At 46.5% G+C, this 142,742-nt stretch overlaps 7 protein-coding genes across 9 annotated transcripts; 4 read left to right on the forward strand and 3 right to left on the reverse strand.

Annotated features, from left to right (window-relative positions):
* The first annotated feature begins 8,517 nt into the window (after positions 1 to 8,517).
* LOC144121108 (NECAP-like protein CG9132) lies at positions 8,518 to 16,555 on the forward strand. 2 transcript variants are annotated; one of them, XM_077654059.1, is made up of 7 exons: positions 8,518 to 8,656; positions 9,688 to 9,788; positions 10,276 to 10,380; positions 12,555 to 12,636; positions 12,863 to 12,974; positions 13,915 to 14,306; positions 15,845 to 16,555. In XM_077654059.1, exons 1-7 carry the CDS (start codon positions 8,571 to 8,573, stop codon positions 15,906 to 15,908), a joined length of 942 nt encoding a protein of 313 aa, XP_077510185.1. In that variant the 5' UTR covers positions 8,518 to 8,570; the 3' UTR covers positions 15,909 to 16,555. The 2 variants fall into 2 exon arrangements, with proteins under 2 accessions (XP_077510185.1, XP_077510186.1); XM_077654060.1 differs by having other exon boundaries at positions 13,918 to 14,306; positions 15,845 to 16,079.
* Positions 16,556 to 23,136: 6,581 nt separating this feature from the next.
* LOC144121107 (beta-1,3-galactosyltransferase 6-like) lies at positions 23,137 to 24,718 on the reverse strand. Its single transcript, XM_077654058.1, has one exon. It carries the CDS (start codon positions 24,584 to 24,586, stop codon positions 23,279 to 23,281), a length of 1,308 nt encoding a protein of 435 aa, XP_077510184.1. The 5' UTR covers positions 24,587 to 24,718; the 3' UTR covers positions 23,137 to 23,278.
* Positions 24,719 to 26,796: 2,078 nt separating this feature from the next.
* On the reverse strand, positions 26,797 to 30,066 carry LOC144121109 (beta-1,3-galactosyltransferase 6-like). The gene has a single exon (XM_077654061.1). The coding sequence runs from the start codon at positions 29,816 to 29,818 to the stop codon at positions 28,754 to 28,756; it is 1,065 nt and encodes a 354-aa protein (XP_077510187.1). The 5' UTR covers positions 29,819 to 30,066; the 3' UTR covers positions 26,797 to 28,753.
* A 193-nt stretch (positions 30,067 to 30,259) lies between these two features.
* LOC144121111 (ubiquitin-conjugating enzyme E2 J2-like) lies at positions 30,260 to 37,074 on the forward strand. Of its 2 annotated transcripts, XM_077654064.1 has the most exons (8): positions 30,260 to 30,458; positions 30,949 to 31,079; positions 31,539 to 31,579; positions 33,067 to 33,260; positions 35,037 to 35,084; positions 35,200 to 35,280; positions 35,881 to 35,981; positions 36,978 to 37,074. In XM_077654064.1, exons 2-8 carry the CDS (start codon positions 30,964 to 30,966, stop codon positions 36,979 to 36,981), a joined length of 585 nt encoding a protein of 194 aa, XP_077510190.1. In that variant the 5' UTR covers positions 30,260 to 30,458; positions 30,949 to 30,963; the 3' UTR covers positions 36,982 to 37,074. The 2 variants fall into 2 exon arrangements, with proteins under 2 accessions (XP_077510190.1, XP_077510189.1); XM_077654063.1 differs by lacking the exon at positions 36,978 to 37,074 and having other exon boundaries at positions 35,881 to 36,225.
* Positions 36,946 to 63,710, reverse strand: Rev1 (Rev1 DNA directed polymerase). The gene is made up of 16 exons (XM_077654062.1): positions 63,448 to 63,710; positions 63,168 to 63,306; positions 62,686 to 62,851; positions 62,054 to 62,586; positions 61,030 to 61,297; positions 56,828 to 56,982; positions 54,474 to 54,593; positions 53,017 to 53,237; positions 52,434 to 52,535; positions 50,364 to 50,537; positions 47,984 to 48,175; positions 46,201 to 46,295; positions 44,373 to 44,565; positions 43,197 to 43,305; positions 42,366 to 42,471; positions 36,946 to 41,635 (listed from the first exon to the last, which is right to left on the reverse strand). Exons 1-16 carry the CDS (start codon positions 63,508 to 63,510, stop codon positions 41,518 to 41,520), a joined length of 2,754 nt encoding a protein of 917 aa, XP_077510188.1. The 5' UTR covers positions 63,511 to 63,710; the 3' UTR covers positions 36,946 to 41,517.
* Positions 63,711 to 64,043: 333 nt separating this feature from the next.
* On the forward strand, positions 64,044 to 96,297 carry LOC144119654 (uncharacterized). The gene is made up of 11 exons (XM_077652220.1): positions 64,044 to 64,131; positions 76,550 to 76,586; positions 77,826 to 77,911; positions 78,421 to 81,186; positions 82,854 to 83,003; positions 84,014 to 84,237; positions 86,424 to 86,524; positions 86,927 to 87,032; positions 90,282 to 90,449; positions 91,913 to 92,029; positions 95,883 to 96,297. The coding sequence occupies exons 1-11, from the start codon at positions 64,044 to 64,046 to the stop codon at positions 96,072 to 96,074; spliced, it is 4,035 nt and encodes a 1,344-aa protein (XP_077508346.1). The 3' UTR covers positions 96,075 to 96,297.
* Positions 96,298 to 101,142: 4,845 nt separating this feature from the next.
* Positions 101,143 to 121,388, forward strand: LOC144121113 (uncharacterized). The gene is made up of 11 exons (XM_077654065.1): positions 101,143 to 101,247; positions 102,683 to 102,783; positions 103,496 to 103,522; positions 105,211 to 107,667; positions 109,000 to 109,131; positions 110,592 to 110,821; positions 112,638 to 112,735; positions 115,644 to 115,749; positions 115,981 to 116,160; positions 116,868 to 116,984; positions 121,114 to 121,388. Exons 1-11 carry the CDS (start codon positions 101,231 to 101,233, stop codon positions 121,258 to 121,260), a joined length of 3,612 nt encoding a protein of 1,203 aa, XP_077510191.1. The 5' UTR covers positions 101,143 to 101,230; the 3' UTR covers positions 121,261 to 121,388.
* Positions 121,389 to 142,742: the final 21,354 nt, after the last annotated feature.

Below are 142,742 nucleotides of genomic sequence, written 5' to 3' on the forward strand. Positions count from 1 at the left end.
TAATGAATGTCTTCAAAATTTTTTCCGGGACCGAGACCAGCAACGGTTTTGGGTATCGAGCAGCCTTCAGTCTTGCAGCCTGTAAGTTAACGCTGTCAAGCATCTTGTGATAGCAACCTCTTTTTGCGCATGCTTGAAACAAGGATAAGCTATGTTCCGCTTTATCAGCTTAGAGTGCGCGGAGCCGTAAGGAAGCAAGGAAGCATGCGCTAAAAAAGTCTTGCTATCACAAGATGCTTGACAGCGTTAACTTACAGGCTGCAAGACTGAAGGCTGCTGGATACCCCAAACTGTTGCTGGTCTCGGTCGCGGAAAAAGTTTTGAAGACATTCGTTAAGGGGAAGCCTGCAGATGCCAACGAAAAAGATAAGAGACCTGTATGTTTTGCCATATGTGCATGCCTTGTCGCACGGGCTAAAAAAAGTGCAAAAAAGTATGGAGTTCCCGTTGTATTTTCCGCGCTTCAGAAACTCAAAAACGTGTGCAAAAATCAATTCCGCCCAAGAAGAGCACGACGCATGGTCTTGTGGCGTGAGGCACAGGAACTCGTTTGTGGCATGTGTTGAGGGCGTGGTGTATAAAATACCGCTGCCTTGCAGCAAGGCCTATGTCAGCCACACAGGAAGGTGCTTAAATGAGCGGTTGCGGGAGCACAATTACACCAATTCTCTGGTCAGTGCCCCTGGCAACCTCGCAGCACACTGCGCTGAGCACAAGTGCGAACCTCTACTGGATAGAGCGACGGTTCTGCTGAAATAGAAGGACAAGACCACAAGGGAATTGTGGGAAGCATTTTGCGTGGCTTCAGAAAAGGAAGGTGCTGGTTTCATTAGCGACCCGTCTGTGGTTTTAACAAAAAAAGAAAAATTGTTTTTAGTCGGTCATTTGTGAAATGCATGACTTGCGAGGATAGCTTATATCTCGCATGGTGTAGGTGATTGTTTTGATATCTTGGCTGGCTCTAACGCTTTTATGCTTGTGTGTCCCATGATTAGATGCGTATAAATATGTGCCATGTCACAAATAAACTCAGTTGAAAGTTTGCGCTCGGGCCTTGTGGTGTTCTTATGTGGTGTTGTCCCCTTGTCTTGATTATAGCGCTCCCCAGTTTCAGTATGTACAACCAACTAGCCCCCCACAAAGCTTGACTGCAGGTAGTCAAAATAATCCGGAGCCCTCCACTACGAAGTCCCTCACAGCCCATTTGTCGCTTCGGGATGTTGCACTTCACAATTTACTAATTTTGAAATCCAAACATCCGTCACCCTTGCCCGTATCTGCTGCTACCGTCTTCGTTCAGACCCCTCGTGCAGGGGCGGATTTATGGGCGGGGGAGGGCCCCCAAAGTGGAAACTTTACGTAGGAAGCCATGCTATGCTGAACCGTATTGTTTCGACCAGAAAAGTGAAAGAAATGCAAAGAAAGCGCATTTTGGACACTTTTTTAGCCAAATTCTATTGCCAGTGGAAGATCACATAGGCTTTACATTAAAACACTGACGTTGGAATAAATCCATTAATGTTCGCGGTTGACCTTGCATGGATCGGTCACCCTCACTGATCTCCGCTAGGGGGCTGGATAGCGCATCGGACGCCCGAAAGTAGAACCACCGGAAGTAAGCGGCCTCGTCCTGAAAGTCAGCCTTTGGCAGTACTCGAAATAGGGCATTAGCAGGATTTTAAGGCGAAAGCTTTACTACGCCAGCCAGCGAGCCATTTCGGCTCGTCGCGCACTTCAGCCGTATGCCGTGGCCGACGAACGACCTTGAACCGCCGTTGCCTAGCAACGCCGCAGCCGCGCTCCAACAGATGGCGCCGCTGTCGCCGCTCGCTCCACCAGATGTGCTTCGCTGAGATAGAGGGAGAGGATGTGTCGCCGCGCGGGCGGTATACATATATATATATATATATATATATATATATATATATATATATATATATATATATATGCGCTTCGCCTCGGTGTATTGTGGGGAGATGCGATTGTCCGGACCCCGTTGAGTATCTGTTACGGGTCCGATTGGACTTATCTTTGGAAATGTGGCGGAGAGTTTGAAGGATGCTTCACTCCCGCCACCGGCTGGCCCGGTATTGCACTGCCTCCGGGATCGGCCTTGTCTTTAGCGCGTCTTTACAATCCTGTCTTTCTATCCTATCTTTCAACTCTCCTACTATCTGCACGTGGTAGCGATTCTGGCTCGGCTTGAGCCAGTGGGCAGGCCTGTGCACTTTCCTTTTCTTTCTTCCTGGCAACTTCTCTATTCTCTCGGTGTATTGTGCTTGGCTTGAAGCATTCTGGCACGGGTCGGCCCGTTATTGCACTGCCTCCGGGATCGGTCCAGGGCATATTAGCGCGGCGCGTCTTTTTTTTCACTCTGCTCTCCTATCTTTTACCCCTCCTACTTTCAGCACGCGGCAGCGAGCTTGGCTCGGCTTGAGCCAGTAGGCAGGCCCGTGCACTTCCCTTCTTCCTCCCAGAAACAACAGTCAGTCAGTCAGTCAGTCAGTCAGTCAGTCAGTCTGCATTCTAGTCGTTATGGGGAGCGCTAAAGAGACGCAACAACGACAGAACGAAGTGGTGGTGGTGGAAACTTTATTAGACACGGGGGAGTTTAGGACGCACAGGTCCTTGGGCCCCCGCACGGCCCCACTGCACTCAAACGTTCTTGTCCCGGGGGCTCATGACGCTGGCAGCCCGGCCTGTGACGATGGCTTGCTTGGCCGGCTCCTTGGAGCGCAGTAGGGTCTTCCAAGCCTCCCAAGTGGTAAGGTGCTCCAGGCCCCGCGGGGGAGGATCCGCCGGGCAGAGGAAAGGGATATGATCGAGAGTGGCTTTGGGGTGGTGGGAGAGGGTACAGGAGGGGTTTGTGTGGACTTGGTGATAGCGCGAGCGTATAGGGAGGGTAAGGTGCGTGTTTGGAGCCCTCCAAAGTGTCTGGCGATAATTGTCGAGGGAGGCATGGGGTGGGGGGTACAGCCGACGCTCGGCATTGCATGCCTGCGTCAGTTCACTGAATGAATGCATGCGCTCCCGTGAGAACCCCAGATCGGAGGCCGCCGGTGCCCGGTTGAGAGAACCTCGGGCTAAAGCGTTGGCAGCCTCGTTTCTGGGATCCCAAGAGTGGGCAGGCACCCATATAAGCTCCATGTGGAGGGGCGGGTGTGCGGCGAGAGAGTTCAGTATGCGAAATGCATGGACGTGGACTCTCCCGCGGGCGAAATTTAGTATGGCAGCCTTAGAGTCCGATAGTATATACCGGGCCTCCGTGCGCGTGATGGCTAGGGCAATAGAGGCCTCTTGAGTCTCCTCCGAAGTGGCAGTGAGGGATATGTGAAGGGTGGCAATCGGTTGTAGGGAGGGATCCGTGATGGCTACAACCGCGTCCTCGCCTGTGCATGCGGCATCCACCCACACGGCGTCCGGTTCCATGCCATAGTGTTTGTGGAGCGCCCGTGCGCGAGCTCTGCGGCGGGGTTCGTGGTAGGTGGGGTGCATGTTTTAAGGGAGAGGTTTAATAAGTAGTTCGCGGTGAATGTGGTGGAGGACCTGGAGCTGTGTGGGATCCGTGGTTGGTATCCTGATACCGAGGGTGTGTAGGATGTGTGTGCCGGTGGTGGTTCTCGCGAGGCGTATGTATTGTGTCTGTCGGTGGGCCTCGATAAGCTCACCTATCGTGTTGTGTAGGCCTAGCTAGAGGAGTTTTTCGGTTGAGGTATTTAGGGGTAGGTGCAGCGCTGTCTTAAATGCTGTTCGGATCATGGCATCCAGGGTGGAGATTTCTGTGCCCTGGAGTTTCAGGCAGGGGAGCGTGAAGAGAAAGCGGCTGAGGACGAAGGCATGAATGAGACGACATATATGTCATGCTCCTTCATGCCCCGGTGGTGTCCAGAAACTCGGCGGATTAGGTGGGATATTGTAACGTGGTGGTGACGTTGAAGAACACAGTAGCAATACTGTGAAAGACAAAACTAACTTTTATTGGGCGAACCTGTGCCCACAAAAAGAGGCTACACTTACAGCACAACGGTAGCGGCGAACACGGTCGGCGATCGTCGAAAATCTGATCCGCGGGTCAAGCGCGTCGGCTGTTATATAGCAATCGTCGAATGTTCCAGACTAATCGTTGGGACCCGCGTGCCTTCCACAAAGTTCTACACCATTCGCGTCAGGCGATGAAATCAGATAACATAAGGTTCGGCTACAACAGACAGCGAATAGAAGCATCGATGCCTTGCCAGAAACTTCGGATAGATGCAGGCGCGTCCCGCGCTGTGCGATAACACTTGTCAGGCGGCGAAACGTGATCGCCCGATAAAGATAAGTACACGTGTCAATATCGACACCGCCGTCTGCTTGAGTTTCTGGATGATGAGAGTGTTTTTTCCGTTGTTCTGGATGTGGAGGCCCAGCACCCGGACAGTGTGTACCTTCGATTGAGCTTTTGCCCTTTCCAGCGCTCTAGGATGCTATGTTGGGCCTCCCATAGGTGGGCCAGGCGAGTGTCGAGGGTGGGCGTATCTGGTGTGTTGTCAAGGGCTCGAGTGTGTGCGGAGACATCGTTCATGAGTGATGCCATCCACTGGTCGATGTCTGTAATGGGAGCGTCAGGAAGGGCCGTCCGCGCGGCGCGGACCGCATCCCAATTGGTGAGTTTGTGTGTTAGGTGAAGGGTCGTTCTTTGTTTGTACGGTACTGTAACGGAGAGGATGTAATGATCGCTCCCTAATGTGTGATGTGTTGTGTTCCACGTAATACCGCAAGGTAATGTCTAGTCCGGACTGGTGTCCGCGCTGACACTGTTGCCAATTGTCGTGGGAGTGTTAAAGTTGTGTATTGTGAGGCGGAGCTCTTGCACCAAGGACCAGAGTCGCCTTCCTCGTCCCGTGGTGGTGCGGTAGCCCCAGTCAGTATGCTGACTGTTGAAGTCCCCCCCCGATAATCAATGGATGCTTGCCTGCAATACGATGGAGATCGCACAGTAGCGTTTCCAATGAAGCCATCGGATGAGACGGTAGGTGGTATATATTTGCAATAAAAATAGATGGTGTGGAGTGTGCATCTGGTACGATTTCTGTGATCACGCAGGGCGTCTCGGAGGTGATCTGATGCGTTTGGTGCGCAATGGAGCGATGTATGAGTGTGGAAGCCCTGGGTGTATTCGTTGCGTCCGAGTGAGCGGATGTGTAGCTGGGAAGTGTGGCAGGGGCATTTGTGTCCTGAAGGAGGATGATGTGGGGCGTGGGAAATGTGGGGAGGAGGAGTTGATGGGGTGCGCGCTTGCCCCGGAAGCGGCGGCAGATCCATTGCAGAATTGATAATGAATTATGTGGTCGCCTCGCCCTACTGTAGCTTGGGGTGGGGCAGGTGGGTTGGGTAGGGGGTTCTGTGGGGTAGGTGGGCGGGATTGATGGGGGGGGGGGAGGACGACTGGGTGTATGTGCAGCGAGGTAAGGGCCTGCTCTATTGTTTGGAGGCGGGTGTCGTACCGTGCAAGGCTCATCTCAAGGGTGTGCGCCATGCGCGTAAATGCCGCTTCAATTTGTTGCTCGAAGCGTTGGGACAGGTGGTCGATGAGGTGATTGAATTTTGCCTCTAGAAGCGCGTCCATTTCGGCGAGTTTAGCGTCCATGCGGACCTCTAGGTATTGAAGGTCGGTCTGGGCGACGGGTGGTTGCTCTGTTGTTTTTTCTTGGGTGGGGGTGAGGTGGGGGTTTGGGAGTCCGATTGTTCCATGTTTTCAGTGGGTGTTTGAGGTCACAGTGTGGGTTGCGTGGGAAGGACCATTGGCGGAAGCGGTAGAGCGGTGGAGGTGGGGGTCTTGATGAGAGAGGTAAGACGACTCATCTCCTCTCGCAGGGCCTGGAGCTCCCGGTCACGGGGGTCCACCTGTGTGGGCGGGGGGGGGGGGGGTTGAGGGCTTGCTGGTAGCTTTGAGTCTGTTGCCTGCTACTCTGTCCGCACAGGAAAGTTGTGGAGGCTGTTGGTCCTGGCGGCGACGAGACGATGAGCGAGACTTGCTGGAGCGACGAACGCTGGCGCGGTCCGCGTCTCGCTCCGGCCGGTGTGCGGGAGATGTGCTGTTGCGGTGAAGCGGGCAGTGAGCGGCGTCCTCTCGCTTTGCAACCTTTAGTACCCGTCATGTGGGCGCCTCCACAGAGTATGCAGGCTGAGGTGCATGTCGGAGTGTCCTCTCGTGGTGAGGGATACCGCATCTTGAACAGTTGTGCGTACGCTGAAGGGTACACACATCCGCACGATGCCTTGGTTTTCTACAGTTTGTGCAAGCGTCCAGGTGTCCTCTATATAAAGAGTGCAGCTGTGGAGTCCGCCTCCGTAGGGGATGGTTCGGGGCACCGGACCCGCCCGGAAGGTGATGAGGATCGAACGGGTCGGTCCCATACGGCGTGCATCAATGATGGGGACGCCAGGGTTGCCCGTGATGAGGTCTTCCAGAATCTCTGCTGGGGTTTCTTCCCAGTAGGCGTTAGTTATTACTCCTCTTACTGCACCATCCGAGGGGGGGGGGGGGGCGATGTAGGCGGTTACAGCGTAGGCTTGGATTCGAATGGAGATTTGTTTGATGGCGACCAGGCGTAGCGCGTCGGCTTAATGCGGGGTACTCATCGTGCAGGTGTTTTTTAGGGGGTGGATATGCAAGTTGGTGGCGTCTGGGGCTTGCAGGTCCTTGGCTGCAGTTATCAGGGCCAGGCGAAGCTGGCGCGGTTGAAGGTCGTTTAAGATAAGTCCCCCGTTTGAACGAAACACTATCTTGTAGGCATCCTCAGGCAACCGCGGCTGGCGTTGCGACCTTTGTGCTGCCAGACGCGTCGCGCGCACCTCGGACGCTTGGTGTACGGAACGAACGAAGCGAACAGAACGAAGCGAGGAAGATACAACGCGCTCAAGAGGCTCCAGAAGAACGCGCCGCACGACTCGGGAAGCGTCGTAACGAAGATGCGGCTAGAAGAAGCCGTGCCCCGTCCCGGAGTGACTGCAACTGCGGAAGAGACCGGTTTGAGTTCTCGAGAGCGTCGGAATGAGACGCTGCGTAGACGACGTGCCGAGGAAACGAAGCTTTCGCAATTCAACAAGGGTTAACCAGAGCTAAACCACATTTCAGCTTGTTTGTTTTCCCATTGGCATTTCATCTTTTCGCCGTTCTCATCTTTTTCAACGACAGTGCATACCTGCTGCGCTGTCAACTGCATGAAGAGACCATCAAAGTCTTCGGGAAAGACGTTTCAAAAATTGGCAGTTGGATAACTCCTCTAAACCTAGACAGAGCGAAAGCTTCATTACACTTGGCTACGCTTGGTTAGGCACTTAAAACGCCTCGCAGGCGTTTCAGGCACACTGTCAGCCGAGCTCCATCTATGGCGAAACTGCAAGCTAGAGCGGCCGCGTCATGTGCATTATCACATGACCACATCTGGCGAAGCGGCGGTCGGAGCAGTGGCTGCAGCTGCGGCGAGTCACGTGGTCTGACGTCAAAGCCACACCTCCGGTGCGCCTTCTGCTCTTCTTCCTAATTTGTAATTATCCGTAATTTCGTTGTACGTGAATGGGGCATCCTTAAGATTGGAAATTACGGATAATTGCAAATTAGGAAGAAGAGTATATCCTCCTACGGACGTATCTCATAGTCACAAAGAGGCTTACATCTGGAGGAGGATCCAAGCAGGGGTATAGGGTACATATCGCCAGCCAAAATTGCTAAAAACCCAGGTGACCAAAAATGCATCGACTGTGGGGAAAGAGGTACGATAAACCACATTACTTGGGAATGTCTTAGCTCACCCGGGGCTAAGGAAGAAATAAATAGTTTTGAAGCCTGGGAGGCGCTGCTGCGGAGCGAGGACCCCAACGCGCAGCGCAAAGGAACCCGCATGGTGGCTGAGGCCGTGAAGCATCAGCTACACCGTCCTCTGTAGACGGCCTCTCCTCCTGATCGGGCTTAGGCTTCGGCCGAGCCTGAGAGGGGGTAGGGAGAACACCATCTGCCGGAAATAAAGTTTTTCTGGACTGGACTGGACTGTGCGCCTCCTGCTGAAGGTCAAACTGCAACACCCGATGACCTTGGGCGACCAAGGGTTGCATCTTACACAACCAGCGTTCCGTTTAACGCATCAAAGTTCACCGGCGTTCTATGCAGAACCCACTTCATGCCTTGCGCATGCGATGGCGGCAGAAGATTTCCCTGCTTTCCCGCTCCACTGGATCAAGATGTCGGGCGTCACGAAGGGAGTACGCAGCACTACAGTAGCAGCTAGTAGCAGCACACATCCATTACTGTTGCTGGATGCCCATGGAGCAATTTCCTTCCTCCATGCTAGATGCCCCATTCTAGCCACCTAACAATTTTCAGTTACTTTTTTGGCTTGATCCTGGCCAGTTTAGTGCCGTTGCTCTCCTGATCCAAAGGAACAGCAAGCAGAATCATAATTATCATCATCATCAGTGGTCAACGCACAACGTGACTCAGAGGGCGTGTCGCTTCGACTCGTGTATTTTTTCGCGTTGCAGATAGTACGTATGAGGCGCCGCCAGGGGCCACTGCCATCGCCGCCAGTATGGAAGACTACGAGAGCATTTTGCTCGTTAAAAACGAAGTTTTCGTCTACAAAATACCACCAAGGGCAACGAACAGGGGTTACAGGTCAGTCTCATGCACGCCGTAGTAAGGCGCCTTCTTTTCCTAAAAACTTTACGCTCGAACCTGGTGGGCTACCCGATTGCGCTCTTTGCAAGCGGCTCCTGTGGGGGTGTCTTTTTCTCATGCGTGGACAGATGTTTTGCGTGCAAAGTACTCGTTGAATACAAACGGCTCATCACTATTGCTGCTAGCTTTTGCGTTCATGTTTAGCGTAGAAAACGGGAGTTGTCGCTCTCCGCGAAACTTTCTCGCGTGTAGCGCGGTGACAGCTGCAGTTTTGGGCCGGGCATGCTTCCGCGATCTCTCTACACAGCAGTCGCTCACGATTTACTCTTTTCAGGAAAGGGGCCCGGAGCAGCTTGTTTCCTTGTTTTTGTCTCCCCCTTGTGCGTTCTTAACTCGATGGCCTTGTGTTGCCTTAATCGCGCTGCAGTCTGGGCGCTGCTGAAACAATACAGGAGTTCGGTTAATACCGACGCTTGCGATCCGCCCACCGGATGCATATGTTGTTTATTTACCCGCCAAAAAGAAAATAAAGTTCTGCCTTTGTGCGAGTCTGGGAAATGAGATCGCGCAGTTAATAGATCTCGCTCTCACGGTTTGTCTACGATAAGCGCGGCTTGTGAGAACTTGATTCACCTATCCGCAATGGCTATATTTGCAAGTGCCTTGCACCAAAACTAAGAAACAGTAACAACGATGCACTCATTTAGTCGTGCTAATGGCTTTTTCATCAGAATATTCACGTGCATACTTACGCCGTTCCCCTTGTGAACAGATACTGCACAACCTTAGCACAATGAAGCAATTTTAAAATCACTTCCGTAGGTGCTCTTCTATTGTACCAAAAGGTTCGAGCATCAGTGCGGAATTCCGGGATTTCTCAGTCATCTCGTTGCCTGCCGCATGCCTACAAGCTTGAGGCCGTTCAGATTTTTGAGTACACTTGTCCCGTGTTTACACTGCTTGCGTAAATGCACACAAGCATGTAAGTTTTTTTTTGATCCCAGATATTGTTTCATCCACTCGTGCAGGGCTGCTGACTGGAAGCTTGACGCACCAGAATGGAAGGGACGCATGAGGCTGGTCACAAAGGGCAAGGAGTGTATCTTGAAACTGGAGGACAAGGTTTCGGGTGAGGACTTCCAGTTGCTTTCTTGAGGCCTTAACACTTTCAGTTAGAGCCACAATCCACTTGTTGGTAGGCTTCTTTATTCGGGAGTGAGCTCCTGCATTAACTGCTTAGCTTGTGTAGTGAAATTTTCTTGTTTATTTTTATGGCCTTGAATAAAGTTTGATTTGCAAGGTATCACGAAAAAAATGTTACATGATAGTAATGTTTGCTCTGTCATTTTATGGAAGGAACAGTTTGCTTGTTCATGCCATGCCATATCTTTCCTGTGTAATATATTCCTTTCCTTAGTTGTTTTTGCATGCATTTGACATTTATGGACAATGCCGCTCTCTAGCAATGTAGCCCTTGGACTTTTCATTGCTATGTTGCACTTTTGGCAATTGATAGTTACTGTTTCTTAGCCCTGTGTTTCTGTTCAGTGTTCTGTTCAGTTGTGTTCTTATTCTTGATTGATTTGTGCTTAAAAGCTGAAAAACGTTAATTCCAGGTGAACTGTTCGCCAAGTGCCCCATTGACAAGTACCCCGGCATAGCAGTTGAAGCTGTCATGGATTCAAGTCGCTACTTTGTCATTAGACTGCAAGATGACTCTGGTATAACCATGGCTTTTACATGCTTAGAAAAAGTGTTCTGCACAGTTGTTGATTGCTGCTCTTATGCTGTTGTCAAAATTCTATGATTGCTTCTTGCAGCCACGTAGTAAGACATCAAGTCTTGCGGATTAAAAAAAACGCTTTACAAAACTGACTAGCACTTGTAGTATTAAATTTTCGTTTGTGGATTGCTTGCTATTTTGGGACGACAAGTAGGTTCGCAGTCTTCAGTGTGTTAATCAGCGTAATATATACTAAATTCAACAAGCATAATCAACACCTGCACCATGCCAACGGCAACAATCAACACTATAAATCTGAGAAATCGCCGCTGTAAAGACCAATGAACATCCTGGTGGCCTCTTTTTTTTTAGTACCAAAATGTTGTTAACATGTTGAAAGATTCTAATTGGATGCTTTTTGTCTAGACAAAAATTTGTCCAAACCACTGCTGTGGTTGCAAAAGCTAATTAACATTCCTGAATGAACAATCTCTCTCAGCAAACAGTGAAAAGAATCAAGTTCTGAACTTTTGCACATGAATATATCACTCGCTCAATCCAAATATTTAGTGGCAATGTATAACAGTTTCTTGTGTGTTGATCACAGTCAGTAGAGAAAAAAAAACTCGGCTGTGGTTCAACTCGGCTGAGCTTGGTTAGTTCAAGCGGAAGATAAGTCGCGCCATCTGCTGAACCATTGCCGTACATTGCGTGTTGGGGTTTCAGTGGGTGCCGCATGATGGCGCTGCAGCTGCACGCCGTGTATGAAGGTAATTCTCCGGAAACGTACTTCGCTACTCGCTTAATTGGGATATCTGTAATTTACATTCTCATAATTAAATTATAGCCGCTGCGGTGGTTCAGTGGTTATGGCGTCCGGCTGCTGATCCGAAAGACGCAGGTTCGATCCCGGCCACGGCGGTTGAATTTTGATGGAGGTGAAATTCTAGAGGCCCACTTGCTGCGCAATGTCAGTGTGCGTTAAAGAACCCCAGGTGGTCGAAATTTCCGGAGCTCCTCGCTGCGGCGTCCCTCATATCCTGAGTCGCTTTTGGACGTTAAATGCCATAAAACGTAAACATAATTAAATTATTCCTGCTTGCCTCAGTACATATCTCGAAGATACGTTTCTTAGACACCTGTGCATTCACTAGACGCGCCTTCATTCACTTCCAAGAGTCGAACAGTCGTGGCGGAGTGGAAACGTCCCCGTATCGCATGCCGGTGGCCTGAGTTCGATTCCCACCTACACCACATTTTTAAAATATTTTTTTATTAAGGCCTCTTCAAGTTCATATCTACGCTGTAAACATGACCTTCAAGGTTTATGTGTGAGAAGTGGAGCTTTCGCTCCAAAAAACACATCTATCGTGTCAAACCAGCACCTTGCTTGCTAAGATTATGAAATATCTTTTCTCCTATGACATTGTCTCTCACAAGCAGGCTTGTTTTTCTCTCATTGTTTACCTGTGCAAAGCTTTTATGATAGTTGACCAAAGCAGTGGCCAAGTGGTTGAGCATCCGCCTCGCATATGGGAGGTGTGGGGTTCGATACCCAGTGCCGTCGTGTACCCACCGGTGATGCAGTGGCTGCACTTTCTCCCGGCATGGTGCTCTGCTTATCTGGGGTGAAATACTTGTAAAATGGGCCTTTGACCCCACCTTGAGTAGACCTTGTACCATGGCGCTCTTTGGTCATAGATGCCCTTGCGCCATAAAAATCCATAATCATCATCATTTTATGATAGTTGATAATTGCTGTTTCGCACGTTTTTCAGGTACCACAATTCTCACTGTCACCATTTTGTTCGTAGATGGTATAAAATTGTCAACATGTTTTCGGCCTTAGGGACATCATCTGGCTTTTTTCTCTTCAAGTTCTTTACCTTTCTTTATGAGTAATATTCTTCAATATTTAATTGTAGCTTCTCACATGTAGCTTATCGTGCTGCAGAATGCATCAAGCAGCCACCTGACATGTCTGGTACAAGGCATTTGAGGTGGCAAGTTTTGAAGCTAAAGTTCTGAAAAGCCTTACTAACATAACTTAATATTTCATGTAGTGCGTGCTTTCTTTTGTGTCTCATAGAAAATCGTGCCATGCTCACTGCAGGGTAGCTCCTGTCTGTGGCATTTGTTCGCACAAATAGCTGTATATCTTTTTCATTGCAGGCCGTGCGGCATTTATCGGAATCGGTTTTGCTGACAGAGGCGATTCATTTGATCTGAATGTTGCTCTTCAAGACCATTTCAAGTGAGTGCCCTCTTATATGGTGAATGGGCTTCTGTAGTTTTGCTGAAACTCTTTTTTGCTGGCCACGAAGATACATCAAATACTGCTGTTTAGTGCAGTACTAGTAATGTGTGATGGATGCTTTTATTGAGGCCATTTGCAACATGTATTTACTTGTGGAGTTTGCATTTATGATAGCATGTGTGTATCATAACATTTACATCTGAGTGTCCTGCGCATCATATAGGTGGCTTGAGAAAAGCGAGGAGTTGGAAAAAGGTGGCAGTGATACCAGTCAGCCACAGCTTGACTTAAGCTTCAAGGAAGGCCAGACCATCAAGATCAGCATGAACATTGGTGTAAGTATGTGGCGACACACCTGGCAACTTCATAAAAATTCTTTCATGCAACTAACAACTGAATTTGGAAATTTGTATCCTTCCGAGAACTATGTCATTTGCGGTCGAAGACTGCAAATTTGAATGCGTACTTCACTCGGAATGAAAATAAGCTCAGAAGGAGAGATTTTGGCTCCCTGCTGTTGACTCAGATGAGCAAAGATGGTCTCAGGAGGCACACCACTGTTCATCCTTAGTTGTAGATAAATCAAACATGAACAGGACTGTGTGAATGAGTGCATAAAGATGGGAAGATTTTGTTGCATACTGGTTAAATAATGGCATGTTCACTTGCAAAGCAGAGACATCACACAATGCATGTGAGGAGCAACCGTGCCAGTCTTGAACCTGCACCAACAAAAATGTGTTCCCCATTTTTGCATTCTGAAGTGTGTTTTCATCTTTATTTTTTCTTTGATGGTGCACCTACTGCTTTTGCAGTCTTGAACTGTATCACTGATGTTTTTATCAACTAAGTGTGGTGTTTTCAGCCAGCTGCATTCACAGCATGGTCTTGAACATATGCTTAGAAATGCCATTCTGCAGGTTTGAAGGAGCGAATGTAGAAGCATAGTTCTTCAAGGAATTCTCCAGATGGCAGCGTTGAACCATTTGCTTGCAAAGTAAGAGCTTGAATCATTAGAAAGTTGAGCCGTGCACAAGCTGTAACTGGAAAACACTGACATCAGAATTAAAGCAGCCAGGTATGCTTTGCATGGTGTCAGATGATGCTAAGCTACCGACTTCAAATATTTCATGCTAAGACCTACTGTTGGCTGTAACTTAAGCTGGAATCCTTATATGCTGATAACTCCCATGCGATAGACGAGAAGCTTGTTTTTCTTTGTGTTGGCTTTGTTGCTGACTGAGGTGCATGCCATCCTTGCTTTTTACTCAACAGCAGAAGTCTGGATCAGGGAAGAGCAGACTGAGGGCCGCCACGTCTGGAAGCAGTGGGGGAGGAGGAATCGGCCTGCTGCCACCGCCGCCAGGTGGCGTGAAGCTGCCTCCTCCCGCCTCCTCTCAGCTCAGCAGTGGACTCCGGCCGCCTCCGTCGAGTCCGGCCACAGCCCAGACGCCAGAGAGTGGCGGCGGAAACTCTTCGACGCCCTCGCCTCCCTCTGCGCCCGTGGGTGGAGGAGTGGTGGGAAATTTGCTGGACCTTAGCCCACCCAAGGAGACCGCATCTTCGCTCCTGGCTGGCGATGGCCCTGCTGGCAACGAGGCACCGGCGGCATCGGCAGCAGCCACCTCTGCTGATCCATGGGGTGACTTTGCCAGTGCCCCCGCCGAGTAAGTCATGTTCCTGCCCCAAGAAAGTCTACTTTATTTTCCGTGTATGGAACTTAAAAGTTTGCTTGAAAGACATGCATGAGAAGGCGTACAAACCAGAACTGGATTGGTGGCATTTGGAAAATGGGCCTTATTAGCCTGACTTGAGGCACATTCTATATACGTGTGAAAAAGTTTCATTCAGTGTTGAATAATGACATGGCCAGGTTCTAGTAGTGCTGAAGGTTTTCACAATGTGAAGAGTCCTGCTACATTCATACTTTGACCCATGCTAATCACTGTGGCACCCTGTGCCATAATACAGCACAACCCTGTAAAATGAACGCTGCTACAGTGACAATTCTGCCACAACAAAGTATTTCAGATTGCCCGCCTGTTGTGCATTCATTTCAGTGTGAAGTTTCTGAGTCTATGCTAGCAGGTAGCGCCATTAGACCTTTTATGATAAGCGGTGGCTAGCTCCAAGGTGCTTTTGCTGCACCTTCAGTGCGGAGCATATTTGGCCTAGCTACAGTGAGCGAGCAGCGTAGACCAATCGGCAAGTTGCCTAGCGTGCCTGCAGGTAGCACGTCATTGCAGGAAGCGTGCAACTGGTGTAGATACACTCCACCCTTGATTCTGTGCTGCTGCAGTGAAAACGTAAATTTTTTTACTTTCTATTGAACCTACACACACTGCTGTGTAACTGTCGGTTCTAGGCGGAGTCTCAACAAAGTGACACGTATCAAGTGCGCCTTGTCAACGCCAAAGGCGTGCATGTTCTCAGCATCAACTCTCGCAGGGTGAAAACGAACACTTTTGTAATGCGCACAGAGAAAAAAAAAATGTGGATTTTCTTAGCCAGTGTAGCGGGATCGTTAGTACATGAATACATTTTGTTCCAAGATTTCAGGTTTCTGCAGTTCACAAAATTCGTGCCATGGTGCTGATTTATTTCAAAACAGTGAAAGACCGCTGCTTACAGGTTTTTGGAAATGGCCGTTCATAACCTATCCGGTCCAATCTTTGAGTGTTCTGGTCCAAGTTCATTACAACGAAGTTTCATTCCACGAAATTTTTCATGGGTCCGTAGTATTTCATTGCCGTGGCATTTGACTGTAATGGCCAGCTAGAGCCAAATTACTAGTCTTGTATTTGTAGATGGTGCACAGGCACACGGTGTCATACCAAGCAGTTCCCATATTTCTGTGCGTAATCCTGTCAGCTGTGCACATCCAGTATGCATTGACGTGCCGGTGGGCATATTGCAGGAAGCGTGCAACAGGTGTAGATGCACTCTAGCCTTGATTCAGCGCTACAATCAAGCATCGTGAAAACACTACATGTCACTTTGCTCTGTATTCTGCGAATACCGTACAATGCAGAGGTGACCTGGCCTTACCTCACAACAAAAAATGCTTTATTTCAGTAGCACTGGTAGTAAATTGTGTTCTCGTTTGTTTTTCTGTCTTATTTACATATTAAGGAGGACAGCTTACATGTAATGCTGTTGTAATAGTGAGCTCTTAAGAGTGTTTCTTTATTTTTTTCCTCCACAGACCACCAGCAAACAACGCATCATCGCAACAGGCTCCGAGCCAAGGGGCCTGGATCCAGTTCTGAGTCATTCCAAGCTCTCCCGCAGACTCCTAGTGCATAAGCAAGAAGATGCAGTTACGAGGCACATTCCATTTTCCTCCCACTCTTGCTCTCCATGTGTCCTTCTTGCCCAACCTCTTTCCCCAAGTGTTCAGCTATGAAAGGAAAAGAAAGAGAAAAAGCCCCGACACCTCATCCTGCTGTGGATGGCTGTTCTTTGTACATAAGTTATAAATATTTATAATATATACATGTGTACACACATGCGTGCTTAGATTTCGCTCTTCCTTAAAATCTAGACTTAGGAGTTATTTTCTTACGCTTTTTGTCACGGAAAAAAAAAAATGATGTGATATGCACGGCAAGGCACACTCTGGCCTGGATGGTGCAGCCTGTTGTTTTTATTATTTTTGTTCTTTTGTTTCTGTTGGATGAGGGGTTTTTGCATGTGTAAGATTTCAGGTTCTTGTTGCCCCCTTGTGCTTATATAAAAAAGAAAGTGTCTCCGTACTTAGATAGGTGTGCTGCTCGTTAGAAGATGGAATTCCATGTTTGTGCCTGAATTGGGAGATATTGATGCTGTTGATGGGGGAGGAAACGTGTTTTTTGCACGACTGTCGCACAAGTGGTGGCATGAATGCAAAAAAGAAAGTAAAATGTTTGCAAATGAGCATTCGGTGTCTTTAATTTCAACTCCTAAAAAAAGGGGGGGGGGGGGGGGGGGGGGGGGAGGCTCTGGCAAGATAAGGCATAAGCTGGTGCCAAGCACATGAATAGTCAGACCTTGTGACAAGGTTGAAGCAGTGCTGAAATTACTTTGCTGTGCCCTTGGGTACTGTATTACATTATACTTTAAGGTGACTTTATTTCCTTCAGTGTATATATATTACACTTCATTACTACCCATTGCATTATATAACGAGGCTTAACCCTTTCCTGCACTCTTGTTCCCCTTGGTGTTTCCTGTTGCTGTTCTATCGTTGAAAGGATGAAGTAACGTTGTATGGGCGTAAAAATGATTAATAATTTCGTTTTCCTGTCCCTGTGCTGCTTATTTTCGAAAGCAGGTACCATTTTGTTTGCGTACACAATTTTTATAAGGAGTCCAATAGTGTTTGTGGGAAGAATTTCCACACCTTCCACTCAGCAAGCCTCTTATGCAGCTGCAAAACTGTGATGGAATCCAGGTCACCTCTGCATTGTAGAGCATTCGCAGAATACAGAGCAGGGTGACGTGTAGCAAGATTACAGGAATGTATGGTTCCTATATGTCGTGGTTTTACTCAAATGCTGGCGTGAATCAATGGAGTGGATGACAAATACTTTTTGTGGGCAACTGCTTGCCATTCCTTTTGGTGCACTAGCACTAAGACCCCCACTCACTGATTTTGCCGCTGTCTGTTTTGCATCACAACCTGCCCACAGGATCATGAGCAAACTGCCCATCGTGGCAGGTGGCATTTCAATCAATGATTGGTTGCGAGAGGTTGCTTGGGCAGAGCAACCTGGGTCTCACAAGCCCCGCCGGTGGCAGCGCATGCCATTTTAGAGCAGTGGTGCATCGCTTAACTGCTGCACTACTGCACCAGGAGTGGTATGAGGACTCCCAGCGATCGATGAATGCAAAGCAGAGAATGACCGATTCCGCAGATATGGGCATTAACCCAGTAATGCTACTGTGTTGTACCCGTAAAGCAGAGCTTAAGTGTCCCCTCCAGCTTTAGTGCTCTAGCTCTAAGGCCCCACTCAGATTTTGCCTGCTTGACCTTGCAAACCAACCCTTAAAGGGGCTCTGAAACTCCTTTTGAGGAGAGCACATTAACTCAATCACTGCACTGTGTTGCCATGAAAACCAGAGCCAAATAATACTCTTCTGCACACAGCAGACGATCCACAACCACGCGTCAAAGTTGACGAGCCCTTCCCGGCGACATTTTCATGCTCGCACCCTCCTCCGTCCCCCGCATCTGCGTAGACAAGGTGAGAGGTGGCCATCGGTTAGATTCTTTCAGACGTCAGGCAGCTACCGTAGCCGCGGCCAATAAGCCGCTTATCTCCGGCGGGTCGGGAAGCTCCACTCCCAGAGGGGGGTCGGCGAAGGAGCACCTACCTTCCAGCGTGCAAAAAGTGACGAGAGGAGAGGGAAAGGCGCGAAGACGCTGAAATTCAAATTTTAACTACAGATAACTCGGCTTCTACAAAGCGCATTTAAAAAATCCTTGCTGGACACTATTCGTGAAGCGGCCTGCTTCAATATCCCAGGCATGCCGCAACTTTATTAGAGCCCTCTTCACAGCCCCTTTAAACGGAACTGAAGTCCTAGTGAACTTGAGTGGCATTTGACCTAACCACGCTGAATGTTCGGTCATTTTTTCGTTTGCGCTGTAGCTACAGGTGGATGGTAGTCCCTCAGTGCAGGAGCTTCCCCTCAATTTTATATTCTGAATAATAGTGTCAAATCAAATGCATGGTTGATGGACCAGGTCTCATTAAAAGCAGCTTCAGAACCCAATTTTTGTCTTTTTTTTGTAATGATACAGTGACTTAAACCAGCACTACCATGCTGAGCACGTTTTTTAATGTAATTTTCATTTCTAATGCCTTACAGATCCGTTCAAGCACACTAAGTTGGGCTACAAGCAATAAAAATGGAACCAGAGACAAAGAACAAACATGTAAAAGAGCAACGCATGATCATGTAATAATAGGAACAAAATTGATGCAAGTTATGTTTCAAGATTAGATATGGATGCATACAATCAGAAAATCACTGCAGTGCGCAATGGAACATTGCATGTGAATCTGAAGTTATTGTGCCAGCATTACATACACATGGCAGTTTCAAGCAGTGATAAGTGCAATCTGATACTGAGAACATACCTATATAATTTACAGATTGGCAAGGAGAGAAGAAAACATGCTCAAGTTATCACATTCGACAAATAATATGGCAACATGAACATCTCGGCATATGCATTCACCAAGAAAGGCCAAAAATAGAAGTACATTAAGTAGAACTTTCTTAGTCCCAAACTATCTGCAGCTGAAAAATTTGTTACACTTGGTCATCATGAGGCATCACCCAAGAAATGCACTCCCACAAAGCCTTATTAATAGCGGCTACAGCCTCTGCAGTCGAGTAGTTTTGCCACTTTCTCCCAGGGTTTGAATTGCGAAACAATCACAATCTCAAAATAGTCACAAATCAGTCGCAAAGCATCGCTCCCATTGGTTGGCACTGACCGATGGACATATTGACCAAAAGGAGCGGGGCTAATGGACATTTGTGACACGTTTTTGATTTGATCGTTCTGTAATTTGGCCTCCTCCTCACTATGGAAAAGCATGACGCCGCATCAAAAAATTTGTCATGTGTCCCAACTGTATCATGGCAGGTGCACACCTGCATCTGTCACCCAGACACAGCAAGCTGCAATACTGCGTTGAGCTATGCTAAAGCGTAAATATCACAAAATAGCTGTAGGCTACAGTAACACATAAACGAGTTTAGAACGTGCGTACAGTGTCGCTCTTCGCAAGCAATGTGCACAAGGAAGCGTGATAAAGCATGAACACAAAACAAACAAATGGAAAATTAAAATATGACAACATATGGGCCCACAAATAAACACAGAAATAAAGCAAAATTTTGAAATTATTCAGATTTGAACAGTGTAGTGAAAAAGTTGAGTGCAGGTGACCTGATGTCGGGGAAAGCACGTCACCCGTTACTCATGAAGACCGACTGCTGAAATTTTTTGGTCCACCAGCATCGAAAGAAAGGAGACCTACTTTGTCCAGACGGAGCACGAGTGGGCCCCAGTTTTTAAGTTTCACTTTTTTTCGACATGTCTACATCTGATATTTGGAAAAGACTATTGTAACTGCCCACACTAATAACTGAGCTTCTTTGTTAAAAAAATTTCTTAGTCTGATTTGGGGCCTTTTAGTGGACACAGAATATAAACAATACCCTATTTACACGCATAAACGCGAGAAGAAGTTTGAGGCCTCGCGAAAATGAAAAAAAATATATATATATAATGATTATAACACAATCTCTGCCTGTTCAAGCCAACTATAAGCCGAGGGCTCGGAGAAAAACGAAGACAGCCCGCAAAAGTACGGGAGCAATGGATACGTTGATATTTTTTGAGGCCACACTTTAGAATTGAGCACATCATTATGTGCAGGAACAACACGTTATCACCACAGTCTCCCAAGTTTCTTCCGATTACATGCTACTGAGTCCTACGCTCCTTCGCCTTTCTTTTCCCTGCTCCACACACCACTGAACTGTTTCATTGCCCTTTCTTTCTCAACGGCCTGCGCTGCTTTCCTTTCACGTTCATAGTCACCTTCTTATTTCCCCGCCATGCAATCCCCCCCCCCCCACCATCCCTGTGCCATAGAAAAATCGGCTTCACCTAGCAGCTCGGCAGTCTGGTTGTGAAGACTGCTGTAGCTAGCTTGAGCAGCACTGTGAAAAAAAACTTGTGTTGTGTTCGTACCTTGGGGTCCTACCTTGCTTCCGAATATAATGTGAGGTGCGTTCTTAAACTAAAGATCTAAGAAAAAAACTCCGGTTTTATATTAGTGTAAACATGGTAATTTGTTAGTGACTGACAACAAAGGCAAAAGGCATAAGCAAAAAAAAAAAAACTGGAGAAAGAATGGTACTTAGCAGCTATCCAAAATTTAATAAATATGAGCATTAAAAATTCATAAAGCATACAAATGTGGCTTGCTGCTAATTGGTGACACCACATGTGCTGTCTGCATTTTACAGCGCAGCTGTTAAGCACCTGTTCCCTGGCTTTCACGGTGCTGCCGTCACTGCCTAAAAGAGAAGGAGGGTATGGAGGAAGAGAAACCTCTCTAAAGAATGAAGAGGAGGTCAGACATTTGTGGCGCACATCCGACGGCACACTCTGCTCTTAGCTCACTTGACTACTCGATACATATGATTGGTTGAACTACTCACATCCAAGTTGGCCATACTGATTAATGAAGAAGACGTCAAAATAGGTGTAAAGTGGTTCGTGTTGTGCAATGAACACAGCGATGATACTATCTATAGTGTTGGTCAAACACATTAATGAGCCAGAATAATTGTAGGCAGCTGCATTAACGGAGTTGAAATACAGTAACACATTACAAGATTAAGTCGATTTTAGAAACTTATCTCAGCGACTTATTTTGACTATAGAACAGAACAAAACTCTCTCACTCAATATGTAATATAAGTGGTGATCTCAAAGCCGACTAGAGCACTGAAAGGCGTACAAAAAACAAATAAAAGAAAAAAACAAACTGGAATATATATGGCAATGCTGAGTAAAAGCCATCCTTGCAGGTGCACTAGCTTTGAATGAAACTTAAAAATAAGCATGGTTTTAATGCACAATGCTGATGTTTCAGCTGCTGTGGACAATGTTCAAGGATGCTGCTGAACTATGCCTTTCCGTATCCAACTATGTTTCTATGTATAGCCGTGCACACCTGACATATATCTCGCTTTTGTCACCAAATAGCAAGTTTCGCCATTTAAAATGACAACTGAGATGAAGAATTTAAAATAGAATAATTCTGCGTACTGTTTTAACTTTTTTTACGGGCAATAACTTTCAAGCTGCAAGCTGGGGTATTGGTACAAATGAACCTAAAAAGCATTTCGTGGGACAACTCAAAAAGGTTACGAACCCTCTCTTTAAACCAAAGTAAATTACTTTTTCATGGAAAGATGCTGCTGTTCCTGCAATTTCTGGAGAGATGTAATAGCAAGAGCTTAATATCATATCCGCATTGGATTCACTTCCAAAATCACACAATAACTGTTACCACATTGGTCACCACTACAAGCATTGGTATCACATGTAACAAAAAAAAAAGCCATTGCAGGAGAGTTTTGACTTTTACCATAAACTATGATTGAACACTATGAGTGAAGAGAAGAATGAGTGCTTTCGCAAGGCTTTTGCTTCACATGCATGGGGACCTTTACGGTTGTCACAGATGGCATTGAACCAACATGCCAACACACTTGAATCATAACAAAATCAGCATGGTTGAACTTGTCTCCAAAAAAGCAAGGTCAGAATGAGGTGTGTCATAACCAGAAAAAATTAATACAAATTACAAATTAATACAAATACAAATTAATACAATTCATTTTTCCCTCTTTTTTTTTCTTTTTTGAACTGCACGCTGAGGTTATGTGACAGAAACATTGCAAATGACATGAATGTGACAAGACTACACAGGCACTGAACACAAAGGTAATCCTTGAGCAAGCGAACCTGCCTTCAGTGTTTCGAGTATAACGCTGAGGTTATTTCTTAAAGACTATTGCCAGTTTAGGTAGCCTAAGATGCTTATCTAAACATACACAAAGTGCAACAGGACACAGTTCAGGGGCATTAATATAAAGTTTCCTATTTGTCCTTTCTGTTCCCACTGTATTCAGAAGTCCCTAAATCTGTCGCACATTCTTATGGGGAACAAAACTTGTTAAATCTGAAATTGAAATGCCAAGCAACTAATTACATAACGTGGGAAGTGGTTGGAACAAAAATTCTGCTGGTAAGTAGATAACTGTTGCGAATTTACAGAGAACCGACACAGCTTCAAGTGCATATCTGAATAGTGAGATTGTTTGCACATCCCCTCTTCATGCCCGAGGATTAGATAATTTGAGTCAGTAATGATTAATCCACTACAATTTTTTAATACATCTACAACTCAAATGTTAGCTGGTTTGAATCAGTGTTGTGTGGCCAAAAGACATGAAATTAATAGAGGTTGACAGAATAATGAAGCGATGCTACTAAACGTTTTTGACGTTTGTACTCTCGTAAAGTAAAGTGAAAACTTAATGGTACTTAGGATGATAGAGACATTTATAGGCAGATGCTATTGCAGATGAATTTTAATAATCTGAACTCAAACCGGACAAAAATTTGTTCAAATCAGGCAGAGTATGAATTAAGGCGAGTCTTAATGCACCTGATGTTTTCAGGAACAAAGCATCAGAGATTCCGCTGTCCTATTGGGTGCCAGGTATATGCTAAGTAATTTCTGGCAGACATTCACACTCATTCTTGTAAATGAAAGAACCGACAGCTCGAAACTTTGGGTGCGAGGGCACTTTCAGTGTAAGAGTATCCATGCAATACTTAGACATCTTAATGCAAGGCGGCTGCCATATGTAGTGCTTAATAAATCACAGCCATATTTAGAGCAACTAGGTGCACCTTGGTACCGCACTTACTCTTTGGTAGTGGTTATGGCTGTGGCATGTTACACGCCATGTACACTGTAGTACTGATCGTCGGCAAGAAAGAGTGTTAGTAGTCTTAATAAAGGGCTAGCACAAATCACCGACCCAGGCCCTATCACAGGGTGTGTTGCCAGTGCTTGGTCTGGTGTCTTAAGGATGCATCAGTCATGTTGCGGATGCAGCATGCAGACGGCTGGACATTCCAGTTGTATTCGTAAGTCAGCCTTGAGCGCACCTCCCTTTCACACAACACACCATAACGCGTGAGGCTTTCATACTTCTTGTACATCATTGGTGCCGTCTGCTTGTGAGTGACGAGGTACGAGTTGAAGCAGCCACGGGAGCGGTACTCTGTGTCAAAGCGTCGATCATGCCTGCGGTCAATCTTCAGCGGTGCCACCCACACACCTACTGAAACGTCTTCGCTGAAATACTTGTCAAAGTAGAAACCAAAATGACATATAAAATTTACGGTCCTGTTAGACAACACGTAGCCTCCGCCACGTGCATAAGGCAGGTAATACCCGTCTCGCAGATGCCAATGTGGTTCGGCCCACTTCCCAGACTTGAACACAGGTGCATTTCCGGAGAAGAAACCCCAGTAGAGATCCCTGTCGGGCCTGTCTCTCTTCCAAGTCGCCAGGTCGTCGGCAATGGCGTCAAGCCTGGCGAACGAATCGTCATCGAGCTTTAGCAAGTAGTCGAAAGAAAACGCGTTGTCGATCCAGTCAAAGGAGGAAAGTAGTTTGTCTGTCAACTCATCGTACGAGTCAAGATTGTATCTAAACACAACCATATCGTTAAATTCACGCGATTCTTCCTCGAGGGCTTGGCGCCACTGTTGCGGCACGCCCAGTGCGCCTACGAAGAATCTATAAACGATGCGGTGGTTTGACTCAGCTGCTAGCTTCAACCATGTCTGGCGCGCTGCGTTTCGCAGATGCTTAGTCTTGTGGGAAGACAGTATTGCCACAAACAGAAATGCTCTGCCACCTCTGCTGTTCCTATCGTTGACATTACCATGGTTCTCTGTGCCGTAGAGTACTGAAATGTAATAGTTAAACCAAATGGCGAAAATAAAGCCAAGCACGAACCACATCCCCGCCAGTAGACAGTCGCGAATCTTCGGTTCAAAATCGTCAAAACTGCGCGTCCGACGTCGGCTCATAGCGATGCTGAAGTTCGCACGATGAGAACACTGCAGGTTGGACCCTCGGACACACCACTTCAAACTTTTTCGGTCGCGCCAGTTGCTCATCACGCAGACACTTTCGCTACACTGAAAGTCACCAGTGTGAATGCCTGAGTTGGCGCATTTGCCATCGTACTGAAAAGCTTTCGTCGGAAAGAGCGCACTATTAACCTCACGTTCACCAATAACCTCTCTGACGTGCACACACCAACCGCAGTAGATTCCATACATACGTATACATTTTCTATTCGAAATAACCGTCCTTAGAAATGTCACGGACCACACACAATTGACAGAACAGTAAAGTTGTCGACACCACCCGTACAGACGTATGGACTAGTACCATGACTAGTACGGACCAAGGTACGTACAGACGGTACGAATAAGGACGGACGTGCGGACACCGGACTCCGGACGCCCGCGCACCGCGGCTTCTTCGACTTCATCCAAGCGATCATGGAGGAAGCAAGCGATCCACGCAACTTGTCGAGAGAATGGCGTAAGATGAATCTGTATAATTATACAGTTATTACAACTTCGGAGCATGCAAAGAAAATAGAAGGAAGAAAACGCGGTTTTATGAAAAGCGCTGAAAACCACCGCGGAACAACAAAAAAAAAAAACTCTCCTGTACATTATCATCATCATCACCAACATGACGTCGAAGGCGCGCAAATTCGGTCGTCGCTAAAGATAGAGTCCTTTAGTAGCTTTTGAAAAACTCTGCTGCACTCTGCTGAAGCTTTGTCTCTTCTGAATATCTGTTACGGGTCAAATTGGACTTATTTTTGGAAATGTGGCGGAGACTTTGAAGGTTGCTTCACTTCCGCCACCGGCTGGCCCGGTATTGCACAACCTTCGGGTCCGGGATCGGCCTTGTCTTTAGCGCGTCTTTACTATCCTGTCCTTCTATCCGATCTTTAAACTCTCCTACTATCTGCACGTGGTAGCGATTGTGGCTCGGCTTGAGCCAGTGTGCAGGCCTGTGCACTTTCCTTTTCTTTCTTCCTGGCAACAACAGACAGACTTTGTCTCTTCCGTTGCCTCCGTCGCCTCGCCGACTTGCGAGCATGCTTTCGAGGCACAGCAACATTCGAGCTCACCAGCTTGCTCAGCATAAAAATTACGAGGAAACGGTAGTCACAAGAACTGCCTCACTCTCGGCGGACGCCTCAACCGCGCCGTGAGAGAGCGATAATTGGAGTTGTCAGCACGCGGACGTCTTCTGCATTTTGTTTCCCTCGAAACGCAGCCCTTAGCCTCTACACTCCAGGTCATCCTAGCATTGCATGGAGGAGTTTTTGACGAGACATAATTCGCATGCATTCCTGCAATAGTAGTCTATTCCAGCAGTGCAGAATGTGCTCCGAGCGTTATTTAAAACATGTTCATTTGTTTGCAAGCTGGGTGAGGAATCCAGTTCCCTCTCCAACGTGGTTTGTTCGCATGTTTGCGCGCGAACATATATCTGAAATGTCTCCAGAAGTTTGTCAGTGTGGTTATTTTGTTTACCCACAAACATGAAATTTGTTTCAGAATCACCCGCCAAAAGCAAAACTGCCATAGCTAATCGAACTCAGTTTTCTCAAACACTGCTTACCACCCACATTACAGGAGGGCATATGCAGCAAGTGCAAATAATTCTTTCCAACTGCTGCTAGTGTGTTGGACAGCATTCATAGCAGAATTTGAGCTATTTCTGTTCGACACTGCTTTCTAAATGTCCCTCCACAACACAACTTCACTGCCATGATTTTTCAGAAGAGCCAGCATCCAGTGAGAAGTACATGGTACATAATGGGAGAGTCCACTACTTTATCGCTTTAGCTGTTCATTTGCACATATTGTGTGGAGTGTCAGAAAGATTTCTCAATCGCTGTAGTACTGCAAAGCAAACTGAAAATTTTGCAATGTTTGCATATTTGTTACCTTGGAAGCCAAGTAGTACAATCTCCATGCTGAGCACACATAATTCCCTCACATTCTGTTGTTTAAATGTATCATACTAATACATCCTTTGAAAGATGCACTTACCTCAAATATAGGTGATTAGATCTTTCATACAAAAGAATTATTTTCCAGCTGCAATGACACTTTTTAAGCTGCAACCATCACTGCAAACACTATTATTAGAATAACTGCAAGACCAACAAATGGCAAGTTAAGGCCAATGTGGCATCCTAGAGAAAGCAAGCTGTTGGGATTTTCCAATTCCCATACAAATGGTAATGTGCAACATATCTGTGGGTTCCACTGATGATGACCAATCTCTGCCACTGTGCTGCCCCAGCCAGTCCAGGGATGGTGGTAGAGCCATAAAATTTAAGTGAGGCAATGATGGATAGAGCCTGCATGACTTCTGCCTTAATGCATAGGCTCAGAGCCCTCGGCAGGAGACAAGCAATTGCTGGCCACACCAAGCAGTGCTCAGGAAACAGGGCTGTGCTTGAGAGCAGCCATGTTGTATTTTATTCGCTAATTAAATCTAGAAGGCACATCTGACAATATTTTTGCAAGGCCACAAGTCATGATACACAGCACCAAACATGGCACAGAGAATCATATATCTTGGAGGAAAGAGTATTATCGCAATCTAACAAAAGTAAGTGACTAAGAACTCACACGACATGCTATGAATACTGGCTCTGTAAAGACAGATCAACTTCAATGCTTGCTGACAAAGTCCTTTCCAGCTCTTCAGAATCTCGGACAGACTAGTAAAAGGACTTTGCAATGTACCTCATGCAACCTGATGCATGGGATACAAATCATTTATACATATAAAGCCACAGATGATTAAATGTTGCAACATGCATTGGCACATAATGGGCATACAAATGCTTCAGTCTCTGGGGCCAAATGACACAATGAGGCTGGAGTGCATATGGTTTAATCAGCATTTTAGCAGCTGTTCAAAATGTGCAGTGATGAACACAGCTTGTTTTCAACCAAAACCTTTTTCTTTTTTTTTCCCCTTTTGATGAAACTACCTTGTTGAGTATAACTTGGCACATTTAGCAGGGTCTGCAATGAACTGAGCATGCTGAAGAGCTTTAGTCGAGCCCACTTAAAACGGGAGCAGTTATAACAAACACACGCTTATTACGAATGAGGGCGGTACTACCGTCAAAAAATCTAGTGGGGTCAAAAAATCTAGATAAAACAAACAAGTGTGGCCGCACAGCTCGGTTATAGCGAACGAGGAGACTTTGTAAACTGGGCGCCAGAGTCGAAATGGCCAGTTTCTAGCAGGATCGAGCGGAGAGCGACGAACCCCCTCTTCCCGTTTCTATGGAAACAATGCGACCTCCTAGAAAGCAAAAAAATAAATCGGACGTATGGAGTGGTGACAAAATTTTTTACAAAAGCGGCCGTCAAAAATGCAACGGCAAAGACCTGAGGCCTCCCTGTGCTCCCTGGAAGACTAGCAAGGCGTAGTACTTTCAAAGCTATGTTCTCGTGCACACGATAGAGGGGACTAAGTGATGCGCGACTTGTTTTGAACGGGTGTGCCACTAAGCTTAAATTTAGAGGGGGATGAGAGGCGACTTGTTCGCCGAATGGCTTCAAAAGAATAGAAAGGTCCTGTTCTTGCTTGACAACCGCACGGCTCAGAACGTGCTGTCTTCTCTAACTGCAGTGATCACAGTTTTCTACCACCGAACGCCACGAGCCAGGCCTGCCATAGACACTGGAAAAAAAATCACATGCTCGATGTGTCATATCAGTGCCGTGTCACCAGCGCATACTGATAGCAATTGGCTGACCAGGTGCCGACGCTCCATTTTGCTTAACTCTCTCTGTTCCCCATCATGGAATAAGGCCGCGCGGATGGAAATGACTGCAGAGTGCATCAAGAATTGCTTCTGTCAGGCAGAGTTTATAATCCCAGGAACCATGGAGGACGCTGTCGAACTCCCATGTTATCGCATGCATGTAGATTTATGGCAACGCGTCGTCAATGCGCAGCTAACCCGGCATGTCACCTAGAATGACTTTAATGGTGCATGCAGATGACGCCGACATCGGAAAGCTTCACTGATGAAAATATTAGTGTGCTTACTACGAACACTGTCCAATTGCCACGAATATGATGAAGATGACAACAAGGAGGCCGATCTGGCGCCAGCTCGACTGTACCACTAAATGCAACAGATGGTGAACACATGGTGGTGATTCCCATTCCATTGCTCCACAGCTGATTAGACCATTGATGATGAGTAGGTGTCCCAGTTAACCTGAATCCTGGGGCACATTTAGCTGCTACCAACTGTTATGCCCATACGGAGTATTTCACATCACAGTTGTCTGGGCTGTAGCCATCCAGAATGTGGGCGCACACCCCTCAAGATCCAAGCCGTGGAGAAGACGCAGGTGGTCTTTCTGCCCATTAAGGCTTCATAAGCCACGGTCACTTTGCCTAGGCAGCGATATGTCACTGATATTGCGAATGCAGCACTGGGATGGACGAGCCTCGCGGTCGTACACGTACGACATCCTAAACTGCACCTCCTCACGGCAGAGGACGCCGTCTTGCTCCAGGCTCTGGTACTTGTCTTCCATCATGGACTTCGTCTGCTTGTGCGTGACCAGGTACGAATTAAAACAGCCCCGGGACTCATTTTCGGTGTCAAATCGCCTGTCGTGGGTGCTATTCAGGTGCCACGGAGCCAGCCAGACGCCTACTGAGACGTCGTCATTGGCGTACAACTGCAGGCGCTCCCAGCTGTAATGCAAATATTGAACGGGCGCCCACGACAGGACGTACCCGCCGCCGCACGCGTACGGCAGGTATCGGTCGCTAAGGTACCAAGCAGGCTCGGCCCATGGGCCGGTACGCGCCACTGGCGCGTGACCCGCGAAGAAACCCCAGTAGAGAGGCGGATCTTCTCTGGTTTTCGAGGCCTTTTCTTTGAGCATGAGCTCCGAAACAATGGCGTCCAGCCTCGCGAAAGAGTCGTCATTGAGCTTGAGCACGTATCGGGACCAGAAATTGGCCACCACCCAGACGAACGCCTGCAAGACCTTGTACGTCCGGCCAGCATCGGGGACGTGCTCTAGGAGCACTAAGTCGCGATTTAGAGCGGCTTCTTGTTCTAAGGCGGCCCGCCGGTCACCTGACACGCCGAGAGAGCCCACAAAGAACCGGTGAACTACGGGTTTATCAGACTTGTGTCCTAGCTTGAGCCACGTGCGGCGTGCAGCGTAGCGTAGCGCTTCATTTCCTTGCGACGACAGCACAGCCACGAAGAGGAAAGCGCGCTCCGAGGGATCTTTTCCGCGACCGTCGACATCGCTACTGAAGTGATCGCTTAGCACAGTCTCTTCCACCGTTTCCAGCTGTGCGGGAGGGCTAGACCACATTAGCCAACCGCAGGCAAACCCAAAGATAAAGTAAAGTGCCCAAGACAGCCTGAAGCACCGGCCCGCACCCTTTTTTGAACATATCCGAGTAGACGTCATGACCGTGCGCTGCTACAGCAGTCCGTGCGCCACTGTCCTGTTAAGAGAAATTCGTATGGGAAACTTTGGTCACGGAAGAATGATGCGGCTTAAGAACATTAATGCACAGAGAATCGATCCCACCACAGCAGTTTCGCAGGAAATAAAGCAGCTTGAAAGCACCATGTCTGAGCACATTTTCGCCCAACCCAGATTCGAATCTCCCTTGCCGATTTGGCCAATCGGCGACCAATAGCGACCATTCCGCTGAAGGCGCTAAGTGGCTGAATCGCCTCTTAAAACATAAGGTATGGAATAGAGTTTCCCAATGTTTTACCCAGGAAATAACTAATTAAAAATAACTTATATTTGCGTAATAATACCTCTGTTTACTATTAAATTCTGCATGTATTCATTCTTGAGGCCTTGCAATATCACCATATCACCTTTTGATAACTGGCCACAGAACATGGCGTACGGTGTGCAATGTTGCTGCTACTGTGCATTTGTCAAACTTCATGACGTGTAAATCGTTTGTTCTTGGCTCTACGGCAGCGCGGAAACATCTTCGATGTGTAGACTTGCGCAGCACGCTAAGGCTGGATCCCGCGTTCAGTGACACCTGCTTTCGCCTAAGGTTCTGCTCCGTACAAACCGCAAGGTATGGCAGTGCATTTTTGCTGGCCCCGTTTAGCCTTCGCGTGGATTGCGAGCAGCTTGTTTTCTTGATTGTTGCGACATCACACATTCTGCGATGGAAGAATGGAATGCTCAAGGCAGGGAGACACTTTCGGAGACCTCGATTCAGCGTTCCTTAAGACCGAGGCGGGTGCCCTGCGTTGGCGAAATAATCTTGCCCGTCACTGGGGTTGTGCTCTTTTAACAGCAATGAGGGCATGCAGCTGAACTGGTATTGGGCAGATATCTGTAGTGCTCTAGCCGAACGAAAAGCTTAATTGTTCATGTTTTTTGCTCAGCCCTCGCGCACTGTGGTCTCGTCCACCATTGGAAGCGAGAACGTACTTTTGTTGTCGCAACAACAACAAAAACAGCATAGAGATCGCATCATTCCTGTTTATAGCAGGAATGAAATGTACGTCATTGCGTCTCCCTTTTCTGGCGTTTTAAACGTCGTCGATTCGATAACGCAGGTCGCGACAGCTGGGATGAATAAGAAGTACAACACAGCCGCTCAAAGACTTCGCCAAGATTACCTGCGGCTCGTCAGAGACCCGGTACCCTACATTATAGCTCATCCCCTGCCTTCCAACATCCTCGAGTGGTAAGCTTCGTGCCAGAACTTATTCGTGGTGCTAAACTGGTCAAATTCTTTTGGTGCACAATATGTTCAATGTCTACATACAATCAAACAAGCCCACACTCCTTACGAACTGTCAAAGCACCGTGCATGTCAAATTTCTTGACGGCTAACCTAAATGCATGCTTGGTGGCACTGTCTGAAACTGAACCTGAATGTAAGCAAAACACGGGGCCTTGTTAATGAGATGTCTATTCATTGCAAAATATGCTTTCAATAATGTCACTGTGCAGTGAGCAAGGAACACTCATGATCGTTCAGTGCTGCAGTTTGTTTTATAAGCAACCTGTTATATTTCCCTGCCAAGCACATAATGCTGCTGTTTAAACAACCTGTTATATTTCCCTGCCAAGCACATAATGCTCCTGTTGTTTATTGCCCTGGAAAGCACTGCCATTGTTAACGTCGTGTCTTTTGTTGTAGGCATTATGTTGTACGAGGGCCAGAGAATACACCATATGAAGGTATGCTCATTTCACTCCATTTGAATGTGCAGCATAGATTGCTTGGTGAGCTCGCGGTATTATTGTTGTCACATTACAGTCAAGTTTCTTAATAGGTTTGTGGGTATGGCTATTCCATTGTGAAGGTTGACTTGGATGAGAATGAAACGCTCCAGTACTTCACTGTATCTGATAAGTACACTAATGTAGAATTTATAGAAATAAAGGTCGTTCTCATAGCAGGCTTCCTCATTCTGGAGTCTAATAACCCTGTCACATGGCATTCCTCGAAGGCCGTTCCAGCAAAGGCACTTCTTTTCACCAAAGGAGCGAAAGCTCAAAGGAGCAGCGACGCAGTTACACGGTGCAGCCCAAAAGTGGAACAGTCGTTGAGGCTTAGTGCTCGCTGCTGTACATGAGGTGTCTGAAGTGAGAGTTTTAAAACTAAAGTGAGGTATTCCATTCATTTGTTGAGCTCAGACATTTTTTTATTCTTACTGCTTTCTTAAAACAAATGCGGAAGCTACTCTCGTCAGCAGCAGCAGGTTTTGTGTATTGCTTTGGCCACCAGGGGCACTCGGTTTTGCTGCAACATTTTTACAGTCTTGAAATGTGGGCATAAAATATAGACACCAGTCCAAAAAGCAAAACCAGACAAACCTTTCATATAGCTAGCTGCATAATTTTTTGCTTTTACTTTTTGACGTTGGACGGCTCTGTGATAGCAGTTTCTAGAAGGCCTTTGGGCTCCAAAGCTCTTGGACGGGCGCCTTCACCTCCTAGGCCCTTAACGGCAAAGGCGCAACATTTGTTCCGTGTAGATGCACTCCTTACGACTTTGAGCATAAGGACCTGATTCTCAAAGGCCTTTGTGATGCCTGTGTGACAAGGGCATGAAAACTGTATTAACTAAGCAAAGACTAATGCAGCCAGCAGTTGCAATGATCATCTTGGTCGAATTTCGATGGAGGCGAAATTATAGAGGCCCGTGTACTGTGCGACGTCAGTGCACGTTAAAGAACACCAGGTGGTTGAAATTTCCGGAGCCCTTCACTACGGCATTCTTCATAGCCTGAGTTACTTTGGGATATTAAAAGCTCCAATGAACCATAAACCACCTTCTTGCGTATAACTGTATCACCACAGAAGAAAGCAGAGCAGCTTTTTAGAAATCTGAGTGTCAAGGGAAATTCTCCTCGGTATTCTGTCAGCATCTCCACATTTAGCTATTGAGTTATTGGTCAAGTCAGCCTCGCCTTAGCGTCTGCTAGCTGTCTTAGTTATTTGAGTTGCTAATGTTGTAGTGGTGCTAAGTTCAGTTCCCATGACCAGGAAACATTTCCTCTCTTATTGCACAAGGAAGTCTGCGCAGAATTTCCTTTATAGCCTATCACTGAGCTTAAATGTTGATAGCAATTATATTTTCGTTCGAGGATCGCTTGCTCCTTGGAAAACACATTAGACTGAAAGTCAAGCGCTGCAAATAATGTTTTGTTGCTGTGCTGCAGATGGTATCTACCATGGGAAGCTCATGTTTCCGGCCGAGTTCCCATTCAAGCCTCCCAGCATTCTTATGATCACACCCAGCGGCCGTTTCAAATGCAACACGCGGCTTTGCCTCAGCATCTCAGACTTTCATCCTGACAGTTGGAACCCAGCATGGTCTGTTGCCACCATCCTGACAGGCTTGCTGAGCTTCATGGTAAATGCAACTTTGAATGAAGATGCTTTTGTTCTAGTGGCATGATGGAAAAAGAAGTAAATAATGCATAAAGCAAACAAAATGACAGTGGTCACATGCATGCATTTCCTCCCTTGCCGATCTCCGAGGCTAGGTCATACTGCCCTCCAGTTTCTGTTCGTGGTCACCAAGCTGTTTCATCATTAATCTCGTGAGTTTGAATGGAATGGCAGGAAATAAATTTTTTATTTTTAACTCCAATTTACTTGGCAATAAATTCGTCTTGTGCTGATGAACAAAGGTATATGTGTTGCAAAAAGCCAAGTAATCAGTTTTTCTTAAATATTGGACAAAGTTTTCCTTAGTGTTCCTTTAAAGCAATTTGCCAAGTGAAGGCTTAGTGCACAGTATTTTTTACATTCTGTGAGTTGAACAATGCCTAACAAATTAGTAGAAGAGTGAAGTTGAGTGGTGCTGTCATAAAGCGCTGCAGGATAGTTTTGTCTGCACAGGTAATGGACTTGCTCCAGAAAGTCTCTCATAGAAGGAACAAATTGTGTAACGTTGTACTGTGTAAGGAGAAGTATACTGAAGAGCTCTCAGTGTGTCGAATTTACTGAATTTTATTTTGCGAGTATGATCATACATCACTTTATTAGTCTCTAAACACCGGCACAAAAAGTTGTATATTGATTGCCCACTCATGAAAAGATCAAATGGAAATTTAACTAGACTGGCAAAAATTGAATCTTAAATTTGGCAACACCACGGAGAGATTTTTGGATTGTCAGGTGCTTTTTCCAAGATTCTTAACTCTTCATAATACACTTTTCTTTTTTGCACTGCTGAAAATGTTGCATTTATTTAAGTGCATAGATATATTTTTTAAATCTTGCCTGGATAGTATTTACTGGACTAATCCCTTGCAAACAAACACTTGTGTTGATTGCCTGTTTTCTGTTCTATTGCAGTGAGCCTCAGTCTGTTTGTTATTAAAACACTCATTTTTATCAATACACACAGCAGAAACAGTTCACTTGCAGGCCAGAACACTGCAAGTCTACAATGCAGTTGCATCACATCTGAAAATGTGTGCTTGGTGCATGGCCCTAGCTGCCTATGTGGCATTAAACCCAACACAACACACATGAAAATGTGGAAGGCATCTTCTGTAACGTGGTGTGCGAAGCGGTTATTCTGAGCTGCTGTGCCAGCCAGTGTGCACTTGTAAAGTCTAACCCCAGGCACCTGTAAAGTGGAACAACAGGAACCAGTCAAATAGAACTTATAAAGCTGAATCAACATTCATTGAACATTTTGCTTGCTACAGGTGGTGCCATTTCAGCTGTCAAATGCAGCATTGGTATGGTTTGGTTTGCATCTTCAAATAAGATGTGCTAGCTCCATTCAATGCCCATACAGTGCAGGCTTTAAAACAGCGAGTGTTGAATAAAGCACAGATCGTTTGTTGGTTGTTGGTGGAAGACGAATGCTTTTGTACTTTTTTTATCGGTGCACACTTTAAAGTCATCATTTGGATATGAAATATTGATACGTCTTTTGTGTGTGTCACTTGCCCAGCATTTAAAGACTGCATTGACAGAGGTCCGGAATCTGCTCCCTTCAATGTTACTTTTCCTAAGTTTGTGTTTTCCTTAGTTGCTAAATTTCACTTTGAGAAAGCACAAAAAGAAAGATCAAAGCATGTGATATTAGCCTCATTTGCACGTGTGCAAAATTGCTTTTAGTGAGGTTTAATGGTGAACTACCTTTTAATGATGCCTTTGTTGCTTGCAGGTGGAAAAGAACCCTACATTGGGAAGTATTGACACGACTGACAGGGAGGTGAGCTCAGCAACCTGCCTTTTCCTTCGTGTGATATTAAGAAGCCATCTGCCTGCATGCAGATGCCTGCAGAAGGTGGCTATGTGTGCAGTTATTTTTTCCCTTTTTGTTGCAGAAGCGGCAACTTGCAAGGGAAAGCCTAGAGTTCAACTTGAAGGATGAAGTATTCTGTGAACTCTTTCCAGACCTGGTTGAGGTGAGAATGAGGGGGCTGTTAAGAGCAGTGCACTTGCATATTACACGCAGGTTTACGAGTGCCAACTTGAAAGCCCTGAACTTATGTTAAGAACAGTGCAGCAGGTTATGGGAAGGAAAATGATTGGGATAACATAAGAGACAGGAAGAGAGCAGAGTGTGACAAACATGGGTTAATGATATCCTAGCTGAAATAAATGAGGAAATGGGCATGGGCAGCGGAGGGTCCTTCAGGGTCACTTAGTGGATACCAAGAGAAGGCAGACATTGTAGGAGGTGGCCGAGAGTCATGCGGGGCTATGAGATTGGGAAGTTTGCGGTGATACAGTGGCTGCAGCCAGTGCAGATGGTGTCCTGCACTGGGCGTAGTTGGTCTAATGGTGGTGATGATTTGGTTCTGCAAACGCTGGCATCATACTTGTTTGATGTTAGTCACAGCTTGCATTTCCTGTTGCCGTCTCTCGGCAACGAGGTAGACTAGCTTTGTCTGCTGAATCACTATATTGCGCCGTCAAGTGATGTAGTCGCATGTGATGCCATTGTGCCATTTTGTTCCTGTGCAAGTGTAAGACGTTTTTTTTGTTCTTTTTTTTTGATGCAGGAGATCAAAGAGCAGATCCAGAAGAGGAAAACTGAAGTGGAGGCTCAGAACGCCTACCTCGCCGAGCGCAGCATCTCTGGCACCAGCCTGGGCGACCAAGGGTACGGCCTGCTGGGAAGCACGCTGACCAACATCTTTGTTATCGTCGGCTTTGCTGCGTTTGCCTACACGGTGAAGTATGTGCTGTCGTTCAGCGCCAAGTGACTGCGGGCTGCCGCCGCACGCACAAGGAGACCCCGGGACATTGCGCGTGCGGAGGATAGTACGGGACTCAAAGCAACTGGAGGAGGAGGAAAGGGGCAGTGCGTGATGCTGCTGCCACCACCGCCGCCACCGACTAGCATTGTGTACATAGCCGCGTGCGCATTTCTACTGAAGCGACGACTTCCTCCAACAGCGACCAGTAGCAAGACTGGTCCAGTTTGGCACCTTTGAGTGAAACTGAGGGAACACATTCTTCCAGGGAATAAGTGGGGAAATGTGTGCAGTGTTTGCAGGGGGAGGAGGGACCTGGTCTAGAGTTCCAGCAGCTTGTGTTCAGCTATCAAATTGTGCTCGTTGAGGTGGCTTAGAGGGCAGATTGGTTTTGCACCATTGTGGCGGGTTCATAAAGCACGGTTTCAAATCTTACACACAGAGAGACAACTGCAAACCTTTTGTTGGAAATGCTTCATCAGCATTGATGCAGATTTGTGTTAAAGAAGTGGTTGTTAAAGTGGTTTTTTTTTTCATTGCTTCTTGTTGCGAGCTTTGAAATTTTGTAGTACTGTGGCATGTTTACAAACCTCTAGGAAGCTTTCATCAGTTGAACAAGAAGCACATGGAATTGGTTGAGTATGTTTTTTTCTAATGATGCCAGAGCTAACAGCATTTGCGTAGGTGCATAGTGAACCTTTTTCAGTGAATTGCTATGTGTTTGCTCGAAATATGTGGCCCATTGCAAAGGTGTGTGTAGAGTGCTCATGAAACGTGCATGCCATCACCTCTAAGTCTTGCTGTATGCTGTTGTGGGGTGGGGGAGCGTATCATTTACAGTAACAAATTGCTTAACGAGCTAAAGCTTGCTGTGTTGTGACAAAGAGGTCCATGTTTTGCAGATGAAAGAAGCCGGATCCGGGATGTCAAAAGGCGCATTCCTGCATCTTGTTGAAAACTTGTACCATATTAAAAATTGTGCAGAGAGAGTGTCAAGAAGCTTCCAACGAGTGCATTAATTACAGCCTGTATGTCTTGGAGCGAACTTCCAGGGTCAAGTTTACGCAAGCTCAGAACTGTGGATGTGGTGATAAGCTGAGTGCGGCCCTTCACCGGAGCATTTTTGTGTTTAGTGCCATTCAATGATCAGGAAAGTTCGCTTTATGCAATGACATCACAAGCCATTACTTCTAATTAGGAGTATTGTGGGAAATGTGTTTTTGTATCACTTAAACAGTGCAGATGAATGGGCTCCTGCTTTTTGTGACACACTGTGCATTTGAGCCCACCTATAGCAAATTCTACATATAATATGCGTGATGTTTGTAATACATCCACCCTGCACGAAATAGTACAGTAAAAGCTCAATTTGGCGTTCAAGGGACCGAGAAAAAATGTTCGAATTATCGTATCATCTCCAATAAACTGACAAGAACTGCTTGTGTTGCAGTAGATATATTTGGTGAAAGACTGGGCAGTGGACCCCTACTTTCGATATTGGAGCTGCATGACAATGACTATTTTTCGAGTTCCTTCTGTGCTTTATTGCATACGCACTGTTGCATGCAGCGTTGAGGCAGAGCTGCTCCTAACGGTAAGGGCCCCCAGGTATCCACAGTGCAACGCAGCTTCACCGCTCTAGTGCGAACGAAAATTGATGAGTGCGCAGTGTTAGCGCACTGGCAGAACCATGTAGATAAAAGCGACATGCTAATCGTTGTACAAAACCACGCAACTGGGTTAGGCTGGTGAGCTGATTCGTGGCCGATAGCCTCCATCACTGCCTGCTGGTGCAAAGCTTCGAAAAGCGGAACCGAAACTAAAAAATTCCAGGGGTGCACTTAGGTCTGCTTAGGTGCAGTAATGCGAAAGCATCTCTCTTGCTGCTGTCGGTTATGTTGCTGCGTGTTCGTTTCTTTATGCCTTTGCCGTTTCCAAGTCGTGTTGTCGCTCTGTTCTACCACATCCGAAGACGTGGGTCCCATTGCTAGAGCTCTAGTAAGCACACCAAATCACTAATTGATTAATTAATTAAACTAATTCATCAATTCAATTAAATTCTCAGCTTAAATTCAGCTCAAGAGCTGTAAGTCAACAAAGACCTCAGTTAGAAGCGCAGGAGCTTAATAAGTACACCTAATTGAATAGTCAATTGAATTACTGCTTAATTTGTGAATTACTTCATCCAACTAATTGTCTGAAGCTTTAATTTCAGCAAAATTGGAGTACATGTAGGAAAATCGTTTTTTTGGGATTACATCTGCTGAGGATCCAGAGGCAAAAGGCATCTATATGGCGCCTGACATGGCCTCGTGACTTTTGTGCATGCAATTAATCACTTTGTCCAATTAATTGCTCATTTAATCGTTCTGGCAGCTTAATTATTAATTTATGCTAATAATTATTTAATCAACTATTCCATTAACTACCCCAATAATGGATGATTGACAATTTGCGCCGACAGGTCCTGTACACACCACTCACGAGACAAGAAATGACTTCCTATTAAAACGGTTCGACTAGTCCATTGGAAACTAGCCTGTCCATCCACTGTCACACCTACCATTCCATGCATGTGTGAGGTGCGCGGGCTACTCTACAGCATGCATTTAATGTTTCAGGAGAGCGACTTTGACAATTACTTGGAGCGCAGGGCATACCTGAACACGCCCTCCCTTCTGGAGCCTGTTCGATTTAACCGGTGCAAGGCCAGTAGCGTCCAAATTAGTGAGTGCCCAATGCCATAGACTTCCATGGGCTTTTGATAGGATCGTGCCAGCAATTCGAATTATAACAAATCGAACAAATAATAATGGAGTGGATTCCAAGAGATGGAAGACGCAGCAGTGGGGGGCAGGGAATCTGGTAAGGGGACGAGGTTAAAAAATTGTGGAGACAAGGTGACCACAGCTGGCACAAGATATAGCTAATTGGAATTGGTGGTGTAGGCCTTTGCTGTGCAGTGGATTTGACCAGCCTGGTGATGAAGCAGAGCATTTGCAGTTATTGACATGGCTCTGCTGGGTAACTACCTTGCTTTGATCACTGTGGGATCTGTTATATGTGGGCTTAACTGTATTAAAATAAACCAAATGTGCATGCGTCTCAGGAGACCCATAAATCATGGCAGTAATGAAAATTTCACTGCCGAATGGAGTTGCAAACGAAGTCACAAAACCATTTTATTTTTCACAAAAAAAGGTAAAGGCTCCATAGAGAAAAATACAAAAAGTGCATTGAAGTTTTTAAACAGTGAAGTAAACAGAGAAATAAAATCTCTTATGAATAAATACAATGTCATGCAATTTAACTATCGTCTCGAAGGCAGAAAGAATTCAAAACATTCTGAAGTTGAAGCCAAAGATTACAAAATTAAAGAATAACATCTTTGTTGAGCTTTGTGGCATGCAATCTTGCAGGCCTGCATGTGAAGTCATTCATATGAATATAGTAAAAAAACCGCACATGAAAACCCACTAGACACCCAGGCCAGCATTTCATCCTTTTTGGGCGCACAAACGGGGATCCATGTGTTGTAAAAGCTATAATCATGTGCTTAGCATCTCCTAGACAATGTACTAGACAAGTGGAGACTGCTGAAGCTCAACGCCATTAATCGGGGTTGTGGCATCACCGGCTCGGCACTACGTGATAGTGTGGCTTCAGTAAACTAAGCACTGCTTCGTGACACTGGGCCCACTCGCATTATGGAACAAGACACTATACAGAATTGTTAAATTCTGCAATTCATTTTGGTGCAAGGTTAACAAGAGGTCTCCTTGATTTGGCTGCACTTTCTGCACTAGTTCACAAAAGTGTCGTATCAGTGTAGTGCCAGTTGTTGCGGCGCGAGTGTAGCCCGACACTAGTGCTGTCGGTGCAGTGGCCAAATCGAGTGCAAAAGTGCAGAAACTTTCGTCTGCTGCGGCTATGTGTTGGTGTTTGTCGCGTGTTTTCACATATGCGCGAGATTGTGCTAGCTGCATTGAACATTGTGCAATTTGCTCATAGTGGCACATCTCGTGGAGCGGCTATAAAATTTGTTAATTCCAAAAGTGGTGAAGAATTTGACACTGTTCTTTCCGTTGCGTTGTGCAAAGTGGCGCAGGCCGGTCGACCGTCACTGATTCAACAGGTACTTTGAAGAGGCAACAATGAATTCGAGAGGTTATTCAGAGTACCGCTCGAGACGGCCTTTTACAGTCCATACGCATGATTCAGGCTACTTCCGTTCTATCGAAAACTGACTGCGGTTGTCCGCCAAGAGTTGCTTGATCTATATTTGAACTCAACTCAATTGCGTTCACTTTCGGCGGATGGTGACGGCGACGTGACTGTCAGAGGCTAACTGGCAGGCGAAGGTGTGGGCTGACAGCGACCTCAAGCCCAGTCGCTGTCGTAAGCGGAGGTACTGATGTCGCAGCGAGTCACAAATGTTGCGATCGCCCACGTATTATAAAACATCTCACAATCTGCCTCTTATGGAAGCGCTTCATCGTGCTGCATCTATAATAATAATTGCACACAAAAGACAAATGGTGTAAGCAATGTGCGAGGCTGAACAGAAAGACTAGAACACATACGCAGTACGTACTACGTGCGCCATGACAGCCAGTCGCTTACGCACGTACACAGACGCGCGCATACACACACGTACGTGCACTGTCATTTCAGCTGTTTGGTGAGGGCCCGGCGCAGATGCTGCGTCTTTCACGGGTGCGTGGCCATCTCAGCCATGGTCTCAACGCCACTCACTAAAACAAGCATAGCCACCGTAGCATGGCCGCGGAGCCGTCTGCTACGGAGCGCGCCAAGCACCTTGCACTACTTGCACGAGAACTTGCCAGGAGGCTAGTGCAGCAGCGCAGAAGAACTTGTGCAGCACGAAGCCAAATCGAGTGCCAAAGTGTAGGTGGCACTAGCTGCACAGTCAAATAGAGTGCGAGAGTGCCGCACTTCCTGAACTGGAGCAGAAAGTGCAGCCAAATCGAGGAGACATAAGGTGGCACCCCTGCAATATTGCTTTGGCAAGTCTCGCAAGGAAAGATAAGGAACACCCCGGTAGTAAATGAATGGTGCAACAATTGTATCTCATTGGAATGCATTGTGGTAGACATATCTGGCCTGCTCCTTGCACATTTGATATTGAAGAAATGATGAACAATACCCGTTTTTCACACAAACTTTCGTCTCGGACTACATGGCCGAAAAGCTCAACGTGTATGCCTTGCGTGAACAAAAAGAAAAAGAAAGGTTTGAATCTTTCCTAACATTAAAAATTGATATAAGTTTCCTAGCTGGCACAATGTTTTCAACGTACACTTTTTCTTAAGCAGCAAAACCTGCTTATAAATGCTTTCAACAGTGTAAAAGTGCATGTAAAATAAAAAGAAAAGGTATTTTACAGGTGGCTCAAAACTGGCAAATGGTAAAATGGCTGCTCTAAAATATCGGCACTTTCATGAAATGCCCAAATGCCTGCAGGACCTCGCCTTGTACGGTGTTCACCACTTTCATGTACGTGTCTTGCCAAAGCTGGGCTCCGTTTTTCTGGACGGTCCTGGAATAGCAGTGCAAAGAAAACAGCATGTGAATGAGTTCTAGGTCTGTGTTAACCAAAGCAGGAGTCTTAAGTGTGGGCCATTGAATTATGTGATCACATTTAATAATGCTTCCACTCTTGCAACATTCGGGAAACCAGAGGCGCCAGCAAAAGGCATTTTCATGTGTTGCCAATTCCGTATGTTGCATGCATTGCTGCACAACACTGCCCGCACAGTGAGCTTTACTGGTTCAAACTAACACAGTGAACCAGGAGGTTTGACTAGGGTGTGCAGTTTGGCAGAGCCGACATAAATCATTCCGAGCTCACAGGAAGGGCACTGTTGAAATACTACTTCTATAAAGAACTTGAGCACAAAAAGAAAGTGCCCCTGATGATTATGTGACGCCAAACCAACATCCAGGACGTCTGCCTGCCCGGTAAGTTCTTCTGTCAAGTCTAACTCTACAGTAGCGCTTCAGCCAAAAAAGTGCACTGAAAGGATAGCGTCAAAAACGGTGAAAATTGCTTTACCACGAACACTTTCATAATGTAAGCAGTGCCCTATGCAATGTTTTAAAAGGAAGTGCACTCCCTTTTTTGCCCCGTTGATTCATTTTGAAATATTTCATCAGAGAGAGATTTAAATTTATTTACTGTATACAGGTGCCTCTCTTCTGTAACCCGTGATACGTAAAACTACAGTTGTAACTATGACACTTGCTTTGTTACTTTTCGGCGAGCTCACCTGTGAAAAAACTTGAGAAGAACGTCGAGCATTTCCAGGTTTCTCCCGTGGACAATGCTGCACAGGACATTAGTCCAAGCTACCACGTCTGAATTCAAAACAGTATCTGCATAAAATACAAGTAGAAGAATCAAAACTTCTGTGAAGTTACCACTCGATATTTTACATGGCTTGGCTCGCTGGCAACAGGATTTGGTTGTGTATAGTCGGGATTTGAAATGTGATATTTCAACATTCCACTCTTCAGGGGTGACTTAAGCGTCCCGATAGTTTTTGTTTGTTTTGGATGCAGCATGCAGATCACGAAACCCAAGTAATGCCAAATATGCATGAAAACTCTGTTCAAGCACACTAACGACTTAGAAGGGAAAAAATTGCCGCGTCCATCTCCATCAGTAAAGCCAACCTCTACAAGGAAGAAAGCACACGCTTTTCTGTAAAATCAATACGAGCTCAAAAGATATGAATTAATTTGTGTTCAAAGTGCCAGATTCAAAAAGGTAATTGCACAGTTTTGCTAACTAGATCGGTCTGCAACCAACCAGCGACTTAGCCATCATAGCACTGACTGGGCAGTGGACCCACCTTAGTAAATACCCTCTTTGTTACCTTGACTGGGAAACACATGGATGTCGGCAACCATGAGGCAATCTGACACATGATGGTTTGCTAACAATTCTCTAAATCTAGTCTTGGTACCTCTTTGCCCTGCTAGCTGAGCGTCGGCAACGGTTATTTTATACATCTGCAATTCACGGCACAAGCACTCACCACAGTAATCGAGACATGCAAGGAATATTTCACAAAAATGTAGAAGATAAAGGGACATACCACTTGTCGTATTTATCCACTGCTGTAAAAGAGTTTTGACTTGCTCCATCTTCTTCTCGGAATCAATTACAGACTCAAATGTCTCCACAACTGTCTGGGCAGGTTTTGTCTAGAGCAGTGGAAAATTTAAGTCAGGACAGTTTACATTTTTTCGCTATTGCAACAAGCAATCACAACATCCTCTTCCCAATTAGTATTGCAAAACAAGGTAAAGGATAAAGAAAGACAAGTTTGAATGCTTCTATCTGCCTTGCAACAAGAAGCATCCGATGTGTGAGAGCACACTCCCGGTACACCTGATGCATTTACAGTGGCTTGCCTACAGCGAAAATTGTAAAATTTTTTTCCACTGCTAAACAGTATTCCACTAGAAGAAAGGTTTCACGCCAAAATCCCTGAAATGCTACTTTTCGTCATCGATAGTATGGTTCGCTTACCTGCGGCATAGTTCACAGAATGTACAATGGCTACTATGAAATACTGATGTATAACAAAAACTAACACACTGCCTTTATCCCAACATGCCAAGGCAACTACGATATGTCAAAATCAGCGTAACACAACTGTCAAGTGTGCAAGTTAAGTGCACTTATGGGGAGTGTGCTTTCGCTCCTCAAGTGGCATTCTAGACTACGCGGTGCTAAATGAAAAACCACAGTGCACTTGTAGTAAAAAGGGATGGCAAGAGAAAATGAACCAAATGTTTGAAAAAACATGAAAGAGGGAAACCAACTTAAAAATTAACTGTTCGGTGCATAAAACGGAAAAGATATTAAGGTAGTATACGTCAAGATCGGCCAAGACGAGTTCTTAGCCGATTCCAGAATTCTAACAACAAACAACATGGTGAAATGCAGACGGGCAGAAAGCAGCTTGCAGAAACGATGAGTTTGTGGTCAACAAAAGCGTCGACGACGGGAAGGAAAATCCCTTCGCTTATGGGGCGGTTCAGGTGTCCACCGAGATGAGCCATTTTTCACTCACCACCAAAGACGCTGACTACACAAAAGCCTTAAAAATGAACATTAAAGTCTCTCACACCCTACAGATTCTGGTGCCCTTTCTCCGAGACAATCTGAGGCCTGAGAAATTTTGTGAAAGGTGGCACCTGCTGTGTAGTTTTTTTTTTTATGTTAGCAAGTGTTGTGAAGGCTGAAAGGAGTGCTGTATACTTACCATGTACTCTTTCAGTGAGTGGCATGCCAAAAGCCGTGCTTTCTGTGGGCTGATGGCACTCTTTGGTGGACGACCTCTTCTTCTCCCTGTGGGCTGCAGTTTGGGCTTTGCGCCAGCCGCTGACGATGGGCCTCGGTGGTTGCTATTTGAACTCTTAATGCCACTTGTGCTGCTGGCACCAGCTGCTGCATCCCTGCAGAAAGGAAAGAGCAACATTTTACTAAAAACTGACCTCCTTACTGCAGTTGCGTCAGTCGCTCGCCCTGCTGCCTGTAGCTTGCAAAACTCAGTCAAGGCTACTATAATTGCAGGTAATGTGAGAATGTTGAATATACTTAAATTTGGTTGTAACGAACCTCCATACGGCGAATTCTTCGAGGTTACGAAGCTTCTCAAGTCCTCAATTAAGGTGTGTCCATGGTGTTGTGGTGGTTGACCTTGATATAACGAACTTGCTGCACCGACTATCTGTTAGCTTGTGCTGAGTTACGAAAAAAGGCTCATGATGATAAAGAACGAACTGACAAGACAGGAACATCTACGATCGCTGCTTTCGCTTTTGGAATGTCTACCACGTAGCAGTACAACAGGTCATGCACAAAAGTAACGAAAAATAATAGGACATAGCAAAAAAGGCACAGTACAAGCAGTGCTCGCCTATCGCCATTGGTTGCTCGCGTGATACCGGTGCCAATAGTTCTTGCGCGTTGGGAGTGGGGATGGCGAAGAGCGCTGGCGACGAAAGGCAAAGAGTCCGTTTCCTGTGGTGACAGCGGCAGACAGACTGAAAACAGGAACCCGCAGGAAGAAGCAGGTGCCTCCGCGGCCGGTCTACCGACAGCATGCTTCAGCTAGGCTGCAGCACCCCTGCTTACTCCATTCTCCCCACACCACTCGAAGTGGAGTTGCATGAGCCGTGGCGGGGGTGGTTGATCACGGAAGGCATGCACGCGCACAGGGCCTTCCAGGTGCCGCGGCTCATCACCATCATCATGACCAACTTTTTCCTCAGCTGCGAGCTCCCGCTATCCATATCGGCATCAGTATCACCAGCTCCAGTTTTCAGTGGTTGTCGAAGGCAGGGGAATTGTGGTAGCGTGTTAGTTCACCGTAGATGTGGCTTTCGTGCGCTGCCGCCGAGTGTTGCAATTTTAGCACGATGAGCAAGCACCTTAATAGCTACACGGCTGGGAGTTTGCCCTTGGAACACGGCAAGCGTGTGGCGGGCAGGAAATTCGACATGGCCGAGAAGTGCGTCTGACGATGGTGCAACCATAAGGATGCACTGAGGAGCACAAGTTGCAAAAAGAGCGCTTTCCAAACTGAAAGAAGAGCTGCTCTGCTATGTGATGGAAGTGCGGAACAATGGCTATGCGTTGACAGCAGATATGCCGCGCGACTTCTAGTGGGATGAGCGTGCACCAAAGCACAGCATCAGCTCGGAGGAAGACTCCGCGAGTGACGACTGAACGTAGAATAACTGCCGCTCATTCCCCGATTGGTGTGTTCTTACTTAAAAAAAAAAATTGTTTTCGCACGTCGCGTGTATGGGCCGCACTCCGAAAATTGGCCCTCGAATGTGGGAAAAAAAGTGTGACCCTTATTGCGTTTATACGGTGCTTATTCCTTGATTCCATATAAGCCACATCGCTGAAGTCCATAAGTTACTCATGACTTCAGAACAGCTAAATGTGGACTAATGAAATTAGCAGGAAGGTCTTGAGAATTCTTTTAAAATAAAGTCTGCCTCAGCACTTGAAAGGAGTTACGTGCATGCTATTAAGCCAGCGCAGCATAAAAAGTGCTGCATCTGGTACCAGATGCTCACTTTGGTCGCAGAGGATTTCGCCGGCTTTCCCTGTACATGGTGAGCACCTCATCCTTGATGTCAGGAGGCAAGCTGTCTAGCACAGCTGGATCAATCTGAAAAATTAAGCCACAAAGCATTCGCAAACAAAAGCACCACAGCATCCTTATGAATTGCTTCACATTTATGAGCCAGCTATAGAAAGCAAGAATCACTTGGTTATTTATCTGCCCTATCAAAATCAATATGAAGAGTGCTTAAGTAGGGTTAGTGTAAGTTTTTCAAGCTTAACAACCCAACAGTAGATGAACTGGAGAATTGCAACAAATGTTTGTCGCGGATGGTTTTCGCACTGAACGGAGCCTGAGGAGTGCCTCTGAGGGCACTCGCACGTGGTGACAGCAAGCGTGATGGCACAATTAAAGGGATGTTTCCCAACACATATTATTAGCAGTTTTTGTGAACAGTGAGACTTTGAAATCAGATTAAACACTTAGAAAAAAAATTATTTAGCATTTTTGAATTTACACGAAGAGTGATGAGAATATCAAGAGCATAACCAAATCTGATTAACTTTATGTTCGAGAGATGTTATTCCGCAAATAAGAATGAAAAGTGCACACTCCAGGCAGTGTTCACTTGAGTAACAAGCGAAAGGTCATCACAATTTGCGGCAACCATGGCAATGTAAGAGCAGAAACAACTGCTAATAGCATACGAAAAGACAGAAAATTTCAAAGCATCACATACCACACCAGTGATGCAAGTATGGCGAGCTTTGCCAACTAATAAAAACAATTTCGGGCATAAAACTTGTACTGTGCTTGGATATTCAGCCATAATCAGAGACTGCCAAACATGTTGTTTAAATGTTATTCTCAGAAATGAAACATGAATCAAACATCAGGAACGCCACGATTTGTGCTCAAAATATTGAATGTCTATACATCCCTGCTACCACCAACTCCTTTGGGCACCGCAACACGCCAACTTCAAATTTTTACTAACTTCTGATAGTTAGTAAGCCCTTTATCTAGCGTATGTTTCAGTCTCTGATGCACACATTTGCATAAGCTGCATCATCTAATTCTAAGCGATTTTCTCGAGAAAGCACTTTGCAAGTTTTGTTGCAGGAGTGCCTAAACTTGAAGTTGCACATTTTTGCATCTTTCTGGCATATTGAGCACAGCTGCACTTTGGCTGGAACAGAAAGGCCCACTTCTCTGCAGGCATTTCGAATCACTCTTTAGACACGCTTTTTCATAAATGGAAGTTTTCCTACTCTGTCATAAGTCAACCTTACGCTACAGCCATTATGACTCTTTTTTTGCTTTTATTTGTGACTCTCAATAGGCTTTATATCTGGGCAAGAACAATGTGAGTGTGATTTCCGACATGCACGCACACACATAACAACAGTGCACAGGAGTGGAAACTTCACTGGTGCCAGCACGAGCAGATGGCTGGAAAGAGTCGAGTCACTAAGGAACGCTGAAGAAGGCCCATGAAGAAGGTATTAAGAAATGCTAGTTAATAAAATACCTTCTAAGCTCAGGCTAGAGCTCAGAATTAAATGCATTACTGCAATAACTGGCACCACAAATGATGTGAAAAGTGCATGAAGGTATGTGACTTTCTGCCTACCAGTAGCCGCGAGCTGTGTCAGACACTACTGCATTCTACCTGTGCATGGAGTTTTCTGCTCCCGTGTGTTTCTATGCTGTGCCTCAGGCACAAGTCTAGCACAAAGATAGTAGTAAAACAGTAATTACCTAGTAAATAAATTGCATGCATGTTGACCTACCTCTGAAAAGGCTGGCAGACTAACGGCCTTGGGTAGCGACTCTGCTGTACCATTCGTTGTTGGTGATTGTGCTGAGCTTGGACCTGCTACTGGAGATGTGCTACGGCCCGTTGTAAGGAAGTCCAACATAGTCTTTACACCGCTACCTTGCCCCGACGGCAGTGGCTCTAGCCTCCCAACTTGAATGCCAACCTGCAAAGAAACCACAGTGCAATTGCTCAGGAAACCAGCCCACTACTATCCTTAACCATAAGTGATTTAGTTCAAGCGGCAAACGAATGTCATAAGACAGTTAAATCGAGTTTGACGCCTTCCAATGATGTGAAGCTATATGACCAGTACACCAAGTTACTCAGTCAGCTCTCCAAATATTACAACAAAGTGAAATGTTGACATTCATTTTGACCGATTTTGTTAGAGAAAAAGGCCTTTTTAAAAAGTCACAATGGGTAGCTAAGCGAAGGGTTTTAAAACAGAAAAGTATCTGAGAGATGGTCTACTGTTTGTGGCCTAATGGTGACAGTTTAATGCAATCTTTCCATTCCACTTCACCTTCTTTTTCTCTCTGGTTCTTCTTCCTCGTTTTGTGTACACAAAGCTAACAAAAGTTCAGATACAGCATCCAAGTTTACCTGTCCAAATGTAAGCGCCTATCATAAACACAGAAACACTGATAATGCTCTCTGAATGTGACCTCCACATCACTGGCGAGGAGAGGCACTGGTGAAAGGCACTAGTACAGTAGATGCCAGCATGCAAAGTGCCAGGGTATCTCAACGTTTTGGCAACTTGTCACTCCGCAGTTACATAAGTAGTGAAAGTAGAAGATAACAGTCCATCTTAAGTCCTGCTAGCTTTCCTGACCTCAGCTGCACTGTTGCCCAAGAAAACAAATTTGCTTACAATTTCACAACAGACATCAAAAAATAGAAGAGCACATTATGTCCAATCATATTGCGTGGAATTTGGCACTAGAATAAGCCCCTGGTCAAGTGAGTCTGACAATTTCACAACAGCATCATAAAAAGCCAAGCTGTATGGCTGTGCTCCCCAAATTTTCTTGAATAAACTACTGTACGTATATTGCCACGTATAAACCAACTCTGAATACAAGTTGACCCCCTCACTCCCAGCCCTTGCTGGCCAAAAAAAAGCTGACTCAATGCCGCCGTGCTGCCCACTGTAGCCAAAGCAAAAAGATACATTTCTGTAGCGTTTCCTGTGGGATGGCATTGCGGCATGCACACAGCTCGAAGCAAAAGATGTGTAACAGTGCAATCACGAGTCCATCACTCGAAGGCAAATGTAGATCAAAGGCAATAAAATGGCATATTTTTCTGCTTTCCGCACTCCGGTGTGGCCCGGCTAACTGCTCTTTATGTGGCAAACCAAAATGCTAATGATTCTGTGGTTTCAGGTTCGGGTGTGATGGATGCACCGGAGGCTATTCAAAATCTGCTTTCACATCATTTACCGTTCACCAGGGAAAGTGGTCGCCAGCATGAACTAGCTGGGCAAATGGAGCAGCTAGAATTTTCTTTAGCAGAATCCATCTGCATAAGAATTAATGATTATTTTTTATGCATGAAGCTCCATGCATACTGATGAGAACGGGCACTGGTATGGGGTGCGTACTACCTGTGGCTTTACCGTAACTACCTTAGGCCTTGCAAATAGTGTGGCTCTGTGTATAGGTCAACCTCCTAATTTCTGATGGTCATTTTTGTAAAATAAAAATTCAACTTATTTACAGCAAAATATGGTAATTTAAGAATTGGTTAACACCTGGAGGCAAGCATGGGGCAATGCATAAATGAGCATGCAAGAGATGTGCAGTGCCCACATGACTATATTGCCGCGAATCTTTGCAGTGTTTGTTCATTCTTCAAATCTGCTGCCACGCCACTTTATCGTTTTGTTTGCGACGCAAGACGCGACTAGATTTATCTCGACTGATCACAGACAGGCAGGGCTGATTCTACGTCGTTCCGGAATGTTCTAGTAACTTTGCACGCTTTATCTCGAAAGTTCGCTATCAGCTTTAAATTGAGCGCGGCCGACAGTGGCGGGCATTCTGTTCGATGACCGCCGAGCACGCTTGTCGCTTTGCCGCCGCCGAATGATTCAGCCCATTGTGGACGCAAGTCAGCCCAATAAACAGTTTTCGTTTAGAAGACCTTTTGTCCGTCTTCATCGCTCCTTCAACTGCCGTCACCACTACGTGACAATATTAGACATCAGATAAAAGAGACAAATGTGACAATGCTACACATGCATTTCTGCTTGTGGCTTGACAGCAAAAACTACTTTTGTGGGTTAAACAAGCATCCCCATCAACTAGGCCCAATTTCCTACACTACAGCACCAGGCATCCTCTCACCCCTCGGATGTCGGGAGCCACAAGGTGCATCTGCATGGCAAGACTGCAGCACTCCTTAGAGATGATGGCCTTGTTGGCAGTCGGAGCCAGCAGGTGGGAAGACTTGGTCAGGTTGTCGCAGAGCCCGTGGCCCATGTACTTGGGTGGATTCAGGGGGGCATCCTTCTGCCGCACCTGTGCATGCCAAGCGTGATTTGGCAACTCATGACACATGCACATAAGAAGGCGCTCTCAAGCCCCTGGCAGGCTTTCTGGTATAGACCTTCCAGGGCGAGTGCTATGACAGTGCATTAACCCTGCAGAGTGACAGAGAACGGAAGAGAAAGATTGGTGGTCATACTCATACCTTGCTTAGATGAAGGCTTAATTTAGGTAAACTCAGAAATTCTCTCTTTAGACAGCTGCTGCATTTGTTCCAACTGAAATCTGCTGCACTTTACCACTCGTGACAACACATCACAATTCTACAACTATCGGTATAATAGCATACAAGGCAGATGAAACCGAAACCTCAAGTTATACAACTTAAATGGGCCGGCCTTGCAACACCTTTTGAGCACAGTAAATAAACTTGTTCAATCGCTGGACTTTGCTGTAATGAACATCTGAGCCAAGTAATACACTTCTGCATGAGCAGAGAGCCCAAAATCGTGCTCTAAAGTTGGCAAGCACTTTCTGGCGACTTTTTCAAAATCACGCCCTCCTCCATATCACACATCTGTGCATGTCGGTTAAAAAATGGCTACTGGTCAGATTCTTTCAGAGGTCACGTATCTACCTCGGCCGCAGACAATAAGCTGCGTGAATACAGTGTATTAGCAATCCCCCGCTCCCTAGGGAATTCCTGCACGCCTCGGTAGCTTGATGGTGAGGCCTAGTGAGTGAGGCCGACAAAGGAGCAGTGACCTTTGAGCATACAAAAAGTGACGAGAGGAGGGAGAAAGGTGCAAAGACGCTCAAATACAAATTTTAACGGCAGATAACTCAGCTTTTACAAAACGCATTAAAGAAATCTTTGCTGGAGGGTAGGAGGGTACTCGTGAAGAGGCATCCTTTAACATCCTTTAACATCTTATATAAAATTATATAAATAAATATAATTCGTAATATAAATAATGTGAATCATATAAAATTTCGTCAAAAACGCACACAAGGCCGGTGCAATTTTGTCAGTGAAGGGACAGCAACTCAAGCAGCCTTTACTAGAACGGAAAGACCTTTCCCAAAGTTTTAGCACCATTTCTAAGGCACTCTCAGCGATTCCAGAGACCACGAAAAATCGAGTGCCAAACACGCTAGGTTGGCTTCACCACACATTACCGTCAGCACGCAGAAATGGCGGGCCAAATGCCAGCTAAGGTGGCTTCTCCGCACTACAGCCATGTCGTAGAAAATGGCAGGTCAGATCGGAAGCTATCTCCATTTCCAGCAACTCCGTGACAGCCAACATGAGTGCAAGATGGTTACTGCAAGGCTGCAGCTGCCCATGCCGTTGCTTTCAGGGCGCTGTCAACAGGTACAAGAGGCGCCAAACTGTGCCGGCCACCTGGCTACCAACCCTCCACGCCATTGTATCCTCCGTGGCGCTATTGTCAAGCGTGAGATAAGAACACTAACTAGAGCAAGATAAAAGGGCGAACTTTGGTGCGAACGTGTGTCGCATCGCCACCACCACGTCACAAATGTACTGCGTTCGGTGAAGGCTGCTGCTTGCCATCTGAGCGAGCACCGCTTGGCGGGGGGCTTATATATCTGTTTACGGTCAACTGCGTTAGATATATACAGTATATAAATTGCATGTGCTTGCCAATATATTTAGGGAGAGTTCATATAACCAGTAATTTGTAATATCCGTGCTTACTGTTTGAGGTTCCACTGTGTAACTCTATATATAGATCAATAAGTAGTCCCAGAACTACAGCCATCATGGCCTGTCTTGAAAATGCACTACCCCAATAAACAAAAGTCCTATGTGCACATCGCCCTGACATGCCACTGCCACGCTCTCATGTGCCAGCACACACAAAAGCATACACGCAGGTGTCATACACAGAAACACAAAACTCTCACCTTGACTTTCAGAGTAATGGTGCGACCTTGAACTCCAGCTTCAGTTAGTCGCTTCTCAACCTCTGTAGACAGCTGGCCGATGAACTTGAGCATATCAGTAGACTGAAGACAAAAAAAGAGCAAGCTTCTGTATTTATTTTTCTTTTCAACTTGTAGCAATGACATTATTACAGGAGCATCGCCCCTGCTGATAGCAATAGTATAAGAAATAGATTCTTATAGTGCCCAAGTTCAGCCTTGTATGAGTGCAAATCACTTCAGCCCTTATATCATACTCTTCCTTGTCTTGTAAATATAATTTTCCTCACCAAGGCCTATTAACATAAAGGCACAAGGCACAGTAGTAAAACTAAGCAGTCCATTGTTGCAAAATAAATTTGAATTAAACAATGCAATTTTTGAACCCAAGCAGCAAAACTTCATCCAAAATCTAACTTATCAAGTGCTATTTCATGATCCAAACATAAATAAAAACGCTGGGAATATGAGAATTCTGCCACAATCGCAATGAACTGTGCCATCTAATTCAACGCGCTGAGTGCTCTAACCCCAAAATCGATCAAGTACATGTGCTGAGCGTCACCTCTTTAAAACGGATGCCGTAGTTGACCTCCGCTGACACAGACTTCCGCAGCTTGTCGAACTGCAGGGTGCGGTTATCAACGCCCCTAGCATAATTGTACAGGAGAGACGATGTCTTGATACCAAACTTTGCCTTGAGCGTGTCCAGTGGCACTGCTTGGAGCTGCCTGCATGTCTCCACACCCATTTCCGCCAGCTGAGTCTGTAGCCTGTAGCCGACACCTGCACAGAGAACCAAATCAGGAAATGCGAAGGCAACGGAACATAAATGACAAACTATGTGGATCAGATGCCTCAAGCTTGTCTTGCTATGTGGACTGCACTGACAAACTTCTCACAAACCGGATGCCACAAAAAGGAAGAGGGGAAAAAAAAAAATGGGAGAAGGAAGCGTTTCCCTCATGCCGCCAGTGAATTCATATGTTGCCTTGCAGCCGGGGATAGTAGAAAGGTAGAAAAGTAGTGCCACTTTAGTTCGACCCAAAGTATGTGGGCAGTATCAAACCATGAACAGTGATAAAGAGGCGTGATAAGGATGGAAAAGAAATCGAGGTGTTACTGGAGTGGTGTTTCCAGAACTAAGGTTGAAATCTTTAGCTAAAGACATCAGGCTGTATAAGGTCTGCAGGCCAAGTGTTTTGAGAGCCTTAATGCAGGTAATGCAAGCAATTGATTTAGATACACCATAAAAATCTAGCACTCTCTCCATGCATGTATGCACTTAATACAGAGCTGAGATAGCATGTTCCTAGGTACACAAAGAATAGTACTACATCATTCAATAAAATCAATTAACGAGCACAGGGGTGCCTTTATAAGGTTCTCTTCTGTTGAACCAGCTGTAGAATTTGGCACTTAACCTTGTTCTATTTATTCTCCTTTACATGTTGTTCCCCTGCCAACGCAAAACGAGTGCAACGCAGCTTTTAGCCAATTTTCCTTATGTATCCCTAACTTAGTGCACAAAGTTGTGAGAAATTAAGGTCAGTGACCGCCAGCATCTCAAGAATGGGTGCCTGTGGTGCTAAGGCCAATATGGCGTCTATACGAGCCAAAATGACAGGAGCTGATACTTCCAGCAATGTCATATGTGCAGCGCAAAGCACACATGGGACGAAGGACAGAAATACATGCCACGGTGCCTGTGGTGTGTGTTTCTGTTCTTTGTCCCTTGTGTTCTTTGCACTACATACTATATGACACAGAATATCGACATGCCCCAACATCCACCGCTTCCAGCAATGGCTTGGCTAGCACAAAACTCCTTCAATGAAGCTAGCAGAACATTTTATGAAAACAGGCCGCATAACCTTTATCACTAAACGTTATGTAACCACACCACAGCTCTTGCACGAACAACCTGTCATCACTAAAAGTATACTATGCTGACATGTCAGATAAGTGAACTGACTAGGCTTCACAAATATATTTACATGGGAGTTTTCTTTCCACACTTACCTGGAAGATCTTTTACATTGACATTTTCAAAAAAGGTCTGCAGACTGCTGCTGTCCACAAAATGATGACCATTTGGCTTGGCAAACCGATTAGCAACTCTGGCCGCTAGCATGTTGGGCCCTTGAACAAAGGTTTGAGATAAATCAGTGTCTTAGCACCTTGCAAGAGCACCTTCATTATCAACATCAAAGGCAAAGATAATAACACATCAAATTATGGCAGAGCACATACACATACAAGCATGCAGACACCTGCCTCACAATGATGGTTAGTGTCTAACCATGACAAGAGTATAGCCTGAAAGTTGTAAGCTCTCTAATGCAATGCTTTGAACATATGCACACCAAGCCACGCATTGCAAAGCAACCTAATTAGTGATTTTTTAAAGAAATCTGTAAAGCAATAAATTAACAACCTGCCAGAACAACAACATTCCAGCAGCCACTTGCATAAGACATAATAGACCTTGAGAAATCATTACTGGTTAAGTAAGAAGAGACACTGCCGTTAATGCTATTCATTTGTGATTTAACTTAGATCAACCTTCAACATGGTAATTTCGACAAGCAATTAGATTTCCAGTAAAACAGTACAACAAGGCTTTCATACTAGTATTAATATATTAAAGGGACTATGCAAAGAATAAAAAGTCACTTGTAAATGTTTTCAATGCTTAGAAATGATGCTAAGAAGCATTCACACAAAGTATGAGTCTTCGGAAATAAGCCGGCAATTTATTATGAACTTTTAAAAACCGTGTTTTTCAAAATTCGCTGGCCGATTGCTGTACTCATAGTGACCGATTTTGGAATTAAATCGTGGAACAAAGACATCACTGTACCATGACGTCGCCAGGCCACCTCACGCTCTCATTCGCTGGAGCCACGGCAGCCACGACGTCACGGGCACACTTCCGGTAGCCGTGAAAATTGTCTGCTCGTGCTGCCGCGCGACCCTCTTGGGCAAGCGAGCCAGGGCATTGCCTTTGCGCATATGGTTTCAATTTTCCTCTGCCGCCTCCTTCTGTCGGGAGTTCCGGAGCCACTCGCACGGCTCTTCGTGCGCACGCATAGGGCTCGATGCCCATCGCGGCCGTAAAAGCGAGCAGTCGCACCTCGAGGTCCGGGTTTATTACTGCTAATTACCACAGATGACAAGCAAAGAAACCCGACGCGCGCCGCAATCCAGGAAGGAGAAGAGACCGGAGAGATGCCGCCACGCCGCCGACGCTGCTGCTGGGGGGCTAGGAGTGACAACCGGAAGTTGCAAAGCGAACGTCATCTGATGACGTATTCAAAGGCGGGGCGCAGTCCCAGACCTGTTTTCTTAATTTTTTTCTGGTGCTCCTCGTGTACGAGTTGAGAGGGGAGAGGAGGAGCGTAATTTTTAATCGTCTATATCTTCGCTGTTATTGATGCTAGCTCAAAAATTCTTGCACTGGGGTGACGAGTGATCGAATGCCTATCTCTCGTCTGCTTTACGTAATCTCAATTAATTTATTGCATAGTCCCTTTAATATTCTTTGTTTGCAAACTGCCATTCTCTAGAGATTAGGCGGCATGAAAACTGGTATAGTACACAAGCACAGAGTGGAATAAAACAAGCATGGACATTCTACACTAGTTTGCGCGAACGTTAAGCAATAAACACATGAGGTGACAATTTGCAGTGAACTGCCTTGCGATGAGCAAAGAGCCACAGAACTGCTGCAGCTCGGTTCTGGTGTTCAAGAGAATTATGCCCGTCGCTCAGAAGTGGCATGTGAGACTCGCCAATAACAAAATGCTTTGCGCATATGTGATCTCCGATCCATTTGCATGCGAAATTGCTTTTCGAGTATGGTTGTGGCGGAGAAGCTGTCAACACTTGCCTTGTCATGGCCCATGCACCAAGAAATGCGATGTGAAACCTGCTAGCAGTAATTGCACAGAAAAGAGTGTTGAGGGAAATATCGTTTGGTATAAGTATCACCACTGCAGGCAGTTTGGCATCGCTGCAAAGTATCCCCTCAGGTCCATGTAACTTTATTAAAATGCAACGCATTACAGATTTCTGTCACCTTTATCATTCTTTGTACATTTTAGTCTTAAATATGGGTTTTTAGCATAGTTATACTTGTCTGATAACGTGAGATGAACAAACATTGAAGCGGCTGCAATCAAGCAACACTGAAAATATGCTGCTATGCCTCCAAGTCCTGTCGCTTTGTGCAGGTGTACCAGCGGCAAGACATTTTGGGTGCACAAGTAGCAAGGCACAAAAATTGATGGTGACATGACTTGAGTTGCCAATAGCATTCATGGCTCAGCTAACCAAACATAATCTGATGAAAAATGCACTATAAATTCACATACCTAGGCCCACAGAAGCAGTGCAGAGAGTTTTCTCTTCAATCTTCTTTCGTAAAAATTCAGCGAATTCATTTGGCGTGCAGCTGGCTTCTTGCAGGACTTTTGTAACATCAGCATAGAGCTCATCACAGCTGATAGCTTCAATGTCGACGGTAAAACTGCACATACACACACACATTTTGAATGTTGGCTTTGAAACTTCACAGACACTGTACCAAACCAAAACGAGCCTATAAAGAAACAAACACTGTGCCTTACAAAAATTAATCTAGAAAGCAGCATTTAAAATGCGAAGCTAAAAGCCCTTTTAGCTTCACATGAGCCCCCACCCCATATAAGCAGCATAAATATCGTAAGTAATATACACTGCAACAGCACATTCTCTTACAAAGCTTTTCTTTGTTTCACATGACCTTCCATCCAAACTGGCCGAGGGTACGCCTTTCAGAAGTTTGCTGAATGTCAATAGATTGTCTCCGCAAAAGCCAACACAAGAATACATCATATCATGAGTAAATACAACGTACCTCTGGGATCGCAGTGTGCACTAAAATATTAACTATGTGGAATTGAAAAGGCACATGTGCTTGCACAAGAGGATTTCAGTGCCACATTACAGAACTTACATACCAGCTCTCCGAAACTTCAGTACCCACGACATCAACATAACTAGATCAGAGAGCCATGTTATGCTTACTTTTGACACAATCAGTACAGAGCATCTAAAGGGCATTCCAGTCATGATGTGCCAAAATTTTAAATAAATCACGGTGTTTCATAGAAACAAAACGAAGTGAGTACTATCTCTTTGTTTTGTTGTGCCTATTCAATTATTTAGACACTAATACTTCAACTTTTTGCATATTCCTTACAGCGCCCAGAAGTCGGAAGGAAAGTTGCAGAGCTTCATAAGGAATGTCTGCTTTGGATGATCTTATAGTTGGATACAACTAAAGAATGAGGTGACAAATGCATCTCAAAGCATCGCCCTCTAGCCAATGGCGTGGAACAATTTTCATGACACCGTGGTTAATCCAATTAAGTCGTGGATAGCCCCCTTTCATCTGCCACCCCCTGTGATGTCACACTAGGAGGTCCAAAGAGATTAACCACAACGTAATAAGAATCGGTGGAGATTTCTTTAGGGACATTTGCCGCTTTATTCTCAAGTTGCATCAGACTATATAGTGGCTGATATGGCCAGATATCCTCTCACTGGTGAAGTGACATAAACCTTGCTCTTGGAGAGGCATGGCACTATGAATTACTGCAAAACACAACAAGATAGTTTGCAAAACGGATGAAGAGTGGCAGCTCGGGCTTATCAAGAGAAAGACCTATAGCAAGAAAACCTCTTCAATGGCTCCTTACGATGCCTCAAGGCAGGGTTCCGACTGTGGAATGGCACTCTAAATGTGACAATTTCAAGGAGACATGACGCAAGCTGTGACATTTTAGCTAGAATCAGCAGAGCAATTTCGGCAGCAGTTTTTTTTCTTCTTGGAATACCAACAGCACCCAAATGATCCAAGCTTAGTTTTTGGGGGTTCATTAAAATTATGCCCCAAAAGTTTTGTGCTGCTTCAATGATTCACAAGAGTAGAGGTCATATCAGATGACTTTATGCATGCTTTCCCAAAAGCGAATGACAGGTTCATTACCCCTTGCAGACAATTTTCTAAATGACACTTCATGTGTCATTCACTACTCCATGTTATACAGAAGGGTAGCGGATCGGGCTAGTTGGTGCAGATTTGACATTTTCAGAAGCGCTAAAACACCGAGGACGCAGAGGGAACAGACAGGGACGAGCGCTCGTCCCTGTCTGTTCCCTCTGCGTCCTCGGTGTTTTAGCGCTTCTGAAAATGTTATACACAAGTCATGCTGTCAGAGATTATTCTTTCATGCTATCAACAACCCGCCCTTTGCTTACTAGATCCCTTTCGACAGCAGCACTACTGTGGGAGGAGCACAAGATGACTTTTACAAAAAGTTGCAAATTTTTGTGACCTTCTCAACACGGCTCGAACCACAGAGCATCTAGCCAGCATTTGGCTCAGTTTCTGCATGGCCTACGAGATCAGTGCGACAAGAAGAGCAAGCATTCTAAAACAAAAGTTATTTTGATCCTAGGCAGCACAGCGCCAAAGATGAGAAAACCGAAAGTGTGCAAATTCTACACACTACTGATTGCGCCTTTACTAAGGAAAATAATTTTGACTGTAGCATACGTTTCCTGATCTGCGCCAGCCCAAACTTAGTGAAGAGTGTGCCAGCCAGTACAGAACAAGCCGCATATGCAGTGCTTGCTTCAAGGAAAACGAGAAAAAGACAACAAAAGCAACTCAGACATAATGTTGCGCCTCATACAAGTGCGCACCAAAACCAATATGTATGGGATCGTGTGCTGGGCACTCGCTATACTGTCAATTCTAGTCGAAGCTTTTTCCTGACTTGGCCAAATTCCTGATGGCATATCCCCAATGTTTCTGATTTCTTCAGGTGTTCAAAATTTATCTCACAATTCAGGCGTTTCAGCGTTCCTGCGTTGCTAGACACCTTTAATTAGCTGTAACCCTTAACGGAAAATAAGAGTTCTCATAACGAGAATGGCAGACATACCTACCATTCAGACATACCCACTATACTAGCTAGGGTATCTACTACAGTGAAATCTCATTAATTCAAAGTTAATTCATAACTATAATGAGCAAGCAGATCTCCCCGGTGATTTATTACTTCACCTACACATGAAATGCTGTGCCACATACAGCCGAGCGCGCTTATAAATGAACCTGTCAGTAATGCGGATGGCGTTCGTTACACCAGAAGTTTGAAGTAAATGGACTTCCCATTTTACAGCAAAAAATGTTAAGTCCGACAAAAGTGCCGTTTATTTCTTAAAAATCTGAGTTATATGCATCTATTTTTTCAAAGCAGACCTTATCACGCTGCTTTCCAAACTGTCGAGCATGATCATGTTCTCGCGCTGAGATCTTTACTACTAACAATCTGCTCTGGGACGTGGTATAACTAATCGTAATTCAAGCATTAATGGCAGCTGGTGGCAGGTCGGCTTTCCTAATCAGATTCCTAACAGCTGGAAGTTCTCATACTTTGCACACAATGGCTTTGTTAGAGTACGTCTCTGCAAACCAACGAAGTCATCCCAGGAGACATCTGACCAGCTATGCATCAATGATGTGTTGCAGCAAATCCACACGTGGCTCATTGATACATGGGTGGGTTTTTGACATCATCATCTGTCATTCATGGGCCCATGCAGTGATGAAGGTATACTGCACCGCACGTGTGCGCAGAAAGTATCAGCTTCACTCTCTGCTGTCTGCGCTGTCGGCATGCGATAGCAGTAAAAAATGTGGAGAGCCGAGCAGGCAGGTGAAGCATACCGCTTGCTCAGCGGGGCCAGCAAGGCATTCAAACTTCTCAAATCTCTCCCACTAGTTGATCCCAGACTGTGCACAGTAGATTCACTTTCGACACTGCCGTTTTGTACCCATCGCATTTCTCCTACGTTAGACGCTTCGCCCAGTTGACACTCATGCACGGAATGATTGACTTTGTAGGGCATCAGCGCACTTGGCCGGCGGTTACTTACAGTTTTAGTACTGCCTTTTCTATTGCTTTTTTTTAACCTGTCCTTTCCGGGATGGTGTCACAGGTGCTCAGAGACACTCTTCGGTCTCCTCATTTGCTGGAAGCGCGAGTTTTTCTACTACACGGGAAGGATGGCAAGGAGTCTACAGCCCCTCCTCATTCGCAATAGAGTAGTGTGGCAAAACTTGTTCGTTGTCACTGAGATACTTACCATTGCTCCAATACATATTTTGACTGTAGCACCACCCTAGTATGTAACACCCAAGCATTTATTATATCTGTGGCTGTTATAAATGGGCCTGACTGTACTACCAAGAGGGCAAAGTACCAACAAAACAGAAAAATAAGCGCTGCAGTTGGCATAAAATAAACAGACAATACCGACAACATATGGTACAACACCAACACATCACCAACACCACTCTAGTATTTGAATACAAACAGACAATTTATGAAGCAGATGCATTCATAGGCATAAATGCATCCACTCCGTACATATCTATCTGCAATGTAACAGTTTGTACAAGAGAAAAAAAAAAAGGAAGAATAAAGCTGCTAATTGCTACTCCAACTGAACTGGGACTTACCTCGCTACAATATCGTACAGCAGTTTGGAGACCTCATCATAACTTTCGAATTCATAAGGTATGGCCACGAGGTCTGGGCATAGTTTCCTTGCCTGCCCTAAATACATGCGGCTCTTGACACCAGCCCTCCGTGCTTCATAACTGCAGCTGGCTACTTCTGAACGGGATATCATGTCGCTCCCCTCAGCTTGAGACACCAATGAAGTTGAACTAGTTGATGCAACGGATGTGTCAGATGTTTTTCCATGGCATACGGCTACCGGCTTTCCTATTGAGAAGAAAAGCAGACAGGCTCTGTGCAAATTATACTTGAGATTGAGGCAGTTGCAAGCACAGTGCAATGAAACAAAAAATTTTAAAAATTTTCTATTCTAGAAAATAGCCCTGAAAGGGGGGCGGGGGTTGGAGGGGGGGAGGTGGGGGGCAGCCCATTTGAATGGCAGTGCTGATGGATCTAGCAAAGCAGCAGCAATTCTGCTAATTTATAAGCTTTATAAAGTTATTTCACTAAATGTCAAGAAAAAAAAGTAGCAGCAATAGTAGCTGGTAGCAATAGGAGTTGCTCCAAAGCCATACATGTCTGACTGTGACGACTTCATGATTATCTGAAAGGTTAACAATGCAAATAAATAAAGAAATCATGATCAAGAAAAGAAAACAAGCATGAAACTGAACTTCACGGCTGTTTACGTACAGCAGCACGATTCATGTTCTGTTACAAAACAAAGTGGTGACAGTTTGTTAACACAGTAAACCCCAGCATTTCACTCATGACCTCCATTTTTAATGAGAATTTCATGAAATCCTGCCTATTAAAGTGTGCCTGCTTTCAGCTGTTATGCTGATGCATGATGCATATTATGCTTCAATTTATAAAAGACTGCTGTGTAGATGTAGCAAGCAATTTCTATTGTTGTGAGTTCCTGTCATGCATTCAGTGCACTAAGAGCCAAGCAAACAACACATAGCTGCAATGGCATTTCCCGTCTTCATTTTTAGCACTATGCAGAAAAACCACTCTCACCTTTCAAGTGTGGCCTTGTACGCAGACCAACAGAGACGAAAAAGCAGTCCATGTCAATATGCATAACGACCGTATCTCTACTTGTGGGTGGTGCTTGTTCTCTAGAGTCCTTCTGTGCCAAATATTGCTTCAGTTCTTCAATACCACCAAACACACCGTTGCTGGCCGCCCGCTTCTGAGTGACATAGTCTCTAAGCTTGATACTTGCAGTTGATATGTGATGTAGCCGTGACCTGCCATAGAACTCTTCAAGGAACTTCGGGTCACCCGCTGTAGGTCTGCGCTCAGAGCCATCTTTTGTAGACTGAGTATGTACACCACTCTCGTTGTGGTGTTCCAGACGTTCATCCTCGTCATTCTCCGAGGAAAGCCAACTGTCATGGTCATTGCTGTGACTAGTGGAAGCCTGTGGTACCACAGATGATGTTGACGGTTTCTCGTACCTCACCAGATTGAGCTTCTGCTGGCCGTTTTTCAGGTCGGGTGAATACAACATATAGTCTTGGACAGGTAGGAGCCTTCCAGCTTGTACACTAAGTGAAATAAAACACGAGAGAACCAAACAGGCTGAGGGCTAAAGTACACACATGCACAAATTATTGCACTCCGTTAGCATGTGAGGTCCTACTTACCTATCAGAAATCCAGCTGGGCTTGACGACATAATCCTTCAGGTCTATTAGCTTCGCTGGTGGGAGGTTTGTCGCAATCATGTAGCAATTAGGTTGACGTTTGTAGTAGTGCTGGTATGTGCCACCATGCTGCATCATTATCCTCTTGATTTCTTCTGCTGTTGGGTCTGAAAAAAAAAAAAACACAGTAGGTCAAAGAAGCCCCCTACGCGAGGCTGTTGGCATCTCACTGGCAAAAGGTCGGCGAAAACGCGAGGTAATTTTCTTGCATGCAAGTTAGGATAACTTTTTGAATGCAAAGTATCAGCAGGGATCGCTCGACGGCTTCCCAGCGCCTGCATGAAAGACGAATCACGTCAGGGCCGTCCTTGAAGCCAAGAGTCAAAGGAAATATCGTGATGTCTTCATAGATCTAGCTTTTAGAACGAAACCAAACGTGCCCATTCATGGCAAACGCAAACAATGCGGTCGCAGAACACCCACCTGTGTAGCCGTTCACAAAGACGCTTATTCCCCTGAATATAGCAGTTGATTGCTCTTCTTGAGTCGAGTCGATTTCGTTCAGTGCATCGTGGAGGAATTGTTGCTCCAACTTGTGTACTTTGGCGGACATGTAACCACCCTGCAAAACAATGAAAGTGCGGCTCACGCATCAGAGACCTCGGAGAGCAACAGCAATTAAAAATGTCAAGAGGTCGCATATTTGAGTTCGGAAAGCCTTGAAATCAGCTGCATGCAACGAGTAAGCAGGTGCGCTCCTCACAAATTCTTCGAACCCCGTGGGGCCGAATCGCCTTCGTCTCGACCGCTTGCCCATCGCTGCCATCACCGGGGGTCACTCATTGAAGCGGGTGGACCATCTCCCAAGTTTCGCGCAATAGGCGTGCGCTCTAACCGGCCCGCGGCCGCTTTTGCATTTTGGAGACACTTCAACACCTCACTACATCGCCGAGCGCGCAGATTCCCCCGCATGCCTTTCCGCATCCTTCCAGTAAGTACATTTGTCCGTCACAGGAAACAGGAAACAGCTGGAATGGTTGCGCCTTCTGGAGGCGGAAACTTTGGCGCGAGACTTGAAAGTTTGGTTTGATGCACTTCGCTTAAAGCCACGCTCATCAAACTTTGCTATTCACGTAGCTGCCGCTCGTAATCCTATGTGTTTCGCGCCTGAAACTGTGCATTTGGACTCGTCTTTTCGCAGTTCAGGCCTCGCGTTTTCGAGCTGTCTCCTTTCTTCACATCACTTGCAGCGAAGGATCTATTTGGCAGAGGAACGCTGGGCGGTGCACATGGGTTGGTTGGTAATAAGTTTATTAGACCCATTTCAGAGGATTAAGTGAGGGTGTGTGAAGGGAAGGGATGTTCGTCAGGACGGAGACGGGCCCTCGGGCCGCTCTAGGTGGCCGGGCATTCTCGGGCCTCGCCGACCTTCAAGGCGCAGCCCACGGTGCGAAGCTGTAGCTCCGCCTGTGAGCTGCGCAGAGCAGCCTCCAATTGCTCCTGTGATTCTATCCCTTGGAAGGGAGGTTTCGGTTTGTTTGGGCGAACTTGAACATCATCATCACCATCGGCCTGACTACGCCCACTGCAGGGCAAATGCCTCTCCCATGTCTCTCCAATTAACACTGTCCTTTGCCAGCTGCGCCCACCGCATGCCCCACCTAACTTTCTGCCGCCCCCTGCTAGGCTTTATTTGTCTTAGAATTCACTATGTTACCCTTAATGACCAGCGATTATCTTGCCTTCGCATTACATGCCCTGCCCAAGCCCATTTCTTCCTCTTGATTTCGACTTGGATGTAATTAACCCGCGTTCGTAACCTGACCCACTCTGCCCGCTTTCGGTCTCTTAACGTTACACCTATCATTTTTCTTTCCATAGCTCACTGCGTTGTCCTTAACTTGAGCTGGACTCTTTTCGTCATCCTCCACGTTTCTGCCCCATAGGTGAGTACTGGTAAGATACAGCTGTTGTATACTTTTCTCGTGAGGGATAATGGCAAACTGCCATTCATGATCTCAGAGAACCTGCCATATGCGCTCCACCCCATTCTTATTCTTCTAGTTATTTCCCTCTCTTGATACAGATCAGCGTTCACTATCTGCTCCAGTAGGCTTATTCCCTCACAGCTTCCAGCACCTCGCTAGCAATTGTGAACTGCTGTTCCCTTGCTAGACATTTTTTGAACATTACTTTGGTTTCCTGCATGTTAATTTTTAGAACCGCCGTTCTACTCTGCCTATCTAACTCATTGATCATGTTCTGCAGTTTATCTCCTGGGTGACTCAGCAAGGTAATGTCATCAGCTAATCGCAGATTATTAAGGTTTTTCTCCATTGACTCTTATCCATGACTGTTCCCAATTGAGGCCTCGGAATTCCTCCTGTAAACAGGCGGTGAATAGCATTGGCGAGATCGTGTCTCCCTGCCTGACGCCCTTCCTAATTTCATTGCGGACTTTATGGAGGACTATGGTATACCTGTGCAGTGCTATGGACATCTTCCAGTATTTTCACATTAGGCAAATTTGATATGTGTATTTAAAATCCGCTCTGGTGCTTGGGCCTAAGTGACAGGTTGGAGATTTCTCCCCTCTTTGTATGAGGGAGAGGAGGAAAGCAAATTTAGGAAGTGAGATAATTTTTCAACTTCGAACATCCAACCACTTTCGAGCACCTTCGAACATTGCTTTGAAAGCCAACTGCCGTTGGCAAGTTTGAGCTGTTTTCAAGGCTTTCCGAACTCATATATGCGACCTCTGACATTTTTAATTGTTGTTGTTCTCCGAGGTCCCTGATGCGTGAGCCGAACTTTCATTGTCTTACAGGGTGGTTACATGATAGCAAAAGTACACAAGTTGGCGCAACAATAAGCAGTTGGAGAACACCTAGCTCCTTATTCCGTAACTTGGAAGGGACTGCTTTGCAAACACTACTTGATACTTTAAACGAAGTGTGGCATTCTGGCGTCATGCCGGGAGAGTGGAAGCATTCCATTGTGGTTCCAATACCCAAGTCAGGTTAGCCTCCAGTATCTCTCTCGGCCCTTCGTCCAATTTCCCTCACGCCTACCATGTGCAAGCTTTATGAAAACATTCTCGCCGCACGCTAGTCGTGGTGGCTGAAATCCCATGATTGTTACCCAGATTCCCGAAGTTGGTTTCCGCCCACAAATTGGAACGGAGGACGGCCTTGCTAATTTGGCTGCTGACGTGCTTGACCACTCTCCGCAGAGTCACCTTATACGAACCGTGATCGCTACAGACATAACAAAGGCATATGATAACATCCTTCACTCTGCCATTCTTGCCTCCCTTCAAACTCTTGGTCTCCCTCACCGGTTCCTCCTCTCCATTCACGCCTTTTTAGCAAATCGAAGTTCGCCTTCATGTGCGTGTCCACGGAAACCCCTTTGGTAACTTCACTTCCAACAGAGGAGTGCAGCAGGGCTCCGTTCTTGCCCCCACATTATTTAATGTAGCGTTTATTCCTCTTGTTCGAGCCCTAGAGACCATCCCTTCTATCCGTGTGTTTGCGTCCCAGCAAACGACGTACCTCCCCAGGTGCGCCCAGAAAGGATAGAATGTCCCAGTCACAGTACAACATTTATCGAACATTTCCAGGCCGTAGAGGCAGGACATAGAAACACAAGCAAAAGGGCAGTGCGCCCACTAATGACCTAGAAACGATTTTTCGAGGGTGTTAAGCAGAAACAAAAACAAATCATAGCATTTTGGTCCCAGAAAGGTAACTGGGAGAACGTTTTTGGGACCAATGCTTTTCACCAAAAAATACAAATTGACTCCTAGATCCCTTTTCTCTCTCCCTCGCGCCAAAGCTACGGGGAGAGAAGGTTTTGCTCTTGCACGCACCGTTTTGAAAGAACAAACAGTTTTGTTCGAACAGCCGAAGGAAGCGCAGTTCACCCCGCATCTCTCTCGTGGGCCGTCGGCTCCATGCTGCAGGCAGGCAGGCGACGGCGGTCTGCCTTTTCATCGCACCGCCGGGAGCGGCGGTCACCAACGTGCCCGTCTTCTATAGTGTTTCCAACTTCAGCACGGTGCGGCGGTCCCTGCAGGCATCTCCGACTACCAGCAGTCCTGGTTGCGCCGCTGCCTAGCAGAGGCGCAGTAATGGCCTCCCGTCGCTCGCCCGGTTTCCTCGCTGGACGGAAGCCATCTTGCGCACACGTATTCGCGCAGCCCCTAGCCGCTCTCGCGCAAGCCCCAGCGCGCGGCAGCTCTTGCTCTCATCACTGGGCTGTCGTGAACTTCGTAGCTACGGATTCATGGCAGCTTTCCCGCGCACCTCGGCGTGCCCACATAATTTTCTTGGAACTGGTGCAGCGGCGCGCGGCGCATCGCAAGTCTTTTGCACAGCTTCACGGCCCTACACCATAATGGCGCTCTTACAGGCGTCGTCCGTGGCAGCGGATTTCAAGGCCATGGGCGACTCCTAGCGCGCACTCTGCATCCCTCAGCGCCTCCGACGACTGTGGCGTGTTGTTTGGCGGCAGCGTGGCCGTCCACTGCGGTCATAGGCGGGAGAGATCTTCGGAGGCCCACCAGACTCTTTCTGCGAGTGCCCATGGATTAACCTGCTCTACCGATATTGCCGTCCTGTCGCGGCGGTATAGTTTGTGTTGTGTTCGCGTCGCTGACTCCCAACCCACCCCCACCGGATTACTTGTGCCTTGATCACCTTGATCTCGCCTCCCACGCCGTATTGTGCCACACGCGCGGTCTGCTGTACCATGGGTGCGGCGCGCCAGGGCTCCCGCCTTAAGACGTCCCGCCTTTCCATCCGGCTCCAAGCAGTCTTATCTCCACACTTAGTCGCAAGAAAATAAAACGGGGGTGTAACGAGGATGTAACGCGTATGTTTGAGCGTTCGCTGTGCCGTGAGAAGGACAGAAGGCGGCGTTGAATTCATATATATATATATATATACATATATATATATATATATATATATATATATATATATATATATATATATATATATATATATATATATATATATATATATATATATATATATATATATATTCGCCTCGTAGAATTAATTTTTTTCTCCTGTTTTGATGACACGCTCAAGCTTACTCCGAGGGTCGTGCGAGAGGCAAAGCGAGAGGAAGGTTTCACCCTGCAGAAAATCCGTGACCTGAAACCGCGTATCTGTATCGTACGTACGCCCATATCGTCTTTTCTTTTGACACCCAGGTTGTTCTTTACATGCGTTTGCTTTTGCGTGTGCATATATGCTTTTGTACTCTTTAGATTGTTTGCTTAAGGTGCATCAACTTTCAGCCTGTATTATGTTTTTATTGCTTCATTTTTTTTCCGATTTCTCAGAGCTAGAGAAAAATTTGGCCATTATTATATGCTGGCGCCGTAGTGCTCCGTACATTGTGTGTTAAATGGTGCATACATATGCGTCTCCTGTTTGCATTCATTTAAATGCAAAGAGCACATCTAATAAACTGAAATTACATCTGAATTGCGCTGCTATTTCCTGTTATATTGGCGAGATCGGGCGACTTTTTGAATTCATATTTCCTTTGTGTGTAAAATTCTAGCACATTTCATGTTCTTGTGGCGGGAGCAGCACAGCACGAAACAAAGAAGAGAGAGGCGGGAATCGACGCTGACTAACAACCAGATTTTTAATGCACGTTCGTCGAATATATACATCTCGCTCGTGCAAGAAGGAAAGAACAGAAGCATGATAAACGCATAAGGTGTAGACGTGGTAAAAGATTAGGACAATGCACGCAGATAATCAATTTCGCTGTCACGAAACGCTATCGAAAGTATGCTGACGCATACGTCGCTCTTTTGTTGTATGTTGAAGGCTTCTTCAATCTCCCTGGTCCGTTGATAAAAATATGACATGATGACCATTGTGTTGCTAAGCTGCAGGTCACATTCATGCTCTCTGCAATGTTTTGCTAATTCACTGCTGATGGCGCCCTTTAGAGATCTTTTGTGCTCTCGAAGCCGTTCATTCAAACAGCGCCTTGTTTGACCAATGTAGGTGCGTCCGCATGACAGAGGTAGTTTATAAACCCTCTTTTCACACACTTCAGATGTTTTTTCAGGTGCTTTTTCATGCAATGATTTTTCTTTGCTCGTTGTTGACTTTGGCGCACAGGCTCCTTAATTTGTTGAGTGCTGACATGAGCACTTTTACACCAGCTCTTGCGCCTACCTTTTTGAGGCTGTGGGAAATGCCATTAATGTAAGGAATGACCGCGTACAGCTTCCTTTCTTCTGATGTGGTTGTGACATATTTTATGCCTCTAAGTGCTTACAGAATCCCTTCTGCGACACTGGATAGCAGTTTCGTCGGGTAACCTGCTGCTTTCAGCCCACTGCTCTGGGCGTCAAAACTGCCTTGAACTTCATGATGACAGGATCTCGTCAATGCGGCTCTCATTGCTGCATGCTTTTGCTAAGGACTAGAAGAACTAGGACTAGAAATAACAAGTGAACTCCCAGAAAACAACGTTATGCGATTTCTTGACGCTAGCCTTTCTAGGCGCTCACATATGCTGGCGGTACGGACCACGAAGCTAGAAGGGACTGCTCCCCTACACATCTGCGCACTCCAAGATCTTCAAGCGGAGGTTGAAAAAAAAAACAGCAATGAGAGCCGCATTGACGAGATCCAGTCATCATGAAGTTCAAGGCAGTTTTGACACCCAGAACAGTCGGCTGAAAGCAGCACGTTGCCCGACGAGACTGCTATCCAGTGTCGCAGAAGGAATTCTGCAAGCACTTAGAGGCAGAAAATATGTCCCAACCACATCACAATAAAGGAAGCCGTACGCGGTCATTCCTTACATTAATGGCATTTCCCACAGTCTCATAAAGGTAGGAGCAAGAGCTGGTGTAAAAGTGCTCATGTCAGCACCCAACAAGTTAAGAAGCCTGTGCGCTAAAGTCAACAGCGAGCAAAGAAAAAATCAATGCAAGAAAAAACACCGGGAAAAACATGTGAAATGTGTGAAAAGCGGGGTTTATGGAATACCTCTGTCATGCGGACGTACCTACATTGGTCAAACAGAGCGCTGTTTGAATAAACGGCTTCGAGAGCACAAAAGATCCCTAAAGGGCGCCATCAGCAGTGAATTAGCAAAACATTGCAGAGAGCATGAATGTGACCTGCAGCTTATCCACACAATAGTCATCCCGTCATACATTGATCAAAGGACCAGGGATATTGAAGAAGCCTTCAACATCCGACCAAAGAGCGACGTATATGTCTGCATACCTTCAATAGCGCTTCGTGACAGAGAAATTGATTATCTGCGTGCGATGTCTTAATATTTCACCACGTGTAAACCTTATGCGTTTTTCATGCTTCTTTCTTTTCGTTCTTATACGAGCCAGATGTATATATTCGACGAACGTGCATTAAAATCTGGTTATTATTCAGCGTCGTGCCCCGCTCTCTCTTTGTCTCGTGCCGCGCTGCTCCCGTCACAAGATCATGCACCAAGCAGCCCAAATTTTTACCTTGTTAAAGCACATTTCATGTAAACAGGTAAGTCTGAATGGCCTAGCCAGCAAGCATTCACGTGAGTGGACAGATGTATTCACCACCTGTAATGTAAGCATGTGCCTGAAATTTGGAACATATGTGCGCTTAGATGCCTGAAGTCTGCATGAAAAAGAAGAAATAATTTTATTGAGCCAGAGCCGAGCAATCTTGCATTAACCTTTTGGGGCTTTCCCTGGGACGCACAACTTTTGGACACGGCTAGTTGTGGGGGCGTTTTTTGGATGTCTTCGGGAAAAATGAGCACCTCCTGGGGAGATTCCAAATGTCCTCATGGGATATTTCTGGGAGATTTTGAGGAGGTTTTGTGTTTGTTGGGGTATGCCAATGATATAACCCTGTGGTGCTGTCATCCAGACGCGTCTATCCATCAGTCGGTCCTTCAACACGCGCTGGATGTATTGACATCTCGCCTCCCACCTCTGGGTCTAACACTCTCTCCTACTAAATCATGTTTCATTCGAATTGGAAATAAAGCCGGCTTACGGAAAGCTCCCCCTTTAAATTTTACGGTACATAATTCTCTGATTCCTCAGGTAGAAACTGTCCGTATTCTTGGTCTTCTCCTCCATACATCTGGGACTGGCACCCCGTGGCTGACAGCCACCCGTAAATCGGCTCACGCTACTCTAGGTCTGATTCGTCGCATAGCTATGCGCTCTGGTGGCGCACGTGCTCATACGGCCCGCCAGCTTGTGCGCTCTATCCTTCAGCCACGGATAGTATATCAGGCTCAATTTCAACGTCTCACCCGCAGACAGTGGGACTCCCTTGAAGCTATCAATCGTGAGGCTATGCGCGCCATAACACATCTGCCTCGTTTAACACCCATACCTGTACTTCAGGAGGTCGCCCAACTTAATACACTCAGTGAACTCATCGACCAACGGGTGGCAGACAGAGCTCGAAAACAGTCTCTCCAACTTCTTCGTTTAAAGACACTCCCTCCGTGGTCATACTGTCAGCTCACAGATAATCGCCACACTGTTTTCCCGTCAATATCAGCCAGGAGTCTGCCTGAAGGGTGCATATTGTACACCGATGCATCACATACTGCAGAGCGGGGAGTTACTGCTGTGTGTAGTTCCTTCTATGCGTGCCGCCGCGGTGGCTGAGTGGTTACGGCGCTCGGCTGCCGGCCCGAAAGACGCGGGTTCGATCCCGGCCGCGGCGGTCGAATTTCGATGGAGGCGAAATGGTATAGAGGCCCGTGTACTGTGCGATGTCAGTGCACGTTAAAGATCCCCAGGTGGTCGAAATAATTCCGGAGCCCTCCACTACGGCACCTCTTTGTTCCTTTCTTCTTTCACTCCCTCCTTTATCCCTTCCCTTACAGCGCGGTTCAGGTGTCCAACAATATATTAGACAGATACTGCGCCATTTCCTTTCCCCAAAAACCAATTATATAATCAGTTTAGATTTTTTTCGTGCGTGAGAAAAAAGTAACAAAAGGGCTTTCTTTCGTTTCTTTTTTTCTCTACACATGCTTGGTTCATGAAAAACAGAAAGGAGCAGTAATTCTCTTACTCGCGGTGGGCACCTGAACCACGCCGTGAGGAAGGGAATGAAGAAAGGAGTGAAAGAGTGAAAGGGGTGCTGTAGTGCTGGGCTGCGGATTTATTTCGACCATGCCGGGGTTCCCTAAAGGGCACTGACATCGCATAGCACACGTTCTTTCTTGCATTACGCCTTTACATAAATGTGGCCGCGGGGACCGGGATTCGACCCTGTGACCTCGTGCGCAACAACCGAACGCCACGTCAACTGAGCCATCGAGGTGGGTGCGCATGAGCACAATTTATACTTGACGTCGACGACCCAGAGGCCGCTCAGAGAAGATGAACAAGAAGAAGAAGGTAGCAGGCCATTTTCTCCTCTACTGTCCAAAGTTCGCACTTCAGAGAAAGATTTACCTGGAGGTCCCTGTCTCCAGGTTAGGGCTCCCTTTATCTTTGCCAGTATTATTATCGTATGGTGCGAACGCCAGGGGATTTGCATTGGGTTCTATTTGTGGGTTTCTCCACGATTACATAATTGCAACTGGTAGGTTGATGTGCTAATTCTTTTAAAGTTCTACGTGTTCTTCTTTTTTCACCAAAATGCTGTCTGTTATTTAACTGTCAATATTGTTCTGTTGTTTTTATTCATTGATTTTTCAAAATTCACGATTGGTGCTACAATTTTGTCGTCATCTTCCATGGAAACTTCTTTGTTTATTCAACTAAACCTTGGTCAATCCCCCCGCGTGGGTATGTGCCATTTACCTGGGGTGAAGAAGAAGAAGAAGAAGAAGAAGAAGAAGAAGAAGCCCATCGCAGCGCGCGTACACCAGTCCAGCCGGTTTTCCGAATATGAAATTAAACCGTGAGTATCCCGTTTGGGCAATGGTGCTGTTCGCTGTGCGCAAGTTTAGTATCCCAATACTCTCAGCGGCAGTCTCATGCTCTGGACTGTAGTAGCTGTGCAGAGATAAATATTTCCACCGTCGCAGTCGTATGTCGTAACAATAAAAAGAAGGCTAATCAGCGCAGTCCTGTATTCCTCCTGCTGCATTTTAACGAAGCAGGGTATTCTTTTATAGCTTCTAACCGTGCTTTAACAGAATTTCCATGGAGGCCCGTGTATTCTTCAAGACTACCATTTACGCTTGTAAGTAGTTCTGTTATCCAGGCAAGCTGAGACCTATATTGGTGAGATGGGCTCCCAGTACTGAAGCCCGTGTATTACTAAAGCTTTAGCTATGTACATTGGCCAATGTCGCTACGCACGGCTTCCGCACAGCATCTGTTCGCAGGATAAGTGCGCGGACAGAACCGGGGTAGATTGATCGTTGCAGAAGTGGACTCGCGCGAACGGGCGGACACGAGAAACCGGACACCTGGAAAGCGAACAGGGGAGTGCTTCACCCTGTACGCAAGGAGGCCAAACTTTAACCGTCAAACGCATTTCACCCGCAGAAACTTTCGCGTTCATTTGCTATGTATAGCGTTTCCCGGGAGTGGGCACCCTTGGGGATTGGCTATCTGTGGTCACGTGGGTCAGAGGGGGCCAGGGCTAAGGAGCATACGGAGAGGAGCCACGAGATGGCGGGGCCTCTCTTGGAAGAGTAGAGGGGCGCCACGCGACGAGAATGTGTGTTTGTGTTCCAGGAATTCCTGGAAGTGGGTTCAGTACATTTTACCCGCCGCGGTGGCTCAGTGGTTAGGGCGCTCGACTACTGATCCGGAGTTCCCGGGTTCGAACCCGACCGCGGCGGCTGCGTTTTTATGGAGGAAAAATGCTAAGGCGCCCGTGTGCTGTGCGATGTCAGTGCACGTTAAAGATCCCCAGGTGGTCGAAATTATTCCGGAGCCCTCCACTACGGCACCTATTTCTTCCTTTCTTCTTTCACTCCCTCTCTTATCCCTTCCCATACGGCGCAGTTCAGGTGTCCAACGATATATGAGACAGATACTGCGCCATTTCCTTTCCCCAAAAACCAATTATTATTATTTTTATAGAACGGAGAGGGTTTCGGTTCACCTATCACTGACAGTTCATCCCTTTGGAGGGAAAAAAGCAATAATATGTTAGCAACCTGTTACAATCTGCTGTATCCTGTTAGGAATCCGTGTGAACTTGGTAGAGCGAATGCTCCCTAGAGGCGGTAGTATCGGATTCGAGCCATATATATGTTACGACGAATTTTTTCAACTACGAGAATTGGCGAAAGCTGCGTTGACTTCCTTAGTAGTCTTATGGGTTCTCTCGTGTGGATAATAATGAGTGAATTATTTTTCTCGATTTATTACGCAAGTCTTGTACCGTTCATTCTTTGTCCACATCGGCCACTGGGTATCAGCTTTTGATTCGACTCGCCTGGGGTGAACATTGCAGAAATCTGTTTTGTTTCAAGGGGTCTGCAACAAGGTATTCATTGTTACAGCGTTAATTTCAAGCTGGCGGTCACATTTGTTAACCACAACGTGCATGCACATAATTCAGCAGTCAAAGGCATATATGCGTTATTAAAGCTTCCTGCGGCGTGTTTCCCTTGTATTGAAGGGGCTCCAGAATTGATTTAGGCCACCTGCATGTCTTTAAAGTGAACTGAGTCTGTTTGCACAAGAATTTTTACTTTTAACTTGCATCTAACTTACGCATCCGCTGCCTGGTTCGACGGTACAAACCAGACTGCTCAGCATAGCAGATACGTCACATAGTCATCGAGTTACCGCGTTGAACATGCTTTCAGCTATAATCTGTCGCATATATCAAATTATAATAACATAATTTGGCTACTCGCAACAAAAAAAGTGGGCAGCCCCCCGCCGCCCCCCCCCCTCCCAGAAAAACAAACAAAAACAAAAATGGCGCTTGGGGGTGACAATCCGGACACCAAGACAGCTAGCTTGCAGAATGCCACTTGACTTTGTGACGCCATCTCAACCAGACCAGCGGGTTGTAAACAAACTATAGTTTCTAGACAAAAACCTAGACAGAGAATCGAAATAAAAATGAGAAAAAATGGTTATGCAAATTTCGGCGCCATGACAGCGTAGCGGTTACCTGCTACTGCATCTAGGAGTCCGAATGTGGCGGCTGGTGGACCGGCATTTGCCAAGAAACCGATGCAAACACACACCGAAGTTGCAAAAGAAACTGCAATAAACGTGAAATATAAATGCTGAAGGTGACATAAGCATCCTCATAGTTTTATTATGGAGACTTCACTGCACGACATAAAATAGAGCATGGCTCGCGTAGCTATTCGTGTATTGGAGTGCCTTAACTTGCGCCCAGAGACCATAATTTTCAAACCGTGCAGGCATTTAGTAAAGACTAACTGCTGGTAGAACGACTTTGATTGGTTAGTTGTCTTCAGCTTCACTTGACGTATGCTTATGCTGATTTTGGCCTTTATTTCAGAAGCCGGCGATCAGCAAGGTGGAAGCAACCAGCCTGACCCACAAGGCGCGTTCGTTTTCTTCGATAACTATATTAGTTAACTGAGTGCCTAATGCAGCCTGCCGTGTATCACGTCCAGAAGCGCCCTTTTTATATGAAGTGCCCGCTTCTTCACGCAGTTTCTGTTGCGTAAAACTTATTAGGTGCTGATACGTGCGTGGTAATCCCAATTAAGACAATACCAACCTACCAACAGGCCTACAATGCAATCCTATCATCTGGCCTACAACCAAGTCCTTCTAAGGACACCATAACATCGCGAAACTGTTTTTTTTTTCGTAATGCGCATATTCCTGCCATGTTGCAGCGACTAACTTACAGGGCTATTCATGAAATTGGAACAACGAATTTACAAGCAAAGTTTTTTTCCAAGGAAAAATCATTTTATTGGCAAAGTGGAGGTGCTCGTCCAACTGGTCATTTGTTCAGTTGTTAAATTTTAATGACTGGGTTTTTGAAAAGCATGCATTAATTACAAACAAGGAATTAAGGTAGTTTATTCTTACACTTTAAATAGAAAATTTGTTGCTCTTGTTTACTTGTGTTTCTGATGAGCTCAAACAACGTCTACTGTGTGTTTCGCCAACCTCACGAAGAACCAAGGGTTACAGCGCATAACGTTTCATTTAATTAGGTCGTGACGTCAGTTGTTTCTAAGGCACCAAGAGATGGGGATGCAAAAGAACAGTCACAGTGCCTGTGCTCCGACAGTTCGTCACACAACCAGCGCACTGTTTCTTTCCCAGAGACTCAATTAGTGCCGGTAAATCTCGTCAGGCGTGTCGAACGCGTCGTAGCGCTCTCTCTGCCGTCTGCGTTGTCACTGACCCTCCATTGAGGGGGCGTATAATTGTGTTTAAAGTAAGTGGTATCATCGGCGTGCTTCTGCTATGATCAGTGTGACGTCATTCCCAGCGCCTATATACGTCACCTGCAGCAGCGATCAACGGCAGACGACCGAATGAAACGGAAACAGAATGAAACTTTAGAAAATGCGGCCCCAGGTTACACGTTCATTTGCGTGCCGTACAGTCGAAATTTCCTGCATAATTTTTTTTTCTGGTGTAGAAAAAAATCAACAAATGGTATTATTTTTTTAAGTTGCTGAGTGCATGTGCAGTCCTCTGTCGTGGGGCTGCAGAGCTGACCTTCGCGGAAAATGCGCTCAGATCAAATCGCAGGTGCGAGGCGGATGGAAAGGCTTTGCTACTGCGCGATGCGTGTGTCTGTACTGCACACATCCATCCCCTACCTGACGACCTGGTTTCTTAAATTTCTTCCATCATTCGTATGGCCAGTAGTAATACATCTGTAATTCGCGTTCGTGAAAGAGCAATCTCTCTTCTGCTTGTTCAGAATCTTTATGGAAGACGTACAGGAGCCGTCTAAGAAAGTAAGTATACTTGGAAGCAGGCTGTGGAGTGTGCAGCAAAAAAAAAAAACGATAAACAAACGAAGGGCAAAAAAAAGCTTATTGTGCTGCATCCACTGTCAGTTTAAACCGTGGACTTCAGTGAAAGAACAAGCATTCATGCTGAGCAAAGTGATGGTCTTTGTGGCCCGCTCATCACAGACGTGCCCCTGTAGCTTCCGAGGCAACGCCTTGTATCCAGACGACGGACGAGGGACAGAAAAGCAGCACCTTCAAGAAAGACTGTTTCAAACTTGTTTTCGCTTCGAAATAAATGCGGCCCGAATAAAAAGCTCGAAGACTCGGGAACTGCACCTGGCATCTTGACTTCTTTGTTTAAATTGAAAAGCATGAGAGCCATAGCATGAGAGCAAGAAAAAAAAACGCTGTAATAAAATTACACAGACGGAAGAATTGAAATTTCGCTTGAAAATAAGTTTGTACAAGCTGATGCGGCAGAACAAAGCGTTAAGTCCGTCTTTTCCGTGGCCATAGAGATACAACCGAGACGTCGCAATTCCGCTTGAAAGTTGCGCAGCTGTTAGTTAACGAGGATGCGGCACAAAATAGCTTAAATTAGGCGTCAGCTACATTAGGCAAAGTTTAATGTTAACGTGGCTTCAGCATTAAAAGAGCGCACCGTGATTTCTCATTACCGGGAAGTGATGCGTGAATCCAGTTTGATCACGACACCCCGTTATCATTACGTGATTTAAGTTTTCAATTGGACGGAGCACCGGTGTTACCAACTATGGCTGCGCAACAAGATACCGGTCAACTCTCATTACCTCGCTTCATGGAGGAGGGAAAAAATTCAGGAGAGGCTGTTACATCACATTTTTGAAGCAGGACGTGAAGGCTTCCTCCTGCTTGAAGTCTTCCCTGGAATGCTTGGTATGTTTCAGCGGTGGAAGTCTATCCTGGAGCTTGCAAAGCGTATACTCTCTCTTTTAGGGAATGCTCTAGAGGAGAGTTTGTTCCCATGAAATGTAATAAGCGTTTAGCGAGCATAGTACACTATAATAGTAGTAACATACATTTAAAAAAAGCAATACATGAGCGTCGCCACATAGCTAGTTGGAGCACTGCGCTAATCTGGAGCAAACACGGTGCTAGTGATAGCGCGAGCTTTCTTAAGGTGTCCGTAGCAGTCTTGATAGCAGGCTATTTCGTTTCGCTCACAACATTTTTCTCTCTCCCGCATGGCAACCCCGATGACAGACTAATCTTTGCAAACCTACCTCTCCTTTTGTTGATCATCGGCTGCCTGCCGCTCTTCTTCATGGTGGTCCCTTCTGCGTCGCCCCGTAAGTGCAAGCCGCTCGGGCGCTGCTCCGAGAGTACACTGCTTTTCCCGCAAAACATCCGGGTCCTCATATACCGTATCCTGATTTTGTCAGGCTCTTAATTCAAGTGCCCACACGGAGTGACCAGCCTGCTGTCTTAAGATCTACACGTAGGCAAAGGAGATGTATTCTGCTCTTACTGCAACGAATCTCGCGGGCACGCGTTGCTGGACCATCAAAGGCGTTGTTGTTTGACTGTGAGAAGTGTGAATGCATGCCACCTGTCAGAACACTTACAAAGGTTTGACCGTTTTTTTTAAAGGTTAATGACGTGGTTTGGAGCATGACATCTTAAATCCCCCTTAAGATATCACATGCTTAACCCGCGGCGGAGCGACAGCTTTTTATTGAAACTTTCATATTATTCGCAGTATCATAAGTGCACGCATACTTTTGAAGGGATGTAGCATTGAGTGATGCAACTGCCGAGCATGGTTATCTACAGAATAGTTACATTTCTTTTACTTCAGTGAGCTCGTACATCGCGGCGTCGACGCCCTTCGGGGCCGCAGAGTTCGAGAACCCGCCCAGCTCCGCAACTCCCAGCGCGACTTTGAGCGCGCCAAGGGTGCCGCCTGCCGCCGCCAACGAAGACGAAGCCGTCGATGCTGCGGAGCATCAAAATGCGCCGCAGTCTTTCGGACACCGTGACGGCGTCTCGATGAAGCCCTCGCATAAACCCAGGGCCGCTTCCCACCACGACCATCGGCGTTACTTCACGCCGCAAGAGTCACAAGGAGAGCGCCCAAAGAGGCCGCAGCACCGCCAATGGTCCAGCCTTGCTCCAGCAAAGCTAGCTACGCGAGAACCGGAACCGGAACCCCTGCGGTCTTCTTTGAGGACGGGCGGTCCTTTCGAGCTGCTCCCAGGAATGACGGGGCCCAAGGGAAGGCGTCTCGCGAGACGTCTAGTGCGGAAACGCCGCACAACGATCACGGCCGTCAGCCGAGAACATTCAGCGACGTCTACGGACTCCACGGGAGACGAAAGACCGGAGGTCAGCAACCACGACCTGGACGCACGCGAACAAGATGAAAGCCATAAGCTAGCTGAACATGTTTGGGAGATCATCGCAAGGACACCGATCGTGCCTCCCGGTCGCACCGAGGGTGCTCGTCGAACGAGCCTGACACCGACCTTGTCGGGACGACAGTCTCCCAAACGCTTGCGTAATCCCGAAGAACTCGGTTCAGTGGCCGAGAATACAACGGCCTATATTGTGCCGACGAACGAGTCATGCTACAACTCATCGCGTTGCAGATCGTCTTCCCACGATAGCGGGGGCGGTTCACGCGAAGCAAGAGGAAGCGATGTAATGGAACCGGCAGCGGCGACGTTACTGCGTTCTCCGGAACCTTTCTTTGACTCAACAGGTACCGGGAAGAGTTCCAGAAAAGCAGGGATTGATGGAGAACCAACACAGACAGTCGAGGCCTACACGACAACTGCTGACCTTTTGGACTGGTTGTTCGCTCACGGTATAAACAATGGGTGGTCGGGTAAGGTACCTTCGGAAAGAGAGCGTGGGGCACAACCTCGCGTTTCCGAGGACACACAGACGACACAATCCGTAAACACTGAAGCGCACACTGGCGGCATGACACCACAAGATCTGCCGGGAGCCATGACCTCTGGAGTGGAAAGTTTAACTGACATCGCTAGTCCGGAGAGTGCCCGAAGCTCACCGGATCATTTCGTCAGAGTCTCTGAACGATTGTTGGAAACAAAGACTGCGTGTACGCCTCCAGATGTTCACTCGGCAGTCAACACCTTCAATCTTGAGTCCTTTCGCGAGTTTCCAAATCGTGCTGCGGCAGGAGAGAGCGCATCTAGCAATGAAGACCACATAAGCATACCTCACAGTAGATTATACCTGAGTGACATGGCTAGCACATTCACGCTGAGTGACGGTTTGTCGTCATCTCTAACTCCACCGGCAGCACTTTCACGTTCGAAAGAAAGCTTCAAGAAACCCGGCGTTGCTGAGCCCGCAGAAAACGCTGTGCCTCTGCCAAATTCTTCCAGCGCGCACGAATTTCCCCTGGAAGCGAACAACGAAACACACGCCAATGACGGAAAGCTTAGTGGATTCACCGGTGAGCCCCTATCGCTTTCCACCAAGCCTGAATCTGGAAATGAGAATGCCGATCTGAATTCGGGAGGTGCGATTGATCTCGGAGGAAGTGAGAGTGACGATGGTGATGATGACGGTAGTGAAGAAGACGATGATGGTGACGACGGTGACGCCGATAACACCTCCGGGAACAGCAGCAAGAAGGACGCCTGGCCACGCAGCGGTCTTTTCCACTCGTTTACTAGGTCTCAAGGAATACTGTCTGGTACGCCTCGACGGAACTACAGGAACGATGACAAGAATGTGGCTGGTTTCAACCGACCGTTCGCTGCAACATTCGAGAAGGAAGCCAAGGTAGAAGCGCACATGCCTACCCCGGGCAATGAAGGCTCGGCCGCTATTGACAAGAGTTCAGAGCCCTCACCGAAGCTCAAAGATGTGCTCCGGGAACACGACGTTGACAGTAAGGTGAAAAATGGCACACTTGAACCTACTACGATTCTGGCTGAGGTTACGCGAATCGTGGACCTCCATTCGGTTTCGCCCGCTTCGATCAATCTCTCCGGTCAATCATCAACAGATGGGCAAGTGGAGATCACAAGCGCAACGTCTGGGCAAACCGCCACGGGTGAAAGTGCTGAGGCAAGTTACGACACTGCACAGCCTTCATCTGCAGATCTTAATTCGTCTCCCGAACAAAGCGACGACCGTGACAGACAACTTCGAAGTGGTAGCTCCCCTGAAGCAGCGATGACTCAGAGAACCACCGTTCAGAGTGAACGGGAGCCGGTCCCTGAGCTCAAAGCCAAGGCCGAAAACTTCAAGCCGAGCACTGTGTCTGAGGTAGCTAGTACCACCGTGACTGAAACGGTGGGAACAACGTTTTCTGTTGGGATCGAAAACACCACCCAGGAAGGTAGTGAACGCGATGCACATTTCACCAGTAGTTCATACTCTGGCTCAATGAACCACTCCCTTTCGTCGCTAAGCGAGAGTGAAAACATCTCAGTTGTGCCTGCGTCTTCAAGGACAGAGCAAACCGAAAAGACCAGCTCGGAGGCGTCGACAAGAAGGCGCAAGTTTGAAACAACCAGGCATGACACCGCACCAGATATCGTCGACCTTACGTCGCCGACTGGAACCATCAGTTACAAAGCGTTGGGTAAGCACTCGAGTCGTACACAAAGATATAGTGACCAAATGCCGTTTTATCCCCTGGTAAAATATGAGCAGCGCATTTAAGGAAGCCATCACCTTGCACTCGTGGCTTCTCCACTGCTTGGAAGATGCGATATGGAGTACATAAAACTAGCGAGGAGAGGGGGGGGGGGGGAGGGGGAGTGCGAAGGGGGTTACACGGGTGGAGGTCTTTACCAAAACACTCGACAGGCGGTTACCCTGCGCGGCTCGCGGCGTGTCTGAAGACTGCCAGGTGCAGTGAGGAGCATACGTCTTTATTTTACTCCGAGGTTAAACCAATTCAGTAAACGACCCAAAACTGCAGAGCAAGGTGGAATGGTTTGTCATTGAAGAAGCTTAACGATACAGTCTGGAACGGTGATGAAAAAGACTGATTAGCGCGAAAATAGGATTTATGTCACTGCAAGCTTTGGACACTAAAGAATTTGCTCTTAGTACTGACGGATCTTTCTTGGCAAGAACACTCGATTAAAAGTAACACGCAAGAGCGGTATTTAACAATGCAAACGGCAAATGTAACTCAGTGCATACTTTTCAAGTACTGAAAAATAATTGGGGGTTCCTGGAAGCCGCAATGAGTGGGGTCGCTAAGCTGTGGTGCATCGTTGTGACTTAGATGTAAGTTTTCCCCGGTAATGCTTCGTCGCCTGAAACGTTGCGGTTTCCGCAAATGCCGGGTGTTTTCCCCGCGATGCGAATGAATGCTTTGAGCACTGCCACTTACTGTTGCGTTTCTCTGACTAAGACCGAATCGTGCGAGCTTTATTCAGAGCATCACCGGCCATGCCAGCCGAGGTCTGATCTGCACAAGCTGTTGTGCTGGACTTTTGCACAACAGCTATGACGTGATGCGGTTACGAGGCATAGTGTAACGAGCAGCGGTTCCATGCATACATTCCAAGACGTTCTGGACCACGTGGAAGTAGCGTCCTTGCTGGCATGACGTCAACGACCAGTTGACGTGGTGCTTCCCGTGTCGTCATTGCCGATTCCATATGGGAGATGGCAGCAAGTGCTGTAGTCGCGAATGTAAGGTATTAAAGTGACTCGGCATTTTAATGCTGGTAGCATGAGGGTTGTCGTCACACCAAAACCCCACAGAGGTCCGTTGAAAAGAAATTAGCTGATTGGTCGATAGAGGTCACGTGAACGTGTGACGTCACAAGCTGACATCGGGTTGTGAGTAACCTAGTTTCGAGTCAGCAACCTAGACAGAGAGCCGAAATGAAAATCAGAAACGAACGAGATATATGCAAATGTCGGCACCGTCACAACATAGCGGATACCTGCTACTGCAGCTACCAGCCCGACGATTGAAAAGAAACTGACGCAAACGCACGCAGAAGTTCCAACAGAAGCTACGTCATATGTGAAATCTAATGCTATCGCATTCCACTCTTATGGTAATTAAACTTCCCCACAGTTATTTATTTGCACCGTCTCTTTAGTGTTAAGAGGCTTAAGCTGGAGGACGTAAAAAGGAAGAGTGGTGCCTATCCACGGGTACTTTGAGACCTTCCATTCACTGAAATGTTTTATCCAACCCACTGAGTTATCGGGCGTAAGGAATAAAAAAAATTACCGGAGGCAGCAGACGCGAATTCACGGTATGTTCACTCCTATTTTCAGGTCACGCCTTGCCAGAGAAACTGGACGTCATGTGTTCCATCGTGGCTACGTACGATGGACCTTTTCCTGTCGGCCTGTGCGACAAGATCATGCTAAAGGACGCCGTGGCGTTCGATCAAGTGAAGGTCAAATTCACGGTCCGTTCGTACGGCAAGTATAACTGCATTCCTTCATAGCCTATCTTTTTTGCATCCCCGTAAAGCGGTCTGGAGTACACCATCTCTCCACACTCACCACTGCTTATACCCACTGCTAACGGACGAAGGTCCAACCGGAAAGGCGAATAGAAATGGTAATGGTACGGTGACAAAAGGAGTGATAGGTTATGAATCCTCAGAGCGAATGAAGAATCCATGGCGCCTACCTAACAGACAGATGTGCAAAGGGAGGAGCAGTGAAAGAACAACACAAACTACAGGTCACAGCCATGCTTTCACACCAAATTAACTGTGTCTATGGTGTTCTCTGTTCGTGGTGTCTTGCGTTATGTAATTATTCTCTCCTTCAAAATGTGCACGTGTGCGGTTGTTGTGGAAGTTGAACTAGGAAGAAGTGCTACGCCCTGCCACATCTGTTCTTCTTTTGGTTCTTCTTTTTTTCTGTCATCTGTGGCTATACTGCCTTCCATCTCGAACCATGCTGCATGCCATGACACTTCGTCGTTTGTTCCCACCTGCTATTACTTTTGTTGAGCTAGAATCTTGATCGCTCACATTGGGTAGAAGTTGATAACCAGTGCTCATGAAAAACCAAAGCTGCTTCCTCATGTGTTGCTTTGTATTGTTGCACTTAATTCTTATCCCGAAGTGCGATGGTTTGTAGTAAGCTGCTTCGTTGCAGTATTAAAGCGTTAATAAGTAAGCAACCGGGCGTAAGGATGACTATACCATGCAAAAGGAGCGCCAATATAGAAGAGAGAAGTGACTGTCATAGCTGTGTGCATCGCAGCTGGTCTAGTCTGTCGTAACAAACACTCGTTCAACTGCGGGATAAAGGAGGTCTTGCCCACATTTAACTAAGGCCATTCACCAAGGTGCGAGGTGGGGCGCGTTGCGTGTTCCTTGTATAACTGTTTTAATACTTACCTCGTATGATTATAGTTTCACAATTTTGGTTGGATTGGAAGCGGTTGACGAGCATGACAAGGCGCCCGCTCGCAGACGCGTTCCTGGCGCTCAAGGCGCAGCAAATGGGGCGCCGCTTCAAGATAGTGGGCCTCATGACGTGGCGCAACATCGAGCAGTTCCGACTGGTGAACCCGTCGAGCGACTCCTTCGTGGAGAAGGTGGAGCGACTGCTGCTGCGCATCAACTTCGACGGCCTCTGCATGGACCTGGCCGGAGTCACGCGCGGGAACATCCTGGCCTACAGGCACATCCTCAGGGTGCGTGTGCCCCTGGCGAGAAGGGAGCGTCCGCGTGTGGGCCGTGTGCGACTGACTGGCCGGACAGACAGAGAGCATTTTACCAAATGAATCGCCATCGGCGTGCTTGGAGTAATGAAAAAGTGTGGGAAAGAATATAATAACCGGAGAATGTCGGTTTCTGTAACGAATCGTACGAGGGTCATGCTCCTTGAGCAGTTGCGCAATAATTGCAACAGGTGGCGCCACAGGTACTTTCAAGCAGTTGCTTTGATTACGCATTCACTTCCTCCATGCCCCTCGTGAGCAGAGAGCGCGCCAAGTTCGATTTGCGAAAGTGAAATATAGGCCCAGTAGCTGCTATAGCCCTCGCCCTAGCACATACCCAAGGGAGCATCATCCTCAGCGATTCCAAAATGGGTATCAATAATTTCGCTAAAGGGCGAATTACAAACACCTCCCTTAGAATCCTTAACGCAACCAAATTCTCACCAAATTATTCCGAATTGATATGGGTCCCAGCCCATTCGGGGAATCCGGGGAACGAGGCAGCCCACAATAAAGCCCGAGGTTTCGTCGACCGGGCAGTGGATGAGTCTGGCTTCCTGAATTTCACGAAGGACTCAATGATCACATATCATGATCTCACCAATTATTTTAAACTAGAGAGGAGAATTTTCCCCCCTCCAGACAAAAGACTTACTAAAGAACAAGAGGTTACGTGGCGTCGTCTACAGACGAGATCGATACGCACCCCATCACTCCTCGCGCACATTTATCCAGATCTTTACAACCCAAACTGCAAACACTGTGGCCAACGTGCTACCTACGATCACATCCTGTGGGACTGCAAAATAGAGCCACCTCCGGGTGATCTAGTTACAGCTCCTTCTCTCGAGCGGTGGGAGACCGTGCTGGCTAGCTCTGACCCCAGAACGCAAGTTTTGGCGGTGGAGTGGGCTGACAAAGTCGTCGAGGGCTATGTACTCTCGACCACTTAACGCGACCTCTTGCCAAGCTCTTCCCGGCGAATAAAATGTTTTACAATCAACCCAGTAGCTGCTGGTTTCGCTTTCGAGTCGCGAGCGGCGCCCTGAGTCAGACGGATGCTAGGGGTGTGCTCTGTACGTCATGCGTTGCATTTGTCGGCGGTGGCATATTAGCCGGCTTGCCAAGTGCTATCACACGTTACACACAATGCTTGTGCACCAACAAGTGCTCACTATTTGTAAGACAAAGGCAACATGCTGCATTCAATCATACATTGATCATTAAAGCCAAAGAGCATTTTGCAACACTCAATGGCTCACGCAGGAAAATCAATCAGTTAATTAATCAATCAATCAATCAATCAATCAATCAATCAATCAATCAATCAATCAATCAATCATTGAATAAATTATAAGTTGCTTGATTATCCATCCATTTATGAGTCAGTCAATTGAATTATTAGTCTTAATGAATGAGTAAATAAATCAATCAAACCTGTCTGTAACGCGTGCGGAGATGAGCTGTGCTTGCATGCTGGAGCTTCTTCGATTCGGTGAATTCATTCATCCGATCAATCAATCAATCAATCAATCAATCAATCAATCAATCAATCAATCAAACAACCTGACGGTTTGTAACGCGAGTGGAGGTGAAGTGTGCTTGCGATGTTGATGCTTCTCTGACTCGGTGAGATCATTCATTCATTAATTCATTCATTCATTCATTCATTCGTTCGTTCGTTCGTTCGTTATTTCGTTCGTTCGTACGAGATATTTATTCGAGAAAACTCAGCGAGACATTGCAACATTTGACAGAGCTGCTTCAGGGCGGCTGTGGTGAAAACGCTTATTCAAAATAAAGGAGTTTTCGACGTCTTGCCGGATGGTGCCCTTAGTCCAGGGGCCCATAGACGGCTCTTTCGAAATGAAGTTGGAAGCGACAAGTGACCCGATTACTGGAGTTCATTGTATAAATGAAATTCTCTCATAGGGCAATTTTGTGTGCTGCAAAAGCTGTCCAAATTTAGGCTATGCGAGAAGGAGGCTCAGTAAAAGCAGTCAAGGGTCACTAACGAGCGTAGTGAGAACTGCTTGTCTGCTGCGATATAATCTCCCTGTAACTCCAATTCCATTGCCATTGCCACTGCCTTGACAATTTCGCCACTTGAAACGGAAGAAGGAAATTACAAAAAAAACAATTACGCTCAATGTCGACAGGATATGCGAGTGAAGCTGATGGACACCAAGTTCCTCTGCTCCCTGTTCGACTACAACGTTCTCTACAAAGCATCGTTCCAGGACCTGCTGTCCTTGCTCAGGTAAAACTCCTACTTCATAGTTTCAGCACGAAGCAATCCCTATTTTTGGACACCACTGTACGTGCTGACTAGGAAACGCGTTGTAAGAGCTGCGAGCATCAGTCGCCCTTGACTCGTGGGCGACCACAACTTGCCCCGCAGCCGGAGCGAGTCGCACAGCAGGAAGTTACATCTCCGCGAGCAAGATTACGGGCTGCCCGTTCGTTCGTGGCTGAATTCGTGAGGGCGGAGGGCAGGCAGAGTTGCCGTGTAGAGGCAGCAGAATCGCCGCTGTTTCGCCCCCTCCGTTTTCCTGCTCCTTTGCGGCCGTTACGCGCGTACACTTCTTTGGCTATTCTTGTCTCCGACTGTCTGGTATAATCTTGAAGCAGCTGAGCGCAAGAGGGGGCGTGGTGTGCGCAGGGTGTTCAACACGACTGTGATACACCAGAACGTGCAATCCATCTCGAAGATGGAGACCTCGGTGCCCAACGCCCTGCGTCACCTCACCAGAAGGAAGTACTCGCTGGTACGTGCATGCACGTGTGCGTGCTGTGAGAGCACCGTCATCGTTGCCTATGGACCGCTGCCGCTGGTAGCAAACACTTAAGTGTTTCGGGGTGGCAGCAGTGAATTACTTGGAAACCTGAAACGCAGAAGAAAAAAGCTTTCGCTCTTATAAGAATGAGAAGGCACATTAAAGGAGCACACAGGATGGTACGAGCGCCACCTATTTCGACAGACAGGGAAAGAAAACGTTCCCTACGAACGCCAAGGAATCCTTTTCTGTCACGGCACATTTGCGTTGTGCCAATGTCCTTTAATCAGACCATGCACAGCCGCCGCGGTGGCTGAGTGGTTATGGCGCTCGGCTGCCGGCCCGAAAGACGCGGGTTCGATCCCGGCCGCGGCGGTCGAATTTCGATGGAAGCAAAATTCTAGAGGCCCGTGTGCTGTGCGATGTCAGTGCACGTAAAAGAACCCCAGGTGGTCGAAATTTCCGGAGCCCTTCACTGCGCCGTCCCTCATAGACTGAGTCGCTTTGGGACGTTAAGCCCACATATACCACATGAACCTTAAACCATGCACAAATTATTCAGAACACGAAGTTCAGTTCAAATTTTCTAAAGTTGATACCTTTTGACCGCAACACGTCCGAAGTTCTGAAGTTTCTTTGATTTTGAAGAAATAACTATACGCTGAACACATAATAAACGCCTTATCTCAGGGCTCGTCGGCACAACTGCCTTTAATGAAGAAAAAAAAAACCTTCATGTAACGCATACACTTATTGTTGGAGAGGCGGGCTGATCTTCAGTTTACAAAGCCGTTCCTTCAGTGCCGTGATGGCTTTGTCCTTGCTCTACCGGCGTCTTGGGAGATGATCTTACGTACAGTGCAGTTCAAAACATATTATAAAGAGACTTAATTATAAATATAAAAAATAACAAAAATATGTGAAATATCTGGCCGCCCTACGTAGACGAAACAATACCTACAAGATTCTTAAGTATACGAAGAGTAGAGTATTGTATTCTATCTCTATTTTCATTTACAATAGATCAGGAATGTTCAGGTAAGAGCTACAGATGTAAAAGTTACACAGTGTTGGGGGCCCGCGAGCCTCGACCATGGAGGGCTGTTGAGATGACGTTAGCCCGACGCGTGCGCCTTAAGAATGCAATATATGCATAAGAAACCATGCAGCAATTTATGCATAAGAAACCATGCAGCTTGATGGACAGTCCTGCCTATTTTTCCACCGGAAGACAGACAGGACTCAAAACAACAAAGAACTTGAATTCTTCCTACGTCCCGTTCACTCATTGGGATGAGGCCCGTTAAGTTTTACAGGCATGTAATATGAATATCATTGTTTTGGGGATTATAAGCTCGCCTCTTATTTTTAAAACTTAAAACACGAGCACCATTTCCAAATTAGTACAACGAAGGTGTCCAATTGATTATACGGATTAAATGAATGAAAAATCTCTTGGAGTGAATAGGCAGCGCGGTGTTCCTATTACGTTTAGTGGTATGATGATATTTCTTATTCGTTATACGTTCTTTTACCGCCAAGACGCTGTTTCACGTCTAATTTGTTGTTCGTGCTGTCCAGCGAATGTCGTGGCAGTAGACTGAAATTAGTATTTATCGAGACTAGTTTCACAACTGTTGGAAACAGACATCCACGTGCAACTACGAGGCATTGCTAACACCAAACAAGAGAAGCTTAACGTGAACATCAAGAGCCGCATGTCTTTTATTTCCTTGAAGCTAGAGTCTTAAAAAAGCTGTGCACCCATTCCATACGAGGAAGCTTCGCTTAGGGTTGAGCTTCACTTTCCTTATTCATATTGACATGGAAGCCGCACGAATGCATCCCAAGAAAAAGGCAGCAACGACATTTCACAGTTGCCTTCTTCCGCACCTTGCATTCGTAAGCGCAATCGAATGTTTTTTCCCTTCCTTCAGGCCGGAGCGGCCGTGTTTCGATAGAGGCTAAATGCAAAATGCCGTCCTTGCGCTGTGCGATGTCGGCGCTCGTTAAATAACCACAGGTGGTCTAAATTAATCCGCAACCCCCCCTGGGGCTTCCCTGATGTCGCTTCCGAACGTTATACACCAGTTTACAATTTACGATTACATCCTTCTTGCGTATTAAGCTCGACAGTAAGCAGCTCTACTTGAACATATCTAGCCTTGGCTGCATCTGCATTGCCAATGTCCTGATAACGCGGCCTCAGCTCTGCGAGCGACGAATCCAATTTTAATGTTTCTCAGAAAAAACAAACGCAGGACTCATATCCTCCTTGCGAAAATTCAGTATGTGCCTGCGCGCGTGTGCTCGGGGCCTCATTGTGAATGAGCTCAACTTTATCCTTAGCATCTCGGTGAGGACTAGCTTGCCAGGTGTACAACCCTGCTAACATCTCCTAGAAGACTTAGTCGCGCTTGTTGATGCACGTTGATGGAAGCCGGCTGAACAGCGCTAACAGACAGGACAGAAAAGAATAGAAGAACAGAAGCCCCCCGCCCCGGGTGTCCAGTCTGCAAGATCAGAGACTGTGAGGCGGATATCCACCACCTGTTGTGGGACTGCCCGGCGCTGAAGCCGACGAGAATTCGGCACCTGGCGGCAGTGGGATTCTCACCAGACAATCGGGATTCCTATACTGCCTGGACACAGGGTCCATATCATCGTTCACTACTTGATTTCATTAGATCAGCCCACCTTTTTTCATTTATTTAAGCGTGTTACTCATCTCTCATTTCATAACCCTTATGCCCTGAGGCAATAAACATGGCTTGAAAAACAGAAAAAAAGAAGCGCTTGTGTCTGTTTTTCTCTTCCGTCCTGTCTGTTAGCGCTGTTGAGTCGGTTTCCCTTGAGATGACCTGTTTTAAAAAGTGTGGTTCCTCCACCTCGCATTTTGTCGAAGAAGCGTTGAAAGTTTGGGTTAGTTTATGGGGGTTTATCGTCCCAAAGCGACTCAGGCTATGAGAGACGCCGTAGTGAAGGGCTCCGGAAATTTCGACCACCTGGGGTTCTTTAGCGTGCACTGGCATCGCACAGTACACGGGCCTCTAGAATTTCGCCTCCATCGAAATTCGACCGCCGCGGCCGGGATCGAACCCGCGTCTTTCGGGTCAGCAGCCGAGCGCTATAACCACTCGGCCACCGCGGCGGCTAAAGAAGCGTTGAACTGTTCGGCGGTATGTACCGCTTTGCACGGCCGAGTGACAGCCATCGTGTTCTTTCCATGGCCGCGTATAGAGTGCCGCCCTGGAGCTGGGGATGGAGGTTCGCGGCACTTCCCACCACCGCAGCGTGTGCTGGACGCTGACGCCGTGGGGCATGGAGTACCGGCTGCTGCTGCCCACCGAGGCCACGGGCGTCGGAGTCCTGGCCCGGTTCGTGCGCTCGGCGGTGGCCGGCGCCGACGTGAGTAGTGGATGCCAGCTGGGCCTGCTTTTGCACCGCATTTTGCGCGGGAAAATCACTGGATTGGTAGAACACAACCATAGAGCAGTTCGAGAGAATGCTTAAGGGCTTCGGCGGATTTGAACAACACGTACTCCTGTGAGCAAAATTCCAAGCCTCCCACTCCTCCCCCTCCACTAGTTTCTGCTTTTGAACTTCAACAGTAACCTGAACACATTTCTTATTGTGTAGATAGTTTCTGTATATTACTTCTCCCCCTATCCTCTCTTGCTGTCCCCTCACCTCTTTCATTTTATTTATTTATTTATTTATTTATTTACATATCTACAGCGCTCTTGCGGGCATTAGTGTAGGGGGAAAAAGAAAAAAAAAACAATATGAGTGCACAGATAATATATGATACAAATTCAGCTGCAATTTGAAAGGCAGGAAACAAGCAGTGAAAAATAAAACGTCCATTCTCCATTCTGCCTGCTGTCCTTTATTTCCGCTGCCCCAGTTCAGGTGCTTCAGTATCGATGGCAGATGCCGGGGCTAGCAAAAATCTTTTCCTTCCTTTTTACTATTATTTTAATAAAAAACCACTACCGCCACCACCACTTCAACAGCGGTTCAATGCGTTGCTGTTACTTCTTGTGCGGTGCCTAATTTATTGCCTGAACTTCACCTTAAGCAGCAATAATTTGTGATGCCTTCAGGCAAAAGTGTATTTAAATACCTGAGGTAGGCGTTATTTCCTCTTGCTCGCGGCTGTAATCAATGGCGAGCAGTTCCAAAATGGCGCTAAAAAGTATCTCACTGGCACGTACGGGCGCTCGAGAGATTAAATGTTATTCCGCTATGTTTCTTTGTCTGATAGCGCTATCCGCGTCCCGCGTTTGGGTCTAGTACCATTGACGGAAGATTTTACCAGTGGTGGATCTCGACTCTCGCTTTGCTGCTGGAGTTGAAAGGGAGTGGTTTAATTCTCGGTACGGCTAGGGGGAGAGGGTAAGGGCATCATGAACAGCAAAAGAAATGTCACTGTTTTATTTGTTTCGGAGTGCACGGCTCAGTACATGTTTTCTTTGTTTTCGGACTGATGGCGTCATTATGCTGGACACGCCAATCACGCCATGTGCTGAGCCTGGCTCGACACGCACTTGGGGGGGGGGGGGGGGAAGAGCAGATATAATTCTTTTTTTTTTCTGTGGCGGGAGGGTGGGTATCACTTTCTATATGGATTCTGCGCTGAACCTTAGCAAAAAGCATTTTACTTTTTTTCCACGTTTTGTACCGCACATAGTGTGCCTGACTTTACCGAGAGCTAGACAATGTCAACAATGCCGAGTGAGCCTTTTCCGCGGCTTGTGACGTGACTTGTGAGCTACGCTTCTGGACCACAATACTCACGGTGAGCGCGCAAGGCCTTCACGTTGCACACTTGTGAAGTGGTGGTATTTATTTTGCCTTTCCTCGCGCAGCTGTGCACCGTGTACGGGATGGCACCGAGGTACTTCGATAACCTGACAGCTTCCTGGTACCTCGTCAACGACACCAAATGGATCGCCTACGACGACCAAAAATCCCTGGAGAAAAAGGTGAACTCTCTTAGCGACGCAGGGCTCGAACCTTGTAATTCTTGAAGGACGGTTCATGAGCTAGCGGCCGTGTCCAAATGGGATCGATCACAGGTGAAAGAAGGTGCGTCATATCGGCTATTGATTGGTTCTGTTTTCCAACGAACGATCAGACAGTCAGTATTATGCCCGTCAAGTGAGCGGTCCCTTAGCACTTCGCTCCTTTTTTGCGGCTTGGACGCTCGTAGTGATGTCGGTAATGACATCAATAATTTTGTGCGAGGTGACACTCACCGTTGGCACAAATCTTCTTCGTTAACGTATAGATTCCGCAAATGTTACGCACACAGGTAGTAAAGTGATAAGATTCTGACATGTTTGGTGCGTAGAAAACAATAGAAATTCCACTTGGGTTTCCTCTGAACTGATGGAAGGGTGGAACAGCTACAGTAGAGAGGCAGCTCATTGAAACACTATGCTTCTTAACAATCCTATGTCTGTGACGTCCGAGTCGTTTGTAGTGGGGTCAATTCTTTGCCTTTTGACGTCGGAATTACGTGCACTTGCGTGGTCTATAATTATTGTTACGTTTGTGCTTTCTTGACCACAAGACTGCGCAACCTGAAACACGCCCGCAATGAATGCGATGTAATACAAGTGTCCACCTCAGCAGGACAGTGAAGAGTCGCACCGTACCTTTCCCTCACACTCAGTAGACTTTCTTTTGCTACACACTTCCCCATTAACACGCCATAGTGCCAGTCAGCAAAGCTTCGAATACGGGTAGTTGGTACTACACTGGGAAGGCACTATTGAGCCTCAAGGAGAGCTTCTCACAGGACGGAACGTAGCTGACGTGGTGACGCGTACAGAGCGCAGTTAGCAGCCATTTTTATTGCCTTAGCACACATAGTGGCCATTCCCCGCACTTAGTTGTGTCGGAGCCTGCTTTGTGGCAGGTGCGCATATACGTATATACATCAGGTGTGTATATATACACCTTGCAGTTTGCCCATTTGGCACTGCCTACCGGGTTGTGGGCAAACTGCCCACATTGCCAGATGGCAGTTGAAATTAATACTTGGTACCGAGAGGTCGCTCGGGAAGAGCAACTTGGGTCGCAAATCCCCACTGGTGGCAGCACCTGCCATCGCAGGGCAGTGGCGCATCGCTTAACAGCTGCACCACTGCGCCGCCAGGAGTGGTCTGGAGACACTGACGGATTTATGAATGTAAAGTAAAGAATGACCAATTCCGCATATATGGGCCTTAACCCATTATCGCTATCCGAACAACATCCATCCTAGAAAAATGAATCCGAATACCGGAACCGAAGTAAAAGTTGCATTGCTAACGCACCTAACTCGCATTTGGCCCAACTACGCAAATCAACCGTCAGTTTTTTTTTATTAGAGAAAGCGACACACTTATTAACACCGAACCATTGCGCCTTCGAATGAAATCGTTGCCACTCTTATGCTTCTATTTGATTATAGTACAAATTATTCATTTTGATTGCAGGGCACGCAAGAAGCACTTTAGAGGGGAAGGTAATGATAAAGAAACGAATTCAGGAATTTCTGAACAAGCATAAAGGGAAATGAGAAACAGTAGCAGCAAAGAATGAAAACACGAATTACATCGTGAGGCACACGGCAGTTACAACGAAAGGGAATCAAACAAAATAAATTCAATCCTTCCAAACAGAAATTCAAGTTCGAAGAAATCAATTTCACTGAACTCAGACACAGAGAAATAGAACGAACTACATTCATACGGAGGTTTCAATGCGGCAAGGGTGACCGCAACGATGCATGGAAAAAGTTCTCTTTTCGTTGTTGTTCAGCGGTATACTGACAGCGAGCTCTCGCTTTTGTTTTTCCTGTTCAGGTGTCATAAAATAAATAAATATAATGTTAATAAAAAAGCGCCCAGAATTACTTTTCTCTTCTGATTCCCGCTTGCGAGAAAACTGCCGCATCCCATAATTTGGCAAGTAACCATATCTTGAACCGTGCGCTGCCAGATTTCATGTTTTATTCTCAGTTCCGCCTGTAGTCATTCAGCCTTTCAGTACGCACCGATTTGCAACGGTGTTTTCAACGCAAGCTCGCCCCGTCTTTAAACGGATATTGTTTTCCGCCTTGAGAATCGTTGCCGGAGTAGAAAATATAACTCGCATTTAATGAGGCTTTTATTTCACAAACATGGCCCCGTGACTACGACAGTGTGTACCATGAGGATGTCTAAAAATGGTACTTTTCGCTCTGATGGGCGCAACGTACGGCTCACATTAAATTCTGCCGCCAAAGTTGAGTTCCACCGCCAGTTTAACCATCTCGACTTGTGAACGCAACTTTCTGCTTCGGCTGTTGCCAGGATGTAATGTTCCACAAACCGCTGAAGCTTATATTCGTGAATCTGAAGACTGGCGTGAGAATGAACGCGGACATTCGTTTTTAAGAAGTATACTCTCCTCGTTTTACGGGAGTCGGAATAAGTGAAATTCTGAAATGAGCCACGATGTGTACAGTATGTCTCGTACATAAACCGGCTCTTAACTCGAGCCTCTTGGTTTCAGCTTACGAAACCCCCTTCGTCCTTTTGTGCTGAGCTCGTTGCAGTTCGAGAAGCACTGTGCTCCGTGGCCGACATAACTATGCTCCCTGCGGCCCGCGTTGTCATCCGCACTGACGCCCTTCAAGTTGTCCGGTTGCTACGACGTGTTAGCCGCTGTCCCACGATATGTCAGGACATCCACCGGCTCGCGACACGCATCCCGCAGCCAGTGCGTATTGAGTGAGTCCCACGGGATCTGCTGACCTATCAAAGCCAGGGAGATTTTGTGACCCGCCTTGCGAATACAAACTCATCACCGCCTCCGCTCCTTCATTTGGACAATTTTACCCTCCTTTCATCAAGAAATGAACTCTTCCGGCGCCGCACACGTGCTCTCATCCCTCCGTGTGCGGTAACCCTCCCCCGCGGTCTTACCCGTGCAGAGGAGGTTGCGCTTAGGAGGATCCGGGTCGGGATTGCCCTCACACCAGCCATCGCTCGGAAGTGGCCCCAGTACCGAGAATTGTTTCCTCGGCCAGGGTGTCCGATATGTAAACACGAGGACATTGAGGCCGACATTCATCACTTACTGTGGGACTGCCCAGCTCTCAAGCCTACAAGGATCCGGCACCTGATAGTAGCAGGTCTTTCACCAAGCAACCCTTCTTCATACAATGCCTGGACACAGGGACCGTACCATCGTTCTCTACTGGACTTTATCAAATCAGCTAACCTTTTTCCATTCATTTAGATCATTCATCACACCTTCACACATCATTGATGCCCTGGGGCAATAAATTTCACTTTCAAAAAAAAAAAAAGCTCGAGAGAAGTAGTCTTCACCACGAAGCGAAAAAATGACCCTGAGAGCTCGGGGCGAGGAGCCTGAAGCTGCGCTCCTGCTTCGCGATCTACTTTTCTCCGAGTTAAGAGCCGGTTTAACCGTGTCTTGTGTGCCCTTGAAGTGCGACACGCACAGTATAAACAGAAGGGAGTAAAAAGGGAGTACGCTGTCTTCTAGCGCACTCCCTCTTGCAAAAAGGAGTGAGCTAGAGGGCGGCTTACTCTCTTCTTACTCTCATATAGGCGTATTGGTGTAGTGTACATAGGAGGACGTGACTGACGTTCCATAATTAATCATCCTGGGTGGTAGAAATTTTTTTTTTGTGTCTGTGCGGAATATCTCTGCGCGTTTCTTGCAGAAATCTAAAAGAACTGAAAGTATCTTTCTTTTCTGGATTGTGATAGTTCTTGGCTGAAGAGGATCGGCAGTTTCCGACAAAGTCCCAACCGCTGTGTCTCGTTCGATGCGCAGATTCCCGAGCTGCTGGTCGAGTACGCTCCGGATTGCGTGTACGTGGAAGACGTGCAGAGGGACGACTCTCTGGGGGTGTGCGATCGCCCCTTCCCCCTCGTCTCCTCGCTGAGAGGGATGCTCGCCGAGGCCCTCAAGCACACGACGCACCTCGCAGCCAGTGCCACGACGGCGTTTGCAGAGATCGTCTAGGGCGTGCGGGCGGCCTCTTTGCGGAGCCAACCATTAAACAACTCGGCGGTTGCTTTCCGCGCCTTTGACAGCGCCCCCTCTGGTATAGTCACAGAGCTGGCACATCCCCCAAAAAGGAAGAATAATATGCAACATGTGCAGGCTATCTGACTTAAAGCCGATGTATAAAGTACATGATCCTTTCAATCAATAGCGAACTAAGCTCTGAATGTGCAACGTCGACAAGGAATCACAAGAAAGGAGATATGTAAACATGTGTTCCTTCTCCTTAAAAACATAGGGTGTCACGTGTTCCTGGCAAAACCACGCTAATAATGCTTCAAAAACAGCACGCTGGTGTTCTTCGGCACGTGACTTTCTAACATCAACCTTTGTATTGCGTCCATCGTGACTGCAGTAAGCGGTTCTAATCACTAATCAAGCGGTCAAAGCTTAACCTAGATTCAAAGACTCAACCTTCTCTCCCAACATCTTTACGTCTCAGCGTGCGCTCTGAAACCAATCAAAGCGAATGCACATGAAGGCACTGACGCTCAGAGCGTCGACAGTCTCTACACTTAGCTTCCTGGACTCTGATCATCTTCCGGTTCGCTGCTTCCGCCATAGGCGTGTACTACCGTGCGTTCAGCCGGTAAAGATTACACTGTTTGCTGGTGTTTACACGTCCCCGCGTCTCGCCCCAAAGAGAGACAGGGCCCTGTTGCACAGCCGTTCTTTTTCTTTACAGCGGGCGATATGCCCAAAAAGGGGAGCGCGAAATTACAATAGAAGATTGCGCAGGACTCAATGAAGGAGGTATGGAATCCTTACTGCACCTACATCGCAGTAAACCTGTCAAGTACAACGTCGTCCGCTTGCCTCGTGCTTTATAAAGCATATGTGCTACTGCGTAGCAGAGGAAGCTGCCTTGTACGCTGACTGGAGTTCCTTTCGGCAGGCGTGCTAAGTGGCCTATAAGGTCCGAAGTAGTCGCAACGGGAAATGCCTGCTTCAGAAGAACGAGCGCAGGCGCTACTGTTGGCTTTTCGGTCCCAAGACCAGTCACTCATTCCTGTTTCGCGTCACTGTCACCGCTTCCAGTATTTCGTATCATATTGACTAGAGCAAACGCAAACAATCTTTGCTCCTTCAGGCTTCGTGTAAGGTGACAACCATTCTGACAAATGGGCAATACGTGCAGCCAGCGTGAAAATGCCGAACTGTTAATACAAAACACTTCTCGCCTAAAGGGCTGCATTAACCAAACATGTTCGTGCAGAATGAACAAGCCCTTAATACACTCAGTCTTTTCTGGTGTGACTGCAACACCGTGCGCTACACAGCAAAGCTTCTTAGCCGTCCCAAATGGCAGACGCAGATCCTAACTGTAGTGGCGACACAAGCGCCGTGCGCGGGCCTGGAGCGCGGACGCGGATTAACGCCGCGGTTAATCTGATCAAGCCGTAGTTAATTCCCTTTTATCTGTCACCCCTTGTGTTTTCACTCTAGCATGTACAAGGGGATAAACCATGACGTCATGAAAATCGGCTGACGCCATTGGCTGGAGGGGAATTTGCCGATCCGTGTTTGGATGTTCGCGCTTGCATAATGCCAGATGGCGCGACATGTTACGGCAATCCGCACTACACAGGGTGCTGAACAGCGTGTTGGTTTGCACGAAGCCCACAGCAAAGGGCACGCAGAGGTGCCCTGCTGTAGATAAGGCGCTCTCGATACGCGGTGTTTAGAGGAACTGGCGCTATCGAGGTGTTTCGGCGGTCGTGAGCAATGTACTTGTCCACAGTTCACTACAGGTATTTTCCTTTTGTCTGCCGTTGGCGTATACACTCCAGCTGATAACGGCAGATTCCCATTTTTCAACCGTTAGAGCCTATCAACCCGCCTTGTTTCATTTTACATTGCCTCGCGTCTCGGTAAATCCTGTGCAACTATAAAGTTGCTTCTTTTATTGCGAAGGTCACATTCTTTTCAGCCGACAGCGCGGTGTGGTGTCTGTCCTTGAAGCTATAAACGCTTGGGCGCCACGCAACAACAGCCGACGACAGCTTTGGACGTTTTTCGAACATTAGATTCGCATATCGCACTCGCGCCCGAAGATGTTTTGGGGCGTGGTCTTCATGCAGCTATGGTGTAATTGGCGACACGGACAAAGTTTGCTGGTGGTTCTGTTATTATCGAGATCGCCTTTCTCTCTCGCTCTCTTTCTTTTTGGCACCACGGTCGCTCAACGCTTCGGCGATTTACACGGATGACAAAGGTATTCACGAAAGCGGAAATGTTAGGGGCTGCTACCTTTCTTTTAGACATAACAAGCTTGGATGTTTCCTCACGTGAATAACAGCGACAAAAAAAAAACGGCTCTTCTGTCCTCTTGCGTTTGCGAACAGCCGACCACTGTGCAGGTACAGCTTTATCTATGTGCCTTTTCCTTCTTTCAGCAAAAATAAAGAGTAGATGCTATTGCGCGCACCTCCTACCTATACTCCAGGCTTCAATCGTTCTATGCCTCATTCGTGGCTCTGTGTCGCCGTTTCTCAGATAAGAACTTTCGGCACTGCGGTCACTACTCTCCTTAAATAATACAGCGCTACATCGTCTGACAAATTCACATGCAGCGAGGAACAGTCCGTGGTCTCTGATAGAAAACAGGCTATCCACGTCCGCCGAGACCGCTTTATTCACACTCTTCTACACCTTCTGCTACACCAAGTTCGAACGTGTAAAACATGGAATGCATGCATTATTGTTTACCACACGATGAACTGTTGCTCACTCTAAACTTGTCAAGGACTGAGGCCCTCAGCCGCTTCAGAACCGTAGTGGTCTCAATGTCGAGCCTTATAGCCCGAGAGACGGGCACTGAGCTTAATAAAGATTATCATCAGTAGCTGAAGAATATGCGTGAACATGTGAAAAGGCTTTGATGCTGAATAGGACATAGCATACAGAAAGGTGCTTCTACCCTCGCATGCCTTTCAACTGTTGAACCCAAAGTCAAGGGAGTGAATCCCTGCTGCGGCAACAGCATTCCACCAAGAAGTGAGACAGTTACTGAGCCACTTCTTTTTAAAAAAAAATAGACAATTTTCTTTTTGCGTCTCACCTGCATCGAAACGCGTCTTCTGCCCCCGGGATTCAACTTACATCGTTCATTCGTTCGTACTGCGGCCCGAATGACTGCTAAGGCCGCTACAGACATGCAAGGGCTATGTAGCGAGAGTGTTGAGTCACGGAGTCCGCTGACCAACAGTAAAAAAATAAGCCTCTGAACGCGGCGCCAAGTTGAGATCAAATAGCGACGAAGGAAGCCGAGTGCTTTTTCCAGCGAAGAAAAGTGGCGTAGGGCGGTGTTTCCGAAGCTGCGGAACGTTCGGCAGCCAAATGATCTGACCGGTACTCGAGTGCGGACACCTACGACATCCATGGCCCGCCCCAGAAAACGCGACGCCTTTGTTGCGAAGTATTTCATGTTTATGTCTACTCTAAATGACGAGATAGGCTATATAGGCTCCTCACTTAGCGCCAGATGCACAAAGTGGTCCAGAGGGCAATATGGCGGCGCCTATAGATTGGAATGATCTGGACGAGCTGACCAACCTGACCGCTGCCATATTACTCCTGGACAGTGCTACCATTTCCACTCTTCCTGCGCCGATGAAAACAGAAGCCACGCAAACAGAAAGGCGGGCTGAGGGGGCGCTTGGCAGAGCCATGGAGCATCGAGAAGTCCAGAGGGCAATATGGCGACGCTCGGGTTAGGAAGGGCCAACCGAACCCTTTCCTCACCACTGGACTTCGTGAGATCCTCCAAACCAAGGTCATATATGGTCCAATGCGCAACAAGGCACTGCCTATGTGGTGTATACCAGTGCCGCCTCAATCACGTGACATTAGGGCGAAATCTCGGGACCGCCGACTTCCTGGCTCAACCTGGACTGACCAGGAGGTTTGAACGCTCGCGGCAGTTTTCGGTTTCGATATCCTGCAACGGTGGCGCCTTCTTTAATGACCTTTACATACGTCCTCGCCTATGTACAGTCGAACCTCGCTATAACAAAATGGTTTGTAACGATATGTTGGACATAACGAAGGAATAGCGATTCATCTTGGAAGCTCCCATGAAAACTCTTGATATCTCGTTTTTACGAAGCAAAATTTCCTACTATGATGCATAACGAACCTCCAACGAACCCCACTTTTCATTTCGCGCCAAATTCGTCTATTTGAAACGAGGCCCAAGAGTTACGCACCGATTCAACGTGGTAAACTGTAGTTCCCCCATTCTCCAACCTCCTCGCTGCACGCGGGCCTCTGATGGTGTGCTCTGCAGCGCTGGTTCCATGTGCAGCTTAGTTTCTGTTAGCGGGGCATGGTCGCATTGTTAAACCGTTTGCCTGTGGGCTTCGTGTTCTTGATGACATCGAAGTCCCTCTAGTGTCAAATATGTTGTAATCGAAAAATTGGCCGCACACCGCCGGCTAATAAGGATTTGTTTAACTGGGTCTGTGCCACGCGAGCAACATCTGTCACTGTGCAGAGTGGTAGATGCTCGACTCCAGTCCCTTTCAAAACAGATGATGATGATGACGCTTTAGCAGAAGTTTCCCCAAAAGCAGAATCTTTGCTCGCATGATCCATGTGATCCTGAGCAATAGCATCCGGACAGTTGTTGTTGTTGCCTCAGAAGCAATGGCGCATACCCACGGTCGGGGATTGGCCAGGGTTTGGTGCAAATCCAAGCAGGACCATACCATCCGTATCATACGGACAGTACGTCGGCAGCTTGTACGCTTCTTCTTTCACATTCTAGCACAAAGGTGGTTCGCTGCCTATTTTGAGTAGAAAAATAAAAGACGATGAGGTTATCTGCTCAGCAGTTTGGTAGGGTCGATGCATCTTATGAATATTATAGTTAGCCAGACTAGAAAAAAATAACACACACTACCGTCGTGATAAAATTAAGAGGCACCAAGTGAAACCATCAAAAAGAGTGCCACAAAGACGAAGACGACTGGTAGAATATTGCGTGACCATCATCGTCATCATCTTTCCTTCTATTCACCGGTAAACAAGAGCCGTTCGGCCCGCATTCGTAGCTGCGGAGGCCCGGTACGCCTACTTTTCTTTTCAAGCAGCTGCTGCATAAAATTTCAAGAATGCCCAAGAACAGCAAGTAAGTGAGGGCCAATATGCAAGCACGTGGCGTAGTATACGGCCGGATAAGAGCACTGCACACTGTCTACATTCCTTGATGGCTCTGTTTTCGATGCGAAGTAATATGGTGTGCCTGGCGCTCTAGGAATTGCACTCGATAATTTGGGGTTGCTGTGAACCGCTCGACTCTGCCACAGCACGCGCAGTGGACACGTGTGTACAAATGTGGCGGAACTGTGCTGTATGTAGTCGTCGTCGCGCCGCCATTTCTTGCCTTCATATAAACTCTACTATTCATCTGCCGGCCAAAATGTGTGGGCTGGTATCTGAATGCACCCAAGAATGGGTCTTGAGCGATCACGTGACATTAGTGGACCTCGTCCATGCAGGTATGGGAGCGGCGTGTTCGTGTGGTCAGGGAGAGGCTGGGCGAAGCAATCGTGCTCATGTGCGGGGAAAGGGGGGGGGGGTGCACTGTATCCGCCAGAGGTTGGAGCTGCGTGTGCCGGCTGCTCGTTGCCATCAGCATCAGCGGAGACGGAATTGCGTGTGCATGTTTCTGCAAAGGGGAAAAGCGGCATTGTGTCGTTCTAAGAAGGGTATATGTCTTTTATCTTTTGATGCCACCGTTACCTGCATCATATCTGACAGTTTTAATGCGAAAGCATTACACCTCCCATTAGCACGAAAGCTGCCGTCCGCTGTCTGCCGTCGTCCATGGCACGATATTCCTGAGTGACGTCACCATACGATCGCATGACGTCAGGAGTAGATCATAAGATAGTGACGTCTGTAGCAAAGAAAAAAAAATGAATGGAGACAGAAGCTCGCGAACATACCCAACATAGGTAGAATTGTTGTGATGTCCACCGTGACTGAGACATGTCCCACGGCTTTCCTTTTATCATAAACGCCTCACGAAATCTACCGCCTTGCTCTAAACGCCGCATATGTGGTGGTTAGCGGGCGATTTCCAATGTCCACTCGTATACCAATGCATTTACACTATAACGGTTCTGAAAACAATTATATTCCGTTTCTACTTCGCAAGCCAACGCTTTGACAAGCGGTAGTTAGCTGGCCGGTTTGTAAAGACTTGTGGCGTACTGCTGAATATATGATGGGTGAAACAAGTTTTATAGTAAAACTTCTGATTAAAGTTTGTTAATATGCTTTGCAAGGGTGTAGAGAAAAGGACGCCTTGTTTGCCGCTTTCACGTGGTCTTTTCCTTTGAAGCAAGGGGGTGAAGGTTTTGAAGGTGTTAAAGGTGTGCTAATAAGGAAAACCGAGAGGAAACGCACAATTCGGTTGGAAGGAACAGCAGAAAGAAGCTACTGGCTGTGTTCGCTAGCGAATCACAGTGGTGCAGCTTTTAGTGCGTGCACGAAAATTAAGGCTTTATTGCCTCCGACGTAACGCCCATGATTTCTTTTCATCCTGCCTATATTTCCAGGTCCGGACGCGGAAAAGTCTCGCTGTTGCTTTGTGTTGTGGCTTTTCTAACCGCTTCAGTAATTTTGGCTCTGGGAATTTTCTCCAACACAAGCAGAACAAGTGAGTATGCTTAGAACCACTGCTACGTACCTCATTTATTTTGCCGCGCAATGCAGCTGTTTAACGATTAAGCGTAACATTTTAACAAAACGTGCAATCTAGATATACTGGACACAGAACCGAGGCAATGAGAAAGAATACGCCCTGCATCCAACTAGTGTGCTTTTTTATGCGAGGTATAAGGAGCTTGTTGGGTTGTTTGGTGACGTCCGTGGTGTCACATCTGAGTCGATGCTCAGTGTCAGGTCACGTGGTCACACATGGTCGATGCGTATGTATGACTAAGCATGACACGTGATGCGGGGTCATAACATGCATGTCATGTCATGTGACGTCACAAAACCGGAAGTGACGACAAACGCCTCGACAAGCTGCTTGTGCTATCACAAAACCAGGCTGGGGCTTGTCTAGGCGTCGGATATTTTGTTTTTGTCAACGTGGGTAATCTATGGAAACTATGTTCTAAACAATACTAAAATAAGTTGGCGGGATGATCTCTCTGCCTACTTCCACAAGTTCTCTACAAGAATTAAAAAATAAATTGTATGCCACAATACAGGGCGTTTGACATAACGAAATAAACAATTGTTCGGAACCCTGGCCAGAGAATGTTCCCGACGCGATTCAAGACATAAGTTGTGTGCAGTCAGCGCTATGCCAATCTACAATATATATATTTGTAACACACTGACGACCGCATTTTATATTACAGAGGATCTCTTCGGCCTTGGAAGTGACGGTAATGACCACTACTGTTATTTATTTATTCGAACTGTGAAAGTCAAAATGCTGCTCAGTTGTTGACGGTTGTGTGTCGGCGAATGGATGAACAGGTTTAGTATGTTGTCTTGGGCTTGTCCTAGTACGAATGATGGGGAACTGAGGAGCCATTCCTTCTGGCTCCAAGACAGTAACTCCATTTCCTTTGGTATCTAAATACTTTACGGCACTGATGGTTCAGTGCGGTACAGTATTTAGAACTGGCATGACGATTCTTAACCATAGTCGTTGTATCTCCATCAACTTCATGATGCACCAGCGCAGTGATACCGTTAATGAACTTTGCTGCTCCAGGAAAACAATGGCTCGTGGAAATCAAGAGAAGCTAACAAAAATGGAGGATTTCAATAGCTGCTAACTATACGAACACGCTCTAGTCATTATATTGTAACGAACTCCTAGCACCCCGCCGTCAAAAAGCAGCTTGACACTCTGCCGAAATTCTAAATCCTAGCCCACCCCACCCCTTCGTTCTGCTTTTTACCTTCGTTATTGACGATCTCAACAAACTCACAACCCCCACCTCTTGCAAGGAGGCCCTCCATTCGGCATCCTGCATAAACACTCGATGCCAGAAGTCTATATTAAGCATCGATCTCAGTGGCCCTTTTGGGCAGTGAGTTACTAGTTACACGTCAAAGTTTGTATGTTATGCATTGTGTGTGATTGTTGTGGTTGCTGTTAGATGGCGCTACATGTCACAGTGCTGTCATCATTGTGATTGTAGTGTTACGTCATCGAAAAAAGAGAAAGTGTGCCCTTTTCTTCTCTCGGGATGGTCGCACTTCTGCCACTCCCCCTGAGGCCAACTACAACACTTCTGATTCCCGTGCCGTCGCTGCTTAGTTGCCCGACGACGATGCGATACACCGTTAGAAATGTTTCCCTAGCAAACCTGGATGATGATGATGATGATGATGATGATGATGACGATGATTATGGCTTACATGCTGCCCCTTTGGCGCACCCCCGAAAACTCCTCGTTTTATGCTTGCTTAGGCGATCATGCTTTACCGAGGTGGCCCCAGCTTGCTCTTAGCATCATATGCTTGGAAGTTCATTGGCTCGCATAGCTTCGAGAACTCTTTCTGACCAGCTGCACCGCAGGGAACCCCTCTACACTCCTCTATGAATTTCGGCTCAGCTCATCGCTCATTCTTGCTATTTAGTGCATGTAAAGCACGGAATTCAGTGTATAGCTGGATAGGTCGAGTAAAATCCTAATCTTTCGGGCTTAATCTCACTACAGTGAAATTATGCAACAGAAATACGCAGCTACACATGCGATGTATCATCTACGCACACTGCGGTGCTTTTAGTTTATGCATGCTATTTGCAGCTGTGTGCTTTTTTTATTGCCGTATGCCTTTGCATTGCAGGTTATGAAAACTCAGTCCAGTGCAACTGCATTTTTCTCTTGTCACCTCTACACCGCGTTTAGTTTTAATGATGAAATAAAGTCCTCATTATACTTACCAATTTTTATTATTCTGAAACTCTATTCATGCTACCGCTCTGCCATAAAATGTCGGAAAATGAATAAACGAGTCTTCGTGTCGCTTTAGGCGCTGAAAGAATCGTTGACGAATATACTTGTACCTAATTATTGCGCGTTTGCGAGGGTCACTTTGCCGTTTTACCTTCCAGAAAATCCTCACAGAGGGCGTATACTGCTATCCGTGCTAAAGAACTGGAAGCTGCCCGGAAACGCTTCACGGCAGCGCACCGACGAGCTGTGGGGCCGCCTTCTTGAGAAGGTGAAGAAGGCCGTTGGCCACCTGGGCACTTCCTCGACGACGACCACGATCCCGACGACTTCGCGCTCTATAAGAGCATCGAAGGCGTCGAGAACGTCCCGATCGGTGGCGACGTCGACAACAGCTGCGGCCGAATACACATCCGAGAGCGACCGCTTCGGCGACGGCGAAACGGAGTCTGTCGACCACGGCAGGAGCGAGGATTACACGACGTCTGGGGTCGCTAACAAGTCAGAGCGCCTTCGCCGAACGCCGATCGCAAACGGTCGTGGGATAAGCGTGACAACGCCCGAAGACGAGATCAAGGCGTTCTTCGACCACGACGACGGCATCGCATCGAACTCGTCACTTCGGGGCATCACAAGCGATTCGGACGAAGCAGCAAGCAGCTTCAAGAACTCGCCAGAGCCCACGGTAGCGCCTGGAACGGATCTTGCCATTGCGAGCGACGAGAATCGAACTCATCAGGGAACTTTTCAAACCGACTATTCTTCGCCTCTGCGAGAAAGTCATACCAGCACAACGCGGTCGAAAAAAACTAGAGGCTTAGAGAACAACGCTGACGAAGAGGTGGGCGAGAAGCCCTCTCTGGAAGCGCGCGGTCGTGGCGGGACGCGGAGAAGCGGGAGTCTTGAGAACAGCTCAAGTGGCGTCACGGTGGGTGGCTCAGGAGTGCAAGGGAGGAAGCAGGTACTGGTGGCAGCTGGAACCTCTTACGGACGGGACGACCTAAACCCACGCGAGGCGTTGGACCTGGTGAAGGCGCATGTGGAAACTGGTAGCGCCATCTTTCGAGATGGCGTCGACTGGATCGAGGAAAGGATTCCAGCGCCGTCCGCTTCCGAAGTTGTTAGGGAATCTTCTAACCTCTCGGCCGCAGAAACGGGGTTCCCAGTAGAGCTACCAAGAAAAGGGATCGCTTCCAAAGGGCAGCGGCTCTTTGCGAGTGGTGCAGGATTTTCTTTCTCAGACGGAAAAGAGCGTTCTCCCGACATCGGTCCAGATTCCAGCGCTGAGGTCGTTCAGTCAAACAGGAATAGCACTGTTCAAGTTCTGGACATCAAGGCAAATACAAGGCGGTCAGAGAGACTCAGAGGCATAGATAGTTTTTTGTTCCCTGGTAAAAAGTCTGGTAAAGCAGTCTCTCGCACTGGTATATCTGACAGGCAAGCTTTGGAAAGCTTTCCAACAACTACTACTGAAGACGAAGACGAAATGACGCCTCGAACCAAGACCGCAGATTACGAAGGAAATACCAAAAATGTAAATGGCTCTCTTGCAGACGCCAGGAGGTCAGGGTATTCAGAAACAGGTTCATTGCCTAACATTGTTCATACGAATGCGTCGGACGCTAGCGTAGGCTCACTGAGCGCGGAGAGTTCCTCGCCAGTATCAAATGATGAACTGCGGTCACTTGCGAGAGATTCCGTTTCCCATCCTTTTCTGTCCACTGCAGGAGAAATGGACACAGATGCTCAACCCCCTCATTCACAGACTTACGCCCCGGAAGTCACAGCTGACGATGTGACGGGAGAAGCCGTTGATGTCTCGCCCGGGAAGATATTTGTCTCTGAAATCCTGGCAAGGACAAAAGCTGCCAGTACTGACCAAGCAACTGAACTAGGTAGTTCAGTAGCGTCTGATAGCAAAGGCATCCGATCTGAAAGTGGTGGAAACTCGGCGAAAATTGCAACCGAGCTTAATGAGGGACCTCTGCTTGAACTAAGCGCCACAAACTCCGAGCCCCCCGTTGCTTGGTCTCCTGCAGTACGGACAAAGGGTGTGCGGCGGTACCGCATGACTGACACCGCTGATGCCGGTACTGAACCCTTTCAAGAGGTCGCACAAACGGAAGACGTAACCACGCTGGCTGCGAACAAGGAGTTCTCGACAGCTGTACCGACGCCGCATTCGCAACGAGACAACCTGGACAGTTCTACTACAGCGGCTACAGGCTTTCGAGAAGCTGAGCTCTTCGATCTGTCACGGGAACTAGATCGCATTGCGCACGAATTCGTCGACTTCTTAGAGAGCAAGGAGAAGAGCTACCAAGGCTCCAGTAACGGAGGTCAGGCCTCAACTTCGGCTGGTCCTGGAAAGCCGCTTCATGCGGACAAAGACGTTGAGACAGTTTCGGACAGCGACGGTGTTCCTGCTACTTCTACTGCTGTCGTGGTGAAAGACCTTGCAGTGGCGACCACTGTACAGGAATACGGCGGTGATTCGACGAGCGGCGACGCAGGGCGCGAGGAAGAAGAGTCTTCGAAAGATCTGGATGAAGAAACAAGGCCGAATGCAGAGCAGACAACGTCCGGACTTGTGACGGACGTGCGCACGAGAAGTGAAGGTATTCTTATCAAACAACTCTTAACACTCACCCCCCCCCCCCCTTTAAATAGAAGAATAGAAGAGAAAGCTGGCGATCATCACGTGGTTTTGTTTAAAAAAAGTGGAAGAAATCAGCGCATTGGCAAAATATTGCGCGCAAAGTATGTTCAGTGTATACACAGGCCCTATCGGGTTTTTTTATAGACCATAAGCGATGTTGCCCGTAATTCTCTACCGGTGTTGGCAGGTGAATCCTGGATTGGAGGGGAGAAATGATAAAAAAAGAGAGAAGTGGGCCAGGGAAAGGATGCAGACCAAGATTTTATTTTGTGTGCAGCTATACCACGAATCGGGGAGAGGCTCTCAAACCATTTTTCTACATCCCTTGATATTCTGCCATCGCTGACTCAAATAGGCTAGAATAAATGTGAAATGACAACGTATTCGCTCCAAACATGGGTGTTCATCGCTGTAAATACCGCGTGAGTTAATTCTCCGCTCCTCTTACGTTTGAGCACCCTTCAACACTTCCTCTTTGGTGGCCATATCTTGAAAGAAATGGAAAATCTTGTTCGCCGTACGTTCCTTTTCTCTGAGAGCAAGGTAAAAAAAAAACAGGTGGGAGGGGGGGTGGTACACTTATTAGGGGTGTGCGAAGCGATACTCAAAGAGGGGCCCCTTCAGCGGTCTGGGCACCTCTTTGCGTATCGCTTCGCAGGCACGGAGATCCCTCCCGCGCAAGTACTCCTCCGTCACATAGTTTCTGCCCACGTACTCATACATGTGTAATTTGTCATTCCATACTTTACGTTAATAGATCACAGGGAGTCCTGATACCATTCCTGGCGCAGTGGTTCAGCGGCTAAGCGATGCGCCACTGCTCCGGCAGGTGGCAGCTGCTGCCACCGGTGAGGCTTGTTAGACCCAGGTTGCTGTTCCCGAGCAATATTTCATTACTAATCAGTTATATAACTGCCACCTGTCGCGGTGGGCAGTTTGCTCACAATCCGCTGGACAGGTTGTGATGACGTCATAACGCCACGTGACCTAGGTGGCAGGAAGGCCACCAGCTTTTCTCGGTACGCCAACGCCGCCGACGCCGGGGTTGCTACTGCGGGGAACGCTTATCGCTATCGTGTTAATAATTGAATGAATACGTTTTACTTTTAGAGGACAGCCTTTGTTCGATCCTTAATTCTTAGTCGCTAGATGAGGGTCTTCGCTCTGAGTAAAGACGGGAACCTTAATCCCCTTTAATGCTGCCTTAGGTTACGTTCGCTGTGCTGCACACAGTCAACGAAACTTGATTCGCGTTCCATACGGGGCCTTTACGAAGCACCTCTCGTTTCAGGCGGGCAGATCTACTGCTCCGTGGGGTCAGCCTACACGGGACCTCTTCCACCGGCGCTCTGCAGCTACTTCCTCGTTTACAGCGCCGTGGAGTATAACTCGAACAGAAAGTCCTTTCAAGTAGCCCCCAAAGGTACCTCTTTTGTACCTTTTGTACCTCTTAGAAACTGCCTTGCTCTGCGGCACCGTGGGACTTCCGTTTGAAAAATATGCGGTCCCATCACCCGCAGACTTCAAATACGTTCCCGCAAACGCCCGTCCGCTGGGCGCCTGTGCAATTCCATTGAAGCTGCCCGTGGCTGTTTCGTACAGGCATGAAATGTTTGCATGAAATGTTCAAAATTAAGGAGCACGAGAGATGTTCACTTCATTCAGACTTCATTTTGCAGCTTTTTTAGCGGCAACGTTATTTTTTGTTGATATTAGCGCAGGTTAGTATTTTCACTGTTAACAATTTTTCACAGAAAGACTTGAACCACTCCCTTGCAGAATAAACTGTTATGATAGTCATGCAACTGAAATGTCAAAATTCGGCCTCAGCCTATTCTCCTTGTCCACAGTGAAACAACTAGACTTGATATTTCCTCAGTGAGGACCGAAGGGAAGTTGAGAACCATATACTAACAAGCTAAGCCAAAACACACAGCGCTGTGATTTGAAAAAAAAAGTCCACATGTAGAAAGAAAAGCGGAACGATACACCCTTGCATCGTGGGGAACGCAACGACACGAACGCGTTCTAGGACATTTTATTCAACTGTCTTGTGCTCCTGTGGAAAGACACAGCAGATGACATGCGATATGCCGCTTACAGCAACCGTCGCGACCTGTGCGCAAGGTCATGCCGCGGTCACTTGTGACGGTTACTTACTTTCAGCCCACTCACAGCGCCGATAGGAGATGCATGGCTTTATTGAATTCACAACAGCCATTGTATCTGGCTGCTGTTGCGACAATGACACATCTCGACGAAATTGCAAGAGTAAATGCAAACGTTTTGTGGTGAAAGGAAGGCCGCTGTAAATGAAAATTGGTTTTTAAAGAAAGAAAACTGCTCAATAACTGGCTCATATATCAGCGCACACTTCAACCATGCCGTGAGGGAAAGGATGAAGAATGGAGTGAAAGAAGAGAGAAAGAGGCGCCGTAGTGGAAAGTTTTCGACCCCCGGGGATATTTTAACGTGCTCTGACATCGCACAGCACACGGGAGCCTTTTTTCAATTCACCTCCATAGAAGCGTGGCAGTCGCGGCCGGGTTTTAACTCGGGTACTCCGTTATGCGTTGTCATTGTTGCATTCTCGGCGTACAGCGGAACCGGAACCATGAAGGAAGGGACGAAGGAGGTATTAAAAGGAGGCACAGAGAAGGAGGTGCCGTAGAGGAGAGCCCCTGAAATGCCATCCCACCTAAATGCGGCGGTGGTGAGTGACCTATAAGTCCTACTGTCCTCAGCTTCCACGATCATCATTGGAATCTCACCTTTGATGCCACTAAAAGATGCGACAGGCCTATATAGTCCGCACCATGGGGAGGAGGTCCCTAGATTTCGCGCGAGTAACGGAACGCCCTCTTTTTTGGCTTCTCGGGAAAGGTTCGTGGCGCGCATTGGTGAGCAAGGCCAGCCGGACCAGGATGGGTCCTCGTGTCCTTCTGGTGCTCAGTGCGGGCCAAGTGCAGAATCTGGTGGCTGACTTCCCGGTGCCGGCAGTCTTCGCCACCAAGGCGAAGTTTTTCCTCGAGGCCCGGGGCCTCTGGGGACTCGCCTTCGACCTCAGCCTGGCCACGGACTACGACGCCCGCTCGCACGCCATGCTGTTCCGGGTGAGGACGGAGACAATCATCCTTCCTCCCGCACTGACTCCGTGGTTTTTCACGATAGCGTGTCGGCTTCCCCGAAATGTATTTTCCGGTGGTGGTTGATGGTTGTATGACAAAGTTTCTCCAGAGAACTTTCTGAAGAGAAAGTTAATCCCGCGGGTTCCACAGCAAAAGGATAGTCCTCACCCTTAAACAGTTATCTTTCGGAAGTCCATAGAGAGAGTCTATAGTGGTCTATAGGTAGTCTGTGTACTCTGTAGTTCATACGTCGCTATCCCTTCTTTGCTCTTGGGGAAGACGAACTGTTTGGGAGCTTTTAGTGTGATAGCGTTAGAGTTTCCACCTTAAAACCCTGCTGATGTCCGCTGTCACGAAATTCACTGATTGGCTGAGAGAGGCCACGAGAGTGTCATACGTCATCATAACCTGCCCACTGAGTTGTGAGCAATCTAGTTTCTAGATAGCAACCTAGATAGAGAGAGAGAGAGTAGAAATAAAAAATCATAAAAATGTTATATATGCGAATGTCGGCACGGTCAGAGCATAGCGGATGCCTGCAACTGCAGCTAGCAGTTCGGTTGTGGCGGTTGATGGACCGGAAATTGCAAATAAATTGACGCACACACACACACACACAAGTCGCAACAGAAGCTGCGACAAATGTGTAATCTTATGATATCACATTCCAACCTTAAGGTGTCTTAAGCGCCCCATAGTCACTTTTTTTTTATGAAGGCAGAGTGAAAGCTAGCACTTAAATACCGGGACCCCCCCAACTCCCTACAAATCCGCTCGGATACAATGAGAACCGGCAATCGCTAGGCCAGAAGGTGTGATGCCGAATTCGGACACGAATTTGACACGCCTTTGTTCACAGGTGCATAAACTTTTACCAGCACATGCATGTTGCTGTGAGCGCTAGGTCTATAAATAAAGAAATCCTTTACGCGTTCTTAAACAGGTGTCGTGCTGTGTCATGGGGGCGCTTTACTTGTAGTCTAGTGCTGTCTGAAAACCTGTTCGAGCTCTAAACACTCTATAGCTCGCTGAACGTGTATAGATCATGCAATTAAACGTAGGGCTACAAATGACTCCGTTTGGAAAGGCTTCCAGTCCAATACTCCTTAGGTGTGCGCCCTTATTCATGCCGACATCTGAACACAACATCGCTGGTGCTCCTGGCTGTCAGGTCATCAGCCGAGCTACACCGCATATTGGCGAACTCCCCCCCCCCCCCCCCCCCACTCACTCACTCGTTCACTCACTGACTTGCTCAGCCAATTCCTGATTCACTCATTCTCTTGATCACTTATTTGCTCACCCACTGACTCACTCACTCGCTCGCTTGATCACTTGCTATCCCCTGGACTGCCATGTATTAACGAAAACAAAAGAAAAGTGACAAAAATAATTCGAAATGTTCTGTCTCCCTATCCGCGGATTCATGTTCTGTAACTGTGCCGAGCTGCGCGGCGGTGGCTCAGTGGTTACTCCGAGCGGCTACTGAACCTGAGGACGCGGGTTCGATCTCGGCTGCGGCAGCCGTGTTTCGACGGAGTCGAAACGAAAGGCGCCCGTGTACTATGCGATGTCAGTGCATGTTAAATAACTTCAGATGGCCGAAATTAATCCGGAGGCTTCTACTACTACGTCCCTCATAGCCCATGAGTTGCTTCGAGACGTTAAACCCCGTATACCATACCCTAGCTGCACAGCACTTGATATATGCGCTAAACTGAGCCTCTACAGTGTTACTGTTAAGAAGTGCATGTTCCAGCGTAGCTTTCTAGCTTCACATTGCTCGTGTTCTTTATTTAAGGAAACGAAAGGCAGTCTGCCAGGGTACCACTTTGTCGGCCTGATGGACTTCTTCGCCGCAAGCGGGCTATTGCGAGCCAACCTGGCGGAACTTGTCGGGTAAGCTTATTCCTCAACACCGGTGCTTGCTTCATTTCCAAGCAACCGTGACTGGCGGACATAGCATTCCTGCGACCACAGTTATGCTTTTTTCTTTTCATGTTTTTTTTTTGCTGTTATCGTTATAGTTTATGGGACGATCTTGAATAGTGCGATTTAGAATCTTGTTTCTGGCAACACCTCGTCTACCCATATGTATACAGCAACTGTAGGTGTAGGGCAAGATAAAGCCCAGGTGGGAATATAAGACTTGCGCAACGATAAATAGTAAATAGGAAAAAGTCGGGAGCGAATATATTACGAGGGCAGTGTACTATTAACTAGCCACTGTGCACGGAAGGATGCACTGCAAGTCGTTAGGCTTAAGCCTCCACCTGCCCCCTGCCTTTTTTTTTTAATTGTCGCATAAGGAAAAGGAAAAAGAAAGCTATTGGGCATACCATGCAGATGACATGGCCAGCGGAGAGCTCAAAATTAATTCATCGAGACGGTGCAAATAAAGCTTCATTTTTTTTTCTTGTTTCAACTTCTTGTAGTTGCATGAGCTTCCACTGTAGGAGACCATAAGGATTGATATCTAATGGCTCGAATAATGGTGCTGGCAAAAAGAATGATGATACCAAATCGCACAATTATTCGGGCACTAAATGGAACGCCGTGAGGGGGTAAAGGAATAAATATGTTGGTAGGCGCAACGTCTGCGATTGCGGGTAAATGATGAAGCTGCCTGCGGCGGTTCGCTGCTTACGATGGGCGGGGAGTAGGTCCAGGCTCCGATCATCTTATGCAGATTGCATTCCTGAATACAGGGGCGAATAACTTGTTCTATTATAGAAATGTGAGTGAGACGTGTTGAGGCTTTATTTATTTCCAACTGTAATCATACACGCGATAATTTGACGTTGATGTATAACGTCACACGCTCGCCTATAAGCGTGAAGCCATGAGCTGTGAGCACCACGGCAGGCTATGTTGGGAATTTTCTTTGCATTCGCAGCCGCCTCCCGACTTGCTATTTCCCATTAGCGAGCCTTATATAATCGCACAAATGATTTAGTTCGTGCTCTGTCACACGTGTTAATGGCTAGCCGCTTCTCCGCGGGCGGTAATCGGCAAGAGAAGGGCGCCCTATGTCGTCCCGCTTTGTCTTAATAGCGCGTTAGAAAAACGAAAAAAAATTTGGCAGTGGCTTAGCTCGGCTATGCCAGGATATCCGTAGCGAAAGCTAAGGCGCGCGGCTTCTCCTCTGACGTCACGCCAGATGGCGAGGAGGTGGCGCCATGGCTGGTCACGTGGTTGGTCACGTGGTACGGTGCGACCACGGTGGGACTGCGAGCAACGCGAAACTGCGAGTTCGTGGCCAATGTAGCTTTTGCTACAAAAAATAAACGGCGGGTTTGTGTGCGGCGTTGACCATTGAGCCATGCATTCAATCGCTTTGAGCCTGTACGCGTGCATTGTATCTCTGTAATGCCGTGCTCTTACTGCATTATTCGCGTTAGTCGTATCGAATATCTGGTGTAGTTCTTGAAACGGGTTTGTTGAACTTTTCACAATAATGAAGTCGACCAGTTCGAGAACAAGCAGTTAACTTTGGGTTTGCTCTTGAATCTTAACACATCCAGTTCATGGTTCGCTGCTATATAGTGTTCTTGCGGACAAATATCAAATTTTGCCCGTGTTGCGTAGCGATACTTTCTAGCGAGCTAGTTCGTGCGCCTTATAATCGTAGGAGATCTGCGCTAAAAAGCAGGAACATAGGGAAAGACACGAATATCTCAGACACAGCGCACATTCCCAACTAAACAAGCTCATGGTAAGTTGCTGCGTTTATATATAGTGGGGCTTTGTTCGAGAATACAACAATTAAAAGTCTGCACTGTGTTCGTGGTTTTCGTTTCTATTCCCATGCCCTGTTTTTTTTTTTGCTTTTTTTCGGAAAATTTTTTGATGGTTTCCTTGCACTGCTTTATATTCTTTGGGATAATTTAAGCAGTCCAGGGAAGATACCAGGCAAAGTGGGCGCGGCCTGTGCTGTAAAAAATGTGAAGAAAAAGATAAAGATCAATTTGCTTTATCTCAGGACATTTCTTGCGATATATATATATATATATATATATATATATATATATATATATATATATATATATATATATATATATATATATATATATATATATATATATATATATATATATATATATATATATATATATATATCCTTCTCCAATTAACCCTATAGGGTTAATTGGAGAGACATGGGAGAGGCCTTTGCCCTGCAGTGGGTGTAGTAAGGCTGATGATGATGATGATATATATATATATATACGTACCCTGAAAATGTTATATTTCGTTTTTTTAAAGTAATTAGAATAAAGACAGTGAGAATGCTGGAAAACAAGTGGACAGTAGCCACCAATCTTCAAAACTCGTTATGGTAACTGTGAATTTTCTGCGACACAAGCTGCTCGACTCGAGCTAAAAAAAAACAAAAAAATTTGCACTCCAAACACAAACTTTGCGATTTGGGCGTTCTTTTCCCTCATCGGAGGAGTCACGCCGCGCCACAGAACGAACAACTAAAAGGATGTGACTAGGCCCTACGTAACACGACGCTGCTGGAAAGTGGACATCCAGCAGTCTGCACGAAATGATCACATGGCAGAGGTGATCAAACTTTTCCCTCTTTTCACTCTTCACTCTTCGCCCCTGCGCCTGCTCCCTGTTCTCCCGCCGCGATGGCACCTCTTCAGTGGCCAAGGTGGACAGGGTGCGGGGTGATCCTTAATTGTCAGAAGGTGATCACCTTATCATGGAGAGGCTGTGTTAACGATTAAGCTGTCTCAGCGTGGTGACGGGTGCAGCGCGCAGCATTTTACGCATCTGAAAACGACTGCGCTTTTGCCAGGTCTGTGCACAAGGTGTTCCTGCGCCACGATCCTCAGCGGGTGTACACCATTGGCACTTCGGTTCCCAACCCGTTTGCCTCACCCAACCGGCGCTCCTACTCTGTGGTGAGTTCTTCTATCTCTGCTCCAGGACATACCCAGGCGGAGATGGGTTTGCGCTCTCATGAACGCTTCCTAACTCCAGACATCTTGATGCGATGATACCAGCATGAACTAGAAGCTTATTCAGGCGTCAAGAGGGGAATCAGCGGGCCTTCAAGCTTCACCACGGCTGAACGTTTCAGGCTTTTTCGAAGCTCGTTGAACTTAAGCAGCTGACTTTACTTTCACGTACAGGAGAATGCCATGAGGTTGGCTGAGAGCCTGAGGCTGGTGTCCCCGGACCACAACCAGGTCTGCCTGAGCGTATCGTTAGCCGTGTACAAGTTCAACATCTACACCCTGGACGCAAACTATTCGAGCCCCGGCGTGGGGAGCCTGGCGTTCAGCGTGGACACGGGATTCTCCTATTCCGAGGTGCCTTCCTATTTCTGTCTTCACCCTATAGTCAATGCTGAACCTTCGAATAAAGACACACTTTTGCCGTAGCCGCCAATCTGGCGTGTCGTTTTCAGAGAACGAATTAGAGTTGAAGGCATTTTAAGAGAGAGGAAAATATGAGAACAACATAGAAAAACAAGACTTGTAATGCACTGAACTGTCTTTTAGGGTGTCAGGGTGGACACCGATAGAGACAGGAAAAGTTATGGGGGCGGCCGAGGGCCAGAGAGAGTGAGCAGCTTGAGAAGTTTATTACGATACCCTGGCCACGGGGTTCCCGAAACAGGGGTATGTAGGTCATTCCACAAGGCCTTTGAAATCCAGTGAAATTAACTCATACGATGGTGATGATCATTGCCGGTAGTGATGACCACCTGTGACTCTTAACGCTCCCTGGTTACGCAAAGTACACACAGTCTTCTTTGACTTTTGCCTGCATTTGAAACGCGGCCACCGCGGCCAGGATTCGGTCTGGCGTGTTTCGTGTTCAGCAGTAGGGTGCTTTAACCATTGATGCTGCGTGGCAGGACACTATGCGGAGAGTTTGTCGACAAGTTTTTCTTATTTGCTAAGGGAATCTTTAGGAAATGATGTTGAGTTACACCGGAGCAACTGGTGTTATTGCGGTGCAAACAAACTCTCAGTATATTTATTCCTCGCCTCGCCCTTTTCCTTCCAACCAGCTCTGCAAGAACTACAAAGGACTGCACACGCATTTCGACGAAGCCAGCCTTTCGACGTACGTTCACAAGGGCAACGCCTGGCTTGGCTTTGATGACGACACGTCAATGGAGATCAAGGTAACCGGCGCATTCGCACTTGTCCACGGACACGCGTACGGGGGAGAGTGACGCCTTCATTTGGAAGTTGAGGGGGTGCTCACAGGTAATATAACTTGAGTTTAAACGTCATGTGACCAATGAGTTACGTGAACCTTCTCCTCTTGTCACGCGATGATGACGTCATTTCATGCAGGTTTGTGGTCTCCGCGCAACGAGACTACAACAGATGACGCTGCGAAACTTTCTAATGACGTATTACAGTAGGCGATCCGGAGAAGCGCTCTGAATCCATGGAGGAGGAAGAAATCTGTGGCGGTGCAATCAGAACTCAGGATGTTGATCCAAATCGCCTATTGAAACACGCTCTTTTGTTTCGTGGGGCAAGATAACTTGCTCCGGATAGCCGGTTGGAACAGGTCATACCTGCTTCTGTCCCCTACCATGGTTCGATGAATCTGAAGGGATAACTCTACAAACCAACACTAATACTGCACAGCGTTAATGAAGAAGGAAACTTGGATTTACGCCTAGCGCTTCTAATGACTGGCCTGCGTTTCAAGCTTGAGGAAAACTCAGAATCGGGAGCCACTGTTCTTACGCACTTTTCCGCACTTCGTACCGCTTGACTCTCCTCTCATACGTACAGTCAGGGTCAAAAGTATCTGGACCACGCGTTCCTCAAACGAAGCCGATAGCTCTACTACTAGCCGGCGGTTGAGACCACACTTGACATGAAAGAGCAAAATTCTGACTTTCACCTCTGCAATTTCGATCTCCAGCCGCCGGCTGATAGTAGAGCTATCGGCTTCGTTTGAGGAACATGTAGTCCAGAGACTTTTGAGCCCGACTGTACTAAGTCTAGCCTGCTTTTCATGTGCTGTCCTGGGTTATACGTCCTTCGTGTCTGAAACTAAATGGAGAAACAAAAAGGTTAATCCAGTTCGTGAGGATTATGCTGGTCGACAAGGCATGGGTCATTCGCTTTTTACCAAGACATGTTTATTGCGCGAGTTCCATTTTTTGTCTTCCCTTTTTCTGATGCCGAAGTTTAAGTTCACAGCGAAATGTCACCAGGAGTATGCGCCAGTTAGGCTCGTCATCTTGCAGAACATACTCTAATTTTCTTATTAGAACAAGTACAGCTTGAATAAATTAAAAATGGAACGCTTTATTAGCGTGCAGTCGACAATTGCTCTACCTGCACTATTGATACGTGAGCCTTGCGTTTTTCTGAAGCAGGCTTTATGTATAGACGCATCGTCTGTTTTGATGCCTTTCAAGCTGGATTCAGAAGGAAGTATATACTTTCCTCTTCAGTACTTTGTTTTTGTTTTGTATTTCTCGTACTTTTCCTACTTTTACTCGCACTGCTTGGGTGAGCGCGACTAGTTTCTGCGCCCATAACACATGCTATCATACTTGACCCCCTACGATAATGTATACTTGACTTGAAGGTCACCACTCGAGCTCTGTATAAGCGTGTGGAGTGTACGCATACATATGTCCGTAGACAGAGAGAAGCCAAAGAGCATGACAAGGGGGTTTGCAAGTACAAAACTTTGTTTCTATAAAAGGTTTCCTCACATATATTGTCATTATTGAGGTCGTCAGTGTTATACAGCCAGTGTCGTAAGTTATTGTCTTAATGCTTTCATGATGTCATTGTCAAAGCAACAATGTCATTGGACCTGCATAATGTTCTTTATGCCATCGCATTTGCTGAGGAACTAGTAATTTGTGAAACAGCATGTTTCCTGCCCATCTATTAGTGGCCTGCGACCGGTTTGTCTGAATCGGAGGCGCTTGCTTTTGTCTTCTTAGAGGCACCGTAGAATTAAACGTTACCTAGACAAAACTAAACAAAAAAGGAGCTCAGGGTTCTTCGAATTACTGTAGCAGCTCCGCTTCTAGCACACCTTCTGTTTCCACGTGTTGTGAAGGGTGCTTACGTTTAAACCTGGTTTAAACCTGCTTTGATTCGATACCTTCTTTTCGTTGCTGTAGTGCGGTCATAACATAAGCAAGGCGTGCTTAGAATCGAGGCTGCATTAACCCACTTTAACAAGATAAACATGAAAAAGGTTAGTCACTCATTCCAGTGCAAACTTTTCGACAAGACTAGTACTTACCAATGTCCAGACTAAAGCAACAATCGGGGTCTTACATTTACTGATCATTCGAATTTTGAAAAAGGAAAAGAGAACTCTAATTTATATATGCTGGACAGCCACGTGCAGCTGTTCTAGAGAAGCCGACCTCCTTGTATTAAACTCTTCTTATAACCTCGTGGATTCGAAATTTCTTAGAGTATCCACCATAACGGTCACTCGTGTTCTTTGGAGCGAATTTAATCGTGTACGGCTAAGCGACCAACTGAGGCGCCGTACCCGGAAAGGTAGTGGAGGGCACTTCACCGCAATGGCGTTGCATGAAAATACTCACTGAACGACTGAATGGCACCCAGGAATTTCACAGACCTCAATGGAGCCCCCAGTATGAGCCCGAAAATCTCGGTTGTGGAGGAAAGATAAAAATGTTTTTTTTTGTATTTACGTAATTTTTTGGTAATTGTAATTAGGGGTTTGCGAATAGTGCTTTTTTTCCAAACCGAATTAAATACGAACAGTTTAGCTAAAAGCAGAATCAGATACGAATTGAATAGTGAGAGAACCGAATTAAATACGAATCGAATATTTTTACAAATATTCACTATTTGTGCCAAACAGTGAAGCGCTGTTTTCGCAGTTATAGCTGCATCTGCTAAAGGCGTAACACTGATCCCCAGTTGGGAGGCCGCAACACGAAGTCAGTGTATTCACTTTAACATTGTCATGTTATGCGCATAGGAAAAGTACCTTCTGTTATTGGTAACGGAAAAATAATTATAAACTAGCGCCACATATAAGAGAACAACGTATGAGGCACGCAGGAAGGCTGGCTTGTTGAAACTGTCTGCGCCCTGACTATGTCTCTAATCTCTGAGGCTATGTATGAGGATTATGAACACCGCCATGCGAATGCGCCGAACCTTGGCGCTGAGCTCTCCATCCTGCTTATACTGGTCGCGGTAGCATTGTACAATAAGTTTATGGTCCCTGTTTTTGAAATATTCGTGGAAGAACAATACAGCAGACCTTATTCGAACTTCGCGCCAATTTTTCGAAAAGTATTCAAAAACTTGATGACATGTTCGATTCATTTCGAAAAAATTAGAACATACACTATTTTATTCGATCGAATAATCTAACAGGATGATATTCGATTCAGTATTCGAAATTTTCGAATATTGGCACACCCCTAATTGTAATTCGTCAGTGACGACAGGCGGCAGGTTTGTAACCACTGGCCGTCACTAATCCGCGTGAATGAATAGCCGTATTTTAAGAAAATACGTTTTTGGTCGAGTCGGTCAATCATTATCAACAAAGGGTACTGCACATACACAAACAAGTTTGAGAAGTGTACACACTGCACTTGTTGTGTATCCTTCTCGTCTTTGTTTGTGTATGTGCATTACCCTTTATGATAATGAATAGTCGAATACCGACCTTCAAGGCGGTCGTGTGTGTTTGCTTGCTGATTCCAGGATGATTGAATATTCCGCACAGTTTACTCGTGCAGTTTTTACGAGCACTGTGTGAGCCACTATGGGCATGCGCATGAAGGCTCCAAGCCCTCTCCAGAATAGAGAAACTTATTCCAAGAGGCGCAGGACTGTGCCTTTGTGTACCTCATGAGAAGAGGGCACGTGAGTCTCATATGTCAACAATGGGCCGTGCTTTCCTGTAGCGACAATGAAGTCGCCACTGCGCGACTTTTTTTTTTCTTCGTCGCATTATGCACTCCACTCGCCCAGCCACTTAAACCAGCGACCCGGATCTGGGACGCACAACGAAGTTTTCTCTCTCTCGCTCTCGACAATCTGAGATCAAAAATTGCCAAAATTTGATTCGATTTAAGCGGAGTTCGAACTAAGAGGAGCCATCGTAATAATCTTGATGTCTACGAGACGCAAGCATCATTTCGAATGAACCGGCATTTGTCATTAAGCGAGTTCACGGATTAACGATATTCGAGTGCATCGCGTCCCGTAAACGTGTCACGTGCCCAGCTCACTGCGCCCGCAATCGTTGCCGGGCGTGCGCAGATTGACAAGCTGTCTCGAGGACACCGCGTCGGCTGCCTGTTGGCCGACCACATCGACCTGGACGACTTCAAGAACGTCTGCAAGAAAGGTGACTTCCCGAGGCTTCGTCTCCTCAAGCGCACCTTCTTGAGCAGAGAGAGACGATAGAGGGAGGCCTGCCTACCGACCTCTCCCCCTTCTTCCTGGCCACTTCTTTCCGTCCACGCTTCGCAAGCTGCCACTTCAGCCTGAGCGGTCGCGGAGACCCAGTAAATATAGGAGGCATGGGCAATATAGGTTTGTTTATTCGGAAGAGAACGCAGTTCGGCTCAGTGTATTATTACTTCGTGAGAAAGAAGTGGTCGATATCGTACCGGAACAGACGCAGTGCGGTTACATGAAAAGTCTTTTGCCAAAGGATTCACCGAAGTTTGCTATATACAATGCGCGCTTTACTATTCATTTCACTCAAAGTTGCGGTCAAAGGCCCATGTTTTTACCGAGAAACAATAAATCGACTCGCAACCAACGTTCTTCGGCTGAGATATATTTCTCTTTTATTTCTGTAACGTGCCGAACACGAGGAGGTCCGTACCACGCATCAAAAAAAGTGGCTGTGAGTCAGTGAGTAAGGGAATCATTTTTTTCTTAGTGACCAACGTCCTAGTTGTGAAATGTATTTTTTTTTTTTAAAGCGGTAGGGAGACAAACCAAGGAAGCCAGTTCTAAGCGTTGCGAAAAGCTTGACATTACTCAAGAGAGAAATAGTATTGTTGCCTGCTGTCTTAAAGAGTGGCGTGTGGAGACTGCAGACCACCCTGACGAGGTTTATGCCACAGTCAGGCGGGCAAACTTCACATGCCTTTCAGCGAATGCGTCTCGCCTTGTAAAGCGTCACTACCGCGGAGCCGTGCTGCATGGCTAAAAGTCGCGTCGCTCGTGAGTAAAAACGTGATACGTGCAGTAAAAATTTGTAATAGCACGGAAAGAATTTACAATTACACGTTTAGTTTTTACAAACGGAGCATCCCAAGTCCTTTCATACAGATGATGAATACGTGGAATAGTTACGCCTATATGCATGAGAATGCATAGCGTGACTTTTCTGGGCTAGCATACTTGCGGCTGAGTTTTATTGCGTTACGAGCCCAACTAGGGGCATGCGTCATCTGGACCGATAGGTTACTCTGGTGAATTAACGCGTGTGCTCAACACCATCATACCCGACATATCTGGACAAAAGCTTTTTCAGCTCGAAACTACTTATGAACGCAATTTTTTCATATAATGTGAGATTTCACTATAACAATAAATATATCCGCAGATCACCCGAAGGCAGTCTTGCATTTTTTTGCTAACGTTTTTGCTATCGTTAAAAGCGTTCCCTATTGGATTTCTATTGCAGTCTTAGGCGCGATGGATGGAAGCACTTTAAAATAAATATTTTGCTACAGATCAGAAGAATGGACAATGAATTTCAATATTTTCATAACAGTTTCTTACAATTTTCCAATTTGCAAAACTTTTGTTCGAGAATGTTGGGCATGATCATCCGGAAAGACTCAGGCCTTGCGAGTGCGGATTCATGTTTTTTTTTGAGGTGGACTGACCATGTAGCTTATCTCACACGTGTACTGTGCGATGTCAGTGCACGTTAAAGAACCCCAGGTGGCCGAAATTACTCCGGAGCCCTCCACTACAGCGTCTCTCATAACCTAATTCGCTTTGGGACGTTAAACCCCAATATAACTAAACCTAAACCACCCTGCTGCCTGATCTTTTAAACAACTACAACACCCAGCAAAACCAATCTCTACTTTCTTTCCCAAAACGCTTTCTAGTTACGTTTCATGAATACAGCCGATTAGCTTCTTTACATTCATCTACCAACTTCTCTTGTGTTTTTGTTGGCCGCCATGCTGTGCGATATTTGCATGGTTTCTTGAAACAGTGTTATTCAGTGCTTTGCGCGAGCTGCCACTATCTCAATCTTGTTTTTGTTTGTATTTGGCAAGGGCAAAGACTCCCTCGAGCTAAAATCTTACCTTTTCCTCTGTAACCTGTTCTCAATGTTAATTTCGATAAATGTCTTATGAAATTAAATGAAATATCTACAAAAGACATAACTGCTTGACGTGCATTATAACTCACTTGTCGGAGCCCACGTTGTCAACGAGGTCGTGCAGGTGGGGAAGTTTAAGCACGTGGAATGCTATGAACATTGTTTGCATTCTTGCACGGACAAAAAAAGTATCTGTTACCAGGGTTTAAAATCAATGGGCGAGTCATCTACCCTCGTGCACACTGATTACTCTTTTGTATGGAGCTGGTATCAGCAGCAGACAACAAACGGACACAGAGAAACAACCATGAATACCGTATGTCTGAATGCGGAACTTCGGGCTTCCAATCGACGCCCTTACTTGCTAAATTGAAGCGCAGAAGAATCCGCCCTACGTGCCGCCGCGACCGTTTTGCCAAGGGGACATTCCTACCGCGATATATCACGAGCGTGAATGTCCTTACGAACAGCAATCGTTAGTACTAATCATACAACGCTATTGTCAAAACTCCTTCCACCGACGCGCGAGGCGACCGCTTGAGTGCGCCGCACGATATTTTCTTTGGCACGAGTGTGCAAGGAATGCGCTCGCTTCAACTGATACGTTCAATCCAGGAGATAGTCCGTGATAAAGAAAGCAGAAGGAACGCGGAATTTTTTACAGCAGTGCCGTCAAAAGCCAGATACAATTCAGCTTCAAGTGCAGTATGTGATTTCAGGGTGTAAGGCAGGGTATTAGACAGGGAGACAAAAGATATCCAGTGGTATTCAGCGCTTGTTAACAGGAGGTATTCAAAGACCGGGGTTGGGAACAGTTGGGGATAAGAGTTAATGAATAATACTTTGATAATCTGCGATTCGCTTACGACATTGCCTTGATAAGTAACTCAGGAGACGAACTACAGAGCATGGTCAGTGACCTAGACGTGCAAACCAGAACTGTGGATCAGAAAATATGCAGAAAACTAAAGTAATGTTCAAAAGCCGCCCGCGGTGGCTCAGTGGTTAGGGCGCTCGACTACTTATCCGGAGTTCCTGGGTTCGAACCCGACCGCGGCGGCTGCGTTTTTATGGAGGAAAAACGCTAAGGCGCCCGTGTGCTGTGCGATGTCAGTGCACGTTAAAGATCCCCAGGTGGTCGAAATTATTCCGGAGCCCTCCACTACGGCACCTCCTTCTTCCTTTCTTCTTCCACTCCCTTCCTTATCCCTTCCCTTACGGCGCGGTTCAGGTGTCCAACGATATATGAGACAGATACTGCGCCATTTCCTTTCCCCCCAAAACCAATTATTATTATTATGTTCAAAAGCCTTGGAAAGGAACAACAGTTTACGGTACGTAGCGAGGCGCTGGAAGTGCTAATGAATCGCATCTACTGAGGGCAGGTAGTGACCGCAGATCCGGATGACGAGAGTGAAATAACTTCAAGAATAAGAATGACCTGCAGCGCATTTGGCAGCTACTCTCAGATCATGACTGGAAGTTTACCACTATCCCTGAAGAGAAAAGCGTCTAAAGCTGTCTTACCGGTGCTAACCAATGGGACAGAAACAAGGAGACTAACGAAAGATAGGGGGCCAAGGTAATAATAATAATAATTGGTTTTAGGGGGAAAGGAAATGGCGCAGTACAAACGCGCATTAATGACATCCTAGTGGAAATCAATAGGAAGAAATGGGCTTGTGTAGGGCATGTAATGCGAGGCAAGATGACCGCTGGTCGTTAAGGGCAGCGGAGTGGATTCCAAGAGAAGGCAAGCGTAGCAGAGGGCGGCAGAAAGTTAGGGGGGCGGATGAGATTAGGAAGTTCGCGGGGATAAGGTGGCTGCAGCTTGCATAGGCCTGGATTAGTCGAAGATATAAGAGAGAGGCCTTTGTCCTGCAGTGGACGTGGTCCAGCTGATGATATAATTTCATTATTTAGTTATTTATATTGCCGGCATAAGCCAAGGCAGGAGTTACAGTTTTGCAAATACACATAACTTCAAAGCCATTTGCACGTGAAATACAACAAAAGCAAGCAAATTAAACGCAGTCATTGAACGTTAGCGATTCTGGCGTGTAGTTACATTCACGTGATATGACATACACTGTTTTAGGAAGCAAATGTAAGCATACACAGAAATCTTTGAACAGGAAAGCGCACAGATCATCGTTCTCAGAGAAAAACTTGTGATGTAAAAAAAAAAGCGCATAACCGAAGTAGTAAGAGTACAACCAACTGCAATCAAGAGCAGGTCCCACTGACGAGCAGTGGAAGGAAAAGTAACGTAGCGACGCTAGTATACTATATATCTTTATGAACTCCTGGATTATCCCTGCAATACTGCCTCAGAATACTTAGCTTCGTAATTGATAACTTCATTGGGTAGTTTGTTACACTCGTCTAATAATTGTCCTCACGAGAAAAGAATAACAAAAACAATCTGTTCTTTAAATCATCGGTTTAATATGTTTGATGTCTTTTGTCCTTGACTGGGTGGAGCTGTTTTCAGGGATGTATCTTTCGAGGTTTATGTTGTAATAACCACGCAAAATGTGAGGGTACGGTTGTTACACCAGCCTTTTTTTCTAACTTTTGAATATGACTGCATTCTAGAAGAAGAATTATAAATTAAGCTAATAGCGTTGTTCTGAACAGGTTCATATTTCGAACTATTCTGCCCAGTATATGACAACCAAACAGGGCTCACTTAAGTAAGTAGTGGTAGCACTGTTATTTTATGCACACTCAGCTTCACATCTGCAGTGGGCTCAGAAAGCTGCTTCCGATGCGTCCAAAGCTTTCTAATCGCCTTGTAGCTGACCAGTTCAGGTCATGTGAGAGGCTAACTTCTAGGGACGAAAACATCTGTTGGTGGCTTTAAAAGCTTTCGCAGAAAATCCAATGACATTTCTCCAACCAGTGTCTAGTAAAGCGAAGGCTTTGAGCTTCAAGTATCAAGTTTCATTTATTACAACTTTACAGTCATAGACAAAATTTTACGAGATGCAACCATTACCTGTCAATTAACAGGCTACTTCGCGCCAGCGAGCTTCTTTACGTCTTTGACTCGAGATTAGCTCATGCTGGTTGTGTAGCTTTCGCAGTGTTGGACTACTTTAGCGAAACAAAGCATACAAAGCCTATGGAGCAATGTTCTGTAGTGTAGCCTATACACGAAGGCTAGCCGCCGTGGTTACTTAGTGGATGCGGCGCATGGTTGCTAATCCCAAGTTCCCGGGATCGAGTCTTCGATAGAGGCGAATTGCAAAAGTCGCCTCTATGCTGCGCCATTAAGTGGACAGTAATGAACTCCAGGTAGTCGTAATTAATCCGAAGCTTGCTATGGTGTCCCTAATAGCCTACCCGCAGCTTCTGAACGTTAAAGCTTACATCCTCACAAGCGTCACCAGCACCATCATCATCAACAATATTCTTGGTGTAATAATGATGACACCACGTACTTACCTACACCCCCCCCCCCCCCCCCCCCTCCGCCGAGGCCAGGCAGCCTACTGCAGAGGACATGCGCGGCGACTTAACGTTAAGGTTTGCGAAACGTCATTCTTTGAAGCACACTCCAGGCAGGCGCACCCGCACGCGCCTCACTCTGCTCGTTTTTCGATGGATGGCTGCCAATAGACACTTTAGTATACCGTGTACCGTGTTACCGTTAGCGTTACCGGAGTACCAGGAGCACGCCCACTGCCTGTGAGCACGCGATGATTGGTTCCGATGGAGGAGGCATACGTGCATCTGCCGGGTACGTGGCGCCATCTGGCGCCGTCGAGGGGATCTGCGCATGCGCAATGGCAGTGGGCGGGCACCCGTTACTCCGGTACTGGAACAGTGGTACCGGTAACACGACACGGTATGCTAAAGACGTCTAATGTCAGCGCTGCCTCGGAAGGCGCGGGCCAAGGTGCGTGTTGCTTGAAAGGATTCCGATGAGAGCTCTATTCAATTATTGTTCTAAGTAAAAATTGATTCTCAGGCTCTTTCTGGGTACATTGACATTTGTGCCGCAGCAGAAGACGTATTTATGGTTGAGGAAATTTAATTCGCATTCTCCCGCCACTCGATTCAAAGTCGTGACGTATACACCTAAAGGACCCCGCGACCACCATTTCGAAGTGAATGGCAGCATAGCATAGCCTCTGGGACCCGCGTTTAAATTCGGAGTCGACGCACGCAGTTGACTTGTGAAATTGCCCGGTGATGGCGACACCTCTATTTCGTTTTTTTCAAGCTTATAAAGGCTGCGTTTTCGATGGGGATGGCCTCTTTGACGTTAGAATGCCGTAGCATACCGATACAGGCCAACTTAATTTTTTTCCTCAGTGGAATTTTTAAACTCACCAGTTGGTGGTAACTGGCCGTTTATAACGCACCGTTCGAGAACACAGGTGGCGCAGTAGTTGCCACATCATAGAGGTTACGACGCGCTTTGCTGTCCGCGGTTTTTTCTAGAAAATAGGCGCAGACTTCTGAAAGCCGAAGTGCGAGTAAAGAGCCTAATAGCGGGAACCCACCCTTTCTGCGCACTAACTTTAAAAACTGCCTCCAACACACGCTGTACGCATTTGCTCACTGCCGGTTGTGCGATGCAGACGTACGCCTCATTACTAACGGCAGCTTGAAAGCCGCCGGTAGCAAATAACCGCATGCACACAGCACCTGCCGCCGAACCGACAGCGCACTCGCACGCAAACCTCCCAGTTCATCGGCGAGTTCGTCGCATAGCCACTCCACAGTCTGCATCTCCAGTCGTAAAAGGCGTCGAAACAGCTCGTCTGGCAATGTCAAACGTAGTCAAACGCGTCTTTGTGCGCCCTCCTTCGCCGTTGCTCGCGCTGGCGCAGCCGGCTCAGTCGTATCGCCGCGTACACCGCCGCCATTTTCTGTCACAAAGGCAACGGTCAAATTGACGGCCTCAAAACTGTGACAAAAAATGTCAAATAGCGGCTGCATAATTAGGTGTGCAACGTCATTACTTCTGCCACATACGTGACGTCATCTGCAGCCACCCATGACGCAAAAAAGCAATATGGCCGCCGGCCACGACCGACCAATAGGAGCGAGGCTTATTGACACATTTGTGAGAAGTTTCTGACAATTTTTCTAATTGACAGTTATGTAATCTGGCCCCAGGTTTGATTGAGGCAGAGCTTTTATCGTAAACAATAAAAATCCTTCCGATTTATTTGTTGCAATTTTGTCCCATAAACCAAACCAAGCAGCCATTTCGGCTCAACGATTTGACATGTATGAAAAGATGAGCACGAACAAATTCACGACTTAATAGCTCTCAGATGATTTCTTTCAGCTGTCCAGTTTTAGCAAAGTGTCTCTTAGTTTCTTGAATTGTATCACGCTCTAATACGGCATGAATAACTTTGTGCCTATATCGCGGTCAATGAGAAGCGGCGCGTTTTTCAGGAGCCAGTGGACATTCCCACTGCTGTCACAGCAATTTGAATGGCTTGTGCTCTTTAACAGTCGATGTACGTGACTTCAGCGGCGTACTCTCACACCGTGGGAGTAGCGATCGAACATTATATGAGCTCTTCTTTGTATCGAGGTATCAGTCACGCTGGCACTCAGATGGCAGTGACTAATTTTGGGACATTTCAATCCGAAGCGCAACAATGCTGAAAACCACTGCTTGAAACTTCCCTGTATTGAGATAAGATGTCAAGAGATGTCAAGAGCGACTGAGAGTGGATGAAGAACTTAATCTTTCTCGCTCCAGAACTTGATAAATTCCAGCCGATACCGTCGAAGCGGAACCACAAAGATAAGACTGTTTTTCACGCGTGTTTGCTTTCACCTACACAATAAGCTATGTTACTGGGATGCACTGCCTTAATCTATACCAGGTGTTGCAGGGAAGACCTAAAGTAATTAATTAATAATTGGTTTTTGGTGGAATGGAAATTGCACAGTATCTGTCTCATATATTGTTGGACACCTGAACCGCGCCGTAAGGGAAGGGATAAAGGAGGGAGTGAAAGAAGAGAGGAACGAATAGGTCCGTAGTGGAAGGCTCCGGAATAATTTCGACCACCTGGGGATCTTTAACGAGCACTGACATCGCACAGCACACGGGCGCCTTAGCGTTTTTCCTCCATAAAAACGCAGCCGCCGCGGTCGGGTTCGAACCCGAGAAAAAGTAATTCTCAAAAATAGGTTTTTGAGGTAAAAACGTGGCTTTTTCAGCATAATATTACCAGTGTTGGCGGACAACAGAAAAGCGGTGAATCGTCTTCATAAGCTGGTTAACTTATCTTTAATAATTATCTTTTTAACTAGTAGAGCTAGGCGCCTAGTTGCAATTAGAGATTCATAGACAGTCGTTAGTAAGAGCCATATCAGTTTTTTTTTTAGAATTTAGAAAACGGGATTACCTTTGGCTTTGTGACTCAACAAAATCTGGCTTTTTTGACTAGTTACGTGCAGTGGGAACGTTGCTTTACCTTCATGTTTTCCGAAAGCGCATGTATTTTGGCACGATATCGCCAAATTTTGTCGAGCCACAGCGCCGAGGATAATCGCATTTTCGAAATTATAGTAACTGATATGGCTATTACTAACGCCGGGAAACAAATATCTAATTCCAACCGTTGATAGATATCATGGTTAAAAAGTTAATTATCAGAAATTAGTTAACCAGCTCACTGCTTAAGACAATTCACCAGCTTTCCGGTGTCCACTAACACTGGCAATACTATGCCGCTAAAGCCATATCTTTACCATAAAAAGCCTATTTCTGAAAATACTTAAAGTCTTCCCTGAAACATATGCCTGAACTTCAGGAAACCACAAAAATAACAATTTCCACATAACATTTTTGCTGCACTTTATAATTCGGAGCCATCCTTTTATTGACGCAAATATTTTTCTCAACGCATACTTTTGAGCCATTCTACACGCAGGACACTATAGGAAGCTGCACTGCCCATGACTGCGCATGGTAAAACTTCAGACATTTGACATTGACACTAATATCACATTTCTCATCACGCGTGGTGGTTTCCTCACGACAGTGAGGAAATCTTGTCTGTTTTTTTTTTCTGCAAAATACAATGCGGTTGATGGGGCCGAACCCGTTCCACGTTTGCAGCGAAGACCAGCGGCTCTTCCCGAACGCGCACAACTCAAAACTGAATGCCCAAAATACAACGCTTGCACAGGAAAAATTAAGAGCTTCTTCAACCTACGCTAGCGGGCGCAAGCTTTTATGCAATAGCCTTTTAGAGTTACTGTGCAAAAAAGAGTTTTTGTGTGTGTGTTTTTTTTTGTCAAGTGCACGGGTCAGTGCAATAATCCGTCGCGGCTTCTTAATGGCTCTCTCGTTCATCGTCTGGGCTCAAGATTAGGAGGCGAAAAGGGAAAACGCCCATGTACTGAGATTTCAGTGCGCGCTTGAGAAAACCCGAACGCGCCGGCGCGTTTTTATGGAGGAAAAACGCTAAGGCCCCCGTGTGCTGTGCGATGTCAGTGCACGTTAAAGATCTCCAGGTGGTCGAAATTATTCCGGAGCCCTCCACTATGGCACCTCCTCCTTCCTTTCATCTTTCACTCCCTCCTTTTCCCCTTCCATAACGGCGCGGTTCAGGTGTCCAACGATATATGAGACAGATACTGCGCCATTTCCTTTCCCCAAAAACCAATCATCATTGAGAATACCAGACGACCAAAAATTATTGCAGTGCCTGGAAGTAAACCCACAATGAGAAAACCTAGCAGCTCTGGACATCAAAGACAAATTGCGACAGTGTTTCAGAAAGTCAGTGAATAAAATTCACAGTGCCACAATTGCTTTCACCGTGCCGCCGAGCATGGGAGGTATATGACAGTAATAGCAGAACACGTGGAACGAGCTTACAGGGGGGTTGGTACCGAGAGACGACATTACTGCTACCCATCACGATGTCTAGAGTAGACTCAAATTTTGTAAAAAAAAAAATTGGCAGACACACTTAAGACCGCTAGGAATGCGAAATCGTTCATGGTTCATATTTCTTGCACCGGCACACAGACAACCGGCCGTAATGAAATATAGGAACGAAATAGCGCGCCACAGGCAGTGCGCTCTACTGGTTTCCGGTGGCGCGATGTATGATACCACGCAGACACACACGCGCGAATGTATGACACCCCCTGGAACGCTGTACGACGAACGGTTGCATTGCAATTTTTATACGAAAGTCTGGGAAGGCATACAGTCGAAGGTGCGAATCCCTGTCGCAAGCTAGCCTCCAACTTGACTAGCACACGTAAGCTGTATGCAACGAGACATCGTATGACACCACCCGGAACGCTGTATACGACTAACGGTTGAGTTATAATTATTGTGCGAATGTTGTCGGGTAAACTGGCGCTGCAATTAGGTCGGCCAGTGGGGCGTATATATGGACGAACGACATGCATATGATTGTCTCCCTCCCCTACGCAGAGTAGCATGTCGGCGAATATTCACGCTGGATAAAATCTCATCTGTGTTTTTCATTAAGGAGCTCTCTCTCTCTCTCTCATGTGACTGCCTGAAATGGTAGTGTTCTACTTGATGTGTGCGTTATACGGCCGCTTGATGACGTCACCCTATTTTTCTTGTCATCGCTGGAATTTTCTGTACCATCTTAGAGTACATACACGCACACTCGCGCCGACGGATCTTCTCGTAATGGAAGCAATAATGCTTTCACATTAATACCAGGATAATAAAAATCGCTACCGCAATTCACATTTGCGTAAGTGAGAAATTGCCGCAAACGGAGGGCACTTATCACGATTAGACTCAGCTTTCCACCAGTTTGCAAAAAAAAAAAAATCCTATGTTTCGGTTCTTCGGAAATATTGCTTGTTTAAGGTTTTTCCAGGTGTGGTCTAAACTATTAAAGCCGCCACATAGGGTGAAACGAAGGCATTTCTGCGTTTTGTTGGAAACAAAGCTTTTCACGTCGGTACTGCGGCCAAACTCGAACTCACGTTTTTGATTGTATGGTGCTTCTGTACTTCTTTTGTGTGTGTGCGTGTTTCGCTCCAATTTTCTCATTCTATCATTTAAACCACGAAGAAAGACCTTGCTGTCAAATAATACATGATCAGGGCTTTTCTAACAAATTCTTGCCCATCAGCATTTTTTTTTCTTTGACTCAATTCTGTATTGCGTCATGTTCACCCAGTGATTGAAGTGTAGCCGAGAGTGATGGTAAGGTCTTTGTGTTCCAACATTAAAACCGTTTGTTTCACTGACATGCGAAGCACTAACTCTCGGATCGACATCAGTCGTCAGTGAACAGAATTCATAAAGGACGAGTTATAGAAGACTGCGTCACAAAGACCTCTGACGTGCTACTTCAAGAGCACCTTGAACACGAGCACGTACTATACTGCGTCTCTCGCGGAGCTCTTTTCCGGCGCGTGTTTCAGCACGCGTATCTCTAGACGGGAGGCGTTTCCCCACATTGTCAGCGCCTCTTTCGTCAGCGTCAGAATCGCGGAGGTGCGGCCGACACACGCCCGGAGTGTCGGCGATCAAAGAGAGATGCGCCGCTCCCAGCAGCCGCCGCATTCAACTCGATTCGTGGCGCGTGACATCTTGGCGCTTAACTCCGCGCTTGGGTGAGGAAAAAATTTTCCTTTCAGCAAAGCGCCATCAAGGAGTGGGCATTTTGTCGAGAATTAAAGAGGCGGAGGCCTAACTCGTTGAATTGGGAAAAGAAGAGACAACAGCTAGTGCTGACATATTAAATAAGAGTATGGTACGGTAAATTATGCTTTGGTATGGTATGGTATGGTTAGGTATGGTATGGCTAGGTATGGTATGGTATGGCACGGCATGGCATGGCATGGTATGGCATGGCATGGCATGGCATGGTATGGTATGGTATGGTATGGTATGGTATGGTATGTAGACTCTGTTTAGGTATTTATGTATTAGCCCAGGTATATATGTGTTAATTTTTAGAGGCTACAGGATGTATAGGTTATGAATATGCGGTGTATGAGCATTGGTAAGATACGGTATAATGTGATAAGAAATGATATGGCATGGTATGGTATGGTATGCTACAGCATGGTTTGTGTGAGGTATGATATGGTACGGTATGGTATGTGCAGGGTAATTCACCTAAGATTTTACACAATATTTAAAGATAGGCTTTTTGGGTTAGAAGAGCGCTTTTTTTCGGCATAGCATTGTCAGTGGTGTAGTAAATCAGAATACAGCTAAGATGTGCTATCTAGCAGTTTGGTTAACTGACATTGATTAGCTAACTTTTTAACTATTACTGTTAGGTTCGTTAATAGTTGAGAGCGGGTAGTCCACCATAATTAATATTCATATCGCTCTATAGAATTTTAAAAAGGCATTTATATCTTTGGTGCAGTGGCCCAACAAATTTGGGCTATTTCGACGAGATACGTGCACTGGAGAGGTTGCTTTGTCTGCAAGCATCTCGAAAGCCCGTGTATTTTGGAGCGATGTAGATAGAATTTTTCGGATCACAAAGTCGAGGGCAACCGCGTTTTTTAAATTATAAAAACTAGTATGGATATTACTTGCCGTGGGATACACGCCTCTCTATGATTAAGGGTCCTAGTAGTAATAGTTAGAAAGTTAACTATTGAATAATAGTTAACTAGCCTGCTATTTAGCACGTCTTAGGTGTATTCTTACTTACTGCACTGCTGACAATGCTATGCCGAAAAGCGCTTGTAGACCTCAGAAAGCCTATTTTTAAAAATTGTGTAAAGTCTTAAGGGAAACACTTTGTATAGGGACTATAGGCTATTGTGCCTTATTTCAGAATTCACCACAGAGCTTGTAGACAGGTAGTGAGGGCGTCCGTAGAGGTATTTGATATTGTCTACCTGTGCTGTAGTATACTGCAAAGACTCGACAGGTTCTTCAGTCAGCCTCTTTTCTATTTGAGGCCTCAATTAAGTGCTGCCCTTTGCCTTTTGTATTTAGCCTCTTTCGAAATTAAAGTTAAGAAATAAAGTTTATACTTGTTGTGCAGTAAATTTGGTTTTATGAATCGAGGAGGACACTGCGGATCATTTCAAATGAGGCGCTGCTTTTGTATTGTCTATCGCTCTCTAGAGGCCGATTTCGGTTTTGATTTTATATTTTGGCGCTCAACCCGTCGTCACACAACCTGCCGCGATGCTCCAGTACTTATGGCATTCTGGTGCTGAGAATCCCAGCCGCTGCGGCAGCATTTCAATTAGAGGAGGGGCATGAAGTGCTGGAACGCGTACTGCGATGTGCTGTGTAATCCGGAGTCGACGGCTACGGAGTCTTTGAGTCAACGCGAATGGTTGGAACGATGACATTATGAGAACTCATTTTAGGTCATGATTGAATGCGAATAGCTGGCTGCAATAACTCGTTGATCACACTGTACCCCGCCTCACAACTTGTTCTCACTGAAGTGTGAGGTGCGAGCGTCAGGCGACGGCCTCCAAGCATGTGTGGTCGGCTTGCGTGAGAACATCGTAACTTGTGGAAGCCACCGTACCGCGCTCATAGCTTACACGCCACTGCGAGCAAGAGTTGTGAGACCTAGTACAGTTGCGAACACGGAGGTTTCGAAGCTCCACATTAACTTTAAGATTCAAGATCTGCGCCCTTTTTGGATCAATGCTCGTTGATTGCTTTCTCATTTCCGGCGCTCAAGGAAGATAATGCTTTGCGCCATTCAAAGCAGCATACGAGAAACTACAGGACACCTCCGGTGGCCTCTCCGCTGGCTGACCTCCAGAAACTCGCGGCAGAACATGTCCGAATTTTTGTGCAGTGTATTTTAACTGATTTGCAGCCGACTGTTCGCAGCTCACGCATTGTTGTTTCATTTTCATAGGCTCTGATAATTTCGAGAAGCAAGCGACCAAGCGACGACACGAAGATTGTGGCGCTCCAAGCTGATAGCTGGTCATCGGACCACCTGCCGAGCTGCCTCGTGGCTACAGCCTGATCGCCTTCCATCGCGCAGGCGATCTGCGCCCCTACCCAGGCAGAAGCGGCTGACATCGCACGCAGCGCCCTCCACTCAGTCGCCTACAAAAGGGATCGTCCACAAGCACCGAACGGGATTTGCAGCCGACTGTTCGCAGCTCACGCATTGTTGTTTCATTTTCATAGGCTCTGATAATTTCGAGAAGCAAGCGACCAAGCGACGACACGAAGATTGTGGCGCTCCAAGCTGATAGCTGGTCATCGGACCACCTGCCGAGCTGCCTCGTGGCTACAGCCTGATCGCCTTCCATCGCGCAGGCGATCTGCGCCCCTACCCAGGCAGAAGCGGCTGACATCGCACGCAGCGCCCTCCACTCAGTCGCCTACAAAAGGGATCGTCCACAAGCACCGAACGGGATTTGCAGCCGACTGTTCGCAGCTCACGCATTGTTGTTTCATTTTCATAGGTGAGTGGGTTGTGACAACAGCTTCTTCAACTTCGGTACTGTTTAGGCTGCAAATCCCGAGTGTCGTTTGATTCACCATGGGCATTGATCTGTGTACTTACCGTGCGCGGATAGGCCGCTTTGTAGCGCATGGCCATTTTGCCAGTGGTTGTTCGCCAATATGGCTTAGGCCTGCCTTGGCTACTAGTTGCTGGCGCATGGGTGGACGCTGTTCCTTGGTCTTGTTTTGTATTGCTCATTTGATACTCTGCGCTGGCGACGTAGAGACCAACCCAGGCCCGGATAAGGTGGACCAAGTTCTCGCGCTTCTTAAAGAGTTAACGTTGTCAAATGAAAAATTTCAGAAAGACGCTTCAAACAAACTAAAGGATATTCAAACGAGCGTCACTGACATCAAAAGGCGACTCAGTGGTGTCGAAGAGCGACTAAAAGCAGTTGATAACCTGTGTCATGACGTCACCACCGTTAACTCAGTCGTTCAGGAATCGCAAGAGCAGCTGAAGACCATAGAAACTAAACAGTTGGAGCAGGCCAATCTGGTTGTTGATGACCTAAATAACCGTATGCGCAGAAATAACCTAATATTTAAGGGAATCCCGGAAGAACCAAAAGAAACATGGGTTGACACTGAACGCATCATCAACCAGTTCGTGTTAACTAAGCTAGGCTTCAATGCAGGCGAAATAGAGCGAGCCCACAGAATAGGTCGACCTAAAACAGGTCACATCCGACCAATTGTCGTGAAATTTCTGAATTTTAAAGACAAGAGCATCATTTTAAGAAATGCTTCCAAATTGAAGGACCTGCAGAAGCCACGCGTGTGGATTGAAGAAGATTTCTCGGCTCGTATACAGCTCATCAGGAAAAAACTCAGAGATTTCGCTAGCGAAGCACGTAAGCCTAACGAAAAATATACTGTGGTCTACGATAAACTCCTTCTTGGAAGCAAATGTTACACCTTTGATTCATCACAAAACAAAGTAACCTGTCTTTCAACGCGCAATGAAGCCGAAGTATGTCGCCTGAGTGCGCAACCTACTGTTGGCGCACGAGGGGACGAAACAAACCAGAATGATTGACACAGTCATGCTAATCAAGGTGATTCCTTGTCACTCCTGTTGTGCAACTTTCGAAGCATGTTTCACAAACAAGACCAGCTATGTGCATTTATTGAGGCTTGTTCTGTAGATATTGTTCTTGGGACAGAAACTTGGCTTACACCCGATATTGGGGACAACGAGCTGTCGCTCTCTAGAAATTTTACTATATTTAGAAATGATAGGGTGGGCGCACGGGGAGGCGGTGTTGTAGTTGCCGTGCAATCTAGTCTATGTGCTCGCGTTGTTTACACACAGTCAAATATTGAAATTTTGTGGATTTCACTTCAGGTCTGTCCCTCTGTGACTTGCGCAGTCGGAGTCTGTTACCGTCCGCCTGATGCTACTTCTGAATTCATCGAGAGTCTTAATCATTCCCTAACTTTAATCCAAGACAAGTATCCAACTTCACCTATAATACTTGCTGGCGATTTTAACTACCCCACAATAAATTGGCAGAGGTGTACGCCCCTAGGTTGCGCAAAGAAGAGCGAATGCAAGGAATTTCTCGATGTTCTTTGTTCATTTGATCTGCATCAAATAGTTTGCAAACCAACACGTGGAAAAACTATTCTAGATCTAGTCCTCACAACCAATCCGGAAAATATGCTTGTTCACGTCCTTGAATGTATTAGCGACCACAACGTAGTACACTGTGAATACCAATTACAAAGTAGTAAAGCAGAAAAGGCAACGAAATCAATTTACGATTACTCCCGTGCAAATATCGACGCGATTCTTACAGAGCTGTCATATTTTTCTGTGTGGTTCTTGGAAACCATGGCTTATCGCAATACAAATGATAACTGGCTCGCTATCCGAAGGAAGCTTATTGAACTGAAACAAAAGCACGTTCCCAAAATTAGAATAACGTCATCAACACAGAGCACATGGTTCACGTCCCAAGTGAAGAGAGCAATAAATAAAAAGAAATGCCTTTACTCTAAAGCTAAGTTGTCCCACTCAGATGGTGATTGGCAGCGATACCAAGAACAATCAAATAAATGTAAAGCTGAAATTGAAGCATCTAAAGACAAGTTTTTTAACGGTGACATCGTCAGCATGATAATGAACAATCCGAAAAAGTTTTGGAAAGTAATTAACCCTAAACACTCTTCTCAATCCACTATTCCAATCGTTAATAACGGTGTGCTACTCTCACCATCTGAAGCTGCGACTGAATTAAACTCGTTTTTCAGCTCTGTATTCACAAACGAAAATCCAATTCCACCTGACCTTACGTTTCCTTCAATTGACTCATCTATGAATGATCTCATAATTACACCAGAGGGAATAGAATCGGCCATCGATCGACTTTCTAATAACTCAGCGCCAGGTCCAGACGGCATCTGCACAAAGATGCTTAAAATGACTAAACCTATATTATCTCCCGTATTAGCCACCCTTTTCCAGCAATCAATAGATACAGGAATCGTACCAGATGACTGGAAGGTCGGTCGTATCACTCCCATTTACAAATCAGGTGACCGTTCAGTGCCCTCAAACTATAGACCTATATCCTTAACTAGTATTCCATGTAAATTACTTGAGCATATCATATCTTCCGCAGTTATGAAATATTTATCTGAACATAACTTCTTTTCTAACAATCAACATGGATTTCAGAAAGGACGCTCTTGTGAAACACAGCTTTTTGAACTTATAACTGATCTTCATCAAGCTGTTCACGATTCCATAATAATCGATGCCATATTTATTGACTTCAAGAAAGCATTCGATAAAGTTCCCCATTCTCGCTTAATGACGAAACTTAGCCGGCTTAACATACATGAAAAAATTGTTAATTGGATCTCAAGTTTTTTAACCGATCGCTACCAATTTGTTTCCGTAAATGATCACTTTTCCGCTTTAGCACAAATTAAATCTGGCGTTCCCCAGGGATCCGTACTTGGCCCAATCTTATTCTTAATTTACATTAATGACATCAGTAACAACCTGACCTCAACAGTTCGATTGTTTGCAGATGACTGCGTGCTTTACAGACAAATTATTACCTCTGAAGACGCTAATATTTTACAGGCCGACCTAAACAAAATTTCACTTTGGTGCGAGCAATGGCAAATGGAAATTAATGTTTCTAAAACAAAAACTATGACATTTACCAGAGCCAGTAATGTTCACTTAAGTTCATATTTTATGAACAGCATATGCATAGAGAATGTGTATACATTAAAATATTTGGGAGTCCATTTAACTTCTAACCTTACATGGAATGATCACATTGATGAAATAATTTCGAAAGCAAATAAAACACTTGGTTTCATTAGGCGAAATTTATATTTAGCAAATCAGTCAACTAAATTATTAGCTTACACAGCTCTAGTTCGCTCAAAGATTGAATACGCTTCCATAATATGGAATCCAAATCAGACTTACCTAATAAACAAGCTGGAATCTTTACAAAATAAAGCAGCACGCTTCATCACTAAAACATACTCTAGAACATCCAGCATCACGGCTATCAAAAAGTCCCTCCAATTACCGTCTCTAGAAACACGACGACTGTTAGCACTACTTTCCCACTTCCACAGATTGTATCATGCCCCGTCATCCTTTACAGCATCCCATATCAAACCCCCACAAAAAATTTTCCCCCGCCTCGACCATCCCTTCAAAGTGCGTCCCATGTTTGCGCGTACGAATCTCCTGCGACAATCACCGCTTTTTCTAGCTATTCATCACTGGAATAAGCTGCCAAAAGAAATTGCTTCTATACGTGATCATGACTCATTTGTAAGGAATTTGAAACGCAGTTTTACGCATGTTGGGTAAAAGCAGAATTTTATGCCTTTGACGCATTGTAAGTGTATCTACATGCTTTGTACGGAGTGTTGTTGTTGTTCTTTTTTTTTGTATGCATGTATGCAATTCTCTCTCCTTTTTTTCTTTTTATATTTTCTTGTTGTATTCGGTGATCCTTACCGCGATGTTCTATATTGCCTTGCCCCCCCCCCCCCCCTAATTGTGTTTGAAATATCCTGTTGTTAACCCCCCCTATGTAATGCCCATAAGGGCCTTTAGGGTATCTGAATAAAAAATGGTATGGTATGGTATGGTATGGTACGGTATGGTACGGTATGGTACGGTATGGTACGGTATGGTGTGGTACGGTATGGTACGGCATGGTACGGTATGGTATGGTGTAGTACGGCATGGTACGGTATGGTATGGTATGGTGCGGTATGGTATGGTATGGTGTGGTATGTTATTGTATGGTACGATACGGTAGGGTATGGTATGGTATGGTATGGTTTAGTATTGTATGGTACGGTACGGTATGGTATGGTATGATATGGGGTTTTGCTATGCGCTGGCATCGCACAGCGCGCTGGTGGTTTCACAGTTCACATTTCGGTCTTGTTGCCGCGACCTTGGATTCATAACAGAACGCGATAGCCACTGAGATACGGCGATGAATCCCAACTGGAACGGTCAAAGAACTGTGGCTAGTACATCCTTTTTGCTTCACAGGGACCGCAAACATACTGAAATAGCATGCGAGCAGAAATGCGAGTCCCAGATACGTAATGCAAAACAATGAAGGATGCTCTACTTTTTGCGCCTGTTCCCCGGCTTCCATTTTGTTCTCATGTGCCCCAGTTGCACGGTAATCTTCCCAAGGTCCTGACTTTGTTCCCTGTTTTATCTCTCTTGTTCACCGCAACCGACAACCCTGAGAACAACCTTGCATTCTCACGGCCAATCCCCCCCCGCTTCACCCTTCGCGCATTTCTCATTTTCTTTCTTACTGGCCGCTCCGGTTGACGCCGGTTGACAGAAGTGTGACGCGCAGGATAAGGCTTATATCCTTTATCGCTCATTGTTCTTGCAAACGGGACGGCGAACGCAGCCTTAGCGCCCGTCTCCTGGAATTCCGCCAGTGTTGAGAAACGTGACACACACACGATAACGGGCCTTCGTATAGCTTACTGTCCTGGCAAATAAACCACACAAATGATACCTTAATGTCAAAGAGCGCACAATACAATGGCGTCTTCATAGAGCACCCGGAACACCAGCTACGGACCACAGAAGAATTGAAAGACTTGTTATTGGTGCCAGGTGATTTTGCTTTATTTTTCAATTTTTCCATTGTTGCCTGGATTGGGTGAACGCAAGAACGTACAAAAGAAGAAAACAGATATTTCCGGCGAATACCATGGGCATTCAGTTTACTTGATAAAAGCAGACAATGCAGATTACGCATGCAGACAGACAGGTGCGATCGTTTCCAAGTGCGTTACATGTTGAAGCGATATGTTGTAATATGTATTGGGGCTTTAAAAAAAACAGTTCCCTTTGTCTTCGTTGCATTGCGCGTTCTGTTGTTTTTTTCGCTTGTGGATAAGCGTTGGCATATGGTTATAATGTTGCGTAGAGGCACATACTGTGACGTATTGTCTGGCGTGTTGGTATAGTGGCCCACGTTACTAGTAACGTTGCCGACGACTCTATCCAGTAACGTTGGTACTGGTGGCGTAAACGCCGGCAATGTGCAAGCGTTTCTTTCTTGATGCACTGCTTCAGATGCATGTGCGGACAGATTTCTGTATTTAGCGTCTTTTTCTTGTGTCTTATTTGCACGCAAAGGGTCACATTACTTTGCTACTGTCCCCTTTTACTGAGATTTGTGTGTTGTGGCAAAGTGTGAGCATTGGAGCAGCACTAAGGTATATGTTATCTGTGATGAGGTCACTTACGGTTCCCAACATTGGGGCTTCAGAGGAGCGGTTCTTATCAAGGCGATGGCAGCAGCACTCGCTCTTAACGTTATCTTTGCTGGCTCGTCCTATAGCTGGTCGGGAAATACCCAGGGAGCACCCCAAATCGCTGAAGGAGTTTTTCACTGCCGACAGGCAACCCTGCCGATAAGCTGAATTCTCTGTTCCAAGTTTCGGTGAAAGGAATTGGGTATTGAATTAGAAAAACAGCGTTCCCGTGGCAGGGCGAGGGATACGACCCAGTTAAAAGGCATCTTTTCCAATTCGAATATGATGCGACGGGAAGTCTAGTCTCTCCCTTGGGCCGCACGGGTCAAGGTTCTATGTAGGCAACAACAGCACTTGGGCTGGTCTTGGTGTAAATGTTAATTCAAGGTGCACTGTCCTAGTTTTCCTTACTTACTTCAGCAGAATCAATCGATCATTCTATAAATTAATCAATCAATCGAACGATCAATCAATCAATCAATCAATCAATCAATCAATCAATTAGTCTATTCAGATTAACATCCAACCAAGTTGCATCCTGCTTTATTTCTCGTGGAACCTGCACTGGTGTAAAAGTACAATTCTGAAGCGTTGTTAGAGAGGCGTCTGCTCTATCTCTGCTATGATATTAAACTACGAGCATATTTTCTTTTTAATTCCGTTGATTCCAGCTATTTTGGAGGATATGTGGAATTTGACGCGCCGAAGCTGTATATGCGTTATGAGATACGCCGTGGCGGAGGGCTTCCTCTTAATTTAGGTGGCTTGGGGTTCTTTAACATGCACCGAAATTTAAGCACTCGGATTTTTTCGTATTTCACCTCCGTAGAAACGCGACCGCCGCAGACGATTTGACTTTTCTACCTTGAGATCAGCAGCTGAACGCCAAAGTCACTTGTGCCACCACGGTTGGTGGAAGCCACTGACATGAAAAATGAACTCTTTCATTCGGGGAAACTCAGAAGAATGTAACACCATGACAAAAAACAGCAACATACACATTTGGAGAGAGACCGAGAGACAGAGAAAACGTTTGTTTTCTGACCCTGGTTCGGGTCGCCGTCACATGGAGGACATTCGGGATCAGGACGACTCCAGCGGCTGAAGATCGCGCTCTACCAAAAGAATACTCTCAACTTCCTGCTCACACTTACTTCTTGATCACACTTACATCGTCGCGAACAGTCCCCGATGTCTGCCCTAAGAATCTGGTCGCGTCCTTAGAACCTACCCAAGATAACTAGCCCCGCGAGGAGACCAGAAGATGATAAGGCTTTGGGCTGGCAGCGATTAACAAAGCCCTTTAATAGATACAAAAACTTGGCACCACGAAGCGTCATGACAACA

Source organism: Amblyomma americanum, chromosome 2 (genome assembly GCF_052857255.1).
Source record: "Amblyomma americanum isolate KBUSLIRL-KWMA chromosome 2, ASM5285725v1, whole genome shotgun sequence".
Classification (NCBI taxonomy): Eukaryota; Metazoa; Arthropoda; class Arachnida; order Ixodida; family Ixodidae; genus Amblyomma; species Amblyomma americanum.

What these genes read in the sequence shown, in the direction of transcription:
- LOC144121108 (XM_077654059.1), top strand. Translation starts at nt 8,571, where the DNA reads ATGGAAGACTACGAGAGCATTTTGCTCGTTAAAAACGAAGTTTTCGTC. An exon ending in GCTCTTCAAGACCATTTCAA is followed by an intron (nt 12,637 to 12,862) that starts GTGAGTGCCCTC and finishes CGCATCATATAG; the next exon opens with GTGGCTTGAGAAAAGCGAGG. An exon ending in TTTGCCAGTGCCCCCGCCGA is followed by an intron (nt 14,307 to 15,844) that starts GTAAGTCATGTT and finishes TTTCCTCCACAG; the next exon opens with ACCACCAGCAAACAACGCAT.
- LOC144121111 (XM_077654063.1), top strand. Translation starts at nt 30,964, where the DNA reads ATGAATAAGAAGTACAACACAGCCGCTCAAAGACTTCGCCAAGATTAC. An exon ending in AGAGAATACACCATATGAAG is followed by an intron (nt 31,580 to 33,066) that starts GTATGCTCATTT and finishes GCTGTGCTGCAG; the next exon opens with ATGGTATCTACCATGGGAAG. An exon ending in TTGACACGACTGACAGGGAG is followed by an intron (nt 35,085 to 35,199) that starts GTGAGCTCAGCA and finishes TTTTTGTTGCAG; the next exon opens with AAGCGGCAACTTGCAAGGGA.
- LOC144121113 (XM_077654065.1), top strand. An exon ending in CTTCGGCCTTGGAAGTGACG is followed by an intron (nt 103,523 to 105,210) that starts GTAATGACCACT and finishes TTTACCTTCCAG; the next exon opens with AAAATCCTCACAGAGGGCGT. An exon ending in CGCACGCCATGCTGTTCCGG is followed by an intron (nt 110,822 to 112,637) that starts GTGAGGACGGAG and finishes TCTTTATTTAAG; the next exon opens with GAAACGAAAGGCAGTCTGCC.
- LOC144121109 (XM_077654061.1), bottom strand. Translation starts at nt 29,818, where the DNA reads ATGACGTCTACTCGGATATGTTCAAAAAAGGGTGCGGGCCGGTGCTTC.
- Rev1 (XM_077654062.1), bottom strand. Translation starts at nt 63,510, where the DNA reads ATGGCAGCGATGGGCAAGCGGTCGAGACGAAGGCGATTCGGCCCCACG. An exon ending in CACTGCTTCTGTGGGCCTAG is followed by an intron (nt 54,594 to 56,827) that starts GTATGTGAATTT and finishes CCTTTGTTCAAG; the next exon opens with GGCCCAACATGCTAGCGGCC. An exon ending in GTGGATAAATACGACAAGTG is followed by an intron (nt 42,472 to 43,196) that starts GTATGTCCCTTT and finishes TATTTTATGCAG; the next exon opens with ATACTGTTTTGAATTCAGAC.
- LOC144119654 (XM_077652220.1), top strand. Translation starts at nt 64,044, where the DNA reads ATGTTCGTCAGGACGGAGACGGGCCCTCGGGCCGCTCTAGGTGGCCGG. An exon ending in GGTCCCTTCTGCGTCGCCCC is followed by an intron (nt 77,912 to 78,420) that starts GTAAGTGCAAGC and finishes CTTTTACTTCAG; the next exon opens with TGAGCTCGTACATCGCGGCG. An exon ending in CGGCGGTGGCCGGCGCCGAC is followed by an intron (nt 90,450 to 91,912) that starts GTGAGTAGTGGA and finishes TTCCTCGCGCAG; the next exon opens with CTGTGCACCGTGTACGGGAT.
- LOC144121107 (XM_077654058.1), bottom strand. Translation starts at nt 24,586, where the DNA reads ATGTATGGAATCTACTGCGGTTGGTGTGTGCACGTCAGAGAGGTTATT.